The sequence below is a fragment of the Tyto alba genome, unplaced genomic scaffold (genome assembly GCF_018691265.1).
Source record: "Tyto alba isolate M040663 unplaced genomic scaffold, T.alba_DEE_v4.0 Super-Scaffold_45, whole genome shotgun sequence".
Taxonomy (NCBI): Eukaryota; Metazoa; Chordata; class Aves; order Strigiformes; family Tytonidae; genus Tyto; species Tyto alba.
Genome location: NW_024881321.1, coordinates 7,008,342 through 7,152,520, shown reverse-complemented (window position 1 = coordinate 7,152,520; position 144,179 = coordinate 7,008,342).

The following is a 144,179-nucleotide window of genomic DNA, read 5'->3' as shown; positions in this document are numbered from 1 at the left end:
ATTCAGATTTAGCCAGGATGAATATCAATCACAACCTTCATTTGTTTCTTACTTACTATTTTACTGCAGTGTGTATGTCCTACTTCAGTGTTATCCTACTGTAAACCACCTGCCTGCATATTTCATTTGTTCACGTCAATGAACTGAAGGAAGAAAATATTACAAGAGATTATAAAGTAACAGATTCATTCCTGTGTTTGAGAATTTTTGGAAGCACCTACTTGTCTAAATCACAGATAGTTCAGAGCACAAATCCCACCGCCCTTCACTGTTATTCTAAGTATTTCTAAGTACTAAAGGGTCGGGTTTGCAAAGGTATTTAAGGCCTTAGATTTCAGTTAGATGTTTGGTAAGATTTTTTTAAAGTGTCTTGTTAGTCCACTCTAATTGATATTAATGTAATTGAAATCAGTAAAAGTTAATAATTCACTGACGTTTCTTGGGGGGAGGGAAATATAGCCAGGTAACTTCATGTTTAAGCACTCAACTTTCTCAGACACATGTGAACACCTTGCTAAGAAGCCAGGTCGTTTACATGTTTTTGAAAATGTTAACTTAGTTCACTACTTCAGATCGATTTCAAGCTATCAGTGAGCAGCTGGTGTTTTGACTGTATGGCAGTCTTAGTGAAGTGTTATCATGGTCTCAGAGTGTATTAACAAAAGCATTTTTTTTTTTTTTTTAATCTGAAAGTCCATGCTAAGAGAACACTCTTTCAGTAGTGAGTCTCCCATGGCAGTTGTCAATATCACTTATTACTGAGAGAAAGAGCTCTTTTTGAATACTGCTGAGACTTAAATTTAGACCATCATATCATCTCTACCCTTCCTGTCTTCTCCTCTTTGACCAATATTATTTACTTTCTATCCTTTGCTGTTTACTCAAGACTGATCTTTTTCGCATGCTGCAGTAATAATAAAATACTATGTCATTGCCTTTTAGTCCAGGTGTCTTATGTAAGCATTAAACCAAGGGAGTGGGGCTGCACCATGCAACATACAGATTCGCAGGAATATGGGGGTTAATTTCTTAATTAATATTGAAATAGAATAACAAAGGTACTGCATTGTGAAAGCATAGACAAAACTATGTGAAGAATTTAGTTGCAAAGGAAACCATAAAGAGTTTTATGATCCTAACTTCCCCTCTAAGCTCTTCATCTGTTCATTAGACCTTGTCTAGATATTCATCCACTGGTATACAGATGATCAGAAGAAACTGGAACCTCTGGCCACCTCTCAATACTGAAATTTTTCATCACCGACAGAGCTTTTCATTCACTGATTTCTGTTGGTCAGCAGACTTGTTTTCTTTCCCAAGAATACAGTGTGCATTTAGAAAATTGTATGATAGAATCATAAACCTCCAGGATGAAAAGGCAGTTAATCTCATGCAATGAAGGATTGTTCTTCCTGCATACAGGGGAACAATCCCTCATTTCAAAAGTGTGAAGAAGACTTCTATGTTCTTTTTGTTTAAGGCTTGAACTGAAAGAAGATGGGGAGAAGAACTTAGTACTTTTCTGTTGTTCTTCATGTTTAATGGGAGACACTTTCATTTAAAAGGAGACAATGATGTACCGCAAGTCAAGAGACTTCCATGAATACTGGCTATCATATAGTGAACCACAAGGATTTCTAATATCCCTCCTCTTTTTTCTTTACTCTCACACTCCCCAACCCTCAAATTTATGTTTAGTTTTGGATTTCGGTTTCTGCAATAAAGAACAAAAGTGGGACTTTAAAGTTACCAGATTCAAGTTTTATTATATTTTAAATTTTCCAATGTATACCATTGAGAACTTAGGTCATCAGAAAAATTCACAATAGTTAGTAATTATTTCTTGTTAAAGATGATGAATTTTCAAGAATAAAGGATCAAATTTTCTTATTGTCTTAGAGGGGAGTAAGAAAGATGAGTTTAAGAAGCAGCTCTCTGTTATTGTCCCAGCCTCTACATTACCTGTCAAAAAAAATTGATAACATCAGAATTAGATTCTGATCTCTCTTTAAATATCTATGGTAGCATTATTATGCACCACCAAAGTCATCTTGCTGCATCTGTTCCACCCCTTTCCTGCATTCTTTCTGCAGTTTACTATGCCTTTTTTGTCCTTTTGTGTCAATATGCGTGACTCAAAGTGGAACTATGGAACCTAAAGAGAACTCCTGTAATTATTTGTACCCTGAATTTTAGGTTGACTTAATAATGCAAAATATAGGCCTTGATGGTCCTCTCTTTTTACTGAGGTGATGGAAGTTCAGAAATATTTTTTCCTCACTGGTTTCATCTCTGAGTAATGTCATAAAGTTAATACACTGCATTACATTTATGCCTCCTGAGTAGCTGTGTCAGCAGTGGACATGAACTGTCTCTTTGATGCTAGAGGGACTAGTTGATAAAGCTAGCAAAATTTACCATCTGATAACAACAGCATAAGAGCTGAAGGTATTTCCTACCTGTCTGGGGCAGTAAATTTCTAAAATTTACATGTAAAGTATAATTAACCAACAGCATAAAAGATTAGGAAGTTCTTAAAGAGAAACACTTCACAGGGCAAAAGGTCTTGGAGTGACAAGATTTATAAACGTGGAAAGCAACACAGAATCTTTACCAGACCACATAATTGCTAAATTCTAGGCAGGAAAATATCTTTTTTTATCACTGTAAACTGAAACATATTCTCTAAATCATCTCTACTCTTCTGATCATATTAATTAGAACTTTGACCCAAAATTCTCATCTCATATGCATCAAAGTATTTATATTTTTTTTTTACTTATGTCAGCTGACTCCCTGATATACACCAGAGTAACTGAAGTCAAAATCTCTACACCTTGTCCCAATGTTCTTTCCCCATTATGTTAATCTAGCTTTATTGCTGAATCTGCTAGTTGGTTGCTGTTATTTTTATTGAGGTCGTATGTCCTGTTTACTGCTCATGAAATCAAATGGCTCTGTCATTTCTGACTAAACAGGAATATCACCTACTATCATTTCTTCATGCTGAACTGCTTAGGAAAACATCATTTTAAAATGGCAGAGTCATGCAGGTGTTAATTTATTTTTTCTGGCATATTCCCTGCCCAGCTTTTTCTAACCTGTTTTTCTTTGCAACAATAAATGGCTTGGAAAAAACAAAACAAAACAAAACAAAAAAACACACAAAAGAAAAAAAAAAAAACACCACAAAAACAAAAACAAAAAACCCAAACATTGTCCCTTCCACAAGCTGATTTCTGTTAATTGCTATTCTTTCTTGACCAGTTGGCGAAATGTTCACTAATCAGAATTTGAGTTCTTTTGTATATCATTATTATTCATTCATGGGAATATATCATCATGCTTAAAGTATACACTGTGTAGGGCTTAATTTTATGAGAATGACTGGATAGAGTAGAACCAAACATTTCATCATTAACATTCACCACCAGAGCTCTGGGAAGATACGCAGCAAAGAAAACAGAAACATGAAGACAGTAGACAAAGAGAGAGTTGTGAAGGGGGGGGAAGATTTTTTAATTTCTTTAATTATCGTGTATCAGATTCCTTTTTCACTACACCCTAACTAAAGCATGCTGGAAAAGACTATGTCACATAACAATCTATAATTATGTCTGAAAAGGTTTGATCATTTTTTCAGCAAAATACAAAAATGACCTTTCATTTTTGTTCCAAGGGCCGTAATGAGAATTAAAAACATTCTAGAGACAAACAACAGTACCAGCAACTGAGACTAGCTCCTCAGCTCATTTAAGATAGCAGAACTTCATTGTCTGATGCCATATACCCATTGAGAGGAGGAATTGTAAATATGAATGAGGGATTAGATGTAGCACCAAGATAGCTTGAAAGATAGGATGAAAAGAAAAACAAATTCAGAAAAGGAAGTTTCATTTGAGGAAAAGGCCAGAAATCAAGGATAAGACAAACTCATGTTTTTTCTTGATTTTTAATAGCTTTTTCTACAACAGGGAATAATGTATCCCTACACTGTTAGAGAATAATAGAGGAAAATAACATTAAAATAGTTGGCATTTTACACATATAAAAGAAAAACTCATCCTACAGTGAGTATCCAACTTGATTAGCCAGACAAAAGCTGTCCATTAAATATTTAAATTATAGTAATGTGTCCTGTTCAGAGCTGTCACATTGGCTACTGAGAACTGAACACCCGATTTGGGTATGAGCATGGTCCAGTGAAGCTGGAGGCTTCTGCAGACCTTTGCAGCCAGACTGAATGCAAAGTTCTTGTACAATTAATCAAAATGCTTAACCTTCTCTCTCCAATCAGCTTCAGACCTTAGCTTTCAGGGAGCAGCAAGGGCCAGCTGATCCTCCAGGAAAGGGAGCTGGGATCAGGGGGGATAGATAACAGGGCAGGCAAGAACAGTGACCTGGCCATAAAAAGTTACAAGTCCAGGTCAGGATCAGGGCCAGAAATAGTGCCCAGGGTCAGAAACAGCCTGGTAATCTCCCAGCACTAGGTCCAGATTGAGGAGGCACAAACCCAAGTGCAGACGTAGCTGTGACATGGCTGTGATGTAGCCCAGGTGGGGCCTGGTAGTATGGTCACAACTTAAAAGCAGCTCCCATGGGAAAGGTGGTACAGGACCTTGCTTTCACTTTCTTCACACCAGGTCTTACTGGCAATTAAGTTAACCCTGTACTCAACCAGCTAAACTACTTGACTCAGCCAACTAATCTCCTAGAAGGGAGATATGCTCTAGACCCTGACAATGCCTGCAAGGCAGTGCTCATAAGGGCCACAGCTAAACTGTACAGTCCTTTAGGAAATTATTTATCCTTTCGCAGAGGTTCTGAATCACTGTTGTCAGTGCCATGGGGGTTTGTGTACCCTATCTTGTTCACACCAGTCCACAAACCAGCACTAAGGGAAAACAGAATAACTAGAAACAAAGCTGGTAGTATGATGGAACAATCAGAGCTACTGCACAGCATCACATTAAGGTGCACTAGACAGAAGTCTATTTGCAAGTGGAAGTCAGCAGTTCTAGGTGTTAAATTTTACAGCTGTAGAGGATAGATCCATTGCACATGGACATCTGATCTGGGTACAAAATTCAGCAAAATTTCAAGGGCATATCATGTTAAGATCTAAGCATGTACCCATCCCCTCACAGTGCCATGTTTCATACTAAACATGAACATTTTTACATGGGCATGTTACAATGTACCCTAATACGTAAATCCTGGGAACCCATCTTTCCAGCTTGAGCTATGACATACACTAATCACCTCAGAGTTGTATTCTGTCTCTGGAAGAAATTGCTTCCATGCTGATCTTCAGTCATTGTTTGTCCTACATAACACAGATCTGCCAGGTTTCACTTGTAGTATTCATATTACAATTAATAAAAAAATAAATTATTTTTGTAACCTTAACACATCTTGGGTTGAAAAAAAAAAAAAAACAGCGACTTTCTCTGGATTCACAGAAGTTCCTCTTGATCATGACCACTGAGATACTGTGGTTCCTTCAACTCGAATCTTCACCTTTTGCCTGCTGCAAGTGTATCTTTGGAGAATTTATCAATTTACTGGGCCCCTGCTACTCTAATATATGATGATTAAAACCCTGTTCTGGGTTTGAGTGAGTAGTGGGGTTTTTTGGTAGCAGGGGAGGGGGCTATAGGGGTGGCCCCCTGTGAGAAGCTTCTCGAAGCTCCCCATGCTCCAAGTCAGCTCTACCTCTGCACCAAAACTGAGCCCATCAGCTGCACCTCTGTGATAATGGATTTAAGAAGGGACATGGTGACGAGCAGTCAGACTTGTGAGGAGGAGTTGCGGCAGCTGTGTGAACACCAAGGTCAGTGGAGGAACGGAGGAAAAAAGGAGTGGGGAGGTGTGCCATAGCGGAGACCCCCCTGTATCCTGTGGTGAGACGGCAGGGTATACCCCCCCTGCCACCCATGAAGAACTACGGTGGAGCAGACACTGATTTATGGCCTGTGTTTTTCGCCTGGATGATCAAGGTTCTGTGCCCAAAGAAGGCCTGGGTCTTGTGGGAAAAGGTAGACCCTCACTGTTGCAGTTTGGCACTGGGAGGATTGCAGCATGCAGGGGTGTCCCACACCGGAGCAGCCTGGGAAGGGCTGCAGCCGTGGGAGGGACTCCAGTTGGAGAAAGTTGGTGACCCATGACGGAGCAGTGTGGGGAACACTGCGGCCCATGGGAGGGACTCATGTCGGAGAAAGTTTGTGGAGGACTGTCTTCAGTGAGAGGGGGTTCACGATGGAGCAGGGGGAAAAAGTTCCAGCAGCTCCCCCCACCGAAGATGGAGAAAGTGGCAGCACTGACTGCACGCCCCATTCCCTGCCCCTGTGCTGCTAGGGGAGGAGGTAGAGATATAGGGAGCAGAGCTGAGCCCGGAAAGAAGGGAGGGGTGGGGGGAAGGTGTTCTCAAGATGTGGCAATGCTTCTCACTGTCTTACTCTGTTAAGTGTTGTTAGTGTCTGTAATAAATGTATGTTCTTTTTTTCCTTCCCCTAGCGAATCTGCCTTTTGCTCATGCCCATAAAGGGTGATTTTTTCCCATCCCAGTCCTATTTCGAACCCCATGCCTGGCTCTCTGTCCCTTCTTATTGCTGGAAGAGAAAGGGGAGAGAGTGGCTGCGTGGTGCTTGGCTTCCAACCAGGCTCAAACCATGACAAAGCTTGTACTCCAAGTACAGAGAAATAACCTTAGTAGTTGGCATCAGCATAGTTTTTCACAACTGGCTGCTAGACAGTAAAGGTTCATATACGTTAGAATCTTTCCAAATTAGTAAATTCTGTGCCTTGTCAAATATTCACAAGTTAAGAAAAAAAAAACAAAAACAAAAACAAAACAAAACAAAAAACCAAACCAGAACAAAACCAAAACAAAAACAAAAACAAAACAAAACAAAACAAAACAAAACAAAACAAAACAGAAAGGAAACAAACAAATAATAATAATAAAAAAAATAAATAAAAAAAAAACAACTCCAAACTTTGGAAAAGGAAATAAGTTAGTACTTTTATTTTTCTAGATATTTTATAGGTTTTTATAGATATTGGAATAACTGTGAACAAACAGATGAAAGATTAGCTAACAAAGTTTCTTCTGCCCAAGAGCCAAGAATGGGTCTTAATAATGAGATTCATAGGCTTGGTCATTTGGTCAAGTGTCTATGAGAAAAGTGAAAGAGCAGAACACTGCTGAGATAAAAGACTATACCTGAGGTCAGAAAATACTGTGGGTTGTGGTTGGGTTGTTTTTTCTTTTCTTCTCTCTCTTTCTCAATTTGAACTACATTACAAAAACTTGCAATGCTCCAGAGACAGATCTTTGTGAGTGGGTTGACGTATCCATTCTTTTTGTTTGTTTGCTTGTTTCTTGCCTCCAAGCAGGGACTTGCTGTGGCTGTTACAATGTGCGTGTGCTTTTTGAACCAATACTTGCCTGTAAAAAATACATTCAACAAGGTGAAACCTGCTGAGTAAGACAAGAATACAGAAAGAGACAATCATGAAATCTGAGATGATTCACTCATTATGGCACACCTCAAGATCATTTCAGGATTTTATTTTCCTTGCTCACATCAAAATTTTGTGTTCAAACGCTTTGAGCCCCTGACTGACTGACAATCACAAATTCTTACATGTAGTCCTTATTGACTTTACGGTCAAGTTGGGGGGAGGGGAAGGGAAAAAAGTTACTCTAATTCAAATCAAAATGAGAAGAATAAACAAAGAACTGTTTTTCAGAGCTCTTCAAGAAAATATATTGCATAACAGCACACAATAATAAAAACTGGAGAGAGAGGATTAGCTGACTATACTTCTTACTGCATACTATTTGCTTTTGGGTTTTTTTCCTCTCTTAATAAAGAAACAGGATTTATTTTCTCTTATTTGTGCATAGGGGTCTGTGTCTGCCTCTCCACCCTTTTAACTTACCAGCTAACACTCAGCCAAATTCAACAGAGGGATTTAAGTCTCAGGGGTGGTTGTTAAATTCCTACAGTTTATGGGAAAATAGATAGCTGGAACTAGGAGTCTAAGGCAAAGGTCATAAGTGCAGTATTTATCAGATGTGAAAGACTTCACGTAGCAGGAAGTCAGCAACAAGGCCCCAGCTGTAGGCAAAGCTTCAGGTGGAGACCACGTGTCAGTAGGTGCCAGCAAACTCATATTAAACAGTGAAAATGGTCCCCTACTTACATGGCTTGCTGCCTCATATATCAGGACCTGGTCATCATGCCAATCTCCTGAGTACCTTGCCACATCTCTGGGCACAGAAATATTGCAAAAATATTAGCACTAGTGAAGGCATAAACCAGGAATAGAAGCCTTTGGCAGCATTAAGAAAGTTCAAATTCAGTTCCCTGTTGGCCATCTTATACAATACCTGGACATTCCAGCTAAGGGCAAAACAACAAGGGGTTAAAAACACTTTATGACAATTTATGACACTCCTTCTTTTAATAAAACCTTTATTTTGAAGGATATTTCCATCAGCATTAGCAGTTGTTTTGTTTTGTTTTTTTTTTTTTTATTTTCATAATTGAATTACTGCCACATTGTCAGCTTTTCCAATTTTAATACAGCTCGTATAATTTTTGTTTCAACAGCTATTAAACACAAGCAATTGCACAACTAAATTAACTCAGTTGTAATTTAAAATAATAAAGTAAATGTTTAACTCTTGCAGCCTGGAGAAAAGTTTGAAAATGGTACCTGAATTTAAAAAATTTTTAAAGTGTATGCAGATACACAGACAGAAAGAAAAATAATTTAAATTTCATGAAATTATTATACAGATACACAGTTATACCAATTAAAATATACAGATATCCATTAAAATCACATTATATCAATGCAGTATCATTATATTCAGGGGGCTGCCTGATGATTTAGTATTGACAATATTTTTATCAATACAAACAACATTTCCTTTGCTAAAATGCTGCTCCAAAATTGCATCTGGTTTAGATTGACCTCCTTTTATTGATTTACATCTAACAAGGATCCAGCCCAGTATTTTAAAATGTTTGCTTCTAACTTAAGGCACTTTTAGTAATATAAATTGATTACTCATAACTATACAACCAATTGATTCATTCTGTAGTTTATATTAATCCACTGTTTGTAGCCTGCCAATGAAGTTCATAAAGATCCTTCTCATAGTCCATTAATATTGACTCTCAGATTTAATGAGTTCATTACAATAACCATTACTGTGTTATTAAAATGCAGAAGGAAATGTAAGCCTGTTACATGCAAATAAAGAATGATATAATTAATCAAATGATACTTTTATGCTTTGCATTATCATCATCATCCAGCATTTAATAGCCCTATTTTATATTTCAGGATAACTTTGTTCTAGGCACTGTACAAACCCAAAGAGTATATAAGGAAAGTATAAGCAAGCAACAGGACATTAGCTAGACAGAATAATTTAAGAATACACTTAGTACAGATTAGTGAGGAAGACATTTGTGTCAGCCCAACAAAACCTAATCAATATATTTACTTTTATTCTTTTCTTTTAAGGCTTATTAAGTAAAATTACTTTAAACTTATTTCCTGGTAATAACTGGGAAAGAAATGGTACTTGAAGCTCTAATCCACATTCCTAGGATCAGTTTTACATTGATTATTTAGTCACACACCCTTTTGTAATCTTTCTTTTGACTTCTGCATGCTCAGCTCTCCAACAACGTTGTGCATCCGTCCCTCCTTCTACCATAACCTAGCATAGATCCTGTGCTGAGAGGCATAAGGAAAACGAGGTTTTTGTTGAGTGTGTAGAAAACAGCTTTCCTTCCAGCATACTCTTGTTATTGCTCCTATGATGGTTGTTTTAAAAGAAAAGTGTACTCCTTTCTCAGTTCCTTGAAAAAAAAAAATGGAAATGTTCAAGTAGAAATTTTGGTTCAGTATGTTTAGATAGTCAGTCAGTGTTTTGGGGTTTTGGTACCCAACCACATACTGACACTTAAGAATCATCCTGTATCAAAACTATGGAGGGGAGGGATTTCAGACCTCTGCCCTCTCAGCTTTCCGCCTCAGCTAGCTCTGCATGACCGGCTTGAGTCCTGTTTTCTCCCAGTACTTGGGCACCACAGCCAGATTTCTGATGTCTGATTCCTGCAACTTCCTCTATACTCCAGCATTAAACATGCCTGAGAGACTCTCTGACCCTGAGGCCATCTGGCAAGGGACACACTGAAGCCATACTATATTCTCCAGATCATAGTGACTGTGCTGAAAATAAGGAATGGTCCCACCTCTACGTTAAGTCATGAGCTATTACTAGAAATTATTTGGGAGGATGATATTAGTCACAGACAATGACTGCATCTGGGACAGTTGTAATGATTTAGCAATACAGATGCTGAGCTTCTGTAAGCACTCTGTAAGTATCAGGCACCTAAACCACAACTTTCAAGTCCCTTAAATTTAAGTACTTACATCTACAGTTGGAACAAGCACTTAAGTTGCTGTAATTATGAAACATTTCTTATATTTCTGTTGTATTTCATTTGGGGCAGTCAAACCATTCTTAATCAATAACCTAATATATAAGCTATTTACATGGCTCATCATGGAAAAGCTTGATCCTTCAGATACAATTGTAATAAGGTATCCTGTAGAAAAGTACCTTTGCTGCCAGCTAAATTCAGTTCCACTTGACAGAACTACATCTCCCTATGCCAAGAATGGATGTAGTGAATAGTCTGTGAGGAAAAGCTCTCTCCTCTGAGCCAAAGGAAGGCATCTCACAGGTTCACCACGAGCTGTGCTAAGCTCTTCTTGCCTGGGAATCATTAATTGCTTACCTCTAGGAATGGTGATCTAGAGATGTACTTGTAAATGTACAAGAAATTTTTTTACTGTGAGAGCCCAAAACATGAAGTCTGTGCTGTCACTTAGTTTCCCTTCCTGTACATGTAAAACTGAGAAGGGAAGATTATTTTGATGCTGAAAGCTGATTACCTGTGTGACTTAACAATAGGGTCTACAGAAACCATTTTTACATGACTTAGGGCAGGAATCTGCCACGTTGCCCTCTGCAAGAGATGAATGGAAATGAATTGTCATATTTCTGCTGATGTCAAAGGTCAATGATATTATGTCTGAAGATCTGCCTCACAGAGTATTAAAGGTATTGAAAGTTTTCTGCAGCATTTACATGTTTTCTCAGTTGCTCAATAGTCATGGATTGTTAACTTTGGAAAAGGCACACATATACAGCAACAGTGATATGTGTTTGTATTCTAATGGTGCAAGTGGATGTCACAGTCCTAGCTGTGCTGGATGGTCTAAAACTCTGAAAAAAGGAATTCAGCACTAAAGATACTTGGAATCTACTTTTTTTTTTTTCTCTGCTTCAGGTGAAACCCAATGCAGAAAGATCTATGCAGTTTCCCACTGACAGCTACATAAGTGAACTCTTGTACCCCTGCATGGAACATGAACTGTAGCTGCTGTCTGTTTGCCTTCAGTGTCAAGCTGTTTCCATCCGTGTGTTTGTTGCATTTTTAGGCAGATTCTCATAGAAACAATATCCATACTGTGAAAATTGGAACTGCTTGGTGGCTTCTGAACCTGAGCATAATCTATAGCCACTGCCCAAAATCATACATGGGAAGTAAGATCCAAAAAATTAAACAGCTTCTCTCCCCACTCAATGATTTCTTTAATAGAAAGACCTTAGTTTGCAGCCCCTGTGAGAGCCCGAGCTTTACCACACACTAGTATAGATGGCCCTTGTTGCACTTCAGCACGCTTAAATGCAATCACAAGGAAGTCATAGACACTTGGCCAGTTCGCTCCTGGTTTTACAGTGTTACATCTGCCAGAAAGGAGGGTTTTGTGGAACAATAGTATGCCAGGTCTGTTCAAAGACAAACACATAACTCAATGTGTTTTACATTATTTGATGTAAAACTGGATTGATGAGCTGAGGCCAATTGTATGAGGTTCAAAAGACTGAGTGCTGGGCCCTGCACTTGAGTCACAACAACCCCATGCAAAGCTACAGGCTTGGGAGAGAGTGGCTGGAAAACTGCCTGGCGGAAAAGGACCTGGGGGTGTTGGTCAACAGCCAACTGAATGTGAATATACCCAGGTCATCAAGAAGGACAACAGTATCCTAGATTGTATCAGAAATAGTGTGTCCAGCAGGACTAGGGAAGTGATCGTCCCTCTGTATTTGGAACTGATGAAGCCACACCTCAAATACTGTGTTGAGTTTTGGTCCTCTCACTACAGAAAAGACATTGAGGTTCTGGAGTGTGTCCAAAGAAGGGCAACGAAGCTGGTGAAGGGTCTAGAGCACAATTCTTATGAGAAGCATCTGAGGGAAGTGAGATTATTTAGTCTGGAGAAAAGGAGTCTGAGGGAGGCCTTATCACTCTCTACAATTATCTGAAAAGAGGTTGTAGGGAGGTGAGTGTCAGTCTCTTTGCCCAAGCAACAAGTGATAGGACAAGAGGAAATGGACTCAAGTAGTACCAGGGAAGGTTTTGGTTGGCTATTAGGAAAAATTTCTTCACCAAAAAGGTTGTCAAGCACTGGAACAGTCTGCCCAGGGAAGTGGTTGAATCACAGTCCCTGGAGGTATTTAAAGGACGTGTAGAAGTGACACTTAGAGGTATAGTTTAGTGGTGGACTTGGCAGTGTGTCGTGGTTTAGGCCTGGTTGGCAGCCAACCACAATGCAGCAGCTCTCTCTCCCTTCCCCTCCGGCAATGAGAAGGGACAGAGAGCCAGGTTTGGGGTTCGAGATAGGACTGGGATGGGGAAAAATTCCCCTTTATGATCACGAGCAAAAGGCAGACTCGTTAGGGGAAGGAAAAAAAGAACATACATTTATTACAGACACTAACAACACATAACAGAGTAGAACAGTGAGAAGCATTGCCACATCTTGAGAACTCAACCCAGGACACAGTGTTAGGTTAACAGTTGTACTCGATGATCTTAAAGGTCTTTTCCAACCTAAATTATTCTATGACTCTATGGGTCTGTGATGCCTAGTTACCATAAGCTAAACCAGTAAACCAATTTGAAATATGTTAGCTGATCCACCTTTGTGGATTTTATCTGTGTCTTCACAGAACAGTTGTCAAACTTCTGAGTAATAGAATGTAAAACTGGATATTGTTAAAAGTTATTTAGCAATACATGATGGATCTGACACAAGACCAGGGAAATTTTTCACGACATACAAAATCCTCTGACCCCTATCATCATTCTCCCTGGGATAGCTACATGTTCCTCAAAGGGAAAATTAAATCAACTTGGGGATAGACATATTGGAATCGAGTAGCAAAAGTAAAATATACTGATAATCTTGTCATTATTTACTGTCCAGTATTTCAGTAAAGATAGGAAATTTTACTCAATCTCGGTATGTTCTAAACTGCTGTTTAGAATTCTCATCCTCTAAATTAGTGTCAGGTACCATATTACTGGTATTGAAGAAAAAAAATATAGCACTTTGAAAATACTGCTTCTGTCAATCTCCATATTGTACCAAAAGCACAAACGCTGCCAAGGTGAATTACTTTGTACACTTCCTTTTCCCTTTTAGTTATTTTTGTTGATCCATATCTGAAAAAAACAGAAAGATAGTAATGATGATTGCACAGTATAATACTTCCATGGAAAGGTAGGGGAAAAAAGGCAAGAATAATTTTGTATTATAATAAAATGATTATAGGTTGTGATTAGATGACTCCTTCCATCTGGGAAGCTCAAAATACACTACAAACATTCACTGATCTGGAACTGATGCATAACCTATTAAAGTCTATAGGAATAGTTCAGATAATTCAGTGAGCTTTGAATAAGGATCTTAACAGAGAAATCTGAATTAGGTTAATATATTTCAGAATCAAAACAATTTTAAAAGAAATTATTTTGGTTTAATGCACTTAGCTAGGTGCATATAAGCATGTATATTCATTACCTAAATATCTTGGTTTCTTTCTATAAGTGACAAAATTGTGTTAAACTATGATAATAAAATGTTAGACTACTATGTAAACTTGTTTCAATGTATTTTCAGAGGTGAGTCTGCCTGGTTTGACTAAATTGTTTTTGAGATTGTATTGTTACTCTGGTTGCAACTTTTCTTGTATGCACTAATCACATCGCAAACGGTATTTTCAATGGCATAATAAAAATTTTGTTAAAACTATTATCACAAATGCATTCCAGGCTATATAATAATGTTGGATTGACATATGCATTGCTATTATTTCCCATTTAAGTTGTTTTTACTGACAGCATGTTCTTTTCATTGTCAAAGCCTTTCTTACTTCACCCACTCTTTAAGTCATTATTAAATGTGATGAACCACATTCACCAGTTAAAGAAAGACAATAAATTAATAGTGTATTTTCTCAATAAAGGTGGAAATTCACCCGAAATGGTCAGGCTAGCTTTTTAAATATGATGCACAAACAATACATCTCCAGGTTTGACACTCCTAGATTTGAGAAAACTCGGTGTCTTTTTATTTTTCACCTGAAAATAAACTGTTGCAGTGACATCTGCCATGCTTTTGTGCTTTTCCACATTTTCACCAATTTGAAAGGCCTGAAAAATAGGATGGAATTCTTTATTTACAGGTAAGAAGATACTCACCACTTGTGATCAATAATGTTATATCCAGAGATTCAAGCATCTCAGTTAGAATCATAACAGGCACAGTTTATTACTAGTAAATCAATATGATGTCTCTTAGCCATGCATCTCTCTCACAAATCTGTATAGTATAATGATTATCATTATAAAATAAAGTCCAGTCTCTTTTTTGCTATCTTCTGGTTTTGATCTTGTAAAAACTGGGAATTGATTTTTCTAAAAATCAATATTATGTTTCCACCATGTGGCAGATACACCACTTAGCAACAGCTCCAGGTGCCAGCCCTTGAGTGGGATTGGGAATGAATACATGCTGAGGGAGAAATTGCTCAAAAATTTCAAGATCAACATCTCCAGGCTAAAGAGCTATTTATTTTCTATGCTATGGGTGCAACACAGCAGCCTTCCCTAAGTAAACCTGATGTGCAGTTCCCATTGATTTTTCTGTTTTCCTCAGCAGATTTAACTATCAGCAAGAAATATCTCTCATTCGTATGCTGGATTTCCACAGATGTAAATAAATCCTGCTCATCTCACATGAGAGAAAGCCAAGGAAAGCAGAAAGCCAGCTGTTGCCCTAAAGAAAATTTGAAGTTTCATCTACTTTGATAATGACAGTCATACAAAATATCAGACATTTATGCTTTCAGCAATCTTTAGCACAACTTTATTCATTTAGACAGATTTGATACAAGAAAAGATGTAAAGAATCACTTACTTTTGTACAGGTATTAAAAGACTACAAGCCTTCATTAGATAGATGAAGACTGATAACAAATCTGACTGTCTTTAGGCTATTCTGCGCCTCTGAGATCTCATCAGTATCTAAATCTGTCATAAAGCATGTTTAACAAAAAGAAAAATTATTGTCTGTTTGGACAACTTGCTTCATTAAGATACTGTTACTGACTTTTAATAGTGATAGGAGATTTTATCATTGTTATCTTAATTTTTCTTCTTATAAGCCAAGATACCATTTCTTTCATGACACGACCTTTATGAAGATAATTTTAAACAAACCACGCACCAACTGTTTATGTCTCCTAGAGAAAGCCCTTCCAACTATTCATGTCCTCAGGCAAGTCCCAACAGGGAAGCATAATTATACTCCCAGTAGTTATTTTCTGAGCATGATTGGTGAAGTTTATTCTCAGAGTCTAAAAAAAGATCAAGGGTATTCCTATATCTGAATTACACAGGGATTTTTCAACACATCTGAAAATTGTATTACTTTTTTACTTTCTTTCTCTCTTTTTTTTTTTTTTTTTTTCATTAGTTGGGTTGATTTTTTTTTTTTTTGTGATCTATTTTTCAAGAAAAGATTTACATTTCTGATGAAATGGTAGCAAATATAAAATAATGAAATGCATTTTTGTAGGATTTGAGTATTAAGGCATACTGTCATATAAAGAATGAAATCAAAACTGCACTGTCTCTTCCCAGATTTGCCACTAACAATTTGCCTGTGGAAACAGATTTTCCTGTGGACCCCAGCTGTGTTCCAAATAGCCAACATGCATTGCTTCTGCTACATACTTATTTAACAGATATGAAAGGCTTTCCTGTCACACTGAAACATTTGAATTGTTTCAACATCAGTCTTCAAGCAGCATTACCTTTATATCACTTTATGATTCTACATGTTTGGATTGCTATGGAAAGAATGAACTATCCTAATAAATCTCTCTTTATGGGAAGTAAATTCAAACATGATCAAGTTTCTGGGGATGCAAAAGCTTCACTGGCAAAGATCTCATTCTCCATGCTTTTGGCTATTATGTCATGCCTCATTACCATCTTCACTGTATAGCTTTATAGTTAGCAGTAAGCTTAATTTGGGATTGCAGTAGTTTTTGAAGACTTTGCCAGGATACAGTGGTTTGGATGTAGGTATGCATTTACTGTACTCTGTTTTTTAAAATTTCTCTCTTTTGGTAGGTTATTTTCTTCTAGCATCCAATGAATTTAAGAATTTTGAAACAGTACTACAATGTATGTTTTCCAATAACTTCTTTTACAGAAGGTATTATTACAAATGTTCCTTGATAATGTAATAAATAATACATTAAGTTGAATTGTCATATATTCAGATATTTATCATACCTATTGCTCAATAAGAGTGCTTTCACTCTGTTTCTAAAGCATGTATTTTAAACGTATGTTCCCAATTTAACAAATCACAGAATAAATCTTAGTCTCACAACTTCATCATTGTCATAAACAGCACATAAATTATTCCAGGTACATGCATACTATTTGTTTCTCAAACACGAAAAAATGAAGAAAAATCTTCTAATACCTGACATCATCTTTATTTATAGGAAACCAGCATGTGTCAATCATAACAAAATAAAATTAGTCGTTCTTCACCCCCCATTTTTCATCAGAATTTTAAACCAGATTCCATAAGCATAGGGCTACCTGTATTCTCACTTGAGATACAATATATAAGGTTGATGGGAAGATGTGCTGATTTTGGCTGGGGTACAGTTAATTTTCTTCATAGTGACTGGTATGGGGCTATCTCTTGGATTTCTGCTGGAAACAGTGTTGATACTACAGGGATGTTTTAATTCTTGCTGATCAGTCCTTACACAGAGTAAAGGCCCTTTCTGCTTCTCACACCGCCCCACCAGTGAGCAGGCTGGGAGTGTACAAGGAGTTGGGAGGGGAGGGGACAGAGCTGAGACAGCTGACCCCAACTGACCAAAGGGATATTCCATACCATAGGACATCATGCTCAGCATATAAAGCTGGAGGAAGAAGGAAGGGGGAGGACAACACATTCAGAGTGATGGCATTTGTCTTTCCAACTAACCATTGCGCGTGATGGAGTCCTTGCTTTCCTGGAGGTGTCTGAACACCTGCCTGCCGATGGGAGGTGGTGAATGAGTTCCTTATTTTGCTTTGCTTGTGTGTACAGCTTTTGCTTTATTAAACTATCTTTATCTCAACCCAGTATTCTTCTCACTTTTACCCTTCTGATTTTCTTTTTCATCCCACCCGAGGGAAGGGAGCAAGTGGTTGTGTGGGCCTTAGTTGCCAGCTGGGGTTAAACCATAACAAAAAACCATGAAAATGTCTGTTTTATTAATCAGAGTTTGAGTAGCATGAATCCTTGCACATAAAATTATCTAATTCTAAGCCATTATGAAATGTTTATAGCTCACAGAGCTGTCTATATTTGCAAAAGTTAAGGCTAATTTTTATTTCTATTATTTTTTCCATTGCAGATCATGCATCTCAAGTAAAGGGAATGCATTTAAATAATTACTAAGTTCAAACACAAGACAGATACAGGTAAATTTCCTAAGGAAGGTAGAATAGGGTTTAGACTTTGTTTGGTTTTTTCATTTCCATTTCCTAAATGAAAATTGCTCATATGGTTAGTTTCAATCCATTTTGAGCTCTGATTTTCTCTCAATTAAAAATGAAATTGTTTCTGCATATTTTCTTGTGATTTCCTAGTCATTTATCTCAGCAATCTAATGGTTGAATAAGTTAAATGTGAATTTCAAATGCAGAGTGCCTCAGATAATTCTTTTGTATGTTACTAATAGCCTAGCAGCTGTGATAAAAACCTTTTTAATTTATAAAATACTTGTATATATTTTCTCCCCTCTATATAGTGATCATAAGCATAACAAGCTTTTTTTTTTTTTTTTTTATTCCAGAGGGTCTGAACAAATACAGCTAAATGTTGATACCCTCCTATCATGTTGATCTGACAAATTTTGCATACTGTCTAAAGCTTCACATAATGCTTCAACATCTTCACAAGCATATGGAACTCACCAAATCTCAATAGAAAATTACTCATAACACTTAATTGACATACTATAAGTACAGAAGTGCATTTCATTGACATACACATTTATTTCAGAATGTTAGGAAATAATTTTTTGAACAAACATCAGAAGTTGTTGTCTCTTATACCTATATATCATGTCTACAGTGAAAATGTGTGAAATTTGTGGGTCAGAGGTCACTACAACATCACAAAGTCAGAAACATTTGTCCAAAGTTAAAAAAAGAAGCCCCTAAAGTGGAAAAAAATGCTTTTCTTTGATTCTATATTTTTGTTAGCTATAGTGAAAAATTACTGTTGTGATATACAGTAATACTTAATCAGTTTTTCTTTCCCCTTCAGTTCCACTTACTAAATCATATTATCTCTCCATCAAGTAAAACATGTGCAGAACTTTATAGGATTCAGCACAGAATATTTTCTCTGTAGAATACTACAGGAAGGCTCTAATAACCTATGAAAATATGTCATTATTGATTCAATTTGATAGTTCTTTATAAGTCATTTCTATTAAGACCTCTCAAATCCATTTAGAATTCTATAATGACTTTACCCTTATCATTTCCTATGTAGGTCTTCTGATAACAGAAGAAAGAATTTTATAATAAATTTCTTAATATAAATCACAGTCCGTGTTCATCACAGAATAGAAAGGACTAAGCAGTAGTGGTGACTGTTCAACAAATAAGATAGTGTAAATGTCTGCAAGATCCATCTACTGACATGAACTCTTGGCTGAAAAGATTGAACAAAGATGTGTAAGAATATATGTACAGAAGAGACTGGCTTTGTAGCACTGACTGCTGCAATTTCTCTGTACATTTTAGAGAAGTACCTACCCAATGGGATTCATAACGGTCTGGTAGGATGCCAGCAAATGCAATGGACAGAGAGAAGAAAGACCTAAAAAAATTATTCACAACAGCTAACATACTGACAGGGAAATCTAAGTTAATTAATAAAAACACAGAGGACAAAAGCACAGATATAATTCCCACCTCTTCCAGATTATAAATATTTTAGTATGATGCTACAGAAAAATGCCTCTTTTCTTGTGGGATTGACATTCCCAATAACTTTATCCCTCTGAGGTTCGGGTCATTAGTCCTTTTCTTAGAAAGGAAATGAATGGCTAAAAGTTTCCTTCAAAACAGCAGCAGAATGAGATGCTGCCTCCATTCTTCTCTGCAACATCTCAACAACTAAAACACTCATACTGGGTATGGGAACAACAGCTTCCCATCTTATGTCTTCCCAAGAGAATTTGACCACACAACTCTCATATTCCAGAAGACTCTCCCAGTCTGCTCACAGTGAAGTATTCAGGGATGGGAGGAAGCAAATTACATATTTGTCTCTTTTTTAGGCTGTTCTATCTGAGACATATCACTAAATATTCTTTGATACAGAGAAAAATATAAACTGGTGAATATGACCCTGTGAGGTCAGACAGTGATGGCAAAATTTTTTTATATTGAGTGCCATGTATATTTCAAAACAGAATCTTGTTGATGTCAGACCGAATGTCTGCTGAAATTAAATTTGGCAGTCTGAATTTACTGTAAAGCCTTCACTTCAAAGCAGTCTGAAACTGAGACCCCCTCCCTTCCAGCAAATCCCATGTTTCTTGACTGAAGACTTACTATTTCTTTCTTCATAAATAGAAGTACATGGCAACATACACAATTTATTGCAGTTGCTGATCAGCTGAGGAACTGAAATTTTCTACACATTCTATTCTCTTTTTCATTCTAGTCTTTTCTATTTTTCTCTTTTAGTAAAGAAATACTTCTTTATTTTTGTTCCCATATTATGCCCATTTTAATTGTTAACATTCTATTTTGACATGAAAGTGAAAGTATTAATAAATCATTAACAGAATCACTGGAATTCCAGTAAGGAAAATCAACTGAAAATCTCATGTAGGGTTGTTTTTTTTTTCATATATCTATGGGGTGGGGGATTTTTGCCACAAGAGGTCATTATGACTATTTAGGTTGACTGTATGCCTATTTAGGCCAGTGGATATCCACAACAATTCACATTATGACTTGATTTCCTCAACAAAGTCGAATATACCCCTTTTTAATTTTTTTTTTTTTTTTTTTTTTTTTTCCTAGGAAAACAATGAACCGTCCTGTCTTCAAATCAAACTATTAACAACCCTCAATTTTTGGACCATTCACAAGTAAGGAAGTTCATAGAATATACTTTGAAGAATAAACCTCAGACCAAGGCTCCAACTCATACCTTTTGACTCATTACAGTTCAATTTTCATATTCCTTTTGAAGAGAGCCATAGAATGCCCAGTGCGTGGATGTATGACAATATTGTAATGACACTGCTTGAAAGAAGAAGTAGGATGTAAAGCAGTCTCAAGGCTCACAGAGGTAAATTATTCAAGCATAAGGTGAGACAAGAAAAGATGAGAGGAATTCACTCTCTTTAAAATTCTAAGTGTTTCAGTGCATTGGCCCTGGGCAATTCTTTCAAAGCTAGAAAGAGAAGATTGGTTTTGCAAAAGAAGACCCAAGGGCAAACTTTAAGTGTGATTCCGTCGGAGTGAGACTAGAAGGAGCTGTTCAAGACACTGGTACAGATTTTTGACACTGTAAACCACCAAATCACATCATCAAATACATTAGTGGACCAATGTCTATCTTAAACTATCTAGAATTTCTTTTTGTGCAATATATGTTGGAAAGACAGGAATGAAAATTTCCAGGTTAAATGCAATTAAGACCTGACTATGTTGGCTACTGCACCAGTGTAGTACCTGAGCTTCAATAGTTCTTCTTCCTCCTCTATGTTTACCCCCTCTCCTAGATATACTTATGAACATTTCTATTTTGTTAGATGGCTTTTAAAGTTCTTTTCAGAAAACATGACAAAGCTTTCTTTTTCCATAATTATCATCAGAGTCTTTTTCTAACCTCATGACCATAAACTTCGTACTATTTCATGTCATCCTATTATTGCTGCTGAGCTCTCAGAATTGCCTAATCCTCCCTGTAACATATCTGCACTGACACTACCTTCCAACTGTGTGTTTTTAACCCATATCAGTACTATTCTTTAGTTAGAGCCAAGATTATTAAAAAAGGTTAAATAATATCGGTTATGAGATAGATCATAAGGAATCAGCTAACAGACTTCTTCCATTTTAGTAGTTCATTTCTCACCATGAATCCTTCCCATGTAACCGTAGGTTCTTCCCATGTAACCGTATCAAATATTTCACTAAGGGAGCTGCTGGTCCAGAAAATAATTTACCTTTAAAAAAAAACCAAACCAAACCAAACCAAAATTATATTAGTCCTGTGTAATCTGTAATAGATAATATATCATGTTTTATCTTAATTTCCATCTAATTCTGTGTGGTTTTTTATTTTCCTCAAAATTCTGTCCAAACCAATGTTAATCTGACGGTCATTAGATATCCAGATAACTTTTTACAGATAACATTTTAAAACAGATACAGCACATTTGTATTTTCCTGTCATACAGTGCCTCCGTCTACTTTGAGATGTTTATTACTAAACCTACAACTCCATGTATTCTGTCAGGAATTCATTCAGTTTGAACACTAAGGTCTTCAAGTTTGTTTTCCATCTTGGGTGTTACAGTTTTCTTTTCCATATTCTCCAACCTATTATGTAGACTGCCTTTGCCCTATTCTCAATCTAATCAGCTTTACTGAAAAACAAGATGAAGTATTCATGGAGGTTTTGAGTCACTGATCCCATTCTTGTTCCACAGCAGCTCCACCACTCATTCCAGTGCTTTTTGATCATTTGTATGCTAACAGCAATTTTTACAAAATTTGCCAGTTTACATTTTCATAATCCTTGAAAAGACTTGGTCAACTAATTTGCATTTGTTTTAAAAGAGAATATATAACACAATCCATCTGATAATTTTTAAAACCTCATTATTCTTTTTGCTGAGTTTACCTATTAGTTACCAGGTCTATATTTGGGGTCCCAAAATGTTCTTAAATAGAAGATTCTGGCTAATACACCACATTCTCTCTTTTTTTTTTTTTTTTTTTTTTTTTGTTGTTGCTTTGTTTTGTTTAATTTTTGTTAATTTATTTCCTTTAATAAATAGTCTTTGGAAAATTTGCAGGAGTCAAACTTTTTTATCTCAGCCTTTCTCCTAATTTTATTCTCTGTTTTAAATTTAATTTTATTTATTTATATCCATTATAGTCCTTATATTTCTTCTCACGTCTGTTTCCTCTCTGATTTTACCTGCTAGATGTAAAAGTTATTAACATTGAGAATTGAAGAAGACAAGTTCCTAAGTTCAGCACCTGACATCCAAATTTATTATTGAGTTTGTTATTTATTATTAAAAATGTATTATAGAATTGAATGAGGAGAGCGCATAAGCAGGAGTTACCCGTGGGAAGGCATAAGTCATTTTGTGACAGGTTACATGTACTTAATATAGCTATTCACTTTTTTATTCATTAAAAAATGGGTAGATTCTACATTAATTGTTGAATGACTTGATGGCCTTGACTATTTTTGTAATTCAAGGCATCTTCAAACATATTTACCCATATGCCACGTGGATCTGTGCCCATTTTACAAAAGATTAAAATGAATCATGGAATGTCAACCCTCATTACAAATCTGTGTCATATTTCATTCTAAAAAGCAACTTGAGAGGTGCTTACTAATTTTAATTATTAATTATGAAATAAAGTCTGAGAGAATGGATGTTGAGAGAGGTTAGATATGCCCTCTACAACAAGAATGCTAGCATAAAATAACAGCCAGTACATAGAATGTTACTTCCAATTACTCTTTATAACATTCTGTCCCTTCAGTAAAGCCGTAGTAAATTCATCAATATTATTAACTTACCTTTTGGAAATGTAGTTTCCTGATGCCTGAAAATGTGTTAACTGGTAAGTCCAGCACTGAGGTTACAACTTCAACATATTTCTATGCGTAAATTTGGAATGAAGTTATTCTTTTCAAGAAAATGGAAAGGCACAAATGCACCCTGCCTAGTTTTGTAACTGATTTGTCATCTCTGCATTAGAAGAGGTGTTTCTCAAGATTAGCTAGTTGCTCAAAGGACAGCAAGAACATCTAGAAGGATTTTTCATCTGAAGGAATATATTTGGAGGTGGCTATTTCAATTCACTGATTGTAGAGTGTCCTTAAGGCAAGTCTGATTCATAGTCAAGCATTTTATTTAACTACCTAAAGCTTGAGAGAATTAATTTATTTAAGGCATCTCAGAATAGTTTCGGTTTTGGTTTGATTTAGTTTGGTTTCTTTAACACATGCATGTATTATTTTATCAGCCTTGGATCTATTTTTATGCAGAGTCAAGATCTCTAATGATCAATATTCAATTTCCAAATGTAAAAAGGATCCTGAAATTCCCTCTTCCTGAATCTGCCCAATATGACAGTGGACAGCCTTCTCAAAGTGCAAAACTATGTATTTGTTTAAAGAATCAACATGTCTGATCTCTGCACACTATGGTTCTGCAACCATTTTAGTGACTTCCTTGCACTGTCAAATCTTTCATTTTTCTCCCTATTCAAACTGTCATCTGTGTTGCTGAAACTATTTGACTGCATGCAGTAATCTCTAGGAAAGAATGCAGTCCCAGTCTGAACTGGGGTTCCATAAGGTGCAACCATACAGCATGTCATGTGTTGCAAAAATACTGCCCGATGCCAGTGGTCATGCCCTTATCTTTGTTTAGTTATCTTCAGTTATTACAATGGCTGAAAATCAGAATTTCCAGTCTGTGGGAGTAAAATTGTATTTCTCTGTTTTTTTGCCTTTTTTTTTTTTTTTTTTTTTTAATTTATTAAAAAAAAGAAAGAAAACATCTTTCTGCATTCAAGTTCTGTGCTTTAGGAACTTCACCATTGGAGAAGATGTAGCACAAATACATGGTATAATTCCTTTCCGTAGTGTTTTATCAGGAATGCAGAACTGTGACTTTCAAAAATAGCTTATAGCTTACCTTGTTTTACCTTAATCTTAGAATTGTAAATAATACATTAAAGAAGGATCTTCATGTTTTTAATTACAAAATTACATATAATTCTTAAATGTATGGTGATAACTGTATTGTGTACCATGCTGACAATGGTGAGGGAAGTCACAAGGGACATTTTCATACACATGTTACTGGGAGTATAGGTCTTTGTGAGCTTGCGAAGTATTAAATCTTCAAACACCATTAGAGTTCCATTAATAGCTCCTGTCTTCTTCCATTGTATTTGAAAAATAGATGCATCACCCCTAATTCTGCCCATATTAAAACAATCTGCCTGCATTTCTCCTGTCCCTGTTGAGCCTGAATAGTCCAACAGTCTACGTTTCCAAATTCATCTTTAATGAAAACCCCTACAAGTCTCACTTCACCAGCCATTCGATGGGTTTATTACCCTCCTACATTGTTGCCCAGAGAACTGCATCAGATCTAGAGTTCCATGGTCTAACTCATTATAGCATTTTAGAAATAATATATAGCTTACCTATTTTGAATGGCTGTATAATATTTAATGGTAAATATCTTTGTTTTTGTTATTATGTAGTGATACCATATTTATTTAACACCATCAGTACTCGGGTTTTGGAAACATGGGCCTTGAAAGGATGCAGTTGGAAAGCAGAAAGAGAGGGAGAAAGTGGTAGCAACTAAGTGTTATGTCAAAGAATCCTACTCACTGTTCAGTGCTCCTAAATTTAAAATTAGAAGTGTTTCACTGCACCTGAATTACTTTGGCTCAGATAAGTAATTCCAATAGATCGGCTTTAGTGATAATCTTCTAACTTTAAATTTAAACTCACTGAAATGTCTGTTTCCTTCAGAACATAATTTTCCAGGCTGAAGAAGTTGTCCTGGAGAGCTACAGCTAGCATTAAGGGGAGAGACAGATTAGTGGTATTATACATTATATTCAGTTACTGAAACCTTGAGTCATTTTTCAAGATTTTGAAATGTTTATATACAAAGTTTCATTTTAGGGAATATGTCATATCACAGTTATTAATGGGAAAACTGACTGAAAGTTCAAAAAGCTTTACACAAGTAAAAAGATAATTGAGGCAAGCAAATACAAAATTGCAGGTGAATAGAGGCTAGCAAACAAACTCGTGATCAAGGCTAAGGATAAGCCACAAAGCAGAAAAACTCATATAATGAAATAAATTTTAAAATATATTTAAACATCCACCTACCTGAGATGAAAATTAGGAATGTGTGATGAAATTCTGGAAAGTTATCAACTTCTATGCTTTGTGGGCACATCATAAACTTTGGGTCTATAGATAAAAGATGCTGAGTTATGCCAAAAGGTGAGTCCCTTTTAACTTTTTGAAAAGAATATGATTAATACTAACATTTTTAAAAACAGCTAAGGGACTTAAAGGCTTAAGAGTGGATTTGCTTCACCTAACTTTGACTTAAATCTCATTCTAGGTAGACTTTAGGGCTGGTAATCTCCTTAACTAAGTTAGCTGTCTGAAAGCTGCAGCCTAGCCTACACAAGTCATTTAACTTCCTTCCATAGTCAGTGTAGACTGACATGGTCATCTGGAGCTGTTATATTGGATACTTCTTATTTTATGATAATGTGAGTCATACTCTTCCTCTGTGAATCATCTGTGCCTTTCTCAATGGGAAAATTTTATACCCTTTCTTCAAAAATACAAATATTTACATAAGATACAGTGGAGAAGAAAAGAAACCCAAGGATCTGTAAGTCCATATCTAACTTAACATATCCCTTTGTCATTCCTGTCATCACCAGAAAAGGATTTAGTATTTGTGTTATATAAATCCATGTCCTTGTTCGCAAAGCATTTTCTTGAACCCCAACAATGCCTTCAATCTAGAAAAAAGCAAAATTTCATACTTCAAGGCCCCTGCTGTTGGAACCACTCTCTTCCATAGAGATAGCAAATGAAATGTCAGTTCATTAAATAGGGTGTCTACTCATATTTGTCTTATGTATCACTTACACTCCATTTGTCTGTCAGTTTTGCATAAACTGAAGTCTTAGTTAATGTAAAACCAGAATACATTTCCACATTTTTCCTCAGGGGTCATAGAATGTCAAAAAGTATTAGCGCACTTAGTTGACATCTTAAGACACCCCAGGATACTACAGTACCTTTGGGTGAAATAGAAAGAAGGAGAGTACTTTATGTAAACAAATGCATGGAGATATGAAAGCTTAAAAAAAAAAAAAAAAAAGAGAGATGATGAAAGGAGAAGCAAGACAGAAAGATTATTAGAAATGCGCTAAGGTCTGTGGGAGGAGCAAAACCACCCCAACCAACAAACAGTTTTCATTCCTTTGCAGACAATGAATGCACCCCTCTGCTGTAACATTTAAAAGCAGGGTGAAATGAAGCACTTTTAAAAATAAGTGCAGGGGCTATAATGATCTTAGCCTGATAACATATTCACAATCAACATGCAATTCAGCTTCAAGTGAACTAGGTTAGTTTCCCAGGCTTTTGGGTATGTGCCCATTACTGTACACGAGATACTAAGGTCTGGGAGATAGCACTGAAGAAGGAATGAGAGTGGGAAAGTCAGTGTAACTCTGTTTGCAGGCAAATACAGAACTGGGGCATCAACATCTGAATGTGTTTGCGTTGGGGAGTAGAGAAAACCAGCATAATTTTGAGTGAGCCAGACTGAAAATTAGAACCCTTTAAAAAACAGAAGGTCAAGCTTCTAATGCCTGTTAGATCCAAATCACTAGACACTTGTGAAAATTTTGTCTTAGTTGTCTTAGTGTTTGATTTTGTTTGTTTGTTTAATTGTCATGTAAGCATTTTTCTAAAATGAGTTCAGACGAGCACAGTCTATGCTGAGCTTACTGTGAGAAAAAAGGTGTTGATTCAACCCATACTCCAGCAATGATAGAACAGAAGTCAGACAATGAAAAAAAAAAAAAAAAAAAAAAAAAAAAAAAAAAAGAAAAAGGAACCACATGGAAAGATTCAGGCAATTGTAAACAACAACTTGAAAGAAGGTGCAAAATGGAAACTCACAGAACATCTGAGTGGAAGGCTGCCTAGTCCAAATTAATCCTGTTTCACAGCAGACTGCTAGCTGAAGCGCCTATACTAGGAGTACAAATGTTTGGGGTGCCCTCTGCAGTCAATAAGGAAGGACAGAAAGAGAACAAAAAAAGCCTAGAGCATGATGGTTGGTTTGGTTGGTCACAGAGCCAAGCTGTCCTCTGGAGAGTCTCCACACCCTGGTACCCTACCCTACCCAACATCAGATCAAGAAGGAGTGTGATTTTACTGCATCAGTGTCAGACAAGTGTCTTGGGATGAAATGAATCTTCCTCTGGGAATGTCTTTTTCCATCCATTAACTAGAAAGGGAGCTGATTCTGACTAGTTTAGGCTTTGTCAATGATGTATTAAACACCTGGATTGGCACTTTTAATATACGTATGTTTCAACCACTAAATTTAGGTGGGAAGAACTTTGGCTGTACAGTTCTGACTGTTGCTGAAATCAGTAGGAGTTGTTCTACAGTGTCAGCTAGGTATGTGAATGACACAGAGATGTTTGGTCAGTAATAATGTAATCATCTTTCAAGAAGTACATGAAAAAAAAAAAAAAAACAAAAAAACAAAAAACAAACAAACAAACAAACAAAAACAAACCCCAAAAAACTCAAACCAGTCCAAAACTCAGAGTAATAACAATCTGATAGGAAAGATGAAACAATGTGGTCTTCCCAGTTGACCACTACCAGATCAAAACCAAAATGTGAATTAATGAAAATCAGAAAGCAATAATCAAGGGAAGTTAAATAATTCCATTTTATGTACTGTATCTTAGTTTCATTGTATCTTCTCAGATTCAACCTTGCAGATTAATCTGGAAAGATTCTGCAATATTTCTGGGATTCTGTAATCTTTTAACAGTCCATCTCTTGGTCACAGAAAAAATCAGGTGAAAAGATGCATTGAAAGAAAATTAGTAGCCTACTTACATGTGGAGAAGGTGAAACCAAAGAAATGGGACTTAAGTGGCTTAAGTTTATTTTGAAGATTTAGTCTGCTACATATTTTACTGAAATCTATTACATTTTATTGAAATTATGGTATATTTTATTGAAATGGGAGGGTAGGAGACCAGATAATCTTCAGAGGTCTTTTCCAACCTCAACCGTTGTATGATCCTGTGTTTCTGTGAAGATGATTTGACCATCATTATACAACTTATGGTCCTATGGTTTTTCAGGGTATTTTGATAAACTACCGTACTCAGTTGCAAATTACCTTTCTATTTTTCATGAACAAGTTGTTATTAAATCATGAATGCTCATCACCTAGAAGTAAATGATAGATGTCAAAATATGAAAACATTATTTTATACCTGCATCTAAAAGGTAACTTAATTATTTATTATATTTCATTACTTAAGCTACTGATTACAGTGCTACCTTTAGAAGTATACTGCAACTGTTTGCTGTGATCGGTTGTCTTACCAGAAGTCAGTGGCCTTGCTTCAACTGCCAAAGAAACACACAGATATTTTCCAGGTAAACAACTGATTAAATGTCATTTCTGTCACTGACTAAACCTTGTCTCCAATATGTACTTTTATGTTTACTTTACTTCTTTTACCTGCATGTAAATGTCTATAGAATAAACATAATGGAAAATACAGAAATTGCTACAAGTCACAGACAACAGTTTCTAAACAACTCATGAGAAATGAGAGACACAAACAAGTGTTTTCCTAGTTTGTTTCAAAGGTCTTCAGAGACACCTAAAGACTTCAAGAAACCAAGGATGTACAGACATAAACAGAGGGTTCAAGTTCCAGCTACTCAGACAGACACAATCTTTTGGATGAATCTGGATTCCCCAGTTCTATTTCCCATCCTATCCCTGCTTTAGTTCAATTTTCATGCCATTTTTACTTTAGTATGTGGAACAGCATAACGATATATCATGCTTTAACAGATAAAAGTACTCCTTCTCTCCAAGCAGCTCTATAAAACCAAATGACCCTTCTGAGCTGTGTCCACTCCTTTGCATAACATTTAGATGCAAAAGGGGAAACAGAGTTGAAAAGTGAGACTTGCTTTTGAGATTTATGATGGTAACAAGCTCCTCTGGAGCAGCAGTTACAGAAGTTATGAAAATATGTCATAGATATCATTAACTGTCAATGACTTCATCCTGAGCTATTAGCTAGTAAATTTGCAATAGTGATAACATTTTTGTCAGAACCCATACTTAATCATACATATAAACCCCAGTTCAGTTCTCTTAAATTAAAATATATGTCAGTCTATTTAGATATATATGATGTTCTTCATAAGTATTCTTAGGCTGAATCTGCCCAGCACCTTTCCTTGTGAGCTTTTTACCCAGCAATATGGTGTGATTTTATGGTGTTCTGGTATTCAATAAGGACTTATTTTGCTTTTCATAATTTAAACCAGTCTAAGACAGACTGACTTTGCTAGTTAAAAAAAAAAAAAAAAAAAAAAACACAACAACCTGGCATTTCTTCATTAATCAAATAATGATGGATGGAAATACACTGAATGATCATTATTTCATCAACAGCAAAGGCATGTCCTAATGGACATGAAATTACCATGGTGGTCAATGACTGATATTAGTGTCATTGCAGTCTTATAATTAAAGCTCCAAATTAAGAATTAAGACATATCTCTAAGCTCTTAATTAGCCCACTGATGGAAGCTGTAATGATTTGAGGTTGTATTTGTGCATAACTTATGCATCGTGCATAATAGTGGCAATTTTCTCTGTGTAATTATGTCAGGTAACATGCTTTATTTTGAACGTATTGTTTACTTATTTCTCTGTTGTCTTTTCTTTCTTTCACACTACATACAACATCTGTGTTCAATCTTGTTGATCCTCCATCCTTACAGAAACTCCACTGAACAAAGGTTTAGCTCATCCTAATGAACAAATAGATTTTATAGGTCTACCATAAGGAAGATTAGCTAGTTGAAATCTTGATCATTTGATGAAGCAGAAGTCTCCTTCTTCTTGATCTTATGCAGTCTCCATGACCTGTGCACTCCAAGTGTCACCCTGCCATTGCAGTCCTCCTTGTTGCATAGTATTTCAATAGAAAAAGACAAGAATACCCACTCTCAAAATTTCCCATATAGAAGATGTGAATTCCAGAACCCTCAGTCTGAATCAGATCTAGAACCATGTCCTCTCACTTATGGGGAAAAAAATTTAACCACTAGGGTATTCTGCAAAATGAAAAGCCATCTTCTTTTTTTTTTTTTTTTTTTAAGAATTGATCCTGCTCCATTTAACACCATGGCAGACTGGAACCCAAGTGGCTATATTCTCCCTGCATTGCTCTTTGTCTGTGTATGTAGATCCAAAGAGCAGCCCAGCTAAAATCCACATCTTTCCACTATTCTTATTCCTGTCAATGAACGTAACAGATAGAGAAATTAAATGCTGCTGTATAAAATAGATTACACTTCACAAATCAATAATAGGAAAATGAAAAGATAGAAGTGACATTCAATTCCACTAATGTAACCTAACGACAAGGTAAAGAATTCATTTGCTATATTTGAAACAGGTTTGTAAATTATGTCAAAAATTCGACTATTATCTAGTTCTTCTGTGGTGAAGAAATCATCATCCCAATTACCTCTAGAAACAAAAATATATAAATACAAAGAGAGAAAAGGCTTTCTTACTTGTCTGGGATGCTGAAAAGAAATAACGATTAGTTAAAAGAAGGATGAGGTCACAGACAGAAGTACTGGGGGGAAAGGGGGAGGAGGGGCAGGAAGGGGAAGTAGATTTATGGTGATGGAATCAAAGTCGATTACAATCTGAAGGTTAAAGACAAGAAGAGTTAATGATGAGAAGTGGAAGGGTACCTCAACGTGATAAAGTCTGTCTGAAAACCTGAGACTGTCTCTGATGGCTTTTTGCTTAAAAGATCACATACAACCAAAAATTGCCTTTAATCTACCTTTTAACTGTGTAACCATGAGGTGTAATTGATCAAGGTTAAGTGTAACAGGTGCTGGAATATGTAGTATGTAATAATAAAATCTTAGTAGGAAAATCAAAACTATAGTTTAACATCTCCTAAACAGTTTGTTCAGGAAAACAGTTCTACATTAATAACTCCCAGGTCATGTTTTCTAAATAAACAAAATAAATAGTTATGCAATTATGCAGGTTCCATAGTTATTGGTGAATACTGGTGCCAGCTTATATGAGTTTGAAGTCTTGTAAGTGTTATTACTGGACTGTACATCAGAAATAGTGAACTTAGCTCAGTAGTAAAGTAAAAAAAAAAATGATACACTCATTTGCATCTTGTGAATTAGAATGCAACAGTGAAGAATGATAAAATGATCACTTTTCCAGGATATTAAAACCAAATACACTGATAAACAATATAATATATTCTTTTAGTAATGTCTTTATATTGCTTTAGTATATGCTATAGAGCTTGGTATTCACAGTATTGGTTGTATCTTTTATTTCTGCTACCTCAGTGTAGTTTATAGTCATCTATCATTGACCATTTCAGTCCAGAATAAAAGGATTGCAATTTACTAGATGTTTGTACTGTGAATTTGTCCAGCTGTTTTCCACCTAGTCATAAGCTATAAAGAACTAGAGTTGGACTAATGACTACCGTGCAGTAAATGCAGTTCAGACCAGTTTTGGTGCATATGAAGAGTGAACTGGCAAAGGAGGCATAAGGAGATTGTATTTCCAAAGTAAACATTTTCAACACTCATACAGTTTTGGGATGATGGACAAACATAAGAAAGCCCAGCATCTAAGGCTTGCTGGGAATGATTGCTTCCATGGTGTGTAATGTGATCTACCATAGGACCTGGTGCTGATTTTTATTGAAGACGTCCTATGCAGATGACAGCAAGCACTGCTGTCAAGAAAAGAATATCTATAAACTGTGTACAGAAGCAGAAAAGTATATTGAGATAAGCTTGTCAAAGCAACAGGCTTCAAAGTGTGCAAAGAGGTTTGACTTTTTCTATTATCCTCTCTTTGGAAAAAAAGTACATTATTGAAATGCAGAAAAAAAAAAAAAAAAAAAAAAAAAAAAAGAGAAGGGCGTTTTGGTTTTAAACTAACATAAAGAGACTGCAGGATACCCTGTCATGGTCTAAGACCAAATTACTAACATGGAAATTAAATGGACTTGGATATCAAAACCATTTAATCACAGATATATGCACCATTTTAAGTATTACACAACCATTCTATCTTGCAGCCAGAGAGATGGCAAGGTCTGGGAGGAAGGTTGGGTGGGTCAGCTGAGCAGTCCCAGCGGTACAGTTCACAGTCCTGGGCTCAGGCCATGAGGTCCTCTGGAAGTCACTTTGGTGGTCTCTTTTCCAGTCTCTGGATCTTCCTCAGGGTTCTCTCAGGTATTGCTGGAGTGTCTCATATATTCATGCAGTTTCTCTCATCTACCCCTGTAGTCTTGCCATCTGCATGTCTCCAAGAGTATCTTTCAGAGCACCTACCCTGTGTGTCTTCCCAAAAGCCTCTCCCCAAGTGTGCCCCTAGGAGCATCCCCCTCATGTGTCTGTCCCAAACGCCTCCCCCACCTGTCTGTATTCCCAAGAACCTCTCTTCTACATATCTTCCCAAGACCCCCTCCCCTTTAGATTCCTCCAATAACTTCTCTCCATGTCTCCCTGAGCACCTTTCCCCACACGTGTCCCCCAAGAGCATCTCAACCATGTCCCTTGACCCCAGAAGCTGCTGCTCTTGCATAAATACGTGTGAGCTGGATCTCCATGAGATCCTCTGTCTGGCTTCAGAATTAACCCTCTCCACAGATGCCATCCCCACCCCTCAACCCCGCCAACAATTCCCAGCACAGACCTAGGTGACAAAGCCACAAAAACACCACACAGAGGTGGAGATTGCTATCATGGAAGAGGAAAATGACCATAACCTTGAGCCACAACACAGCACCAACAATGGAGGCAAGGCAGTGCAATACACCGAGTGACCTCAGCACTGAGAACTAAATGAAGCAGTACTGATCTCTCAAGAGGTAGCAGGAGTGTCTGTAAAACACAGGTCAGGGAGTACTGTGGTCATCTGACATACAAAATATACTGTTACTCTGCATTAGCTGATGTATCTTTTGGAAGCACAGACTCCTCATACCTCCACTGTACCAGTTGAGTCTTCATGTACACCAAAACTGGTTTGAACTGCATTCTTTGCAGAGTAGTCAATAGCTCTGTGTGTCACTAACACAGCATAGTGTCTATTTTGAAACAAATCCATAAAATCAATTTAACGTGTTTTCTGCATGTGGTATCTGTAAGCAGACCATCAATATTTAAATGGAATTTGATTTCTGCTGTTATGATTATTATTTTTAGATAGATTCTTTTACTACATGGATCAGTATTCATGTTTAAAATTCATTCTCTAACATAGGTCAGATAAAATTGCACACCATTGTTTGTGTTTGGATGAGCATGGAAGCAATTATGTAAGAAATCCCTCTGTGTGCCAATCAGCTTGTGAAAATGCTTGTGACTTTGAAATTTGCTTGTGTATGTGATCCTGCCTGCTAAATTTGATTGCCTGAAGATATTCAAGTTAGTTAAGCAACATAAACATGGGTAAAGCAAGATCATCTACAGATGTGAATATTCATGCAATCTGAGTATTCTCACATTGTAATTACCATTTCCCCAAAAATGTTTATTGCATTTCAAGATCTTTTTAATTTTTTATTTATTTATTTGTTAGAGAAAGAAGGAAAGAAAGTTAGATAGGCCTCTTTTTTTTTTTTCCTCTTCATATTTCTACTCACTAATCAGATCTTTTATTTTCCTCCCCCTGAATTCCTCTCCTTTTTTACATCCCCCTGAAGTCTGACTTCAGTAGAAAATTTTGGTTTCTCAGTAACTTTTGCAAATGAGTTTACTTAATCAAATTTCTAAACATAGGCTATTTGGGTCAAATTCAATCTGAGTTTAAGACATCTACATTTAGGGGGTTGATTCTATTGCCTAAAACCAGATGTCTATGCCATTTCAAACACCAGCCATATCCTGTCTAGCCTCCAATGAGTACTTCAGAAGGGCATGAATCTCCCATAGGTTCTGTGTCATATCTGTCAGCCCTGTGCAGATGTCTTGGATATTCTAGGGCTTCTGAAATTGCAGTAGACACTTATGTTTAGGCCACTGAAATAAGCCTTACAGCAGAACACTAGACTTTAAATATTTTTAGTAGCTCTCCAAGTGAGATTTAGTTATTTAAACAAAGGCACCCAGTGCCATATGAAATATCTTAGGATATTCAAAACATCTGCAGAGAGCTGACAGGTATGATACAGGATTTACAGGTCTCCATATTTCAGAGCATCATCTAGAGACTAACTAGGACATACTGCAATACCACTGAATACTGTTCTATTGGCTCTAGTGGAATTTTAGAAACCTATCTTCCGTTTACAGACCTATGCAGAGGCAAAGAATTTGGTGAAATCTAATTAGAACTGAATCCTCCTCGTCCTTTTTCTCTACAGTACTCAGATACCTAAAACTCTCCATTCATCATACTATTTCTGTTCTGTAAATGTTAATATTGTCTAGCTTGAACTTATGAAATGTTTACACCAGCTCACATCCACAGAAAATAAAAATTACCCTAAACCAATTCATATGTTCCTGCTGAATCTAATCTTTGTGTATGCAGTAAAGAGTTCATATTGTTGTATCACATACCATGTTAGCATGTACCTATGTTCATATTCAGATAATCTCTCAGCAATATTCTACAATTTTCACATCCTGTGTATTTCGACCTCTTTTAGTAGCACTTTGAAGTTTCTTCCTTCTGTTCAGTCCACGACCACTAACAGGATTCCTGGGGAGTCAGGCCTTCCTAGTCAAGCCCATTGCGTGATTACTGTGACTGCATGTAATGTCAGTTGCATGATGCGTAGAGGGGACTTTTTTTGAACATCCAGCCCAGCAAGGGTGATCAGTGACAGGAGGAGATGTGCTTCAGTACCAACTACTTCTGAAGTGGCTGAAAATCCCTTCATATACTGCTGATATTTCTTTTTCAGTTAGAATGTAGTGGGTCTTGCATCCTCTACACCCCCATCTCCAAAACACTAGAGGTCAACCTCAAGACTCTTCAAGTGCTTTCGGCCAGACAGTCCAGATGGGGTCATGGTCCCTGTCTGCACATTTCTCACATCTTATCCTGTCCTGACTGACCCAAATGCTACTGAACAAACAATCTCCCATTGAATTTGTTAAAAGGCTTGTTGCTGCTCAGGAGCCCCATTCAAAACTGATTTTCTTCCAGGTCACTCAATAGAAAGCGTTTACAATCAAAGTGTAACCTGGAATATGCATACTCCAAAAATCCACAATGCCTAAGAAAGCTTGTGTTTCTTTTTTGTTAGTTGGTGGAGGCAGCTGTTATTTTTTTGATTACATCCTTTGGGATATGATGACACCTATCTTACCCTTTTGTTCATCAAAACTGAATCCCCCGTGCAGGCACTTTGACTTTTATTTAGGACAAAACCAGCTTTCTTTATTATTCTTTTCCCTTTTGCAAACACTTCCTCTTCTGTGTTGCCCAACATGATGTCATCAATATATTACAGGTGTTCAGGAGCTTCACCATGTTCCAGTGCAGTCTGTTATCCGTCCATGGTAAATAGTATGGCTGTTTTTCCACTCCTTGATTCAGTCAATTTCAGGTGTACTGGACACCCCTCCAAGTGAAAACACACTGTGACTGGCACTCTGCTGCCAAAGGGATGAAGAAAAAATGCATTAGCAATATCACTTGTGATGCCACTTAACTGCGTTTGACTCCAGATTTTACTGGAGTCCTAGCCTGTTCAATACGGAAACAGTGATGGTATGAATTCCTTCAAACCACAGTAGTGCACTGTTAGCCTCCACTCCCTGTTAGATTTTTGTACTAGTTCTATCAGACTACTAAAGGGTGAATGAGTTGCTGATTACTCCTTAGGTCTCCAGTTGCCAAATCAGCTTAGGAATAACAACTGAAGGGTCCTGGTGCAATATTATCACCTATACATTGTCATAGTAGCTATCAACTCTTGCTATTCCTCAACCCACAAACGTGGCCAGACCAACCTCACAGCACTATCTATCACTTTTGCCATAGCTTCTTTCTCTCTTATTTGTTTCGGCCAGACATTTCTCAAAACCTGTCCCATAGTTTTTCAAGTTTGGACCAGGTAGTTAAACCTAGGCTAGGACCTCTGGAGTTGCACACCGTAACATCATTCCTAAAAAAAGATTCCATCACCGAGGAGTCAAGTAGTTGTCTTGTTACCTTTCACATTAGGTAATCACATGTTCACTCTTACTGTCTTCAGTGAGAAGAATTCATTATTTACAAATACAAATGAAAGCCCTATTTTGATATATTTTTATACAACCTTTAAAGGGTTTTAGTTTGATTTATTTGGACTCTGCCAATACGAGAATAATCTACTTATCAAAAATAGGTTGAAATATGAACCAGAAACAATGTGTACGATCTAGTTTGCCAACTTTAAACTGCAGCATTTGAAATGCCTGGAACATATATGACTTGTCCACAAAGCTAAGGAATAAGACACAGGACTTGCAGGAGAGATACAGACTTTGGAGATGCAGTAGTTACACTAAATTCAATAATGTAATTCAGTTTGAAAAGAAGGTATCTACATTTAGGCACCTATAACAGAGGTACAAATGTGAGTTTGGTATTCAAAAACTCCAATTCTAGACAAAGACCAAGACATTTCTCATGTAAGTCATTGTACCTCAAGGCAGGGACGGGGATAGTTAAATCCCTCCCATGGTCAGTAAATATCAGTTTTGAGACCACCTGAGGAATCTGAACATACATAGGTCCATGGCACTTGACGAGATGCATCCCAGAGTCCTGAGGGGATGGACTGATATAGTTACCAAGCAACCCCATCGTGTTTGAAAAGTCACGGTAATGTTTACAATTTAGCCTTAGCTATTGAGAAATAACATTTCTCTGTAACACGTCATTAACCAGTAATGTCACTGGTCCCTCAAACCTCAGGACATGTTTCTTGCTACTGTAGCTGGAGTCAGTTCATATGTCAATGTCCATTTTGGCTTCTGAAGCTCTTAAGGCAGCAAAGAGAAGACCTTCTTACCTCAGCCAGGATGTCTCCAGAGAAGCTAAAAACACCTGTGGCTACATTTTTGAGGGTGCTTTGGTTTCTCTGCAGTGTTAAGAAATCAGGAGAAATTCCAAAAGTTCAAAGTCACCCAGTCAGCCACCACCCTATAAAGTAGTTTATGCGCAAAGAATGGAGCTTATGTCATACAACAGGACTCAGGTGTTTTTTACTGTGAGTACCCACCCTTGATCACACAGCTGCAACAGCTGTGGTCATACTCAAACCATACTCAGACTATGCATTTTCTATACATACCTACATCAAATTATTGTAGGAGTTGTCAAATATATTCTCATCTTCTTAAATAACATCTATTAACTGTGAACAGGTCTGGGTCCTAACCGTGATGTTGCCTTTCTCTTGAAGCATGAAGTGGTGAGGCTTTGCTTTGTGGCACAGTATAGGCCAAGGGATAGATGGAAAGGAGTTGAAAAAGTCAGGCGAAACAGTGCTCAGAAACCCTTGTGAAATGCCAGTGCTGATGTAAAGCTAAAAGATGTGTTCTCCCCTATCTCCATTTTCATCTATCAAATATGTCCTTCACACATATATCTTTGCAACTATGTACTGCATAAGCAGGAGGTATTGAAGGCCTTGAAACCCTTTCCAAGACCTATTAATAGAGGGCTTACAGAGAATTTAGTTTTCTCTTCCGCCATCCTTCCCTCCCTCCCTCCCTCCCTCCCTCCCTCCCTCCCTCCCTCCCTCCCTCCCTCCCTCCCTCCCTCCCTCCCTCCCTCCTTCCTTCTCTCCCTCCTTCCTTCTCTCCCTCCCTCCCTCCCTCCCTCCCTCCCTCCCTCCCTCCCTCCCTCCCTCCCTCCCTCCCTCCCTCCCTTTCTCCTTCCCTGCCTCCCTCCCTTCCTCCTTCCCTGCCTCCCTCCCTTCCTCCCTTCTTTCCTCCCTTACTCCCTTCCTTCCTCCCTTCCTCCCTCCCTCCCTTCCTCTCTTCCTTCCTCCCTTCCTTCTTTCCTTCCTGGAGTCTCCCCCTGTGCTTTAGACATTTGAGTTCTGCAGATATCTGCTCACTCAAGAATGCAGTTATGCAGCTTCTGTCTTTTTTGACATCAGCAAATGGAAACTCGTCTCTAGTTTTCCAGGAGAGTACCAATCACCACCTTCTATCTGGGCATTTAGAGAAGAACAAAGTTGGCATTAAAAAGTTGGAGTTCAGAAAAAAAAAAAAGATAAAGATGAATTTTTGTGGAAACTCCGTTTCTGGACTCTGTCTCCAAGATTCACCTGCTTTATCCTTGTCTCATAACAAGAGAGTGTCATTCCACTTGGACCACTGCTTTGGCTGGAGGAAACATGCCCTACTAAACCTCACATTAGTGGCACAAGGACACCTGCAGAAAGAGGATGGGACTGACTGCAGATGACACTGGCACAGGCACAAAACATCCAGGGAAACATCCATATGTACTTGTGACTTTGCTCAGCTGAGCTGTCCTGTCAGTAGCTGTCACTTTCAGAAAAGATGAGATGAGATCCTCCTTCATTAGTGCTTCATCAAGTCTATTTTGAGATGGGGGACTCTGTGAAATATGGACAATGAAAACCAAACCAAGCAATCTGCTTTTAAGTGCCGAAATAACCATCTGGCAAACAGTTGCTTCCTCCTCCAGATAGGTCCTTGCCACCTGTTCACTTCTACATTGTAAGTGCCTCCAGCTTTGCCCACAGTCTCTCCAGAACGTGTGATAGGCTCCCTTGTATGCCCTCAGCAAAGGAGGTGTTTGTCCAGGGAAAGAAGGTAAAATGAGTTAACTTTAATTAAAAGATAAATTGATTTAAGTTTTTTATGGCTTTATCTATCTCATGATATTATTGAATGGAAAGGTTTGCAGGCTTTTCACAGCAAAACCAAACCTAAAGAAACATAAAGTGAAAACTTCTCTGTAAAGAGGGGAGTGAAGACCAGCCAGGCAAGAAAATCAGAAAGACCAAAAAAAAAAATGCTCTCTGGGATGGACAACTGAAACAATCTAAGAAGGTAGATAACAGCAAGAAGCCCAGGTGTGTAGCAGACTTTGTTGTCCATCTCTCAAAAGTTTGAACATTACTTTGAGCACAGGACATATTTCCATGATGCACAAAGGTGCACTGCCCACCAGAGAGCAAAGCAGCCCAGGATGTCTCAAGTGCAACCAAACAGCTCAGCCCAGTGTTTTGCAGAAGGAGGGCCTCAGCCCAGGAAGCAATGCAGCCGTGGCTGGTTTGGCTGCTCTGCCCAAGGGAGCATTTTTTTTGCCTGCAAACATGTCTTGCTAGCAAGGGACAGCGAAGGATGTTACTGCTCAGGTTTTGGAAATGAGTGCTTTTCCAGGGGTTCATTATTGAGTCCTAATGCCTGGCAAAGAGGCACTGCATATCTCTGTAAACTTGCAGTGCTCTGAGGGTTTCACATGTGTTGAGAACGGCCAAAGGCATACCATAATCACTGCCAGTAGGAGTTCTTTCATCTGTGCTAGGAACAGTGGCTTTTACATTGCACTTAAAGAAAGGGGAACAAAATTCCTGCCTTTATAGTCTTAGCAACACTTTCTGACATTGTAGGTGCCAATTTTATTTTAGCACTTGGACTTCCTGGATGAGCTCCAACTCCTGGGCTACCAGGGGAATGATGCAGCCCCAGCATTGAGGCAAGGTAAGGCAAGGAGAGGAGAGGCACTCGTGCCCTGCTGCTCTGACCAGTAGATACCATTAATACCACACTAAGAGCAAGCCATAGAGGACAAAGCAGAGAACCATCCCACTGTCCACCAGGGAGGAGTGCTCCACAGCTGCCACTGCTGCTGCCACTTCAGGGAGGCCCTGAACCACTCTCAGCCCCATATTAGCAGAACAGTAATCCTGGGGTGAAGTACCATTCCCATCTGTGGAGCTGAATGTGATGATAAATATAAAAAAAAAAAAAAAGAGCTCCTGATCATAATTCACCTTCAGATAAACTTCAAATAGTCTAGGTGATACTGATGGCAAAAACCTGAATAGTTTAAAACCTCTTTGGAGTCATTCTACAACCCTGTATTGCTATGTTTTTTAAAATCTATTTTTTGTATATAGTTTATACTTATTTGTATATACTTTAAAGTATCACCTGCGAATGTATAGTCTGAGCTCTCTTCTTTCCCCTTAAACCAGTTAAATACAACGCTACGTCTTCTGGTTTCATGGTTTTGCAGTGTACAAAGTAGTCATTTCACATGTCTTTGAGCACATTTCTAGTAAATTCACTGTAATTCACATGGCCAGTTCTAGAATGACTTTTCACCTCTAATATTAGAAAGAAGAAAGAATTGCAAAAGTCATATCACACTCCCTTGCCAGCTGCATCATGTAGTCTGCAACATAGCAAAAAAAAGTACGTCAAGAGAGACCCCAACCATAGCTATATGAGAGAAAAACATTTGCATGCTGGTTTACTGTGTCCTTTACTTGACAGAGAACTTAGACAGAATTCTACCTTTCTCATCCTGCTAAAATGGGGCAGATGGTGGACTCTCCTAGGAGCAAAGATTTCTGAGAGTCTTTCTAAGAACTTTCATCTTATGCAACAGGCAATATGGTTTTTTAGGGTTCTTGCACAACTTACAGCATAGTCACAGTTGAAAGACACTTTCAGCAAAGACTTAGAGGGCTTTTATACTTATATATCCTTGACATCAACCGTGGATGCTATCATGTTTAGTCTTCCATGGTCTGTAGTCTTTAGGTCAGAGAACACAGACTTTGGGACCACATTTAAATCTGCCACAAGGGAGGCTGCTGTGCAGACAGAGTAGAAAAGTAAAATCCTTTCACATGTCCAACTCATCAGATGGACTGCTCAAGGACTGAGCTGTGGTGGAGGCTCATTAAGCAGGCAGTCCCAGTGGAGCACTACCTGCTGGACAAGCCTACCTATGGCTAACATTCCAAGAGGTACATTCTGATAAAGCCTGATATTTGGTGACAAAGACTCCCTCTGTATGGAACTTCTGGTTTAGGATGAAGTAAAGTGTCATAGAATCATAGAATGTTGTGGGTTGGAAGAGACCTTAAAGATCATCTAGCTCCAACCCCCCTTCCATGGGCAGGGACACCTTCCACTAGATCAGGTTGCACAAAGCCTCATCCAACCTGGCCTTGAACTCTTCCAGGGAAGGGGCAGCCACAGCTTCTCCGCGCAACCCATGCCAGTACCTCACCACCCTCATAGTAAAGAATTTCTTCTTTATATCTAATCTAAATCCTACACACTTTCAGTTTAAAACCGTAACCCCTCATCCTATCACTACACTCCCTGATAAAGAGACCCTCTCCATCTTGCCTAGTGGCCCCCTTTAAGTACTGGAAGTCCTCTTCTGGAGCCTTCTAGGCTGAACAGCCCCAACTCTCTCAGCCTGTCCTCATAAGGGAGGTGCTCCAGTCCTTTGATGACCCTCATGGCTGTCCTCTGGACTCCCTCAAGCAGATCCATGTCCTTGTTATGCTGGTGGCCCCAGAGATGGACACAGAATTCCAGGTGGGGTCTCACGAGAGCAGAGTAGAGGGGAAGAATCACCTCCCTCAACCTGCTAGTCATGCTTCTCTTGATGCAGCCCAGGACACAGTTGTCTTCCTGGGCTTCAAGCACACTTTGGTGGCTCCTATTCAGTTTTCCATCCACTAATATCCCAAAGTCCTTCTCCTCATAACTGCTCTCAATCCACTCATTTGTGCTTGCGATTGCCTCAACACATGTGCAGGACCTTGCACTTGGTCTTGTTCAACTTCATGATGTTTGCATGAGTGCTGCTCTGAAGCCTGTCAAGGTCCCTCTGCATGACATCCCTTCCCTCCTGTGTATCAATCGCACAACACAGCTTGGTGTCATTGGTGAACATGCTGAAAGTGTTCTCAGTTCCACTGTCCATGTCACTGACAAAGATGTTAGCACCAGTCCCAATACTGACCCTTGAGGAACAGCACTCATCACTGCTCTCTGCTTGGACATTGAGCCATCGACCACAACACTTTGGGCATGACCATCCAGCCATTTCCTTACCACCGAGCTGTCCACCCATAAAATCCACATCTCTCCAACTTAGAAACAAGATTATTATGTGGGAGAGTGTCAAATCCAAAAGTTCTTTACTTGACACTGACCAGAAAGGAAAGAGCTGCAGGTACTATGCTCAAATGTAGATGTTTATGCTGTAGAAGTTAAAGTTAGGAGAGATCAGTCTTGCATAATATTGTTGTTTGCATGGGTACAGGTTCTGGAAAAATAAACTGTGCCTAGAATTCCCCAGTCTCACAAAGGTTTGTTCTTTCATTGTGAAAATGTTACTTCTCTGTAAATGTTCCATACCAATTTTTTTGAAATATGTAGACTTTGCTCTCATAACAAGAACATTTTGTATAAAGAAATATATTTCCAATGAAGTCATATTCTATCCTACTGCTTTCTGATAAGCCATGATGAATATTCTCAAGAGAGCACAAATATTTTTTCTCTGCACTTGTAATACCTGTTTCTAACCTGTAGCTGCACCTAGCCATACGCAAGAACAGCTATTCCAAATAAAGTAATGATTTCATATTTATGGGATTACCAGCTGTAAATGGCACCACCTATTTCTTTATTTGCAAAAATATGAACATTTGAGAATATTTTTGTCTTTAAGAAGGAAAACAAAGGCAATTGGAAATCTAAATCTTTTAAATTCATAAACTTACTTATTTCTTTAGGAACAGTTTTTCCTTGATAATCAGGTCTAGATTTAGTCTTGGTCTTAAGGAGGAGGAGTTTTTAGGTTTTATTTAAAAAGATTTCAGAGGCAATGTTGTGTAGTCCTATGCATTTGATGTGACTTGATGTTTCCCTGGCAATAAAATTTGTACGAGGTTAATTCTTCCTCATGGTAAGGTTACTTTGATCACCCCCACCGGGAGCTGTGTAGCATGTTTTAACATATACTCTAGGTTGCTTTGGCAATGTAAGGGGTTTTAATGTAAATGACAGCCACCTCTGTGGAATAGCAATCTGAGATAGTAAAGGTTTCATAAGCTACAGTGTTCAGGTCAGTCAAGTCTCTAAGTGGCCTGGATTCTGTATGTTCAGTTGTCATAGTTTAACCCCAGCAGGCAACTAAGCACCACACAGCCGCTTGTTCACTCTCCCCTTGTCTTGGTTTTGACTGGGATAGAGATGATTTTTCTTCTTAGTAGCTACCATAGTGCCATGTTTTGGATTTAGTATGGGATTTGATATGAGAAGAATGTTGATAATTGATGTTTTCAGCTGTTGCTAAGAAAGTGAGTTCTTTCCAGCTTCCCATGTCCTGCTAGTGTGCAGGTGTACAAGAATCCTGGAGGGAACATAGCCAGAGCAACAGACCCAAACTTGCCAATGAAATATTCCATATCATATAACATCTTGCTCAGTACATAAATGAAGGTTGGCCAGGAAGTGTAGGACTCTTGCTTCCCAAAATTGCAGTTTTCATGATCTTCTCTTCTCTAGGATCACTAGCCAGGAACAAGCCGGGCGTAAGTTTGTTGGTGGTAAGCAATTGCATTACACATTACCCGTTTGTATTTTCTATTATTATTACTATTGTTATTATTAGTCTATTTTATTTCAATTATTAAATTGTTTTTATCTCAGCCTTACCTTTACCCCTCCAATTCTCATCCCCATCCCCCAGGCTGGGAGGATGAGTGAGCAGCTGCCTGGTGCTTGGCTGCCAGCCAGGTTTAAACCAGTAAATCCTTAGTGGAATGGAGGAGAAAAAGGGAAAAGTCATGGGTTGAGGTAAATACACTTTAATAATTAAACAAAAAACAAAAAACAAACCAAAACAAACCAAAACCAAAACCAAACACAAACACACACACACACACAAAAAAAAAAAAAAAAAAAAAAAAAAAAGAGGAAATTAAACAAAACAAAGAAAACCAAGTGATACAAAAGAATCCAGCTGCTCACTGCCAACCAACTAACCAACTGATGCCCAGCCAGTCCCTGAGCAAAGTCAACCATAGCCAACTTCTCTTCACCCCCTATTTTTATTGCTGAGTGTGATGTCATATGGTCTGGAATATCTGTTTGGTCAGTTGGGGTCAGCTGTCCCAGCTGTGTTCTCTTCCAACTTGTGCACTCCCAGTCTACTCATTGGTGGGGCACTGTGAGAAGCAGAAAAGGCCTTGGTGCTGTCTAATCATTGCTCAGTGATAGGTAAAACGTCCTTGTGTTATCAATACGTTTTCATCATAAATCCAAAATATAGCCACATAAAAGATACTATGAAGAAATTCAACTCTATCCTAACTAAAACCAATATAATCTCCACCTCTTATACTGTACCATTTATGTCATGTTCGTGTCCTGCACTATACAATAGATCCTTATTAAACACCACCTCTCATCCCATCCTTTGATATCTACACAGGTATCATTCCCTTAGTCCATGGACCATTCCTGTAAATTGTCCATAAAATGACTATAACATATAATATGCACAAAATGTCTGTTGAGTTTGTTTAGTCCATGACTTTGGGCTCCATCCTTAATGGTGGTCACTCCAGACAGGAAAGGTGGTGTGTTGTGTAGTGTTACTTGGCACCAAAGCCAGCTCAGGTCAGGTCACTGCCTCACTTGCACTGCTTCTTTTTGCTCATCCTGCATGGTCCAGGTGGTTCCTGCTATTGCACTTTCTATGACATGCAATTTAAATCATGGGTTACAATGATTCAAAGTTATATCCATTACAACATCTGCCCCTGGACCCTTTAGACCATGTCATAGGATTTAGCATTGGAATTCCCACCCTTGTTTCTAACTTGGTTAGCAGCAAGAGGTTCATGCTATAATACTTTTGACATATGGTAACCACAGTGGTGGGAACATAAAACATCATATAACACTGGCATCATACAGCGATGGAATCATACAATTCAACTCATGGGTTATTTTCAACCAAGGTTAAATCTCCTGGAGGTACACAATGGACTTCCCTATCCTTCCACATTACTCACCAACTACACATAGGTGTACACACTGCTCTCAGTGTAGTTTTTAACAGTGCAGTTTATTGCTCAATTTTTCCAGAGGCTGGTGCGTGATAGGAGATTTGATACAACCAGTCAGTTCCATGATCCATGATCCAGGTGACTATAAGGTTGTTTTGGAAATTAGTCCTGTTGTCTGATTCAATTCTTTCTGCATTTCCATGTCACCATAAAGCTTGATTTTCAAGGCTCAGTATAGTATTTCAGGCACTGGCAAAGGTTGCAGGTTATTTCCAACCATCCAGTAGTCGCTTCCGTCATTGTAAGCACATGACTCTTACCATGGCAGGTTTGTGGTAGTGTGGTATAATCAACCAGGCTTCCCCATATTGATATTTCAGCCATCGTCCTCTATACCAGAGAGGCTTTAGCCACCTGATTTGTTTTATTATGGCACATGTTTTCCGTTCATGGATAACCTGTGCAACAGTGTCAATGGTCAAGTCTACTCTTTGATCACGAGCCCATATGTATGTTGCATCTCTTCCTAGATGTCCTGATGTGTCATCGACCCATCAATCTATAAGTAGCTCATCCTTCTGTTTCCAACTCAGATCCACCTAAGCCACTTCAGTTCTAGCAGCCTGGACCATCTCCTTGTTATTTCGATGTTCTTCAGTGGCATGACTCTTGGGTATGTAAGCAACTATGTGACCTACTTTTACAACGAGTTTCTCTACTTGGGCAGCAATATCTTGTTACAATGCAGCAACCCAGAAGGGTTTACCACTGTGCCATCAGCTGGTCTGCTTCCATTTCTGTAGCCACCCTCACAGAACATTTGCCACCATCCATGAGTCAGTATAGAGATAGAGCACTGGTCATTTTTCTCATTCAGCAGTATATAAAGATGGATGGGTTTCACTTCCACAAACTGACTTGATTCACCTTTTCCTTAAACAGTTTCTGCAATTTTTCCTGCAGGACTCCACACAACAGCTTTCCACCTCTGATGTTTTCCCACAATACAACAGGATCCATCTGTAAACAAGACATATTTCTTCTAATGTTCTGGTAATTTATTATACATTGGGGTCTCTTCTGTACAAGTCACCTCCATCAAAACACAATCACCTTGCCTTTAGTACACATTATCTGTCAGGCTGTGAACACCTGTTTGATGTTTGTATCTTTGTTTCCATGGGCTTTATTCTAGTTACTTCAGCCCTAGTCCTAGAGATGCCAAACAACACTGAGAGACAGCTAACACTTGCCTATTACTACTTAGCAGGAGGGAAAACTCAAGATTTCTTCCAGAGGGATGTCTTGCTTGTTGAAATACACCATATCTGCATTTATATGAGGACAATTTGAAGAGCAGACAGGCTCTTAATTACAATGCAAGCAGAGATGGACAACGTCATTCTCTAATCAGGTTTGAGCTTTGGCTTGCTGTTTACCCAAACTCCTTGAGCATACATGTTACATGTTTTTGTTTACACCTCAGTTCCAGTCTGGAATAAACCAGATTATTTTCTAAGACAAAACCTAATCACAGGGTAGACCTTTGCTCACAGTTGCCCTCTCCAAGAAGTATGTACACTAGTTAAAGTCTCTTGGCTTTACTAGTTCCATCCTGAGTCTGAGTACAGGCACAGCAGAAGACAGCATATTATAAAACTAAGAATGGACACAGGAATTCCAGCAACTGCAGTCAGAAAGAGATTAAATAAATGTTCTCTATGTATTCAGGTAGGAAACCAGTGGTCTTTTCATGAGCAACAGCAGTATGTGCCTTATATTTCACAGTTCTGTTACATTAGTTGAATGCATTGATTTTTTTATTAACATTAAAATGTTGGACAAATCATTACAGACTTTCTGTCCCAATGGCTGTAGTAGTTGGAAAAATTCTTTACATATGCCAACTGTGGCAGGTAGTCCAGTATGGACACTGAAAAGGAGGGAGGGATCAGTTTGCAGACCTATATATCTTTGTCTAAAACCCCTTTGCTTTTGATCAACATCTCTAGTGTAGAATTTTCAATTTTTTTTGTGCAGGAAAATCATAAGATGCTTAAACATGATTTCTGGGCAAGGCACACTTCCAGAATCCATTGATAGCTTTGCAGCCTACTGAATTCCTAGTTAGGCTGTTCACTGAGTAGGCAATGAAATATCTCTTCTGCAGAGATAGATGGATTCCACCAGTAGCCTGGAAAATGTGTTCTCTTCCCTCAGGGACTCACAAAAGATTAATGCCCTCCAAGACTTGCCTAGCCTTAAATAACATTGAAAGAATAAGAATAGCAGGTCCCCTGGTCTGATTTGCCCTAACCCACAAAATTAAAACCGCTCAAAATAAAACCATCTAAACAAATTATATTTGAAATACTAATACCATTGTCTTTGTTTATATATCTAGAATGAGTATCTGAACATTCCATAATCCAAATTGTTCAAAGGTATCCTGTCATCATGAAAATATTATGTTTTCAGGGGAATGGGAGCAAGGCTTAAATTATTTTTATTTTTTTATTGCTATGGATAAGATATAGATATAACTTAAAAATTCAAGAAACTTTCTATTGGATCAGACTAATAACACATCTAATCCAGTACTCCATCTCAGACAACAGCAATAAGAAAATATATTTAAAGAGAGTATGTAAGCCTGTTCATTTTCTGAAGCCTATCCTTATCATACTTCTCCTGTATCTACAAATAATGCATTAGGGATGCTAGAGGGAAAATCCCTCCATAGACCTTTTAGCAACCTTTTTATGAATCTAATACCCAGGAATTTGTTCAATCTCTTCTTGAACTTGATGATCCTGCCTACCATCAAAATCTCCTGTAGGAGAAAGTTCCAGATATTAATTGACCTTCATGAAAAAATATTCCCTCTTTTATGTTTTTAACTGATCTCCTATTACTTCCACTAAGCATCCCAGTTCCAGTTTTGTGGGATTTGGAGGTAACAGTTCTTTATGATTCACTTGATCATTTCCTTCCTCCATCTTCTCCTCTTCTAACTGGACAGAAATTAATGTTTCTATCATGTCCTACCTCTGTCAGCTTTAAGCTAGGGGACCTCAAATATCACAGTTCTTTACATAGGAGCTGACTTCTAGAGCTCTAACTATTCATGTCAAAAAAGTCCAGGGAAACAACTTCTCTTCTGAAGAGCAGTACTCCAGCAGAAACTTTCCTGAATAAGGCAGAAGGATTACTTCACATTTCTTTCAGGCTATAGCTTTATTCACACCTTACAGTAGAATACATGCTATTTTTTAACAACGTCATTATGCAAATGAGAAACTCACTTAGTCCTTCTCTTTTGATGCTAAAACACTAATGTCTTTGTTGAAGATTTGGTTATTGGAACTACCTTCACTCTTTTATTGCTCTAGTTCTTTTGCTAATGACATGTCTCTCTAAATTGTTTTTGAGAAAATCCTTTGTGTCAAAAGACTTGAGATGTTTTTCCCCTAAATACTTCCCAAGTACCTTCTCCATCACTTTCAGAAGTGCGTGCAGATCTAATGATCGCTTTTAGACCTTCCTATGCTGACAATAGCAGTTTCCTTAACTATCCAGACTGCCTTGACCACTGGTGAAAATCCATGACAGGAGTCCAAATTGAGTGCACGGACTGGTTGTAAAGACCTGTTGTTCTTTGTCCAAGAGCTGTAAGATTTAAGACGTTACTTCCTTGACTTCTGTCAAGAATACATTGTGTACCTTGCCTTACGATTCATTGTCCTGAAGAAGGGGTCTCACTCTCATTTTTCTTTCTCTCCTGATAGATAAACAAAGAATCTATAACCCAAAATTTAAGACCAGATGCCGTAACTGAAAAGAATGAAAGTTTCCTCCAAGTCCAAGCAGAGGGGTAGGCTACACATTGACAACTATCTCACATAGTGGGTGAGCATGTGCTTCACACCAAGCAATATGAATCCACAGGCTAAGATGATTTATCACCCTCGCCTCCTCCTCCATTGCCAGCAAATCCATGCCTGAACAGAAAACAGAATCGTATCCCTTGTTCTCTGCCACTCTGCAAAGCAAGGACACAAGAGCACATTACTTGGCCTGCACCCAGGCACCATGATGAAAGAATTTCTTGGTTGCTTGAACCAGGTCAAAAACATCAACCTGTCTTGCATCTACACAGTGTATTCTAGCTCTGATGAACACAGATGAATTTTTTTATTTTTTAACAAGAATGTATCACCAGTACAGACAACATTTGTGCATCTGGGATGCATATTTCTGCATCAGATGCACAATAAACTGCCTCAATAAACAGAAGAAGAACATCAACACCCTGATTAAAACAAGGTCAGCCCAGATACAAACATTTTAGAACAGTTGAACTTTTTAAAACACACGGTCTAGAAAAGCCAAAATGCTCTCTGGTGTTACTGGTGCACTTTCAGTCATACACTAACATACCCTTGCATTCTGAAGGCAAAAGCACATGCCAAGTTACTTTTCTGAAAATATAATAAGTACATAATGGAGGTGAATAGAATGTGCCAATAGATAGACCAAGTCTTAATGCCTGATATTGAATAAAATGCAATACACAGAGTACAGAAATGCAAAAAAAATAATCATGAAATAATGGTGGCAGGGAGAAATAGTTTATCTCAGCAGAGCAAGGAGGCATCAACAAAGGTATGTTGGGGTCATGGAATGACCAAGTGACAAGCTAGGCAAATAATCATTGTAAATGGATATAAATGGGTAATACTGTATTTGTCAAGGCTATGGGAAATAATGTTACTCATACTGAATCAAGAGACAGCCTAATGAGTTCTAGATTTATTTAAAAAATGGGAAAGCTTTGCAAGTTTTGAACCTCATCTGGATCTCAGCATCTAAATTTGTAGTGTCCAATCTGTCAGTCCTTAGTGTTTCAATGAGACTGTTTTGCTGTAGGGGCTGCTGGGAGAACATACTAAGACTTTTTGCTGTGGCTACACACATCTGAATATCCAGAGTGCTGGCACTGATAAGAGCATAGAAGAGTGGCAGAGGATCAGGAAGAGGCATCAAGGAAAGCTGCTGAGGCAGTTTTTGAAGTGTGCCGTGGGTCTTCCATCGCTGCCCTGATTATTTCTCTTGCTTAATCTGAAATAAACCTGATGGCATGGACTAGTATATTCCATAAATTGGGTCCAATCTCTGGCCTCTTAAGAGACCAATAAATTTTTACAAATAATATCCCATCACATTGCCAGATGGTCACACCACACACCATTTATGTTTTGAATTATAACCTGAAAAGCCAAAATTCAGAGTATAGATAACAGTCTGGTCCCTGTGTTCATTAACCCTCTGTATCTGGACTCAAAAGGAACAAATCTGCACATTAGACATTTTTGTATTTTGCACACCTTTAGCTCAAAGGTGTTTTGAATGTATTACTTATTACGTTATTAATATTACTTTTGTTCGACCTGATTGTAGGTGTAGATCACTGATCTAATGATTACAAAATTCTTATCACCAACTAATGAAACAGGTTTTATTTTCAACTTTAAACACTACATTAAATGTCTTCTGTATTCCAGTTTCTCATCTAAAAGGAATCCAAAATTCTCTTAAAATGTCTTTTAGATATAGTGTTTAATACTTACCAGTGACTTTCAGTGAGTTAGCTGATTCCTAATAAATACCTGGTTTATGTATTTAGATAACCAGTAAAACAGAAATTTTATTTTCTCTGATTCTTTCTCAGCTAATACTTATCAGCCATACATAAGTCAAGTTTAAAATTAGCAAATCATGACAATAACATTGAATGTTTTTATGAGATAAATTTCCCACACTGTTTGATGTTTGTTTTACATTATGATATACAGCACTGCAGATTCTACTTGTATTTGTTTTGGCTGACTTTTAATCTCATTGACTTTGTTTTAATGTTGCCATGAACATTTTATCAGCCCTTCCTGTATTTTTTTTTTATAAGTGTACAGAAAATGTGCATCTGAAATATCTGTCAAGTGACTGGCCTAAGCTTCTGCCTACAGTTATCAAAAGGTTACATTATGTTCTCTAAGATTCTGTATATTAACTCTGTTTATACATCAGCATCCCAATTATTGTTGTTACTATTATTATTTTCTTTGGGAAACAAAGAAGGGTATATCTGGAGGCTGAAATCAAGCCTCTTGCTGATTCTCTGAAATGAAATTTGTTGACTACTTCCCTTCAGAAATGTGTACTGTCGTATACAATATTCATAATATGGATAGATACTTCATATGAGAATAATTTAATTGTCTGTTCTGCTCAACCATTGTTTAATGAATTCCTAACAATCTGAGAGCAAGCTGTCGGAGGGCCATTATTAAATTTCATATTTGCTTTGCAGTTTTCTTCACCACTGCTTCATCTATTTAGGACTATGATGACATTAACTTTTGTTTTCCTTCATAAATAAAAGCTTTGAATATTTGTTATTTGTTAAATGTGAAGTTTAAACTTACATTGCTGATGCTTACTGATCATAAAAAAAGTTAATTTACATTAAGATGGATTTTCACTTAAATCAAAAAGACCCTGTCAGGAAAAATATCAAAACCTACAAGTAAAATATGTGAAATTAATAGTTTAGCACACTTAGAATATTTTAAAAGCTGAAGCAAAATTATTCCAGTGGTTAACTTTATTAGGTATTTCATTGTTCTTAAGTTATGTGAAAGGGAGACAGACATATGACCAAATGGGATGTCATTCACTATGCTATTATGATTATATATAACTCCAGCCTGCCACCATTTATTCATCTCTTCTATAAACTAAATTGATTTAATCGTTTTGATCTCTCCTCCAATAGAAGTTTTCTAAACCTATAAGAATTCTCATTTCCTTTCTTTAGACTTTCTCTTCTGCTGTATCTTTTCACATCAAAATGAACACTGCAGCAATGAATACTGAATTTTTCAAATATGTGTCATCAGTATTGTTCTATTATATATCTTACTCTTCAAACAATTTTATGTCTTTCAGGTATCTCTGGTGGTTATAGAGCACTGAGTGGAGGTTTTCAGTTAGCTGCTCCCATGACACCCAGGTCTATTCCCTAAATGGCTACATATAATTACAAATCCAGCAATATATAGGGGTAGCTTGCGCTATTGATTTTAATGCACCATACCTTCCACTTATCTAGAGTAATGTACTTCAGCCATTGAGTTGTTTAATTGTCTACTTCTATTAAGTACCTTCAGAGTTTGTTTATTAAAATATCCAAGTACCTCCTAGATATTAAAGAATTTTCAAGAAAAATTCTTAACTCCCATTTTAATTTTAATGCCCTGTTTGCTCAAAACTCCTCCTTTAATGCTTAATTTTTTGAAAGTATTACTTGAAAACTCTGTGAGCATTTACTAAGGACCTGGTATTTCTGTTTTCTTTATGTAGACATATATGGAAGGGTCAAGCCTACTGCTTAGTAAAGAGAGAGCAGTACTATGTTATCAAGTACACTAAAGCATCTAAGAAGAGCATCTAATGTTCCTAGAGTGAAGGACAAAACTAGAATGAGGTGCAGCTCCCTGGCTTATTTTCCCCACAGAGTACTACATCTTCCTGACCTCTTATTGCAGGTCTGGCCTGCCAGTACATGCCAGTTGTTAACTTTTTCAGTGTTTTCCATTATTACTCAATTAAAACTCTCAGCCACATTAGTATTTGCAATTAATAAATTTAGAAATTGACACAAAGTTGAGAAGTTGGTCCCAGGAACAAACAATATGTATCAGAAAACAAAATTATGCTTTCAAATCTTAAATCAGCAGTTAAGATGGAGTTCTTAATTAATTTTCCCTAGACCCCCAGGTGTCCTAAATTATTTCCCTTGACTGTTTGCACTTTTCATATGGATTTTTGTCTTGGTTTGGGCTGGGAATGGGGGAGGAAATTAGAGGGGTGAAGGAAGGGTGATCAGCTGTGGTGGTTGGTTGCCAACCAGGCCCAAGCCACAACAATTTTATAAATATAATCAGTTGATGAAAATATTTCAGTATCTGAATTTTTCTTTGGAAAAGTCTTAGAACCTTAGTATTGTATTAAAGACAATGTGACACAGTATTCTCTTCCATCGATGAATAGAATTATGAATATCTGCACATACATTTTCACTCTTAAATTTTGTGTTGTTTTATTTCCTAATCCAGAGATCCAATTCTCTGTGGGGTGTTGTTTTGTTTTGTTTTGGTTTGGTTTTTTTCTCTTTTTCTTTTTCTTACCCCTTTGGTGTATCTTTGTTGAAAAGTTTAAACTTCAGGTTAAGGACACATCCTTTGCAATTTTGTTTTGCCTAAAATTAAGCCCAAATGTACTGTGATATAGCTCAATATAGAATATAGGTTCTTCTGTAATATCTTCTTTGTTTTAGACATAGAACCAGAGCTGAAATTTAATAATGAGAATTACGTTTGTTATATGAACTTGATAAGAGTACTGACCAGCAGTAGGATGAGACAATAACTCTTTCCCTGTGTTATGGCATGGAATGTGTTCATTCCTGAAACGCAGTACTTTAGCAGGACCAATAGGAGGTGGGAAAGACAAAGATGGCCGAAATACTTTAAACTTCACAGTCAACTGACACTTCTGAATGGCCAGTGGAGTCATTATAGCCCAAGACAATTCCACCAGTCTCATATTTTCTGGATTTTGCCCTAAACATAAGCTAGACACCAATCTGAGGATCTAGAATTCCTATAACTCCATAACTGATGAAGAATGTACATATATATTATAGAATGGTTTGGGTTGGAAGGAACCTTAAAGATTATCTGCTTCCATCCCCCCTTGTCATAGGCAGGAACACCTTCCACTAGACCAGGTCACTCAAAGCTTCATCCAGCCTGGCCTTGAAACCTTCCAGGGAGGGGGCAGCCACAGCTTCTCTGGGCAACCTGTTCCAGTGCCTCACCATCCCCACAGTAAAGAATTTTTTCCTTGTATCTAATCTAAATCTACACTCTTTCAGTTTAAAACCTTTTCCCCTTGTCCTATCACTACAGTCCCTGATAAAGAGTCCCTCCCCATCTTTCCTGTAATCCCCCTTTAAGTACTGGAAGACCTCTATAAGGTCTCCCCAAATCCTTCTCTTCCCTAGGCTAAACAACCCCCTCTCTCAGCCTATCTTCACAGGAGAGGTGCTCCAGCCCCCTGATCACCCTCGTGGCCCTCCTCTGGACCCACTCAAGAAGGTCCATATCCTTCTTATGTTGGAGGACCCAGAGCTGAGCACAGTACTCCAGGTCGGTTTTCACAAAGGCAGAGTAGAGGGGGAGAATCACTTCCCTGGACCTTTTGACCAAACTTCTTTTGATGCATCCCAGGATACGGTTGGCTTACATTTCTAATAAAGAACCCAGTCATGCTGCATTCAAGTGTACTTCCTCACTGCAGCCTGACTTCATATGGGGGAGACACCTGGATATATACTAGCCTCCTGTACTTTGATTTCAAAATCAAATAACCTGGGTACTCTTCCCAGATGCCATCAGGGTTTCCCAGTGATGTGGAAGATTGTAACACCAAGATTCAGGACATGCTCTGTAATACTCCCAGAAGTTAGCAAGCGTAAAAGAGTATCTACCTTTCCTGGCTGTCCTCTTCAGCATTATCTGCAAGGTGCTAGCTGTGTGTACCTATGAAATATGTGATGGAAAACCTAAGTTATTCTCTAATAAAAAAAAAAATTACTTTCAATTGAAGAATTAAAATTCAGTGTTTGTCTCATGCAAAACACATAAACTGTTCTGAAAACAAAAGTCAAGCAATTTTTCTTTTGTTTAACACCTTATAGGCAGGTAGCTCAACAGTAAGAATAGAGAGAGGATTTGACTTATTTATCCTCCTCTGACTCAGAAATTCTGCATTCTCAAAGACTCTGCTTCAACAGGTGGGATATTCATTCATCTTCAATGCTCCACAGCTTTGTGACAGATAAAACTGTGAGACTTAGAGGTTTAGAGCTCCTTGAGCTGAGAGTTTAGGCTAACTTTTAGGACTCCCTTTTCTTCAGAGTGCTCTAAGCTATTACATAAGAGTCAGGTACTATCGCCATAATTGTAAGTAAAATGTGGATGTCAGCACCTAATAAAAGAATGTAATTTTTAAATCACAGCTTTCCTGATGTGCCTACATAACATTTTAAGAGAGGTTTTAAGCCCTGGAATGATGCAGCATTTTCCTGCTTTTTGGTGTGCCCTACTAACATCATAGCATTCAAGTATGTCAGCTGTTAAAATGCCAGAAATTATGGCTGTTTTCTCTTTTCAGGAGCTTGTATAGTTTTGACAGATTTTCCTGAACATAGATGTTTAAATTTAATCTCAGTTGTGCTTTAGGTAACCAGCTTTTACATGAATCAAGGGGAAACAGGTATTTCACTGGCTTAGAAGTCTAAATACTTAGGTGAATCTGGTGTGTGTGTGACTAATAGTTCGTGAAGTGTAGAACCTTTTAAGTTGGACAAGACCTTTAAGATCATCAAGTATAACCATTAACCTAACACTTCCAACTCCATCATTAAACTATGTCCCTAAGTGACACATCTACACAGCTTTTAAATACCTCCAGGGATGGTGATTCAACCACTTCCCTGGGCAGATAGTTCCAATGCTTCACAACCCTTTCAGTGAAAATTTTTTCCTAATAACTAATCTAAACTTCTCCAGGTGCAACCTGAGACCATTTCCACTTGTCCTATCATTTATTATTGGGGCAAAGAGACTGACACCCACCTTGCTACAACCTCCTTTCTGGTAGCTGTGGAGAGCAGTAAGGTCTCTCCTCAGCCTCCTTTTCTCCAGACTAAACAGCTCCAGGTCCCTCAGCCACACTTCATAAGACGTGCTCTAGATCCTTTGCCAGCTGTGTTACTTTTCTTTGGACATGCTCCAGCACCTCAATGTCTTCCTTGTAATGTGAGGCCCAAAACTGAACACAGTATTTGAGATGCAGACTCACCAGTTCTGAGTACAGAGGGACAAATACTTCCCTAGTTCTGCTGGACACACTATTTCTGATACAAGCCAAGATGTCATTGGATTTGGCCACCAGAACACGCTGCTGGCTCATATTCAGCTGTCAGTCAATCAACACCCCCAGGTCTTTTTCCACCAGGCAGCTTTCCAGCCACTCTCTCCCAAGCCTGTAGCTTTGCATGGGATTGTTGTGATCCAAGTGCAGGGCCCAGCACTTAGCCTTGTTGAACCTCATACAATTGGCCTCAGCCCATCAATCCAGCCTGTCCAGATCCCTCTGTAGACCCTTCCTATACTCAAGCAGATCAACACTCCTGCCTAATTTGGTATCAGCTGCAAACTTACTGGGAGTGCACTCAATTGCCTCATCTAGATCATTGATAAATATGTCAAACAGAACTGGTCCCAATACTAAGCCTTGAGGAACACCACTTGTGACCAGCCACCAACTGGGTGTAACTCCATTCACCACAACTCTGGGCTCAGCCATCCAGCCAGTTTTTTGCCCAGAGAAGAGTGTGCCCATCCAAGCTGTGAGCAGCCAGTATCTCCAGAAGCCTGTGGGAAACAATTTCAAAGGCTTTACTAAAGTCTAGGTAGACAACATCCCCAGTCTTTCTCTCATCCACTAAGCAGGTCACCTTGTCATAGAAGGAGAACAGATTAGTTAAGTAGCACCTGCTTTTAATAAACCCATGAAATTGAGCTGAACTTCAATCAAGCAAGAATTCAAGAACTTTCAGCTGAGTTGAACACTTTTTGTTAGCCTTAGTGATATCCTTCAATTTGCCTCCAACTAGAGAAGCTTACAGGCAGAAAAAAAGAGAAGGAAATGCCTATTTGAAACATTTTCCATATTTGTGTGTGTGATCATGTATGTGCACTGTCTCCAGGTACTTTTATATCCCTGTTACAAATAAAGCAAGCCTGGGTCATAAACACCTGACAAACATATCCACCGTTTGTAAGAAATCACCCACTCATATAACAACATTATGAAGTTGCTCATGCAGTGTGTCAAAACAAAACACAGCACAATAAATAGTGTGTTATGTTGTATCAGTTCCAGAAATATAAAGGAATGGAATATTAAAGAAAGCATATTTGTTAGAATTATGACACTGGCTGCACACTTCAAAGGAACAGAATTAGTTGGAGTGCAGTATCAGTGTACTCCATAGGTAACAAGAAAAATGAAGTTTTACTTTTCTCATAGAAAACTGTTTTCTTTGCAATAATTGACTGAACACTTTTGTGTCTACCTATGTCTCTCACAAAATAAAGATGAGAAATAAAAAGTTTCCTAAAACCCTCTGTAAAGGTAACATTGTCCAACAATCTCAGCTATACAATTTTCTCTATTTTAGGGTCAGTTATGTGAGCAAGGGGAAGATTAGAAACCACAGTGAATTTTACTGAGTGCTTTTATGAGCTGCTGATAGAAATATAATCTCAATCTCATCAGAAAGATCTTTTTCAATCCAAAAGTATGAGACTCCCAAGAGAAAATAAAAATTTTGGCAAGGCACAGGGCTTCCAGCCCCCCAGCTATGGGCAGGAGGATTATGTGTGTATTAAAAAGCAGAACAGCCACCTCTTCATCTTGTCTAAGTGACTTTCATAAAATGTCCTCCCTTTTCATCCATGCAACCATCATTGTCATTAAGAGAGGTTGATCAGACTCAGAAAGAATGAGCATAGGAATAGCAATTAACACAGTGTATGCTGCTCCCACCCCACCACTTACTGTTCATCTGTCTATATAAAAACTGACTGGCATGCTCAAGTGCTGAGCCTACTGCACCCTCTGGCCATGACTTATCCTGCACTTTCAGGCTCTCAGAAAACAATATGTGCATATGCAATGTATCCTGGAATTTCCTGCTGGCTGTACCTACTTACACACAGAACTTTGTCTTGAGCCATGGCTTTGTGTCACATCTATATTTTAGGCCTTGTAGGCCAAGCTTAGCCCTGGTTTAATGACTTGAATAGCTTCAAAGGAGTTGCCTTCATATGCAATATATTTTGCAGATGGGTGCATGCTTTCCCTTTTTCTTTCAAATCCCTCCTCTTAAGCTTTCCATCATTATCTGCTTTTCTCCCTCATGCCTTACATGTTCTTAAGTTAAATGATCAGCATTGCCATGTTTCATTTACAATGGAATGAGACTCATTATCTTCGTGGTAGCACTTACCCCATCTTGCATCGCACATTCTTTCATCTCTGCTTCTCATATATTGTCTGATGTAAACTCGAGGGGGCGGGGAGAAGGTCTGGGTTTTTAAATCTCTGTGAAGTGCTATTTAAATTTAAAGTAATACATGCATATTTAATTAGAATATGCATAAAAATAATTACCAATATTCTTAACTGGCCTGAATGCAAGATGATATGGTTTTAGATCTAAGCTCCTTTTCTTCTCTAAATATAAGCCTGGACATTTGCATCAATATTTAAAAAGAGATTTGGAAGAGAATGACTCTAAAAAAATCTTCCAAATAGAGATGTTTATTTGTGGGAAAGTATTTGTCCTGGTTGGGGCTGAACTAGAGTTCCCGTTGGTCTGGCAGCGGGAGGAGTGCTGCAGCACACTGAGACCCCAGGGGCTCCCCAGGTCCTAGTGCCCTCACCTGTGTGCGGGGGCGGGGGAAGCACAGCTGGAGTGCTGGGCCCCGATTGGCTGATATCCCATGTCATGTGACATTGTGCTCACTATATAAAGGCAGGAGTGGGCCAGGAGGGGCTCTCACTTCTGGGAGTGTGGCTGTGGTGCCTTTGTGTTGGGGATTGCTGTCTGGGAGCAGGTGGGTGTTGGTCGGCAGGAGGTGAGCAGCTATATTGTACATTACCCACTGATACTGCTGTCAGCATATTGTTCTGTTACTGTTATTGAACTGTTTTTATCTTAACCCGCAAGTCTCCCTTTGCCCCTCTGATTCCCTCCCCATTCCCAAATGGGGGGAGGGTGGGTGAGCGACTGTGTGGCATTTAGCTGCTGAGTAGGCTCAAACTGTGATAGTATTTTCTTCCATCATGACTCATACACTTCTCATCCTTTGAAGCTGAACAAATCCTTCCATTTACAGAGTAGTCTGTATAAACTATGGAGAGCAGGCTTATTGGGGGCCATACATCAACCTTGTACCTCACTATTCCATTTAGATTTGTCTGTCTAAAATCTTTTATGGTCAGATGTAGCAAACTGTGCCTGACTCCAAGCCAAACAGAAGCACTGAAGTCCAAGATGGAATGAAATTTCTTTATAATAAGCCTTGTTGTGAGGTATTGAATCAGGCTCAACACAGAGCTCCTGGGCTTATACGACTTCTGTGTGGCTATCAGAGCAGCATGATCTCATGACTCTCTGAGAAAAGAGCAATCTCAGATTTGCTTTCTATATAGAAATATTCAGACTCACTTCAGTCACTAAAACACAGAGAAATTAAATGAATAAAACTTTGGGTGGGCAAGTTCTCAGATAAGGTGTGATATTGCTGTTTCAAGATCTAGATCTAACAGAACAATATCATTCACCAAATAGCTCCAGTGATGCTTTGTACAGTCTTTCTACTTAACCTCCAAGAAATTCCTCTGGCATGATGCAGAATAAATGGGACAAGATTCTGGTCATAGGAAGCTTTAGTAAAACATAAGAAAAGGGAAATCAATAAAGATAATGAACATATTAAAGAAAGACGATTATAAATATTTCAGATTTTCCTCACAAAATGAAACCTTCAGAGAAAAAAAAAAATCTCATGATCCCCTTCCTCCCTCTAAAAAAAAAAAAAAAAAAGAGAAAAAGATCCCTATTGTGAAACCATATGAACACAGCCAAGTGATTAAATAGTGAAGGTCAGAAAAGGGCCTGAAGGTGTATCTCACAGGTGGATGAATGGCTTCAGTTTCTAATCCTGCTTTGATGCAGTTATGTTCTGCCACTCTGAATTTGGGGGAATGGGGTGAGTAAAAGCATGGAAATCATTTGTGTTGAATGTGATTGAATAGGTACATTTTAATCTTTTTCTAAGGTGATCAGGCTGAATGATATTCAGAACACTTGCTTAGTTACATTACTACACTAGTTTAGCCCAAGGGTTTATCTATCCCAGTCCCCTGTCTCCAAGCAGATCATAGATATATGTCTAGGTAAGACTGAGTATATGTGTGTGTTTCCTCATGATGGTTTTCTACCTTAGGCTGTTCATATTTGTCTTTCTAGTAACCCTTAGTGGATCTCTCTTCCACGTACTTGCTCAGTTTCCCTTTGAGCCTGGGTAAATTTCTTGCATCCACAATATCGTTTTATTCTCAGTGACTGAAGAATTGCTTCCTTGGGTATTTTGCTTTCTTTTGTTTGTTTGTTTGAAGCATAATCCTTATAGGTGCACTTAATGACTTCTGCCTTTTGTGTCGGAAAAGACAAGGAGCAGTTAAGGTCTACCAGTCCTCTCCATGACTCTTATGTCTCTAACACATATCCTTTTCCTGCTGAATAGTCCCAGCCTACTTACGCCTTCCTCTTGTTAGGACACATTTTGCTGTCCTTCTCTGCACTTACTATTTTACTGACCAGTCTTCCAGTGTCATAAGTCCTTTTTCAGCTCTTTACAGTTTTTTTTTGTTCTTGCTACCCTGGATAAAATAATGTTTTCAGCTCTTTTCAGCAGATTTTCAGCTCCACTCTCCTTCTCTGGCTGTGATAATTATGTTGCACCTACAATCAAGGAAGAGAAAAGTCAGTCCAAACTAAGCACTCAAATTTACAAAGCAGAAGTGAAAGAAGTTTTTTATATTAAAAAGCTGATAAAAATTCTTTCAAGCATGCAGCATTTTCCCCCAATTGCATATTTGTCATATTCACACACACATTTCCATTACTCATGGCCCAAGACATTCAGCTAATCACTCATGTACCCTGTCACTTTGGAGGTAGGTCACTTACAGCATGCTGGCTAGGTAGCATCTTTTGTGAGCTTGTTTATTGTTCCAGAATAGTGTTTCTTAAAGAACTCTGTGGAATAATTCTTTACAGTAAGAGAAACATTAGTTCTCCAATTGGAGATTCACTATCTTCCTCTTCAGATTTCATCTCCTCATATTCACTCCCTAAAAATACTCAGTCCTTTGAGCTACATTACTGTCACAATCTGGTAATAACACAGCCATGCCCTGCCCGAGCACAAGTTAATTTAATTGGGGGTAATCTTCAAGAAGGAAACTTTAAAGGCTTAGGAGCAGGCTGTCCCCATGTGCAGAAAGACAAGCCAGTGGAGAAGACGACCAGCCTGGCAAAACAGAGAGCTTTTGCTAGAACTCAGGAGAGGGAAAAAAAAAAAAAAAAAAAAAAAAAAAGAAAAAAGGAGCTTATGAACTTTGGAAGAAGGAGCAGGTAACCCAGAGGACTACAAGGATGACATCAGGTTATGCAGGGTGAAAAATAGAAGGGCAAAAGCCCCTCTAGAAACTAATCTGCTGTAAATGACATTAAAAAACCTTTCTATAAATACATTAGTAACAAAAGGAGGGCTAAGGAGAATCTCCATCCTCTATTGGATGAGGGGGGAAACATAGTGACCAAGGGTGAGGAAAAGGCTGAGATACTTAATACCTTCTTTACCTCAGTCTTTAACAGTAAGGGCAGTTGTTCTCTGGGTACCCAGCCCCTTGAGCTGGAAAAGAGGGAAGAGAAACAGAATGAAACACCATTAGCCCAAGGGGAAATGGTTCGTGACATGGTTACACCACTTAGACACACACAGGTCTATGGGGCTGGATGGGATCCACCCAAGTGTACTAGGGGAGCTGTCAGAAGTGGTCACCAAGCCTCTTTCAATCATTTATCAGAAATCCTGGTTAGGTGAGGAGGTCCCAGTTGACTAGAGGTTAGCAAACGTGATGCCCATCTACAAGGGCCAGAAGGAGGATCTGAGAAACTACAATCCTGTCAGCCTTACCCCAGTGCCAGGAAAGGTTATGGAGTAGAACATCTTGCATGCCATCATGTGGCACGTACAGGACAACCAAGTGATCCAGCCCAATCAGCATGGGTTTATGAAAGGCAGGTGTTGCTTGACTAACCTGATCTCCTTCTATGACAAAGTGACCTGCTTAGTGGATGAGGGAAAGACTGAGGATGTTGTCTACCTAGACTTTAGTTTCCCACAGATTTCTCCTGGAGATACTGACTGCTCACAGCTTGTATGGGCACATTCTCCACTGGGTAAAAAACTGGCTGGATGACCCACCTCAAAAAGTTGTGGTGAATGGAGTTAAACCCAGTTGGTGGCCAGTCACAAGTGGTGTTCCCCAGGGCTCAATATTGGGGCCAGTTTTGTTTAATCCAGTGATCTGGATGAAGATATCGAGTGCACTCTCAGTAAGTTTGCAGATAACACCAAACTGGGTGGAAGTGTTGATCTGCTTAAGGGTACGAAGGCTCTACAGGGTGATCTGGACAGTCTGGATTGATGGGATGAGGCCAGTTGTGTGAGGTTCAACAAAGTTGTCAGGCATCGGAACGGGCTGCCCATGGAAGTTGTTGAGTCACCATCCCTGACAGTATTTAAAAGCTGTGTAGACATACAACTTAGGGACATGTTTTAGTGGTGGACTTGAAAGTGTTAGGTTTACAGTTGTACTTGATGATCTTAAAGGTCTTTTCTAGCCTAAACAATTCTATGATTCTAGTCGAGAGATGGGAATGTGCTTCACTTGTTCTGCCATCTGCATTTTGGGACAACGGAAAAAAGGGTTGCAGGCAAAATGCACCTGCAGCATGTTAGGCAATAGCTGCATGGAGACTTGAGTGGTTGTCATGCCTCAGGACTTAACAAACACATTAACAGGGCTGATATTCTTCTAATGTGTAAAACATTGAACCTGAAGTTACTTTTCCCATTCACAGAAAGTGAAGCAGCTTCCCTAAACCCCAGTATCTGGCCATTTACTAGTCTCAGCAGAAAACTTTTATCTTACCAGCATTCCTTTTGCTCATATTGACCATATGATTGAACACTTTGTCAGTTTCAGAATGTACTGTCATAAGTTGTCGCCATTATCAGTACTGTATACTTTATTTACATACCAGGGTACAATTTCAATGAAAGCTGATAACTTGCATTCTTTTATTTAATGTAAAATTATTTTTCCTTCTTTAGCTGAAAGAAAGTGCTGGTTTGTGGTATTTTAAGGCACAGTACTATATTGGTTTTATTGTGTATGTTACAATTCCAATTGGTTTAAGTATAGAAGTGTCACTAAATGTGACTTTAAAATAGTTTAAATTCTCTGATCTGCACCTTATTTTATCTTAGATAAACTCAATATATCTGAATTTATAGATCAAAAAAAAAATCTACTTAGTTTAAATTTTTAATGCATTTTTTCCTGAACAACTCTGTAAGATCCTAAAAAGCAATGCCTCAGGTAAAGAAAATATGGAGGATATGTCTACATTATCCAGAAAACTACAATAAAAAGGGTCGCTATAGATTCTGAGTGGTAAACTGATGGTATACTTGGAACCTAAAGAAGCTATATTTGTTCAGAATATATATTGTGTGGACAAATAATCCATCAATATCTCCTAATTCTGCAGGGTTCCAGTACAGTGTACCTTATCTAAACAGACAAACTCTGGCCAGATCCTACCTCTCAGCTCCTATTTCACAGCTATGTGCTAGCACAGACTATTTAATTTGATCTTCTAAAGAGTGCAGTGGCTGTGCATGAACATATATGCTCTTCCATATATTATTACAGTTGACTATAGTTCTCAGCTTGTAAGGCAGCTTTATGCTGTATTTGGAGCCAGACAGTACCCAACTCATCCCCAGTTTTCTTCCTGTTTTTCTCAAATCCCTTAAAATTTACGTATTATTTGGTAGAGTAGAGAGCCAGAACACATCATAATATTAATTTCTCTAGATAGTCTTTAACTTAAGGTAGAGGTGTTTAGGTTGATATTTTGAAGAGTCCTGTGGGCACTTATGGTGCTGTACAGATGGTACATAAGTGGCTAAGTCAGAGAGAGCATTAAAACTGCTACTGTGCCCTACAGGCATGTGCACACTGTTAATGTGTCTATTACAGTAGGTCCAACTTGGGCAGTGCATGAATTCAAAGCTGAACCTGGGACATGATTATCCATACTGTTTAATTGCATTCCAATTACCTAACAAAGTTTTAGCATATGTCAGCTAACACCCTTTCAGGAAACATCTGGGCACATTTTAAGGTATAACATGATACAGGGAATGTTCCCAATGTGTAGATCAGATAAGGCCATCCTGTTCAGAGGAAAAAAAAAAAGATTTTAGTTGAATAGACAAAATTTGTACATGTAATTTGCTCTCAGATCTGTGTTAGATACCCAATTTGGTTCCACAGAAACAAGGGTGAGCACACAACACAGTGCAGGAGTATAGAGTTACTATCCTGATGAAGCCGATTTGCTTCCTCTCCCAGAGACAACTCAGTGATAGCTACACTACTTGTTAGAGAGCTCATGATTATGAAAGGAATATTTGTTGGTGCTCTTTGTGGGGTTCTCCCACTCCAAAAAACCGAACCCCTAGCAGACTACGATTTACATATCAAGTATGTCTAGAAATGAGATAAACATCTAGCTTTATGTCTCATTGATTAACTAGATGGGTATTTGGGTCCCATTCTAGCAACTTCTGAGAGTCTGAGGGTTTTTTTATCCAATTTATTCCTTTTTTTATATGACTATTGTTTCTTTCATATTTTACCTGGCAAAATGGTTCTCTTCATCTTCCCTATAGAGGGAAGATTTAAAAGAAATAGAAAACTGCACTGTCATTTTCAGAGGGGAAAATGTTCAAATCAAGCAAGTTTAAAATAAGGTCATATATAAAGGATCAAAGTAAAGACTGACCTGTCACTAAAGAACGTTTGCCTTCTCAATTCTTTCATGACAGTGTAGAGAAGCAGACCGATAATTAACATGCTTAGTACACTGCAGTTTGCAGACCTGGGCTAAACTGAAGAGCTCCTACCCATCCTGTCCATTATGTATGGCTTATATTGTTCTCCAAATGGATTTCCCATAGAAAGCTGTTTGTGCATGTATACATTATATCTAAGCCTTCAGCTGCTTAATCACACTGTGTACCTGGAGTGTTGAAAAAAATCAAAATCATTAACTAAATCCACATTTAGACAATTGCATAAAAAGTAATCTGATTTTCAGTGGTGATAAGCAGCAGCAGCTTGAAAGGATTTTACAGATACCTTCACAATTTTTGAAACATTGGGCTTAAAAATTAACCTTCTTTCTTTCTTCCTGATTTCCTTAAGTTTAAACTCTGACCACCAGGAGGAGAGCTCAGGTTATTGTCCCTACCTATCATATGCTCCTCATACTTCATTCAAAAATGCATCGGCAAGCTTATTTCAGGTCCAAAGCAAAGTACACACACAGGGTGTGATGCAAAACCACATCCTGAAAAAGTCAGACTCAGAACATAAATCTAGATATCTGTTGACACAAAGTCAATTCTTGCCTTAAAAATAAACTGCCTGGCTCAAGTTAACTTATGAAAAATAACACAAGTTTTTCTAAACTCACTATCACCTGAGTTTGCTCACAAGCTTTAGTCAGGACATGAAAACACACAACAGATGATGACCATACATATACTCTTCTCTGAACTGTTTTCTTCATATCTCATTGCAGTGATCTACATAGTTAAAATACGTCAGTTTTCATGGGTGCTGCTGCCTTGACAGTATCAACTAAGGGAGATAAATCTCTGGTAATTTTATAAGAGTTATACCTTTAGAAGCCAAATTATTTTACTGGTCCAAATGAAAGCTTTTCTTAAGATTTCAGACAGCTCTGTTTTTTCAGTATCTATCTATCTATCTATCTATCTATCTATCTATCTATCTATCTATCTATCTATCTATCTATCTATCTATCTATCTATCTATCTATCTCTTCTTTTCCCTTTTAGTCCTATTTTTTATTAGTTAATGTTCATATTTTTATGTCACTCATTTAGCTAGGAAACATATGTCTGTTTGTGGTTCCATCTGGGAGATTGTTTTAAGAAGAAATGAGTAAGTTCCTTTACTCTCACCTATCCCATTCTGAAGATGAGGTGGAAGGGGTGGAAAGAATGAATAATGTTTCCCTGTTTTATTGCATTCAAGCTAAAAAACTCCTTAAGGGTGCTGTTGACTTATCCTGGCTTGACGTCATCCTAGATAACTTTTTCTTTGATCTTTTCCCTTCTGCTTTTTGCCCTCTCCACTTCATTAGATTACCCTATTACTTTTTAAAGCAATTCATGCCTTGTTTTTTCATCCATTTTCAATTACAGGAATCGGTATTCTCCTGTGTATTGTACTGAGGTTTTCTGCTCAGGGGTTGCCAGCTGACCCTTAGTTTAGCCTAAATCCTTTTGATTCTGGTTTTGTCTTTTGCTTTTTACACTCCTTGATTGTAGGATTCACTTCTGTCAGACATCAGAACTGTGAAGACAATACAGCTTTTTTTGGGGGAAAAAAAAAAAAGAACTTTTCAATTTAATTTTAAGACTTACTTCTCAGTTTCAAGTTCAGAACCATTCTAGGTTTTTGTTTGAAGGATTTTAAATATAAAGTGCTCTGAGATACTTTGGGCAGCATTATATAATTTCAATTTATAGCAGTATCGTAAGGTGAATTTCATATCTTCTAAAGCCAAAAATACAGAATTTTCTTGAACTGATGTTATAATGACGGATTTTCTACCAATCTTTGCATGTGATCTTAGTAAATACATTTCATCTCAGAGATACAGAAAGGATCAGCCATCTTGAATATACCTGTCTGATGAGTCATAGAAAGGCATAAATTAGACACAGAAACTGTCAATTAGAACATACTTTTTGTCCCAGTGCCAGTAAAACTGATTCATTACAATCCATTTTTATTGCCTTCTAATTTCCAGTTCAGTTTGAAATGGCCCAGGGAGTGGTGAATCTGGAATTTCCTTTCAGCTCAGTCACTCTTTCCTGACTTATAGTGGCTTGTGCCTTTCACATAAAACAAACTTAGCAAAACTGTTTTTGATGATGTTTAAGGGGTGGCAGAGTTAATTTATGAAGTCAATTAATAGCCTAATGCTCTAACACTTATGAGAGTTTTACATACAAAAACATCTGTAAAAACACACAACCCTGTGCTAATACATAAGGTATTTTTCTGTCTTAATTTACAATTGCTCCTAATTACAGTTTATTCTAGTAAATACTTTTGAACATATATTTACAAATGGAGGAAGATTCTCATGTAAACCACATGTCAGATGGCCTAAATCCTCATCTGGCCCTTACAGTTTTGAATATCCATACAACCCACTACCATTCAGCTAAGCTATATTTTCATCTTTTTTCATCTGTCATTGAACATTCGTTTCACATTTCTAATAAGTATAATCTAATCTAATAAATCTAAAAAAGTAGATAAATGTAAAGTGATGCACATGGGAGAAAACAATCCTAATCTTACATGCAGAATGATGGGCTCTGAGATAGCTATTGCTACTCAGGAAATAAATCTTGAGTTATTATTAATGGTTCTATGAAAATATCAACTTAATGCTCAGTATCAGTCAAAAAAGCAAATGCAATGGTTAGAATTATTGGGAAAGAAATACAGAACAAAACAGAGAGCATTGTTATGGCACTGTATAAGTCCACTGTATGCTTTTATCTTAAATACTGTGTGCTGTGTGAGTCCCCCATCTTAAAAAGAATATAACGGAACTAGCAAATGGAGAAAAGGAACAAGGATGATCAAAATGTGGGATTTTTCAGCGTGGAAAATAGATGACTGAAGGAAATAACAAAAATTTACAAAATCGTGCACAGCATGAAGGAGATAAACTTGGAATGATTTTTTATTGTTTCTTCCAACGTAAGATCTGAAAATTCTTAAACAAAACTAACACAGGAAGCTAGAGCAAAGGAGATTTTCATAGTATGCCTAATTAAACTTTGGAACTCTATTCCACCAGACATTATGTATGCTAAACATTCACAAGAGTTCAATAAGAGAGCAGAAAAATCCATGATTAGGGGGGACAAGGGGGAAGGGAAGGAAACCCAACATCAGGAGCTATCACATACTAAGACACCTTCTCTGGCTCAAAAAATCCTTCAGTAGTAATTGATGGGAGCTTCTATTTAAGATTACCTCTTCTATTTCTATAGTAAGAGACAAGATAATGGACTAAGACCTTTGTATCTGAACTGAAATATAGTCATGTTTTGGTTTTAACCATTTATTTTCCTTATTTTAGAATTCCTATTTTTTTTGTATATATTTCTTAGTGTTTATTCTAGCACTGCAATTATGTATTTATTATTACAATCTGCTAAGTGAGATTTCTCCATAGTCCCTTAATTTCTCATTCCCACTAAATCTAATGGAGCTAGCCATCTAATTTACAATGTCTGAACCCCAAAATTGACATCTTTTTGTAACTTTGACAGTGTTAAAAATGTTGGCCATTGTTAATCTGTGATATCCTCCTTAAAGCGTATTTGATCTTTTCTCAATTTGCAAACAGAGATTAATCTAGACATCTAATTCAAGATGCAAACACATTAACAGTTTAAGAGTAGAGCTGTGACAAGTTAAATGTGTCTCACAAAGATGCTTAAGTTAGCGAAATAGTTTATAAAAATACATTACTTTTAGTGACCTGTATTTGGTGATCACAGTACTTAAGAAGGAAGCCATATTGCTCAACATTTGTAAGAAAACCTATCACATTGTTGGTGGTTTCTAGAATAACTTCAAATGCTTACGGAAATATGTCTACTGGGCTAGCTGTCTAGATTCCCTCTACAGTTGCTAGGAGAAATGTATCCTTGTTGTGGTTTGAGCCTACTCAGCAGCTAAATGCCACACAGTCGCTCACCCACCCTCCCCCCACTTGGGAATGGGGAGGGAATCAGAGGGGCAAAGGGAGACTCGCGGGTTGAGATAAAAACAGTTTAATAACAGTAACAGAACAATATGCTGACAGCAGTATCAGTGGGTAATGTACAATACAGCTGCTCACCTCCCACCAACCAACACCCACCTGCTCCCTGCCAGCAATCCCCAACACAAAGGCCCCACAGCCACACTCCCAGAAGTGAGAGCCCCTCCCAGCCCACTCCTGCCTTTATATAGTGAGCACAATGTCACATGACATGGGATATCAGCCAATCCAGGCCCAGCCCTCCAGCTGGGCTCCCCCCGCCCCCGCACACAGGTGAGGGCACTGGGACCTGGGGAGCCCCTGGGGTCTCAGTGTGCTGCAGCACTCCTCCAGCTACTAAAAAGAACAGGAACTCTAGTCCAGCCCCAACCAGGACAATCCTTAAAAATGTAATTAAGTTCTTCTACTTTAGACACATAAATTGTGCACAATTACAAGATGGAAGTGTCCGTTTCTGCCTATGAATGATGAAGGAATTCTCTACCTTTGGCTCAAAAACAGGTGAAATGTGTCTCTAGCACCCCCTTCCAGTGAACTACACCACCCTTTGCAATTGAAGGTACTTCCATTGACTATATAAGGAAATAGGGCTCATTAAGTTGTTGTTTTTTCAGTCTATGAATTGCAGTCTCTTGGGGGGTTGTAAAAGAGTCAAAAGGACTGACAAGTATTATAAATAGCTTGCCATAGTTAAGTTCATCCAACTTTACCCAAGTTCGTGTTTGCCTTCATTAATATGATGCCATTAGCCTAATATGTATCAACCATAACAAAGCATTGATAGGGTGGTATGGTGATTAATCTAATGCAGTTTACTGGCTATTTTCACCTAACATTAAGTCCCCTTGAAGTACACATTGGACTTCCTCGTCCTTCTGCATTACCCACCAAGTGCACCCAGGTCCTTGGGCAAAGATAATTCCACGTATGGGCTTACCTTTACCTGAAGTAGGAATAACCCAGACAATATTCTCCAGAATGTTTTCAGGGTGCACTACTGGGACTCCATCTACAGTATGTAGAATGTTTGACTGGGCAAGGCCAGCCTGGTTGGCAGATCCTCTAGTATTGACTAATCAGGTGGCCTTTGCTAAATGTGTGTCCCAATGCTTAAAAGTTCCACCTCCCATTGCTCTCAGCATGGTCTTTAGTAGCCCATTATACTGCTCAATTTTCCCGGAGGCTGGGGCATGATAGGGGATATGATATATCCATTCAATGCCATGTTCTTTTGCCCAGGTGTTTATAAGATTATTTTGAAAATGAGTACCATTATCTGACTCAATTCTATCTGAGGTGCCATGCTGCCATAGGACTTGTTTTTCAAGGCCCAGAATAGTGTTCCAAGCAGTGGCATGGGGCACAGCACATGTTTCCAGCCATCCAGTAGTTGTTTCTACCATTGTGAGCACATAATGCTTACCATGCCAAGTTTGTGGGAGCATGATGTAATCAATCTGCCAGGCCTCCCCATAACTATACTTTAACCATCTCCCTCCATACCAAAGAGGTTTTAACCACTTGGCCCGCCTGACTGCAGCACACGTCTCATATTCATGGATAACTTGTGAGATAGTGTCCATGGTTAAGTCCACCCTTCAGTCATGAGCCCATCTGTATGTTGCATCTCTTCCTTGAAGGCCTGAGGAGTCATGGGCCCAGAGAGCCATAATTTTTTCACTCTTATGTTGCCAGTCCAGATCTACTTGGGCCACCTTAATTTTTGCAGCTTGGTCCACCTGATGGTTGTTTTGATGTTCTTCTGTTGAAATTAAGATTATCATGTACAGTACCAAATGCTTTGCCCAAGTCCAGGTAGATGACGTAAGTTGCTCTTCCCTTATCCACCAGCCCCACTATCCCATCATAGAAGGTCACCAAATTTGCCAGGCATGATTTGCCCTTAGTGAAGCCATGTTTGCTGTCACTAATCACTTTCTTATTTTCCATGTGCCCTAGAATTGTCTCCAGGAGAATTCTGGATCTCTTCTAACATTTAATGTAGCTAAGGAAGCAAGTCAAATTACCCTTTTTAGTGATAGAATTAGGCTCAGCATAACTCCAATTCCTATTTTATGGGACATTATAGTATTTTCTACAAAGAGACATTTTTCTTTTATCTTTTTTGATTTTTATTTATTTATTTATTTATTCGGGGTTTTGATTTGAGGTTTTTTGTTGGCTTGTTTGCTTCTTTTTTTTTTTTTTTTTTTTTTTTTTTCCCACTGAGTAATGTACTCACAATACTAGGAAAAGCTTACATCTGTAGGGCATCGTATTGCTTGATCTGGTTAACTGCAAACAGGACCTAGGCTCACTGAGTAATATTCAATAGTTTTCTTGCTGTAAAATTACCAAAGCAAACTGGTTACACAGTATAGCATAGAGGCCTCTTTAAATTTGGATATTATTGCAAATAAACAATTTCTATATTAGACTCTTTCAGACATTTCTAAATTATTTTGTCATTGTTCCAAATAGAGTTAATTGTTATATTTCTAGAAAACTCTGCTAGTTCTCATGGTTCCTGTGACTTGATAATAATTGCTGTGGAAATGTCTTAGTGCAAACTTTTCTTAGTAGCCAAATGGGAGTTTAGTATGCAATGTCATGTTATATAACAATGGCTGAAGAATAGTGCTATGGTGTGAAATACATAGCAGCATTCTCTGCAGAGAAAAAGAAAAATCATATTGAAATTTAGAATGAGTTTCTGAGTAGCATACCTTAATTCCACACTAAATTTTGGCTATATTGGATTTTGATGTGTTGGAGTCTGAACTCCCTTTAAATTTAACAGCAATTGTTAAAGGCCAATGGTTGCATGTGTCTTAGATTAAAAAATATTTAAATTATAATTTATTTTCTGCCTTCTTCCCAACCCACTTCTACCTGTACTGTTCCTTTGTTATTGCTTTGCACTGACACAGCATGACATTCTCCATAAGCAGGAAGTATCATCAGAAATGTGGTTACATTATTTTGAAAGGTCTTTAATGTCAGGAAAATCAGATCCACTAGTACTGTTCCCAGAGATAGGAAGGAACCAAACTCCATTCTATTCCATTCACTATTGGGCAAGGAAAATGACCCATGGTTTAAGCTTGAATCCATAAATCAGGGACTTAAAGGCTAGATCCAATAGAAAATAAAAGCTTTTCTGAGTTATGTGGTTTAGCACCTGATTTTAGTCACCTAATTCATGTTGTGGTCTGTAGAAAATTAGTCTGCGGACATATCTTTTGTCTGTTTCTATTCAGTGAAAATACACAACCGTACTGATGCGGACTGTCATAGACACAAAAAAACAATCTCATACTTTCCATAATTTAGTTTCACAGAATTATAGAAATCTAGAAATGGCAAGAGAGGTATGCAGTAGCTGTCCTTCTGGTGCTTTTCCAAGGAAGTTCATGGTTCATGGCTTGTTTCTGAGCCTTGGGATCCCCCTTGGCTCATTTATAGTTGGCCACATATCTCCAGGAGCTGTTTCCCATAGCATGTCCTAGTCTCTGGAATATGCTGGAATAAAATCTTCGTTATATTTAGCCTGTAAACTGTTTAAAAACTGTGGCAGAAAGGGAGAAGAAAGGGAAATTCAGGATATGTTTGGGGAAGCTTTGTCCCCAGATACCCTAGATTTTCTGCATAGATTTTCTGCATGCTTTTTTTTTTTTTTTTTTTTTGCTTTGTTTTGTTTTCCCATCAGTAGTATCATTTTAATAATATTTTACTTCATTATTTTACTATTCCTTCCTGCATATAAAATTACTGATGCATGTGGTAGGTTGCAGAATGCAAGGAGTTATTCTGATCAGTACTGAATGCTGAAATTACCTAAGGCTTCTGGTAAGAATATGCAAGTGATGATTTCTTTTCTAATGCGAATGCAGTAGCATTGAAATCACTAATCTCCTTGCCTAAACCAGAGTTATTTAGAGAAATAAAATTGTAGTCCGTCTCTTCTAATGAGAGAGCAGAATGCTGTCCACATTGTATAGTAATCCTTTTTAAAGCAAGGACACTCTGTATAGTTTTCTACATAAATGGAAAAAACGTAATCTTATCTACTGCATATCCCCCTTTCGGTGTTATACTGGTTTAGCCAGACTAAAGTTGTTGACGGAAATTTCTCCACTCAGATGAGAAGATGAGAAGAGGCATTGCAATAGTGATGGAAAAGCTTTATATAATGAGACAAATCCCAGAATCTCTAGGGAGCTCATTCGGCATGGAAACCATTTCATGTTGCTTTCATTATGGGAATGATATTCTAGCTATTTAAAGTACAGAAGTGAGATTGTCCATGCACTTATTTTAATAGGATGACTCTGAGAGGGTCACAATTTGGTTTTGAAAACAAGAGCACACAAGTCTATTTTTCAACTGCATCATGCTTCAAACAATTCCAATCTATCACGGGGTGGTGGCTTTAGAATCTCTGATTGTATAAAACAGTCAAGGCATTACAACATAAACAGCACAATCTACCAGAGCTGCAAAACTATTTTTCGGGAGTCCATTTAGTTTCATAAACTTTTTCCAATTCCCTGACACCTTAAGCAAAATATGACAGGCATTTATATTATATAGTATACAAGAAAGATCACTTACTGTGTGAAAAAATCTTATCTAGTGGCTTTACCAATGAGGAGAGAAAAGACAAAGTAATGGAAACCAGGAACCACTTTGTGATACTTTGTATTATTTTTTGAAGTGCACCAGTAAGGTCGTAATTCCTGTGATCTTTGCAAAGATATCTTTGCTGTCCAAGCTCAGTTATACACAAAGAGGGGGGCTGCCCTATCAAAGACATATAAAGTGAACCATGCTGCAATAAAGTTGAAGCAAATACAGTTGTTTCTTCTGAAGGGTCAATTTTTATTTTTGGTAAAGTGAAGAATTTTGTTTTCTTTTCTGTCCTGGGTCTTTTTAGATGTTCTAAAAGACGTTGTTTTCAGTACATAGTCTGAAGTGTAATGTCATATATACTGACATGTCATCCTGTGCAAAGAGAGGGTACTAGCTAATATTTAGGAGAAAAAAAGTAAAAATAAAAAAACCTGAAGCTCAAGGCAAAACTATCCTTGGCTCAGATATCTATTTTCTATACAGTAATTACCCTATGTAAACTGAGCTCTCCTAACAGGAAGATACCCTGAGGCAAGTTTGAAATACAACACTGTAGTTTATAGAACTGGACCAAATTTCTCAAAAATAGGCCATTAAGAAATCTCCCCAAGTATTGACTTGAATAGCACAGGCTGATCACACAGGAGAGCATGCTGATATGAAGAGAGACAAGTATACTTTCAAGGGACTGAGATTTGAAATATTGATTCAGTCACATTAATTGAATTTTTGCCTTGAGAAGTGATTACAAAAATGTTTCTCCAATATTAATTTGTATCTGCTTTGGATAAGATTAACATTAATTTCTTCGCCAGTCCCCATTACTCTTTTATTATTCATTAGCATCTCCCTTTGCATGTGTAAGAGACCTTGATGAAGCATGTTTATTCATAGACTAACCTTTTTAAATAATTCTAACAGCTCTCTAACAGAAACCTTCCTGGCATGCTGAATATCTCGTCTTTGTTTCATTATTCAATCCTTGTGCTCTATCCTCCACTTGAGATGCTGAACATGAATCATACTGCTCTTCCTACTGCTCTCGTCCTCCCACTGAAATGTCCTCTGCAGCCCGATCCCACAGGATAGCTCTGTTCACAAAATACTGCAGCAAATTGTCTCCTGCTAGAATCTAGGACAGTATAATTTCCACAGAGCTTGAGTGCAATTATTGATTTTTGCTGTCCTTAGTTCATCACATATTTGTTATCATGTTTTAATTCATTGTTCATTTACTTCTCATTAGAATATTTGGTATGAGCTAGTCATTGATGAGAGCTCTAGAGGCAGCGTTTTATTTTTTCCTTTGTATTTACAAACTTGTGACTTTTTTTTCAAGCAGACAATGGGCAAAGAGAAAGGGCGAACAAAAAAAAAAAAAGGGAACAAATCAATTAATTTTTCTTTGTAAGATCTATACACTTATCTCCAGCACTCACAAGGTTTTAATGAATATGTACTTCAAAATTCACTGCAAAAACTTTATTTTAAAATACAGATTGCATACATGCATTCACATTTCTGATAAGCTGTCTACAGCAATAATATGTAGTTGCTTCTAGCAAAATGCTGTTGTCCTTTTCATTATCTCTTTGTATTTATCTTGCTATAATACTCAAAGTCCGTACTAAAGAAGCTGTTACAAATGCAAAGATTTGCTTCCTGCTCTAAAGAGTTTACAAATTTTAATTTTCCACCTTAAAAATAAAATAGTGGACTATTTCTTTCCTTTTCCAATTAGGTTTAAAAAGAACTTTGGAAAAAAAAATACATTCGTAATGCACTCAGTTTTTACATATCTGGAAAAATAATCTATTTCATGGAGGGGAAAAAATATACATTTATGTAAATTCTGAAGTTTTATATAGTTAAGCAGTATAATTAGATATTAAAGTAGCCACAACTGGAATACCTTTTATAGCATTCAGAAGAATGAGAATTAGTTTCTAATATACATTGTTCAAAAATGCTTGATGTTTTTCGGTTTTATGGGGGAAAGTAGGCTTTGTAAGCCGCAACCTGAGAGAAAATTCAGTATTTGGAAATTAAATTCCAAGTACCTAAGTAGCAGGCAAACAAGAGAGTTAGCATTTCAGAATTGAAATCTTTTAAAACATTTGCTTTAATTTAAAAGAAATTATCTGAAAAAAGGAAGAAAAATCTTTTGGGGCAGGTACTTTGTGGGAGAATACATGGACAGCTCAGGGAACATAACATATTTCTCTCATTAGGCTTATATTATCTCAACATGTAGAAATGTATAGCCCTGATTCCTATTAATTCTAATTTAAACAGTAACTTCGACTATTAATCTCCCACAGACTCCAGAACACACTCAGTCTTCCCACTGTCTCTACACACCATGTCAACCAGCAGAGACAGATAAGTAAACCTAGGCATTTTGTAATTTTAAAAGTGAAATAAGTGAAAACTGAAGTGAAGATACAGAAAACAAAAGCATTTGCCTTGGCTAATGAATTGAACTGTATTCTTTTCATCCTTAAATGCAATTACTGACACATCTTTTCCACCAGTTTAAATATGCTGACTTCAGAAGAAGGAATTTATAAATTTCATTAGACCCTTTATTTTATTTGGTGTTTATTTTACCTGAGGACTGAAAGGGGCTTCTACAAAGTGGGGAATAATAAAAAAAAAAAAAAAAAAAAAAAAAAAAAAAAAAGACTAAAATGGGGTAATTATTATTAATGCTATGGATAGTCCTGTGTAATCCTCTGATAAAACAAGTATTTCCCCCATGCCCTACATTCCACAAGGTATGGGTATTTAAAATCTGTCTTTATTAATGCACTACCTGACAGCTGTGAAGTCTGTGGTAAGACATTTGAAACCTGTATGGTTGAATGCAGGGCATCCTTTGTGTTGGGAAAGGTGAGAGAGAAAGGGCTTGGTTTGCAGAAACACAGTTTTTCTGATCCCTTCATAGCCTGAGAGGAAGACCACAGTCCTTGTGGTGTTTGTAGACAGCCTCTGCCTGCTTAATGACCTGCTGCAGAACTTACTTTTTGCCACCCTGAACTATGGGTTTCTTGCAAAAATTACTTTGAGCTACTGACAGCCGATTTAATGTTCCTCAATTATTTTTTCCATTTCCAGAAGCAGCTTTTCCAGGGTAGCACGTGTATGCTTTGACTTTTCACTGACTTCCTCAGACTACAACCATTTTCTTTTATTTTTGGAGTTTATGGCTCTTCAGTGTGGGACTGGGTTTATGTCTCAAGTAAGGAGAGCATACAGCATATAAAGCAGGTGATTTTGGCTACTGTGCAGATTTCTGACATGAGGCTTGTAGGCAATTGGTTTCTTTGCTGGCTTGCAGACTTTGGACCTACAAGTCTTTAACTTGCAAACTACATATTACTGAGGGATTCTTATGGACAAATGTATACTAGAGAATTAACTTTAATTCTAACCTTTTCTTTTATGAATAGAAGTCAGGCATGTAGCAGTAAATTTTCAAAGCTCTGTGTAGGCTTTTCAGCTGCAAGACTCACATTAAATTCAATAGGCCATATGTTCTATTGGCTTGCAGGCTGCAGAGGTTAGTTTCATGATGCAACTTACTGCAAAAATTGTTTCAACAGCTCCATCTTTTGAGGAAGAGCACTGGTTTTGAATTCAGGAAACCTGAGTAAAGTTCCCAGATAATCCATGTTCTTGTCTCATGTTACATCTTCAATGAACACAACATTTTTAATCCACTTATTTCACAGTCTTCTGTCCTTACAACAGCACTCAAGAATGGAACGACACAACTACAACAATAAAAGCCACAGTGCTAAGAGTGTGGTAGTGTTCGAGTAGATAGACTACAAATGTCACAGGCATTGTGTCTAAACTGCGGTGAAATAGTATGTAAGAATGTGCAATGACATTATTGTTGCTTCATTAAGGTAATAGTAACATCAGTGTTTTTTCATAAAGCTTTGATCACTATCATATCTGCAGGTAGAAATGGGAGAGGGATCAGGCTGTTTCTATAAATGGTGTTTTAGGACTAAGATCCAAGCCAAACTTTTTTTTTTCTTGCTTATTAAATATGGCAATAATGACAAGAACTCCCCTCTGTCTGGTGGACAATGGAGTACTGTGGAGTGCTAAAAAAGATAATAAAATGTATTCATCAGACCTATCTATTGAGAATAAGTCCTTGCTCAATGTCCTGGTTCAGGTTGTTTTCATATTTATGATTGTCATCTAGAAGCAAATGTTGAAAAATGTCTAAGCTGCCTTAGCCTATCTTTGTTATGGAAAGGAAAGACAGTGTAAAAAAAATTCCTACCATGTCCTCATAGCCCTTAAGAACAGAAGACAATTCATAGGATTTTCTGCTGGGTATTCAATGGATGGATGTTCCCATTCCTGTATGAAGGAATCTTCTTACTGACTGCACAGATTGTCACAGAAAGGTAAGAAGGAACTGGCATGAAACAGAGAAAAAGAAGGTAATCAAACTAAAGAGATACTTTGCTCCCACCTGCATCTCCATGAATCTCAAGGAATAAAAACAACAGAGGCTTAAGCAGTGGTGGTAGGACTGTCTAGAACATGAAACCTCTGTACTTTAAATCGTTACAGAACAGGAAATTCAGGAAAATCAAACTGAATTTAAAAAAAACCCAACACCTGAATCAAACAAAAGACAGATTCCTTACCTGAATACCTAGATGCATATGTATGAATGGGCAGGCTCTAGGTATTTTGACTGTCAGAGTGAGGAATACACATAATATTTTGTTTCATGAGATGGTCATTTCTTGCTATCATAAAGAGGAATGCAGAAATTATCATAAAAAAAGATTACAGCTATGTGCACCACCCAGATGAGTGGATAACAGTTTTCATCTGTTAGGCTTTGCCTTGGAAGAGGTAGAAAAGGGAGATAGATGCCTCCACTTAAATTAAAAACAAACTTATTTTTGGAATGGAGAACTACAAAAGACAGTGACCTTGAACAATTTCAGGAAGAACAGACCAAATTGGATCTTGGATCTGAGCATGCAGAAGATTCCCCAGTTGAAAATTATTTAATCATTCAAAAATGAAAAGGAAGAAAAAAAATGAAGAAAGGAAAAAATTATCAGAAAGAGTGTCAAGGAAACCATTGGAGTGAGGACTCCAGAACTTTGGAGACCTGAACTTTTGTTCAGACGGTTATGGGAATACCAACTTGGAATATGCACTCTATCATGAGTCTGTACCAAAGCCAAACATTTTCTAACTTTAGGGGGATCAAAGTGGGAGAACAGAAGTTCTTCAACCCCCGTTTCATTTTAGATGAACTCGAAGAATACAGTAAAGTAATTTTTCTTTCAGGATATTTTACACTAAGTTAATATTTACACACTAATTCAAAGATTATGTTAGAAGCACCTAAGGCATCTTTACAGAATGAGAAATGGTTTAAGAGTTGTGCACCCTACACAGACTGCTAGGAATTAAACAAGAAGAACTAAGAGGTTTCTCTGCCTTCTTTTTCACGACCTGTGTATACAATTGATTTCAAAAGTCACTTAGCATCGCAGATTCTTTTAAGATATTGTCATAGGCAGCTATAGGCTGGGGAATGTTTATGTAGGATGATCTTAAAGGAAGTAAAGAAGTAAGCAACTCACTACTGAAAGAGAAAGCTGGAATCAGCTCATTATGTAGAAGTATTTAGGAAGAAAGGCAATACGGCTTTGTCAGATAAATTTGTTTAATGTAAGGAAAGGAAAATGCAATGGGAACTGAGTTATGTGATCTTTACATTCATGGCAAGTGAATGTTTTGCCAGGAATATTATAGTTCTTCTGAGATCTTTCCAGAAGGCAGTAGAGGGGAGTACTAGTATTTTAATAACAATGCAAATTTGACAAAAAGAAACTGACAAGATTTGCTTCTGAGGCCAAATAAAAGAGATAGAGGTTCCCACCCTTATTTTGTTAATGAAAATCAGTTCTTCCCCAGGGCCTGGAAAAATCTTCTCAAAGATTCATGAATTCCTTCCTTCCAGGCCTGGCAATGGCTCAAAAGCATGTGAGGTGTCTCCTTCAATGAAGGTTCTTTCCGGGGTCTCTGAAGAGTCATTGCTGCCTTCTCTGTCTTTCTCTCCTCACTTCACTGCTGCCTCACTCCCACTTCTACTTCCCCAAAAGAACATAATTGAAATAAATGATGAATTAAATTAAATAAAAAAATACAGCAACACAAAACATTGTGTTCTAATAAAAAATGTTTCAGTGATCATTATCTTAACCATTTCACATACCTGAAGCAAAGAAGAGCAGGCATTCATTCTAATGTGCCACCAGGAAAAAGAGAAGGAAGTATATGTAATTTTTGCCTCCCATAATTTTCCTTTTTTAAATTGGAATAACTTATTTTGTCCTTACTGGTTAAGGAAGCTAAAGTTATTGAACAACACTCTAAATTAATTAATGTCCACTCATAATTATTTTACCTTTTTCTAAATTCCCTTTAATTTTTCAGCTTTTTTATAAGAAAAGATTAATACTATCAGGCTAGACATATATTAGGGATATACACATGTATACTTAGGGATTATCTATAAAGACAAGTTATCTATAAAGACAAGGACTTATCTATAAAGACAAGCTTTTATGTCTCATAGCTGCTGTGCAATAAATAGCAGATACAGATGAACAGAAAATTCTGGATTTGGCCCACAGAAAAAAATATTGCATTATATAAATAAAATAAATAGTTGGGAAAGGAGAGGAAAAGGAGAGGAAGTTTGTTCCCAGGATGAGACTTTACATGGGAATTTCCAGCCAGTAGAATACTTCTATGTATATGTTTTTAATTCCTGAAAATAGGGGTTGATAATGGAACTGCTGACAAAACTTTTGGTGTTCATAGGACTGTAATAACCTGTTTAATGCAACCAAAATTGCAAGGTATGCTTTTTATCCTTTTCTGCTAAGAAGGCAATTATACAAGCATCTTGTTGAAGTAGTTTATAATATGATTAAATAGGCAACATTAAATCAACTGGTGATTGAATCCTCAAGAGAGAATGTATTTCAGTTAAACCGGAGAGTTGCCATACTTCTTTATATTTAAAAGCCCTTTAAGCAGGACACATGATTGCGTGTTACCACTCATCCTAGGCTCAGGTTGAAAATGAAGGTGTTCAAAAATATAAATATTCTATTTTTTCTTCTCCCGTTATCTTAATTTTAATGTTTACAGAATGTGATGAAAGCTGGCTGTATTTGCATTTTATTTAATCTTAGGGAAGACTAAACTTCACACATCTGGTAGAGGCAATCTTCTAAAGTGTTTGCTTATGTAAATTAAAAATAAGATTTCACCTGCTACATTTCTAAGCAATTTATTTGTGCTCACAACTGTAACTAACAAAGATTACATTTTTGAATCCATATAATTCAATTTGTACTTCCCTCTAATTCACGTCATATTAGTATTTTTTGTTTGCATCCACATAGTCCTGTGTTCATAAATATAAATTAAAAAGGGTTTGTTTGCAAAAAAAAAGAAGAGAACTAGAGATCTCCCATAAATAATAATTATCAATGCTGTGTTCCTCATCTGGACTAGAGATAGGATAAACCACAAATTTTGGACAAAAAAGTCCTATATTTTTGAAGAAGTTCTTATTTCAGGATTATGACTTCAGTTCAAATATTTGTAGTTTATTAATTTTCTTCTATGGCTGATACTGATGAAAACTAAAATATTTAACTCCATTCATGTTTCATTATAAATCAGTTCCTGTCACTTTGTCTTAACTGTTGTTGTCTCTCTTTGAATGTCCTTCAACTCGTGAATGTGTTTGTTAATGCAATGTCCAGACCTCTAGGCAATGTTCCACATGAATAGCATTAGACTGTCTATACACAGACTCTTCTTACCTTCCTGAGCTGCAAAATGAACATGAATCTTGAAATTAATTTAGCCTGATTTATTTATTTGCTGCTCAATTATGTTATCAACTTAGATTCTTCTGTCCTCAGCCTGCCAAATCAACGTAACTCCTTACCTTTCACAGCCTGTCTTGTTTAAATGTCATCTGGGCATTGCACTGTCTGCAGCTGATTTCCACCTCTGAACTACTGAAGATATACAGATCCCGGAGGTCTTCTGGGTAACCTCTTAGAATCCACCTCGGTGCCCTATTATTTGCTGCTTATCAAAAATCTCCACTTAATGTTCTTCAACCCCTTTTCAATTCATGTATCAGTATTCACAACCAAGCCTCTACAAATTAATCTGAGGGTAAGATTGTGCAAGAGATTTTAAAGCTTTACTAAAATCAAACTTCTGCCATTTCCCTCCACTCAAGAAGTTAACAATTCTGTGCAATACAAAGCAAATAAAGTTAGCCCAGTAAGATCTATTCTTTATAAATCAAGCTGCATATTGTTCATGCTTATCTTTTAGAAAAATTAATTAGACTAACAGGGCAGCTATTGCCAAGAGTCAAAATGGTCTAAGTCTCCCGAGGACAGGTGTTCCTGTGAATTGCATCCCAAATTAAGAAAGTAGGCACTCTCAGATTTGAAGAACTGGAGGGGTATACCAGAGAAAGATTTGAAGCAGGTCCAAATAATAGGATCACTATAGACTTAGTGGTACATGACCTTAAAGTTTCTGAACCTAAATAAAATAAATAAATTCCTGACCTTGAAATACATGCAGGGTAAAATTCAGTGCAATTCATTTCACATGAATAGAGAAGTGATGATTTATTCCAGCTGAAAGTTGGTTTGTATACTTGCAATTGTAAAGAAATATTTGGAATTACCATTTTAGGCACAGGAGTCACTATGTTTGCCTAAAAGTTGCTAATGAACACTATGGGACAGATAACTGAATAAAACAAACAAACAAACAAACAAAACCAAGCAACAACAACAAAAGAAACAAACAAAAGGAAAAAAGTTCACATTTATAGTTCTTTTAAAAATTTAAAGTTTTAGGAATGAAAGAGATCAAACTCTTACACAACTCTAAGTTTGTCCTTATAATGTCTGAGACAGGTGGTATTTGTACATATAACCATTGAATTTCCAATTGAATAAAATGGAGAAATGCATCTCAGACTGGAATTAGTCCATAAATAGGCATATATCAAGTAATAATTAATATATGTTTTTGCTGACCTTCAGGAGGCTTCTGTCAGGTCCATTCCTCCAGCTTCTCGGAGTCGCTCAGAATGACAACTCAGCCTTGCAATGTACTGAATATTCACACTATTTTTGTGTCTTTTGTGAACTTGATGATGGTGTTCTCCATCTCATCGGCCATCTAACTGATGATGTTAAACAGCATTAGCCCTCGAATTACCCCATGAGAAATGCTATTCATCCGGCCACACATCTGTTCAACGCAAAGAAATTAAAGTTACTGTTAAAAATTTTACTTTTGCAGTCCAGTTCCTGAGGGCTAAGATTAGTTTCCTTAATGTTGCAGAAGATTTCAGAGTGAAAAGAAATACAGATCAAAACTTCGCTGTCTCCAGCAATTTAATTCTGAAATCTACAATGTTATTGCCAAATATAAAGCATAAATGTCAAGTCAGGAGAGAACCAGAGGTTGAAAGCCACACTAAAATAACTATCAATACGACTAAATTCAAAGGAATAGTTATTTTTACATACAAAATTTATATTGTTTATAAGAATAGTTTCCTGATTTTAAGAAATTAATCAAATATATAAAAAAGTAGAAACATTTGTAGAATTCAGAGCTTTATTATATATTTGCTATTTCATCTGTTAATGAATGTGTTATTTCATCTCTTAAATTCCCATTTGTGACAGGAATATTAAAGCAATTTACTAGATGTGCTTTTTTCCCTTCTTTTTAAGTTTTATCCAAGCAGTAGCCCTTGGTTAATATAAATGATCATAGCTCCATGGTTATAGTAGCTTTTACAATATACATTAGAAGTTTCACAAAGACAAAGTTTTAGATAGTTGTGGAAATTTTAAAGTTATAATAGTCATCCATTCTTATACTGGCTGTGTGTATAACAAAATGTTAATCATAATCCTAAATTGCTACCACAGTAGGAAAATGTTATTGTGGAATCACTGCAGTGCTTAAAGAGGTGAACAGGTTGTATGTCAGCTCAAGGGAAGAACTAATTTTTCATGTGTTTCAAAATCAGTGCCTCTCTGTAGTCAGATGGTAGGTAAGGTAATGGTTTGTGGTCTTCTGTCTAACTTCTTGAAAACAGTCTTGGGGAAAGTAACCCCATGTGCCTTTCTTACTTTCCAGCTCAAGTAAACTTCTTCCTGACTCCTTTTTTTAGTCCAGATGAACCAACCCTTTTTTTTTTTTTTTTTTTTTTTTTTTTTTTTTCAGTTGCAAGGATGCAAAAGCAGAAGATAGTACCTGAAGACTTATTATCACTTTAGCTGTTGAATTTTCCCTGGCAGAAGGCTATAAAATTGTGACATAAAATATCATCTGTATCAGAAGCAGTCTGCTTTAGAAAATAAGTTTTCAAACCTCACACAGTGTACATGGTGGTAATATATAATCCAGACTGCCTAACAGGTGAAGCAAGATGAGGATAAGAGAGTCTCCACCAACAGGTGGCTTATCACATTTCCAGTTGTAACCTACCTCACCCATGCATACACATAAAAAGTATTTCCTCACACTAAGCATGTTCCCATTAATGAGAGCTTCTAATTTGATCCTTCCTATTAAATTAAAAAGTGAAAAGAGATGAGACTTAAAAGGCAAGCAGAAAGTGTCTGAATACCTACATCACTTCGGGACTAACTTTCTTGGGCTTTCTAGTTTTAATAGTGCTTTGGTGAACAGTGAGCATATCGTACTAATCAACATAATCGTACATGACCAGAAACTTATGTGAAAACATAAAAATATCTACATGCCTCCAGAAAAGCTTTATAGATGATAATCATATTATTTATATTTTTTACACTCTGGCATATTGGCAGAATATCTCACTTGTTAAATGCCTGACTTTGATAGGCTCTTAGATCTCAACTTTGAACCCTGTGATTTTCCATTAAAAGAGCAAGGACATTTTACTCCTACAAAGACTAGTTATTTTCAAACATGTCCATGTGATGCCTAACGCTTCTTCCCTACTTCATCTTTTGAACATTGACAAATTGCCAAAAATCCTAACAGATATTACATACTGATGTCATATAGCCTTGTGATTCTGTCTGTTAATTTCATATGCTACAGTGAAAATAAACTTCGCAGCTTTTCTGTTCTTTGAAACACAGAAAGAACCTATCCTGGTTCCTCAAGAGCATGATGGGGGATTGGAAGTGTCCATAACCTGCTAAACTAAACCATGAAGACCCACAATGGAGTTTTAAATCTCTCTAGAATATTTTATCAGCAATTTTCTGCCCACCTGAACAAAAGTCTGTCTTTACTCTTCACCTGTTGTGTCAAAATGTCAAGTAAGATGATCATCAAGTTAAACATTAAAATGCTTGTTTACAAATGAAAGCTGACATATCAGATGAGACTCACTCTCTAGTTCCCGCTTTTAGGGAGGATACTTTTTAGGCAAAAGGGAAAGGAGGACATATTTTTAAGAGAAATGTTGGTTTCAGAAAGGTTAGGACTTTTTAAAACTTTTTTGAAGTCTCTGGAAAGCAAGATTTCCCTATCCAATACTTCTCTGCTGTTTTCCTTTCAATATGTAAGGTAGATTTCTTACAGAAATGGAGGCAGTAGAACTTCTAACACAGAGACATAGAAGTATTACTTACAGCTGTGTCCAGACATCTGTCTCCTTCCATCAATTGCCCTTTCTCTGGTACCTTCTGTGGTCTTTTATTCTCTAAGCAGACCATGACAGGAGTAAAGGTAGACATAGAAAACTTGTGAAGAGCTCTGAGGACTGGAAAAGAAGAAAATCCTTTAGCTAAGGACTAGTTAGTCCATTCAAAGATATGTCTGAATACAGCTTGCTGGGAGACCGGTAGCTGATTGCATAAATCGACTAGTGAAGTTTGCTTGAGACACAAGTTTCTCTTCTACCCTGTTGTTTGTTAGTTTTACTGCACTTAAAAGACAGTTATAAGCTTCATCTCATAATTGCCTTTTAACACCATTACTAGGAAACTCACTAGCTGATTTCCTCTGAAGCTGAAAGTTACATTGCTGTGTTAGGCATTTGTTGCTAGTGGTCTTTATTTTTGTTTTAATTGCCTTCTTCAGGAGCATCCATCTTAAATATCCAGCAAGACCTAGACTATAACATCGATATTAATGACTGAAAAAAATTTGTTTATTGTTGCTGTGCGGAAGGTTTCCTCAGGCAGCCTTGGTCTGGGCTAGATAACACTCTCCCGGACAGCACCAACACATGGTTTGGTGACAGCAGAAACAAGGGGGGAATATTCCTAAACACGCAGTTTGGGTACAGCTACCATGTTTCAGGAGGTGAGTCAGATGAATTGTACAGACCAGGGCCACATCACTTGCCCTCAGAGCCAGAAAATGGACTCCAGAGTGCTCAATTTGTTAGAATAATATATCTTACAGAAGAATAATATAGCTTATTTCTTAGTAGTGGGTAGGTGTGGTGATGGAAACATCCAACTGTCAGGGTGCAGCATGGACCAGGGTCTCTCTGGGGTCAAGTGCTATGGAGATTCCTCATGGGTGTTCCCCGTCAGGACAGGGCCTGGCAGCCAGGTCCCATCCCACCACCCCAGCCAGGAGCAGGCAGCTGGGGGGCACTGGGGCAGCCCCGGGCATCGGGCACCTCCCTGGGGATGAGGACTGGCCGAGGCTGGGCTGGGACATGGGCCTGTGGACGGGCAGGGCAGGGCTGTGGGGAGCTGGAGACCAGCCCTGCTGTGGCATCGCTGGGACAGGGGCTGATGGCCCTAGGGGGCTGATATGCGGTCCTGGGACATGAGCAAGGTCAGAGGAGCCCTTGGAGGGTGGGCAGGGAGAGTCAGGCCTGTCAGTGCCCCCCATGTCCCTGGCACCAGCAACAAGATAGTGCCAGTAGAGCTTTATGCTTGCAAATATTTATTTTCATAAGTAATTCAACAGGTTTGCTTCCTCATAATATATGGAACTGAAATGGATAGGGAAAGCCACAGCAAAACTGCTGACATTTCTGCATGCCTGTGCAGCCTTCTATAAAAAAAGCTATTTATTTTGAACATGAAAATCTATGAGTTCAAGTAAAGGTCACCATAAAGGAGGTGACCCACAAGATACTAAAATTGTCTCTTCTCTCTTCTATTAGCACCTGAAGGCCTCCAGCCTGAATAGTTTTTAGAATGACAGTGAGCGATAACAAAATTAGCATAAAACTGACCTTTCTTTATGCACATGTCATAACTTTTGATTGTCCTACTGAATCGATAGTCTGTGCCAAAGGCAGCATGGAAAACTATTAATCATGGGCCACCACGAGTCTTGCAGATATTGGGGGTCTTATGAAGTATCCCCATCCAAAACCAAGGAGCAGGCAACATTTGTGAACTCACCTTTTCTGCTGTGCTTTTTTTGATGGACTGTTTCTGAAATTAGTAACTTGTTTGACTGTGTTTCTTTTTTGGTTTGTATCAACTTTCAATGTGCCACATTTGAAATGGAAGCTATTTTAATCAAATTAGGATTGGCCTCTCTTGGTACAATTTCTTCCCTTCATTTAGATAAACATCAGTCTTACAACCAGGAAGATAATGGCTTACATAGTCAGCGGCACTTCTATCCTTACAAACACAAGGGAAGAAAAGCAATATTTTAGGCAGAGGTATTAAACAAGGAGGATCAGGGACCCTCTAAGAAACCTTAGAAAACTGCAGCTCAACATCTCCTTGGTCATTAAGACTATTTCTGAAGTATGAATCCTACTAAATTTCCTACAGCTTAGGTTTTGGTGCAAGGAGTTGATTTGCTACTTAATTTTTTGACATTACATTCAAACTAGGAACAAGTCTTCCTTGTTACAAAAAAGTGTATAAAATATCCATAAGTACTCTTTGGCACACAAATTTAAAATATTCTTTCTATGAGTATCCATGGCTGTGAACATAGATTATTCAGATGATTTTAGGCATAGCCAATGTTAAAAGAACATAATCCTGAAAAGTATTTTCAGAGTTTTTATATTGTATCCACTTACATATCAGAGTGAATAGTCACACCAAAATTATACAGTACCTTGACTGTAACTCAAATAACACATCAGACATTATCATTACAGTTGAATCATATCTAGGGAAATAATTTCTAAGGGCAAATGTAGTTTACAACAGTAGCCTGTTACACCTAGCATTGAAATAGAGTAAGAGCACAGAGCTCAAGGTGGCAGCTTTTGGGTGGGGATAACAATTTGTTAAGCCTCCTGAATAATATCACACTTGCTTATCTGAGAAATCTCTGATGGGTCGCAGACAGTAGCACAGTGGGACTGCCTGCCTACCTATAGCAATACATTTGCAGAATAAAGGTTTAATATTTCCACTGACCAGAATTTCAATGTTCACATTACAGCTTCATGAAGCTTTATCAGCTAGCACTGTATAAATTCTCCAGTGATTTTTTCTGCTATCCCCAAGGAATTAGTTAGAAGCAATTCTGTTACCTGAGAGAGAAGATGGAGGCATGATAAAAGTTTGAGGGTTTGGTGGGGTTTTATAGCATAAAAAAATAAGCAGTAAAGAGCAATTTTTTGTTGTGTGGTGTGTTTTGTTTTGTTTTTTTTTTTTTTTTTTCCCCTCACAGTTCACCTTTAAGCTCAATTACTAGTTTAACCAACCTGCCAAATTCCACTTCTGAAACTCTTCTAATTCCATTTTGCCTTAGCTTTAGTACTAATTGAAGTTGCTGCGCGCACTTTGGTTGAGATGAACTGCTCTACTGAGTTTCCTGCAAGGAATTTGTTCAATTGTTTCTGAAGGAGATCTGAACCATGTAGAATTTTCTGTAGGAAAAAAAAAAAAAAATATAAGCACTTTATTACTTTTGTTTTGTTGCAAAGTTATGAAATTATGAATATCATTACAGAAAAAGCTAGAGGAATCCAGTCATACATCCTAATTCAGCAAAGACTGCTCTGAAAGAGAGGGAATATAACAAGGACAGTGCAAGAAATGGTGTTAAAAACTGTCAATGCTGACTGAATGTAATTGATCCTGCACTGAAATACAAACCTGAGAAAACTCTAGGTAACACAAGACAGTGCAGGCATCCAGCAGAATAATCTCCTATAAAGAAGTAAATATTTTTTTACAAAGAGTTAAGAATTCTTGGTTTAATTCAGATTTGAAATTTAAGAGAAAACTTTAATTACCTTCATTTTCCCCCTCTGTTCTATAAATATCTAAGTATATTTCTGTAAATGTGGGTAAAGATATGTGTAAGTAGATGTAAATGGATTTTATTTGCTCTACAAAAACATTTCAAATGGAATGAAGGATTCATACCCTACCCACAGAGGTCAGCAGTAATATAGTCATATTACAGCACAAAATCCTAAAGATGTTAAGGGGTTCTAAATTGTCTTCTATTTAAACATGCTAAAAATATTTAAAATATTTCCTATTTATTGCAATTTGGAAAGTATTGATTTCTCTCCTGCTACCTTTATGCCTATACATGAAGCAATGTTATATTTATAAATGCATATGAACATTTAAATAAATATTAATCATATATGCTTTTTGCGTCATGAGATCTATTATGTAGTTGACAGTCTCCCAAAATAAAGTTGTAATGTTATTTCTGTGGAAAGTTCAAAATCTACACAGGTCAAACACCAGAAAATATGCCACAGAGAATACTCTGGATAACACTCCTGAATTGGTAGGAAGATGGACTGCTTGACTTAATGAGCCTTTTAGTTCTGCAACAACCTCCCGTGTAATAAAACGGATGAGAATCTAATGTTCAGTGCTGGAAGTGTGATATTAATAGTGGATCAGTTTGGGGTCTTCACTGGATACCTCTGGATTCACAGTGGACTAGGGGAATACGTATCTAGGCATCTAAGTATTTATCAGCTGATAATCTTACTTGGTCAGTGTCTCTACTTGTAGTCCTTGTGCTCATAGAGAAAGTTGCTTCTGGAAATGACATCACTGTTGCTGCAAAATTTATATTATTCCTGGAAAACACCTCGGATTATCTGTGATATCTCGATCACTTTATAACATGTTAAATTATTTCTGGTTGGTAGCTTTGCAAGGAAAAAAAAATGCTGTTTCCATTGCATTGCAGTGATTACTGATCATCAGGGCAATGCATAGAATGGAAGTTCACCTTTATGCTAGAGATACATTTCCAAATATTCATAGTTCTGTGGAAGAAATATTTTTAACTATGAAATTCTACACAACTATACAGTCCGTGGATGAGTTCTTGTGTATGTACATGAACAGAGCCACCCATTAAAGGTATGTACAAAAAAAAAAAAAAAAAAAAAAAAAAAAAAGACTTTTAATGAGAAAATCTGTTTATTCCTGGCTCCATTAGCTCCCAGGTATTTGTACAGATGAGTCAGTTTGATTTGTGAATATTCTGAGTGTAGCTAGTATTTCAGGTCTAATACTTTGCAAAAGATAGTGCTTCTAAAAATGGAGATTTCGGTGTCTGAATTTTGGATTCAAATAGCCTAATTTTAGGCACTGAAATTGGAAGTTTGGGTTTCCTAGGTGAAATAGATGAAAATAAATCTCTGTGGTACACTTCAAATAATCCAATGTAGAGTCCTATTCTGATTCTGTTTCCCTCTAATGACTACACTTGGGAAGATATATATTTACTGAGGGGCTTCAAAAAAGTCCCTTGTCCATTCAACCCCTTCACCTTTCTTCCACACAAACACAAAGTTGTACATGTGCACATATACATCAGAACCACCTCTTGAAATGTGACTTCCTGCTGTTTATAATATAGTGATCACTTTGGGATACAGAGTCATCTATATTCCTCAATCCTTTCTTCAGTCTCTTTCCCTATTCCATAGCTGTAGGAAAAGAGAGTTAAGCAACTTAAGTTGGGGACTCTAAAATAAGTGGCCAAATACGTACTTTCATTGTGAGTAGTTAAAAAAACAACCAACCAACCAAACAAACAAAAACAACAAAAAAACCCAACCAACCAGCAACAAAAAACAAACAAACAAACAAACAAACAAACAAACAAACAATGAAACAATACCATTAATTTTTTGCTCAGGAAATTTCTACTCAGTCTCAACTGTGGTGCTGTTGACAGTAGAGTGATAAGTGGGCTGTACACATCCATGAATGAGTTTCTTCTTCACTCTTATGTGTTGAGCCTCAGCATCTAGCCTTATAACAGCTCGAAATTGATCCAACACATCTCTTTAATCTCTTTAATAGGGCAGAAGGACATAGTAAAAGTATGATACAGCCCTCGGCTGTCTTCTCTGGTCAAAGAAATGGCCAGGACAGGGACAAATGTGAAGGGGCCTTGCAGCACCAAAAACTTCAGGGAGAATCCTCACTGATTCAGACTGAATGCCTGTTAACATTTCCAGGCAGCAGCAGTAGCTCAACTGCCTTGTAAAGAGGCTGTATGCCAACAAAAGCATGATTCACAAAATGAATTTCTGAGACGCCTGTCAGCAAGTCTACCAGCATCTAAATTGTAATGGGATAAAAATTAGGCATCTCTCTGAACGCAGTAGGAAAAAAGTAATTTCCCACTCTTTCCTGAAGGGCCAAGGAAATTAAGAAAGCAGAAGAAAAGAAAAACATGACAATGAACAGGATGACAAAAATACTTCAGTTCTCCATTAAGGATTTAGAAAACTTTAAGTCATCTACTCATCCCACTGATGTGTTTCTTTTGAAGACTCAGTTTTAAAGTCTATCCATGGCTTTAATAAGCATGTGTTTCCTAACCTACAAATTTAAAACATATCTCAGATTTCTCCTGGACAGTGAATTTCATAGTTCATATCATCTAGGTAAGTGTAACTATATTACCAATTTTTCAAATTTACATCCTTCTTAAAAATGTAGCAAGTTTCTTAACACAATGACTGACACAAAATGTGTTATTTAGCAGTAGCCTCAATATTTTCCTAAGAATAGCATTATTTTAACATTACATTGTCATAATTTTTATGCTATCAATGAAATCCCCCTTTTCCCCTGAAATTCCATGTTTGAAAGTCTACTTTAAATTCTCGTTTCAGTTAGCCAAACATTTTATAGGTTTTTCATTATCAGTAGGTGATGAAAAAAATGCTGCCAGTACAAAGTTCTTCTTCTATACTTGCAAATGCCAATGTCATAACACCATAGTTATCATCTAACCTTCACTTCATGAGCAGCTCAGGGGTTCTACTTCAAACATTTTGACACTACACAAAGTCAGGTTAGAAAGATGGGTGAGTCTAAAGGGATAGTGTCTCTCTTTCTTTATGGTCCTGCAAACTTAATTTGGCCCATAAGTTATCAGAATTTAGATGTTATTCAAAATACATCATTTAGCTATTCAACATAGAATTCTATGTACATATCACTTTTTCTGTCTTGTTTCCATGGTTTATGTCCATAGCTAATTCTGATAATTGCCACATTTTCAGCTAAGGAAAAAACACATGCATCAGTGATAATCTGAAGACCTCTTACTTCTGGAAATCAGCTCAAACATATCTTACAGGAGTATATGAAGAGCAGTGATCATTCCTCTCCTTTCTAACACAGTAAATTGAAATGTCATTTAAGCTGATATTGAAATTATAATTAGGCATCAGAGATAAAAATTCACTGAGACAAATCCTTTTATGATATACCCCCACACTCAGGAAGTCTTTTGTTTGGACATTGATCCCTGAATCCAAACACCAAGACTTGGAAGTTAGTGACTCGACTCTTTCTCTCCAGCACTCTACCCTGTATCTCTACTGACATCTCCTGAACTCCACAGAGAGGCTAGGCTTCTGCTTCCCCTGATCCAACCCTGCCAAGAAAACAGTTCTCTTTAGGGGAAACATACAGATATTTTTTCCATGTAAAGCAAGGCATGGGAGGAAATGGAGCTGGTGAAGACCGGTCTCTCAAGGGGAGACATGAGCAAGGTAAGTGCCTGGACTATGCAACTGGGAGGGTAAACACAGCCTTTTTTGACTGTACTGCTACTGTACCATTGTTTCATTTGACTAATGTCCTGCTTTGCATTTAGTGCCTTCAGAAAGGAAGCAGACAAGGAATAAAGTCTCGGCAAAGATTTTTCTTTTACATTTTTCTTTAAGAAAAATATTTTCTACCTTGTTGCTATTATTTGAAAAACAGCAAATCCCAAAGCACTGCTTTTCTGAGGATGATCTTGTTATTTGAGGATAACTAGTATAGCTATATATACTGCATCCAACTCAGATGCCAGCCAAGTTTCAAGTTCTTTAGATGCACATAACAAACACAGTATCATGCAAAGTGAGTAACAAATGTAAAGAATACTGAGTACTTCCTGATTCCTACCTTGCCTAATCATCTTGCATGTGCTAAATAATTTAACAGTGATGATCTAAACTACACAGAAACATTATATATTAAAGAAAAGATCTTGAAATATTTGCCAAGCCTCAGAAGGTCTTACCCCTTTATAATTCATGTAAAACTGTTGTTCCATTTCATGGTCTAGGCTAGTAGTCAAGACATGGCCAGTCAATGGCTCTCAATTGCTTCTTGATAGATTCTCAAAAGCAGTTCATCAACACAGTAGTGATGCCCATGTTAGCCAGGTGCATGCCCAGAATACATTAATGTGACTGACCAATAAACTCCTAAAATGGAAGAAGTCTCAGAGGAGATGGGCAAAGGCATATGCCCATGAAGCTCAGGGTATAATGCAGGGTGTGACAGACCACAGCTGTTGCAAAGAAGCTGACCTATATCTCAACACAAAGGGAACCAAAGGATGACTTTTGGTTTAGCTATCAACAGTTGAGTGGATCAACTAGTGGTGTGTTTCTCCCTGAGTTCATTAAAAGAGTGCGAGTGCCTCCTTGAGTTAGACAGCCCAGCATGGGGAAAGTGAATGCATGGCTTAGCCCAACATAGAGTATAAAAACTAGACAACTAGAAAATGAATTAATAGAACAATGGGCTTGAGCTGGATTCAACACATGTATTCCTTTCTGGAAACTGGGGACACCCAGTGTTATGACAGTGAGAATATTATAGAGACCGGAAATGGAAATTACATTGTTAAAGTGATTGAACTGTATATTGCAATTACTATATTTTGCTAGATGTAAATTACATTTGCCATTTCTATTGTCATTGCAGTATATTTTTTATTACTCTGCTAAATCATAAATCCCATGTAGCAGTAACCATCTTCAAGTAAGTAAATTTGATATTAAAAATTGCAACAGTCATATGTGGAATATCTAAAAGAACTTGGTGAGATAGTACTGGATTCTGACAACCAGTCATGACCTTACTTCAGGCCTAGTTGGACTTGAATTAGGTACACTGCTGTACCTCTGATATACTATTCCAAAATGGAAATACAGTAAATGGAAGTGTAGATAACTTGAACCAGACATTTATTTTTTTCCATCAAAACACTCTTACTACAGAAAGTAAAATTTAACTTTTTTTCTTAAAACTTGTTTAGCTCTTATTTAAAGCACTTTAAAATACAATACATAGAATCATTATGTTAAAGGAAATATTTATTCAGTGCAGGAATGTTAAATCAAAAGTACTTTTTTTCCCCAGTCATATTTTCTCTGGTTATCTTTTTCTATTCACAGCAGTGCCATTTTCTGTCCAAATAAATAGAGGTTATGTAAGGAAAAAAAAAAATATCATAGTGTAATCTTTGGAGGCATCTCTTAATACAAAACAGTAGGTATTGTACAAACCACCATGCTACTTAAGCAATGTGGGATGCTAAATCCATTCGGTATCACACAGATCAAACCTGGGTGATTAATTACAGACCTAATAGGAAAAGTAAACAATCCATCCTCATTGCAGAGCAGTAAACATACATCTTCTTAATCACAGTGGGATTATAATATCCTACTCTCCACAGGTGTGTAGCTTTGTATCACCAGCATCTGCTATGAATCATATAGAGTTATTATTCTCATTTTACAGTAAATACAGAGATGAAAATAACTATACAGTATTCGATTCCTGATTGTACAGAGAGGAAAAAATAGTTATGTGCAATTTGGACTGTAATATTTCTTTTTGGTTGTCTCATTTGACAACGTGGTTTTTTCCCACTACTGTCATCAATACGCTATCCATAAAATTGCACTTATCACTGGCACCTAAGCTTATTAACTAAACAGCAATTATACTGCCATTGAAGGACTACAGTAGAGCACACAAGTGAGTATCATGTTTTATTTTTTTTATCATTTGGCAGTATTGCTGTTAAGAACAAGACATAAGCTAAGTAAGTTCTGCCTAAAAATATAAACTTCAAGGGTTTGGTTAGTTCCATTTTGTTTTAACTTGAAAGCTGGCTTTTTTTTTTTTTGCAGCCATGTGTAGCTATTTCTACTTTACCCTGACAAATGTCACTGCTAGACACCAAATCCAAAGTTATGTTCTGCTCTAAACACTCAGAGTGTGTTACAAACTGGAGGAAAACTGAATTTACTTGGTATCCAGGCCAGTTCCCATTTAAATCAGCAGAATAGGTTCCATTAACTTCTGAACAATCCAGATCTCATTCTGAAACTCTTCCCAGAGACCATATAGATTTTAACTGTATGACCTGGATTTCATTATCAAGATGTCCAGCTGTGATTTCCGCTAGATGATTTTTAAAATTTTAATTATTTATTTTCTAACCACAATGATGAACAGCAATGAACATCTGAATTGAAAATGAGAGTAAGTTGTAGTTATATTGTAAAATTACACTTAATTTTTAGAAAAACTGGGGTTGCATGGACACGAAACATGTACTTTATCCCTCTGCCTTCAGGCAAAAACAGGTATATCTACATCTTTCCTGTCCTAGTCATAATAAATGTAACTGACTTCATTAGTACTAGACAAGAAAAGAAAACAAGATTTCATGTTAAAAAGTCAACATTTACTTCAGATTCTTTTTCACTGGCTTTTGCTGAAATTTCATCTCCAGAGTTCAGAACTGAGTAAAACTGCTGTTCGCAAATGCTTCTGTTGGAAATGTAGAAAAAGAATAAACTATCTTTTAATTGTCCAAGAGAGAAAAAAGCCCATTATTGGATAATGTTGATATTATCTTTGGCAAAATAATGGACTTCTCTCTTTCATCAATACCACATTGCCAGTTTTTGTTGCATTTTGTTAGAGGAAAATATGCCATGTCAGATCCAACAGCAAGAAAGGTGAAGCCACTGCAGCTTCCTGCCCTCAACGCCAACCAGTGGTGAGATTGGAGATGTATTTCCAATAAGCACACACACAGAAGGCACACATTTAGGCTTCCCCACCTGGTACTTTGTTGGTATGCAGTTGAGACTTTACCACATAGTAGACCTGTTATATCCATGAATTATATTTAGGAAAATTTAAAACTTGGATCCATCCAATGAAGTCAAATGGCATGTGACCTGGATGCAAACTTATATTCTATGCAATGTATTTTGTGCTATTCTGCATAACTCCGTGACTCATGACCCAATTCAAAGTTCAATGAAATGTGTGAAAAAGTCTTTATTTTCTCATCTGCATTTGCATATACAGGATACAGAAGTGCATCCTTCTATGTGTGAATCTGACCCATGAAGAAAAAGGGTTCAGTCCTTTAGCAATAACTTGCTTGATTTTGACAAAAACTTTTAGAAAAAATGGTGTTTTCATTTATTATTTATTCCAATACAGGCTTATCATGTATTGTGGATAATCAATTTAACCACTGTATAATTAAATAGATAAATTAATATGAAAGAAGAAAGCTCTTAGAGATCAGAGCTGTATTTAACCATCTTGTGTCTTCAAAATAAACCTTTGTAGAGCAAGAGTTCTTGACAGTTTGTCTGTCATTTACAACAAAAATGCTTGGTAGTTGACTCAGAGGAAGACAATCTGATGTGCTGATTCAGGTAAAAGAAGTGGTAAATGCGAAATCCACCGTTTTTAATAATAGAAAGCTAACATTCAATTTGGGTTAGCTGGTTACTGTTCTGCAGGTTCAGCTCTCATTGCAATTATTGTTGTTTCATTCTGTTTCAAGTGAAAGAACATGGTGTCTAGTTGTATTTTAAAATGAATCCTTTCTGTCAATTTTGCTTTTCCTGCTTCATAGGTTCCTGATGATGGGCAGTATTGAAGTGTAGAGAAAAGTATATACTGTGTTTGGGAAGCAATGCATTTTCATACTTTAAGATTCAATATTCAATATGAGGTACATGCAATGATCCAGACTTTACAAAGTTGGTGTAACTAGAATTGCTCCATGCAACAAAAAGACACCCAAAGCATCTTTTCAAAGGGGTGTCCATTGATGGTTCCATTTCACCCTTGTTAAAATGAAACATAAAGCCTGGAGCATATGTTTCAAAGCCTGGGATATACAGAAAAGTAACCTTTTCCATGGTTAGAACAGTCAGGTCACATCTGAGTTGGGAGGACATCAGACTTTCCTTTTTTGAAAAGCTTCTAAATGTAGAGAAAAATAAATTCTTTTAGGGGCTGCAAAGAGACTGAGCATTTACCAATTAATAGAATGTGCCTCAAGTAAGAAGTACACCGCCAGACATACAAATGGTTCTCAAACTGACCTCCTCATTTTGCATATTGTTCTGTCCATGAAACATTTTCTTTTTCTTTGTTTTTCCCTCTTCTCATACATAAGCCAGGACTGTGTCCCTACCCTTGGCCAATTGTGTAACATTGCTTTGTGGATAAGCCATGTCACTAACTAGCTGAAAATCTGATTAAGTGCAGACAGATCCTTAGGCGAGGAAGAAAGAAGTGTATTTTGTGACTATCAGATTACAGTTTATTTGGCTCTGCTACTTATTATATATTCCATGCTTTCTTGACCGGCAGCTTTTTAGCTATCTATATCAGGTTGACACAGCATTTTTTTGAATATATGAACCAATTAAAATCACATCTTTTTTATAGGGTTTTCTTGCATGGTGACTGAAGTTTTTATTTATATTTACAGAATGATGTGTCTTATTCTTTTAAGAAGGTTTTGATACTTTAAAGTAGGGTGTTACTTCTCATCTCTTACCCTTTTATTTCACTGTTGATAACAGCAAAATCAAAACTTAATTGTAAGTACTTACCTTGCACAAAACAGATCGATCAGCTCCACTAAATGTGTCACATGAGAAAAGCAGTCAAGTCTAACTGATTTCAAAGTTATATGGCACAACTAGCATTATAGTATTTTCCCTAGGATGGGCTTGGTCAATATGTTTAGTACTTTTTTTTTTTTTTAAAAAAGTATTCACTGGGCTGATTACATCTTTTTTTTTTTTTTTTTTTTTTTTTTTCCGCCAGTTGACTCATGCATATTACAAATACCCTGGAAATATATGCTTTGTGTCCATCCAAAAGTATTAAAAACTAAGTACGTATTCTTCTTGGACTTAAGGCTTCTGCTTATGCCTTAAATCTTCCTAGCCTGTGCTCACACTCAGCCCATCAGTCTTACTGCGAGCCCTAACATTTCCTGAAGTGTGATGCAGACTTGCATGAGCAGATGATTATATAAAAGTTAAAATAAGATGGGTTTAGAAGGTTTAAGTGATTCCATATGTTATCTCAAAGACCTGTAGTTCAATACAGAACAGTTCAAATAATTCATTGCTTTTTTCTTTGATAAAAATGTAGGCTTTAACCTTTTGGGAAGTCTTTTTCTACAGTGTCAGCAGCAACTCCAACCTGTCAGTTCAGCAGTACTTTACAACTACTGCAGTTCACTTTGTGTGTGATAGGAAGAGAGCAGCAAGAATGATACCCAGGCTCTTCCAGGACTGTGAAAAATGCAAAATATGAGTGACCAGTTATAAGGATAGTTTCAGAATACAGTTGAATGAGAACAGCTTCAAGGCAGAGTAGGTAATAAATAGAAAAATTATTACAAAATGAAAAAGTTCCTCTGGAATGTGAAAACTGGTTCAGGGGACATGGGCTTAATGACTTCTTCTGTCATGGACTGCCTCAGAGACGTTAGGAAAATCACTTAATCTCTTCGAAGCCATGATATAGAGATAATACCTTACTTTTATTTTGATTTTTTTCCTTTTTTTTCAATATAGGTTTGAAAAGGCTTTTTCTTATGACGCACCTGCATAAGTCTTTTAGCATTGTTTCCCATAACTTCCTTATTTACAAAATGAAGTACAGACTAGATAAATGGTCAGATGGGTAGACTAGCTGAACTGCCAGGCCCAAAAAGCTGAGATCAGTGGCACAAAGTCCAGCTGGTGGCCAGTCACTAGTAATGTCCTCACTTAGAGAGGAGGTGGTATTGGGGCCAACAGTGTGTAACATCTTCATTAATGGTCTGGATGGTAGGACAGAGAGAACTCTCAGCAAGTTTGCAGAGGGTACAAAGTTGGAGGGAGTGGTTGATGGTGTTAAAATGCAAGTTGTGAGGTTTTGGTAATGGGAGTGATGCAGTGATGCCCTCTATGAGAATAGGCTGGGGGCTGCCCTGTGCTGGACACAGACAGTTCCAGACAGTTTCAGCCACCTTCACAACGGACCCACCTGACAACACAGCTAAGCCCATCAACAAAGTCAGTGGTGCCTTTGTAGAAACATATTTAAGAAAGAGCCAGAAACACTGGAGAGAGAGAGGAGGAGGGAATTAGAGAGAAGCAATAAGGGAACACAAAGGTCAGAGGAGCAGGAGATGCTCCATGGCAGAGCAGGCACTCCCCGGCAGGGACTGCAGCTTGCGGAGGACTCATGCAGAAGCAAATTTTCCCTAAAGGGAAAACATCACATGGATGATCCCATGCCAGAGCAGTTGTACTCTCAAAGGGATTTCAGCCTGTAAAGGACCCACATTAGAGCATTGGAAAAGAGTAAGAGAGAAGGACCATCAGAGAGAAACCACTACCACCCCTTTCAATGCCAGTTGTCTCACTGAAGGGACAAGAGTATAAACTGCATCAAGAGCAAGGTGGGAGGGAAAGAATCTGGAGTAAAGTTGAGTGTAGGAAAGGTGGAGGAGAGGTATTTTCCCTAAGTGTGTGCTTGTTTATTTTTTTGTACTCAAAAATCAGTACTCAAATATCTATATGAAATGGAAATAAACTAAGTAAAATTCCCCAAAGTCAAGTACCTAATGCCTGCATCCGTAACTGGTAAATGACCTCCCTGTCCCATGAACTTTCTCACTCTCATTCTTCCTATTTGCCTGCCAGAGTTCAGGGAGCATCTGGATGACATTTTTAGTCATATGCTTTAGTTTTATGCAGTCCTTTGAAGAGCAGGGAGTTGGACTTGATAGCCTTTATGGTTCCCTTCCAACTCAAGATACTCTATGATTCTATGATTCTATGATTTTATTTTCTCCCTCATCCTGCTGCCAGGAGGAGAGGGGACAGTGAAAGAGTGGTTGTGTGGGTGCTTGGATGTGAGCCATGCCAGTCCACTACATTGATGCACCAGGTGATTGTACTTAATTCAGAGGGACCTTGACAGGCCAGAGAAGTGGGCAGAGAGGAACCTCTTGGAGTTCAACATTGGGAAATACCAAGTCCTGCACTTGGAGAGGACTAAACACATGCACCAGCACAGGCTGGGGACTGACTGGCTGGAAAGCAACTTTGCAGAAAAGGCCCCAGGGTCTTGGTAGACAACAAGATGAACATTTTTCCATTAGGTAATATTTCTTTATTATCAGAAAGGATTACAAACTTTTATACATCAAACTAATATCCCAATAAACATAGGAGTCAATAAATATGGAATATACTTTGTATAAAAGGACCCTTTGTTCTTTTACTGAATACAAGGATACAAACCTTGCTTGTCTAGTTACTGCCTTCAGGTGTGCAGATGTCAAAATTAAGATATACTGGCCAGATATCTCCTAGAATATTCAGTAAGGTGTAAGTTAGCCTTCCAAAGGGTGAAATACTACATTCTACTGACTTATTTTATTCAGCTGTTGAATATTGTCACAGACATTTTCTATAGCCATTCTTCTCAAAGGATCAAACAATCCCCTTAGACCTGATTCATTTTTCCCTATCCTCTCTATGTATGTTTGATGTAAAAATAGACATTTTATCAGATTAATGCTGTAGACTGTTTAAATGTTAGAACTCACACCATGTAGGAATACTGACATACTGCAAGGTTTTATAACAATAGCAGTGTCAATTAGAAACTTTATTTATCTGCAGCCTCTTATGTTCTAAGCAAAGACCTGAAATTTATCTTCCTTGTTAGTTTCTGAAACTCAGTAATCTGTGTCTATTCAAGCAGATGATGATGCAATTCTCTAAATTAAATAATGCTGCAAAACCCTATCATAAACATTCAAACTATTAGAATTAAATACACTGCTAACCCACAGTAATAAGGAATCTATCTTGCTTTTTTTTTTTTTTTTTTCCTAAAGCTTAAATGGAAGCTGAATGTTCCCCAGCTACATGAGAAAATCACTGGGGATTATTTTAGGTCTGTTTCTCTAAAGCACTTTCTGGTCTTGTACTTTAATTTAAGTAAGCCTCTATCTAAAAAATAAATAAATAAAGTAATACCTAATTCTCCCCCTATTTTTACCTGTCTCAACTAGAAGTAATCCATCAAAACCAGCAGCTATTCCTCTTGCTATTTATATCTGAATAAATCCAAATTAATTGCTTACAGATTTGAATAGGAATAATTTGCAAAACCTTGGCACAAGTGATAGCAGAATTTATCCAGTTGTACTTTTCAGGAGAACTGTTCTGGCTGGGATGGAGTTAACTTTCTTCATAGCAGCCCATATGGCACTATATTTTGGATATGTGACTGAAATAGTGATGACAACACATCAATATTTTGGCTATTGCCGAACAGTGCAGCATCAGGGTTTCCTCTATTTTTCACACTGCCCACCCAACAAGTAGAGTGTGAGTGGGCAAGAGGTTGGGAGGGGACACAGCTAGCACAGCTGACCCAAATTGGCCAAAATTAACCATATCACGTGACACTGTGCTCAGCAGTAAAAGCTAAGGGACGGGATGAGGAAGGAAGAGATGTTGGAAGTTATGGCATTTGTCTTCTGAAGTAGCTGTTATTCATGCTTTGGCTCTGTTTTCCAGGAAGTGCCAAAATATCTGTCTCCTGATAGAAAGTAGTGAATGAATTCTTTATTTTCTTTTCCCTGTGCACATGGCTTTGCTTTGTTTATTAAATTGTCTTTATCTCAACCCAGGGGTTTTCAGCTTTTGTTCTGATTCTCTCCCTCATCCCACTGTAGCGTGGGGGAAGTGAGTGAGTGACTGGGTGGATGTTTAACTGCTGGCCAGGGTCAACCCACTCCAAGAACTCACAACCTCAGAATTATTGTTCCTTGGGAAAAAGAAAATACATATTCCTTAGGATGGTCTAGTGAAAAACAGGGCTTTTCCAATACGTCATCCTGATGTTGACGTGAAGATGTCATGTTATTACCATAACCAGATGGGAGGAATTTAGTGGCAATTAAGAGTATAGGAGTTTTTTTCTGAGAGGAAAGAAGTAAATGAGAAATATCCTAGGGGCAAGTTTCACTGAACCACCATACTAGAAACTGTACTGCTTTTGGACAGACTACAGGCTGAAATACAATAAAAATTTACAATTAGTACAGCATATGCGTCAGCAAATCAACCTCTCCCAGCTGTCCCCAGGCTGGCAAGGAGTGGCTGATAAACCTGGGATGTACTCTCAAGGGGGACAAATTCTTCATATGGTTCTTGGTCTATGTGCTACATATGGTTTTTATAGGGACAATTTCCTACTAGAAACTCAAATGAGAAAAAATGTATTTCATACAAAGTATTATTTTTTTTTCAACAATTTAGTCTTCCATTATCTACTTCCAATCCCATAACTAATTTCGGAAATACCAGGACAGGAGAGGGGGAAAAAAAAAAAAAAAAAGAAAAAAAAAAAAAAGAAAAAAAAAAAAAAGAAAAAAAAAAAAAAGAAAAAAAAAAGAAAAAAAAAAAGAAAAAAAAAAGAAAAAAAAAAAAAAAAAAAAAGAGCCTTCCTTGGAGTATTCTTACTACTCTGCTTCATATTCCAATCCGAATCAAAAACATACAATGCGTCTTTCTCCTGAAAACATAAAAAATGCAACATACTCTCAAAGGTATGTATAAATTGGGCTGAAAATTTGATTTGGTTTCTATTTTGTCCTGATCATATCATTGCTGCACTTTTCTAATAAGAATGAAGTGTGCAGTCTCTGTACTTTTCCTCTTCAGTAATTATTTTCTAATTTCTTGACTGCTTCGTATCTTTTCATCTTCTGACTCTTTTCTATGTCCCAGCAGCAGCTTTTTTTTTCCACCTTCTCTATTTCAATTTCAACTCACTATATCTTCTCCACCCCTTTTGTTCCTCTGTATTTTTAAATAAATAACTGATAGATGTCTGTAGATTTATTTTCCTTTCTCTCCTTCTCACTTCAGTGTTTTCCGTCAGTCAGTTATCCTTTGAAGTATTCCTATGTTTCCTTAAACTCAAGGGCCATTATTATACCAGCAAATATAAAACTCTGTCTGCCTTCTTCATGTTACAAAGCTGCCTTTTACTTTTGTAACTGTTTTATGTTTTGTGTTTAGTTAAGATTTAGTATCTGTGAATATTTCAAAATATTTCAGATCATTGTCAATTTTGGAAAGAGTATAAATACAAAATATCTAGAAGAAAGAAAGAAAAAAAAAATGTCTGGATTTTAGGCTATGCAGAGAAAATTTAAGAAAACCAGACACTTGAGTCTTATATTTCTAGAGAACTCTGTGTGATTTTAGATATGCATCTCCCATTTCCTACTATTTTTTTCTGTGGCAACATTTCTGTGTCATAAAGTACATCTCCCATTAAAGCAAATGAAAAAATATCATGGCATTTGAAATGTGATTCCTATGTCACACTGCAGGCTTTGTTTTCCAGCTGGTGACCAAACAATTGGATTTAGCTATTTATTCTGGACCAGATCCTCAGTGGTTATGAATCACTAGTACTCAGCTGAAGACAAAAGAGCTATGATATTTTACACAAGATGAGTAGCTCTTCTCCAGGCAGTTTACTTTCTCCACGGGGGACCAAAGATTCTACTAACTGTACCAGGTGGGCCAAAACCTACCCTTCTGTGTCCAGTCTAAATAAGAACTCTTTTTAACGCTTATAAAAGCCTATATATAGGTACAATAAATATTTATATAAACCTATTATATAGTATATGAAGAAGGCACATTAAAATTTTCATATCTATATAACAGATCACAGTATTCCTAATTTTTAGTTAAGATGTACATTTCAGCCATACATTAAAGTTATCTTTATTTGGCATCTTTTCCTTTTGTATTCATGACTTCAGAATTTGGAGACATGCAAACAGGAATAACATAGTGTATTTGTTCAAGGCGTAAACTGGGAGCTGTGATAATCATACTCAGTTTTTTTGTTGTGGTGCTATGTGTTGAAATGTAATAACTGACATTTTAGGTACAAAGCCAGAAATATGCAGTCCTATTTTCATACCCATTTTATTTCTAACAGGCTTCAGTGCTTATTCCACTATTAGACATTAAGGTTGAGAGTCAGCTTCACACCACATATACCTTGTACAGGATTCAGCTACTGAAGGCTGGTATCTAAAGATGGGTTTGTAAGTGTGAGCTGCAAATTCCACTAAAGCTCCCACTAAAAAAATGAAGACTTGGTCAAAAGAGGTGAGTAGCACAAAGAGCTCTGACCAAACATAGGTGGATATTGTCAGGTAAATTTACCTGTCTGGTAAACTCCAGTGGGTGTATTGAGTAAAGTCAGGTTTCAAGAAGTGAGATAGAGCACTCATATCAGGTGGGAGTTGAGGCAAGATGGTGGATAGAGATGTGTATTAGGCTTGTGTTGGAGGAACAGTATATTTTACAGGAGAGGCTGGAGAGACATAGGTAAAATTTATACATGTTTAATAAAGAGACATTGGTTAAAAACTAAATGCAGTACTGGGATGGAATGTGAAACTCTATTGGGAGAAGGAAAAAGTTAAAATACATTATTTATGTATATCGGCATTATCTGCATTCAGTGATTATTGATCTAAAAGAAGGAGAAAGGAGGAACACAAGAAGGGCATGCAGTGTTTATGGCATGAACTACTAAAGCAAAAGCAGTTGCAGTCTTCAGAAGCTAAGCTTCATTCTCTCCAGCCTCCACCTGCTTTCTCCTACAAGCCCACTTTTGCTCCATCTGCTATCAATAGGTGCAACTTGCACTGTGTGTTGCAGGTCTGTCAGTCTAGGTGATGCTTTTTTTGCTCACTCTTTTTGCACCACTTAACACTTACAAACCTCATTTGAGAACTAAAGCTATTTCACTAACATTTAACTCTGTTTGACATTCAGTCTTTTTTAAACATCATATATTTATCTTAAATGACTGAAAACCAATCCTAAACTATAAAAGAAACAAAACCAAAGGCCCTTGCAGCAAGAGAACATTTTTTGAGAAAGTGCAAATTATTAAAACCCAGTATTGGTCAATTTGAAGAGTAGGACAAATTCAGTTTTAGTCTTTGAGTAGAAATATGTTTAGTTTAACTAGTTTGCTGTCAATTTCTTTGACTGGGTTCAAATCTCTCCTCATCCACATGGTTCTTTTGGAATTAGTGTGTCCCTCCTGGGCTACAATTGCTCCTCTAAAAGGATGCAGGTTTTACACAGATCCAGTGAACACCTCGGACCTCAGGGTGTTTCAAAAGGCATTAGATGTCTCTGTGTAGGCACTAGGATCAATCCCTCTTACTTGGGTTTTTTTCCTTTCTTCTCTTTTCTTTCTGAAAATAGCCAAGCATAGATTTGTTTTAAAAGTTCTGCATATAGCACATGGCAAGCCATTTGATCATATCAACCAGAAATTTCAGCCCTCCATAGGGAGTGAAAACATTTATTTGAATGCTGATAAATATATTGTATTCTTGAGGCAGGGGTTAAAAACATTAGGGGTTTGTGTTTTGCTTTGTTTTGCTTCTTTCCCCAAATCTATTCTTAAACATATCAGGCAAACAACTCACCTTATGAAGCACCATGGGGAAATGAATATAGGGATTCATAAGTAGTCTCCTAGTTTGTATGCATGACTCACTGTCTGGTGGCAAAAATCAATTTGCCTCTTTAAAAAGGCCCCCTTGGGGATAGAAGAATGCAGATCTGTAATGGTTTACTGTCTTGAGTGTCTTTGTCTGATGACAAACAGAACTGGAATTGACAACAGAGAGTTATACTCATGAGCTAAAATGATTCATGTGTTGTGACTTTTTCCCTCACCTGGCTTTGCAAAACTGCACCTGCGAAACAGTGCATCTATGTCATTCATGTAGACACCTCAATTGCACGCTTCCCTGGTATTTACAGGCACTGACAGTGCCTTGTGTCTCACTAGCTATTTATGTGCTCTGACATCCCATTGCAAATCAAGCACTCTGCTGTCTGCACGAATGTACAGGCGTTCCTAAATATTAGACCATGCACAACTGAGAACCCCACTGAGAATGTTTCAACTTCACATCACACAGTGAAGTATATGAAATAAAAGATGGGGGTGCAAGTCTACACACATTTCATTACCTTACAGGCAGCATCAGCAAGTGAAGACAGTATTAGCCAGAAACTCGGGAAATAGACGTTTTATTCACAGTTCAGGCCTTGACCTTCTGTATGACTTTGGACACATATTTTCACCTGTCATCTTGCTCCCAGTCTACAGGATCTTGCTTTCTTTAATTAAAAGGTAAAAATTTGAATTACTGTCCATTTGTACTGTAGCTAGTGCAGAGGGGCTTAGGTCTCTTAGAGTCACTAGATATTTTTGTATTACAGTTAAGACTATTCAGTAGTACCTTTCTCTGTTTAATCTGTATCTTCCAAATGCCGTTGATACTACATGAAGAACTGGCCCAGTACATTCAGATTTTTTTAAGCCTTTATTTTATATACAAATAGTGTTAATTACGTGACAAATTCCACTGTGAATTTAGCTAAGGCTTTGATATAATAAAGAGGGCATAGGAGATCACAGTCTGTGGCAATTAAATGTTGGACTGGTCAGGAAACCTTTTAAATTCATATTTGTTCTGATTTTAAATTTTACATTCACTTTTAAGTTTTCTAATAACCTTGTTGTGGTTCAACCCCAGCCAGCAACTAAGACCCATACAGCTCCTTACTCACTCCCCTCCAGTGGGATGAGGGAGAGATTGGAAAGGTAAAACTGAGAAAACTCCTGAGTTGAGATAAAGACAGTTTAATAAGGCAAAATCCATGCACACAAGCAACGAAAACAAGGAATTCATTCACCCCTTCCCACCAGCAAGCAGATGTTCAGCCATCTCCAGGACAGCTAGGCTCCATCATGCGTAACAGTGACTTGGGAAGACAAATGTCATCACTCCGAACATCCCCCCTTCTTTCTTCTTTCCTCAGCTTTATATGCTGAGCACGACACCATACGGTATGGGACATCCCTTTTGTCAGTGGGGGTCAGCTATTGAAGGCGTGTCCCCTCCTAACTCCTTCTGCACCCCCAGTCTCCTCGCTGGTGGGGTGGGTTGAAGAGCAGAAAGGACCTTGACTCTGCGTAAGAACTGCTCAGCAGTGACTAAAACATCCTTGTATTATGAACACTGTTTTCAACACAAATCCAAAGGATAGCCTCATACTAGGTACTATGAAGAAAATTAATTCTATCCTAGACAAAACCAGCACAAAAGTGAAAATAAAAATAAATAATCTAGATACAAAAAAAAAAAAAAAAAAAAAAAAGGAAAAGGAATAATTAAGAACCCTTTTTTCTCTCCCTGAATGTGAATTTGGTTTTGTAGTCAAACCAGAAGCATATCAATTAATAAAATGGAAACTCTGACTTTTGAATCATGTTTCAGCTGAAAAACAGAGAAAGATGGTTAAAAAGAAGTTAAAAGACATCTGTCCTCTATGAAGATACTCAGGGAGACAAAAATATGGCCCAAGTTCACATTATATGCAGTGATAGGCTGTCAGCGTACAGATGATATGTTCTGCTGGCACTAGATGCAGAAAAATAATTCAATCCAGAGCAAGTTGGTGTTATGCATAAGGATATTCTGGACTGATTGTGCAAGCAGATGTTCTGTGAATTCAATCAAGAATGTTCTTTGTCACCTCTGTTCAAACAAGCAAGCCAGCTTCATTCCCAGTTGACATGAGAACAGGAATCCGTTGCTTACTCTATTAACAATAGACAATTTTTCTAATAATGAATAGATCTTTTTTCCAGTCCTCTGATGAGATTGTTGAGTGCCAGATGTAGCTATGAGAATTTAGAATTTTCTTTTTTTTTTTTTTTTTTTTTTCTCTAGAGAGTGAGCAACAGTTTAATTTTGGTCTAAAGATCTTATTTTAAATGCATCTGAAACACAAGTAAATTGCTAAGTAGCATCTGCCAATAGGTAATGTTATATCCCTCTCTAACAGTTCAATGCATATATCCTGGATATAGGTTAGGAAAGGAGATGGGTGATAAGGGAAAAAATCAACATAACACAAACATACATTTATTCAGTGGAAAGTTACTTGGGTCCAGATCAGCTAGAAGATATCATTGGCAAGGTACAATGATAGCAAAATGTTCATATACTCACATGTGTTTTCTCTGTTTGCATACCAAAAAATATGCACTGAAAGAAATTTTAAAAATATGTTAGGTTTATAGACCCAGACATACATTTCATAAATCGTGTAATGTTTTATTCTCAAAATTTGAACTTTTATTTATGACCTCAGATCCACTGTGAGTTTTCGAAAGCTCTCTTCCCTAAAGAAGATAACATTTTCTCTCTTTCTTTCTTTCTTTTTAAACAATATGAGTAAATCAAAAGCATTTCACCATTACATACAACCAGAAAAAAAAAAAAAAAGACTGTGTCAGGTCTTCCCAGCACCCTGTGCCTAAACCTCTAGCTTTGCCTTTGCATAAAACTGTAATGAACTGGAATTGCATTATTTTACATACATTTGCTTCAAAGAGGCCTCCACATATGATAGAGTAGCAAGGTCAGTCAATAAATTTATGACAGGGTTAGAGAACTGAGGTTTAGTTGCACAACTCCCCACCACCTCCAAAACTAGTTATTCTTTATTTAAACAAACAAACAAACAAACAAGCAAAACAAACAAACAAACAAACAAAAAACCTTTCTGAGCATAACACATTGGCATCTTGCTTAATAGGCACATCCCATGGCCTGATGGGCCAGCATAACTTAGTAGGAAAGGGAGACGCTACTGGGAAAATGCACACAAGAGAGATGAGTTGTAAAAGTATAATTGGCACACACACACAGCAAAATATCCCAGAAGACTCAGAAGCCTTCTCAGTCTTGAAAACATTTACAACCAAGCACAGTGATTTATACCCCAATTCCAGTGGATTTACTCATGAGAGCAAGTAATATGCTCAGTAGTAATTAACAAGCTCGAATTTTTTCTGTTATTTTCACTGACTCTCATGACTCTTCACACTGTCAAAGAGGTGTGAAGGAAGAAGGTCTGAAAACAGGGTCTTATTTTTTATTTTTTTCCCCAAAGACATTTCTGTATTATCAATCCAGCTTTGGAGAACTAATGTAGCCAACCAAGTAGAATCAACAAATGTGTACACCTACATGTCCCCATCTCATTCATCTCATCATGTGTGCTCTGACAGTTCCCCAAAACAGCATTCATCTAAATAAGTTGTGAACTTCAAAGTCTTATCAGCAAAATTAAAATGCTAAAGTGGGCAATTTATTTGTCTATTTAGTTCTTTCAGTTTTCTTTTTCTTTGTATTTTTCCTCCAAAACACATGTACACAAACTGACAAACATAAGACTATCCACAGTTTAGTGAATGAACTCAGGTATCCAGAAGTTGTCAGCAAATCAATATTCATAACTGTCGAACATTGGCTCAGCGAATGATAAATATCCCTCCTCTTATAGGTTTTAAGCCAACAATTTAAGATTCCCTAATCAAAGTAACACTAAAATTCTTTTTGAGCTTTCAAGCTTGTGCTGAAGTTTCAGTAAATTCAATGGGAAAAACATGCGCTTAAGCAATGTCTTATATGATTGCTCATAACCAAGCTATGTTTTAGCTACTTAAATGTGAATTTATGGCTAAAGCTGACATATAAAATGAAATATGATAAAATTGCTTTTCACCCTGTAATGCAAAGGGAGTGTGCATAACAGAACACATTTAATATTGTACTGCAGTTCCATTACTAGGCAAAATAAGTGAGGAAGCTTTGTTTGAATTCAGACAATATTTTATGTGCATTTGTAACTGTAGTTGTCAGGAAAGTTTTATTCTCTGTAGATATTTGAGTTAGAAAAATATCACTTAAAAGAAGTATTTTTCTACATACTTAGTCCCTTTTTAAAATTTGATTTTATTTCCAGTCTTTTCAGAACTTTAACCCAACTTTACATCATATTTTCATTTTTTTTTTAATTTATTTTAGAGTGAGTTATAAAGCTTTTTTTTATGATCACAGACACAGCTGTGTATGACAGATAGACATGATTAATGCTCAGGTGTACAGTATCCATTCTAAAAGGAATCTATGTGCTGTAGTTTTTGTCTTCAAGATACTTTGGGATTTACAAGATATTAATTATGCTCAAGTAACCCTCTGTTTTTTCTAAGCTAAGTTAGTAATAGATTTCTCTTATATTTCTCACAGATGTTAAAGATTGATAAACATTATTCCTTCAAAATTTTTACCACTTAATTTTCCCTAGTAGAAATACTTTCATTAAATCTTCAATTTCATATATCTCGGTATTCAAAATCAGTACTGTAGGTGGAGCAAAATTAGTTAAAGCTAAGTGTTATTCAGGAACCAGTGGTAAAATCTTGATTATCACTCAGCTCCATGGCACAATGACCTCTGATTTCACTGCAGTCAGGATCCAAAACCATTTGTGGTATTTATAGTATTCCAGTCAAGATCTCATTACATTCTTTAATAAATAATGAATCTTGGATATTTTCCTGAGAAGAAATATGACACGGCAGGTTAGTTATTTTTTGCTCATACTTTCTTCCTCCACACAACAGATGACCCTGAAGAGACTGGATGAAGCAGAGGTCTCTTTACACCACCTGGATATATCAGAACAGTTCAGAGAGAGGAGAAAATTTAGCATATTAGCTTCCAATAATTTCTGAAGTTATCTTTTTCTTCTTCTTTCCCTTACTGTGACCCTCACTATTGCTTTCCAGCCACACTCAGCCTCCCAGACCAGTCACAGCACTATTGCAACCTCAAGGCAGAAAGGAGTAGCTGGAGCACTCAGGCAGAGGTGCAAGGAGGCACTGGGGCAAGGTAGAGCCTTCTGCAAGGCTGCTGAGGGGAATTATTGACTCTCAGCTACTGCTGTCCTCTCCTCTCCTCAGAAGCTGCTGTGAAGTCTTTGCTGGAGGAGAGACACCCTTATGTTGGGACCATTGATCCAGAAATTCAAGTGAGAAATGTTCAGGTAGGACCTTTCACACCAAATAAACTCAGACTGTATCAGGACAAGACTTCCAGCTGTGCTGTTAGACTGTGTTCAGTTTCACAAAAGCTCACACCATGACAAAGATTTTAGAAAGTGCCATTCAGGACAAACTGCACCAGGTTACAAAACAGATCCTAGTGTAGATAACACCTGAGTGAGAAAGCCTGCAGGGAAATATCATTTTTTGTTGTTTTCATTCTGAATGAAAATTCCTCCGGAAAGATCTCCTACACAACACATCATCTTTATTCTACCACAAGGTTAGAAAGACTCTTCACTACAGTTATTCCTTCCTGAACTTAGACATATTGATTTCCCTTCCTAATTTACAGGGAAGTTTTGCTGTAGTGCCATGGAACACTTTTTCCTGAATTCTGCCCTTATAAGCTATGTAGGTACTTCTAAGGGCAGAATTTGCTGAAAGCATTTCAGTTTTACCTTTTCAATGACCTAATATTATTTCACTTGAAATAAATTGAGTATACTTGGTAGTACTGGCTTTTGATAAAGCATGCTGTTTGAAAAAAAATATATTTTATGCCTAAGTCACACTGTCACTTCATATTAACTTTCTTATCCTTTTCACCTTTATACTGTCCTCTGTATTCATTCATTTTTAACTAAGTTATATTTTTCCAGTCCTAAAATAGATTTTAAAAAGACAACAGTGCCCATATCAATCTGAAAGAAAGCTATTGCCCTGACAATTAAAACCAGATTGAACTCTTAATAAGCAGAGGAAAATTTTTTAGAACCATGTTCATACTGTAAACTAATGAAGAAAGTGTATAACTCTTTCATATCACTTTTCACTCTTGAATTTTTGAATGCTTTACAAAAAGTAAGTTACTTCAGCACTATAATGGACATTTATTCAGTGATTAGGTAGCCTGAGTGTTTTTCTAGTACCAATAATTCCCTAGACAGAAATATTTCTTTATATCAAAATGTACATGGTCAACCAAATATAGTTTAAATATTAAATTTTGTAAGTTAAATTTTGTGAGTTTCTTGCACTGGGTTTTGATTCTGAAGCACTAAATGTGATATTTCTGTAAACAGGCAAACTTTTTCTGCTCCACATTTCCACAAACACAATCATACTCTTAGCTAAAAAGACCTCCAACCTAAAATTAGCAATGACAGTACTCAGCATCTCTAAATGACTGTTGCAACATGGATTTTATTTGAAATTGTTCTGATTTGATATCATATTATAGAGACAGATCAGTTAGGTGTAGTTCTGTATTATGCCATTTCTTTGTAACAAGTAGGAAGGCATTAAAATAATGTCCTTTTTGTCTTCAGAATCAGTAGACCTCAGACCCTGCTGCTGTATTTACGTCCATATGTAATTACAGCACACTTCACAAAGGTTTCTGAATGTACTTCAGAACACAGAGTGTCCTTACAAGAGATGTTCTCCATCTGCTTGTGCCCGTGTCAAGAACTGTATTATATAATATCACAGGTACACTACAAATGCCTTTTGAAAATTATACTAATGATTCTGAAGCAGCATTTAATTATCTAGTATCTCAACAGCTCATGTTGACATGAACTTCTCTTTGTGACATGTCAATAGCTCATAAGAAATCACACACATCTTCCAGTTAAGGCAGAGTGAAAGTCAGTTCATTACAAAGACTTTTGTAATACTGTTCCATATTCCTTGTTTTCATGGGTGCCTGTGGTACACAAAAGGTAAATCAAATGCAGACAGCCAAAAAGTCTCTTCTGGCTAGTTCTGCACTGGTCTCAGTCCAGGTTAGGGAGTTCCTTTGTATTCTTGCATTAGCTCTACTCCCTAAACCACCATATAAAATACTTACCAGGCCCCTGCTCACCCTCCCAAAATTTTCTGCTGTGGGATTTTTAAACAGAAACATAATAACCCTACCTGCAATGATACTACATCCCCTTTCACTAGCTTGGCTTTCAGTAAGAAATTTAACTCTACAGAATGCATCAAAATCCCTGCTGTGCAACATACCATCTTCTAAGTACAGTCAAAAAAGCTCTATAATTTCTTATTCTTTTTAAATCAAAATTATTCAAGGCTCTGATTTTTCCTTCATTTTCTAGCTGTAGTCTTGTGATTTTATAAATCCTGAATAAAAATAACACATCATGCCTTGGACAGATGAATACAAATTTTATCCATTATTCACAGTCCTTGGTAGTTGTTATTAGCATAGACTGAGTCACCAGCTTGCTAAATAAACAGAACAGTTAGGTTAGACATGTTTTTTCACCTGACTTACCTCATGATGTAGAGAGTACTTAAGTTCTGTTTCAGCCCTTTCCTATGTGAGAACAGAATGCTCCAATTAATAATAGCAAATTACAGCCAGAAACATGTGCCTGAATGAGCTTGTCAGGACAATGAGACTCTTCCGCTTATTATTTTGAGAAAATTCAAGTGAAAGAGAGAAGCTGTGAGCAGTCGTAAAAATTGCCAGTCCTTTACCAGTGCTACATATATATCTGTGTAAAGCAGTTTGCAGGATTAATGTTTTAAACTAAATAATAAATTTTAAAATACTAAAAATTCAAGACTTATTAATGAAGCATTAAGAAAAATGCCAATTTTGGAGTACTTGGAAATAACAGTATCAGTTATTTAGTAATGAATTAAAAAGGTTGAAGTTCCTCTTAGTACAAACCACTCTGCTCCCCTATTGCACTTTTTTTTTAGAAGCATTACAAAAGCATGGTAACTCTCAAAGAGGGCTAGAAGATCTGGGATTTGATGGTAGGTCTCACCGAGAGAAAGAATCAGGAGTGGCTTTGCCTGATTTTCCAGAATAGCACAGCTGCCCTAGGCCCAGCCAGGACACAACAGATGTGAAAGGATACACTATGGCTTACTGTTGCTTATTTATCCCCAAATTCTTATATGAAATATACTGACTTGGGTGTTCTTAAGGACCGAGGGGATTTCCATCTCAGAAAATGCACAGTTCTTGTGTTGATGATGAGTATTATAACAATTACATAATAGACAATGCACACACTAAGAGATGAGGTAAAATAAGTGCAATAATAAAAGAGAGTGAAGACAATAATAAGAAAACATTCTCCCACATTGTTAAGTGGACTCTTTCCACAGACAGTCTTCTAACAACACCATCCAAAGTCAAACAACTTGTGCATAGCTTGTTTGGCAGCTGGCTGGGCTGCTGGTACACTGGCTGAAATAATTCACTTTCTTGGAAGTGGCCAGGCTCCGGAGCATTCCTCATAGTGTTTGCAGCAAGAAGCAGCACTGCAGCAAGGACTGACTCTTTCCCCATAGGCTTAGTGTTTAATATAGTCATACTACAGCCATTCTCTTTATACTGGAAGGGTGCCTACAGCATTCACAGGGTAGGTTAAAATGGTAACTATTTTAGAAGTACTATTATAACATCAGTGTATTGTGGGAACAATAAAACCAGTGTTTCCTACTCAGTGGGAATAAATGGATTCTTCCTTTATCTTAGTCTACCAAAATGAATGAAGGAATCATTTTCTTCCTCCCAGACAGGACAGCTGGTAGAGATAATTGTTATATGGGTTAGGGAAGCACAGGACATAAAGACGCACAGTTACCTGCTATCAGCTAAACAGTAGTAGCTGAACAAACTGTGGGCATTGCCTTGTGAGGGCATTCAGTAGCTCAGCTAAGAGCTGAAAACTCAAGCTTTCATTTAAATCAAATCACTGTATATCCTCAAATAACACATAATTATAGCAAATTTCCTCCTCCTTTGCAGTTGTTGTATGCACCGCTGTGTCCAAGAGATCTCTGTAGTAGCGGGTAAACCTTCTGGGAAGGCCTCCAAGGTGGCTGCATCTTTAGATGCATGGAGTCAAGTGGTGGCTGTAGGTCTGCCTTAGGTCAGGTTTGTCAGTGGACAACTGTGGCTTTCCATGCTGTCTTTTAGTGCCTTTCTTCCATGCTCAGACACCACCTATGAAGCAGTGAGTCATGGTGAAGTAACACAAATGAAACTTGTACAAAAGACGCCTGTTCAGATGAGGCCATAAACATCCCACTATACGTAACTTCATACAGCCATTGCAATTTCTTTGTTAGTTGTCTTGTTCACAGCTATTTCCTAATTGTAAGATAGAAGCATTTACAGAGGAAAGATAGTAAAAAAATTACAGGGCAGCCAATTCCATCATGAAAAGTTCCCTCAGAATAAATGCACCTGATCTTGTGATAGCTTTTGTGAACAAAAAGCTTTCAAACACATGAGGAGGGGGGGAAGATAAGAATTAACAAGCCTGTTAGAAACACTGTGGATCAAATCTGAGCAAAATTTGATCAGAAGATGAAATCTCAGGTTTTTATCCAAGTAAGTGATGGTGGCTGAAAGAATATTTTGACTTTATATACTCTGCTGTGCTATTCATTGTGGAGCAGGTTGGCATCTGCCCATATCCCCTAAGGAAGGGCTAAATACAGTTGTGTTGCTCTCAGAAGCCTCAGTGGGGAAGTAACCTCTGCCAGCCCATTTTTTGTTGTAACTTATTTTCTCTCACTGGTCATCAATTTGGAGGCCACTTGCATGGAAGAAGGAGGGAGTAGCTTATTGGCAGCCATTCTGCTTCTATGGTGATTCCTACAGTACAGGTGAATAGTGCATGGAGGATCATAGGGGGATACTAGAAGGTAGGTGTCATCTTTTAATACAGAACAAGAAATAATAGAGGAAGAAAAGTAGTGTAGGTCCAAAACAGCAAAAAGAAACATCATTTGTCATATTGAGGAAAAAGGTGGCAGAAGAATGGATCCAGAGAGAGGAAGGACAGAGATGACTGGCAAATTTCTTTAAATTGTATCATTTTAAGAAGCTATTGTGGAACTGGGAAGATTATTTTTACTTCTTTTTCTCATAAACTCATAGACAGAAAAATGCTGGCCAGCTCTAAAAAAGGGGCATCAGTCATGCAGGCATTTAGCCAACATCACCATTGAGCCCTATGAATGTCAGGTGCTGTTCAAAAAACTAATTAGTGTGTTTTCCTTCAACACTTTGTTGAAAGAATGTTTCATTACCATGCAAATGGTGTTAACTCACAACACAAGCTAATTGAATTCTTACAAAACATCCCATGCAGACCCTTATCATAACCTGCGGAACAATAAATGCTAAACTCACTTTAGACGACAGAATTCATATTAAGTAGCAGGACACTGACTGTCAGACTATTTACGGCTTTTATTATTTCAGATACTTTGAGTCCAAAAGTAATTCATTTTGTTACCTCTGTTAACAGTGGATTGGCACTTGCCACCATAACCAGCTGGACTGATAGCTGAAAAGTAAACTACTGCATTCAGTGAAAACAGCATGGTTAATACACATCCCGCCATGTGTGTTTTAAGTTGTCTGTGTCTGCTGCTGCAGCCCCGCTCTCCTTCCTGCCAGCAGCAATTACAACAGGGCCTCAGAGCAGCAAATGGTTTCGGAAGAGCAGCAGCCACGTGCTCACTCCTCGGTGGTCTTTGCCAGTGCAATTACACTTGAATTCAGTCTCCGTACTGGACTTTCCTGCCCAATGGCTTTCTCCAAATGCATAATAACAGTAGTTGGTTTTCATCGTTGGGTGCTTTCATTCCTTTCTACTCTTGCATTCACTTTGGCTGGATCAAGACATTTCAAAAGTCAGTCTGGATCAATCCCTGCCTACTCATTAATCATTCATTAAGCCCACCTTATTCCTGGCCTTTCACTTGGCAAGTTTAATGATCCAAGCCACAGTGAAGCACAAGTCCCATCTGGGAGATGAGAACTACAATGAATGTTGTTCACTGAGTTTGCCATTGGCATGAGGGGTTGGTATCAGATGAGCAGCAGTTTATAGCATTGCTGATCTGCCGAGCCTACGCTCTACTCATGCTAATAAAAGGTAAAATATTATGCCTTAGTCTGAGTTGAACAACATGTAGTTACTATCTTCCAGGTGAGACAAAAATGTCCAACTGCAGATGCAAAAGAAGCAGGTGAGAGGCTTGGCCAGGCAAAAAGCATGCACTTAATACAACATATAAACATAAACCTGGTTGCTCTGCTATTCAGACCTGGAGGGCTGACATTCAGTACTTACCTCAGAGCTTACAGCTAATACAGTTTACACCGATCCCTCCAGGTATCGAAAAGCAAGGTCTGGAAAACAACTGTTGTTGAATAGAAGAGTTTCAATGCCAAATTTGAAAGAACAAAGGGTATGATTTTTTTTTTCCTGGTGTCAGCCATGTTACTCATTTAGAAATCTTGATGATTAAAACAGTAGTACTCAGAGGTCCTAAACCAGCAATGAGAGCAATATTAATCTCTCCATTTTCTACAGGTAAAAGTATTTCTCCCAGCTTCACAGTAAGATCCAACTTAAACGTTTATTCAATGCAAGGATTCAACCATTTTGCAGACAGAAAGAATAACACAGATTACCCAAATAGAGTATTTTTTAAGCACAGTGATTTATTTGCAATAAAAATGTGCATATAAGCAGATGTGCTTTGAGATAGAAACAGTTTAGAGTCCCTTAAAACAGTAATATCCACTGCAGAGGTTCTTGTTTTGTCCTTGTCTCAAATAATCTCAGCAATAGGTTAATAGACTTAACCTTGCTATTGGAAGGCATGCACATATACATGTAAAATAAAAGCTTTTAGAGGACTGATGGCAGAACTGAGATGAAAATAATCATTCCTGTCCACAGAGTTTTAAGACATGGAGCAAATTTTTAATCTGATATTATGATGAAAGAGTCATCATTTAGAAACATCTGTAAAAAATAAAAAATTGCAGAAAAACATTGGTTTTGGTAAATTGAAATATTCCATCTTTCATAATTTCTTAAAGTTCAATTGCTATTTAAGTAATTTTTTCTTAATGTATTATGCTTGTTGAAATAAATATAATTTTATTTCTGGTTCAAAAAACTTAAATGCAACATTTAATACAATGGATTTTTTGGAGTGTTCGAGATTTTCACTAAGGTCAAAGCCTGCTTGAACTGATCACTGATTCATTAGTCCTGTAAATTAGTATGTCTTTGGTTTTGCCTTTTTCTAATCCACTCTAAGGAGTCAGTGGCTCCTTTAAGAAAGGCAAATCTCTCCCATTGCTCTATTTAGGTCTGAAGCCTGCCCTCAGATCCTGGTTAGAGTATTCTGTTGCTCTCTTGCAGCACATGATATTGGGTTTTCTTCCCCTAATAATCAAGATTCAAAGGGTGTTGGTGTACATCCCAGTTTGCTCTCATACAGAATGAAGACTTGTGAATTAGAACAACAAATCCCAGGAGCAGATTGACTTCACATCTTCATGAAGAAACATTTTCTCATAAAGTTCTGTTAAGAACATTTTATTTGGGTCCTCTGATAGACATTTATGAAAATAATAAAAGGTAACCATGGAACTTAAGCGTTTGCAGAACTCTTGAGTGTTGCAGAACAATACATCGGGGACAAAAGGAAGGGGAAGCAAGACTGTGAAAGTGGATATTGTGCAAATGTGAAGAGGAGGAGCAGAAAGAATCTGCAGGATGTAAGAAATGAGAGATCCTGGGTGGCTATTACTAGACAAAACATCTGTAAACACACTTTCACTGCTAAGTGTTTTACATTGTCTCAGAGTGAAGTAAAACAGGGTCTTTCCACCACTGAATCTGGATGGAAGAATAAAAAAAGAAAAGGGCATCATTTAGCTTAAACTCATTAGAAATATTAATTCTGTTCTTCACATCTCATATTTTGAATTTCTAAAACAGAGAAACAAAAGAAAAACCAATACCTCACCAGAATGGAATTCACCTCACAACTAGGAAGAGTATTTGTTTTGAAAGGTAATTGAAATAAGGACAAAGTAAAATTACAGAACAGCAAGGCAAGCACCCACTACATTTTCTCTATGTGAAACTGTTCCAAAAACTCAGTGGTGCAAGATACACATACTGTGTAAAATGTTAAATTATTCATTCTATTTGTATTTAATGATTCCAAAAAAACCCAAGCTGGTAAAACACACACAACATTTAATGCACCATTTTTTTTTTTTTTTTTTTTTTTTACTTTAGAAAGCACTTGTTCCAACACCTTCTTCATGCAGGCTAAATTATTTGCTCCTGGTTTTTTCTCCATCCAACATTAGTGGAAAGGTGTATAGTCTTCCATTCCCATGAGACACACTTACTTTCACACACTTCCAAGCACCTTGCCTTAAATTGCTTGTTAAACAGACTCAATGAAACTGAGAATTCTTAAACAAAACACACATTAGCATGCTTCTTGTTTTCTTAGATTTTCATTGCTCCATTTACTATTTAGAACTTCATCCCACTCCTATTGAACTGAATAATGAAACTGCCATTGATTTCAATTTGAAAGCCTCTCAATAGCATTAATTAACATCTAACTGTTGAAGAAGGGAAATCAGAGCTGCCGTAGCACTATCAGCTAAAGTCTTGCTCCTGGATCTGCCCTATACTTTTATCAGATTGTGCAAGTTGCTGCTTAATGTGAGATGTCTCCTACTTGTGGTCATGTTGGCATCTCCTTTGCACAGTGCCTCAAATTTTGTCTGAGCCATAATAAAGATAGGGATAAAAGGAAATTCAGAACATATATCCCACCTTTAAAATGTTGCATGGCCTGTAGTAGTTACCAATTATCTTTTAAACTTTTGAAGCAGAGGGAAGAGAAGAGATGCTAGTCAAGTCCATCTTCTGTTTAGTGAGAAGTCTCACAGAATATGGAAGATCAAACACTGGCTACTTCAGAGGTACTTATGTCAAGCAATAGGGCTGCTCTGTGCATATTTCTGAAGTGACTGATAGGCTAGAATGCTAATACCACTTCCTCAGCTTCCATCAGCTGCACACATACCTGCCCTCCTCCCACTCCTAAGCACCCCTGTGGCTCTGGGAGTGTCAGCAGTGTACATGCTGCTATACATTGCTTCTCTTCCCGTTGTTTCAGAGTCCTGTTACCATTTGTTTAATAACATGCTCCACTAAACTTCACCATCTCCCTGCTTTTCCATCCTTCATCCTTGAATGACTTTATGGGTTCCAATTCATCTGAAGAAGATGATGACAGTGAAAATGTAACCATTCAGAAATAGGCAGCCTGAACAGTCACAGTAAAACTTTTGCATCAGGCATTCAATCTCATGGATGAACTGGTTGAGATCTTTCAGAATAGTGAACAGCTCCATAAAGCTGGCCTCCAAAACCCAGTCCTGCTTTTCCAGCCTTCCCATTTTATATACTATCACATGTGTTTAAATTGTGTATATTTCTGAAATCCCAGCATACATCCATTCCTGTAATTCCTGGGGAAAAAAAAAAAAATCACTTTGAAATGAACACATCTTTGACAGATTGCAGGGCATGGCTTGTGTATGTTAATAGATATTTGTTTATAAGTATAACTGGAGCTGTTTACATTATGTATCTTATTTTGTTTGTTTGAAACAAATATGGCAAAAAATGTAGTCCTGCTTCTACTTTTTGAGAAGAATGCATTTTGAAGCTCAACATTTTTCATATCCTCCCACTTCCTCAAGATATATTTAAGTAAGTTCTGCCATCTTGGTTCCAAAGAAAAATATTTCATTGAGACTAAGTGCATATTTAAAAATTGTGCATTGCTGATGTATAGTTTAAGTGCCTTTTCTATTGCCTGGGCCCAGCCATTCTGGTCTTGTTGACATTGCTCTGTGAGAGCCAACAGAAATGTGATGATTTACAAACAACTGGAGAGCTGAAGCATCATTTCAGCCCGTTTTGAATTAAAAGAAAAGAGAAAAAAAAAAGGAAAAAAAAAAAAAAAAAAAAGGAAATCTTTTGTATTTCTTGCTCAAATTAAAAAGTAAAAATATCCAATAACTGTTTTGGGCAAGGTTTTGAATTTTTCATTGTGCGACACATCCATGAACATTTTTAGTGTAAAGTAGGTATGGTTTTTTTTGTTTTTATTTTTCTTCCAGAGCTCATCATCTCCACAGCAGGCAGCCTTTCTTTCTTCTGATTATAAACAATCCTTGGTCCCCAGTTTCTTTTGGTGATATATTCACTGCAGACTAGATTCTTCTCCCCTTTACTGGTATTTTCAAGAATGACTTGTAGAGTGACTAACTGCTCACCTTCACAAATGGTGACAACAAATACTCAAAGGGAACAATGAGCAAAAAGTTATTCAACTTTCTTAACACTCTAAATCAGAGAGTTTTGGAACACAGATATCATACACTTCTCAATTATTTTTATTCTTTCCCTTTAGTGCATTTTTTTCGCATTAACACAGCAGTAGTTTTGGAGTCAAGAAGAGGCTTAACCCTTCACTTAATGTAGCTTTTTTCAGTGTATGTTTCTGAAGAATTAACATTTCCAAATTTATTTATTTTTTTTAATCCCAAGAGATCTTGTGTAACATTTAATAGAATTTCAAAGACAGAGCTTACTCTCCTCCTTTCCAACTCAGAACATCAGTTTGGATCATCTCTGACTGCATTTTAGCAATTTAGAAATTCCAGTGACTGCTTGCAATTCAGAGACATACTGTGGCATAAGCAGCCATACTGAATAACTGTACATTTATGAGACCTGTTCCTTCTAGTCATTGTCCAAGTGTCCTTTGGACAGGATATATATAACTGCTTGCCACTAATATAACCATAGATTTTTCCAAACATAGTTGGCCTTATTTCTTCTCATTATCATAATGACTCTTTGTACTTCTCTAAACCCATTCCCTATTGCAACTAAACACTCTCCAGAAAAAAACAGAAGGAAATTCCAAGTGGCAGGGGTGAGAAAAATCTCCTTCCAATGGTACATTATTGATTAAGGTACTGTGAGCAAACAGATATATTTTACCCTATCTAAACTGGAAAATTTCCCCTTGAAGCATTTGATTCTGGATAGTATTTTCCAGTTTGGGATTGCAGATAATGGATTTATTTCTTTTGACAAACTTGGAGAAAATAAACATCAGAGGAAGGAGAACAAAAGACTCAAAGCTTCACTTCATGTAAGAACGAACACAAATGTAAACAGCCAATTCCTGGCTGTTTCTGTGTTGCACACAGACTGAGAAACTTATACATCCAAAACCCTTTTTAGGCAAGGACTACCCACAGATGCCTCAGCTGTACTCTTATTATGCAAATGTATGTTGACATAAAGTTACGCAAATATCTGAGAACTGCATTGTCCTAGTGATTCCCACAACACTGCCATGAATCCTACCCTTCTATACTAACATCAGTGTGGTTCCATTGTGGGGGTTTTGCAACATACTGAAGTGGAAGAACAGAATTTGCCCCTTAAAGTAGCAGAGAAATTGACATATGTTTTCTCCATCCATTTGGCTAGCCTACAATAAAATGTCTAGTGCTCCATCCGAGTTTGTAATTGATTGGCCAGTAAACAGCTTGTTGATAATAACATATTCTAGCCATCTGATGTTTTGAACAATCCAGTAGCAATCTGTAGCAATGCTATTTACACTATGTTCCCTGGACTGGGCATGGGTCCAGCTTCTACCACCACCAAGAAGAACAAAGAAGCAGGAGGTCTGTCATAACCTTCAGAAGGTTTTATGAGTAATTTTAAGGTTTTCAGAGGTGGTTTGACTTCTAGCAGAGGATTCAAACATGGAAATCTTTTTCATGTTCTTTGCTCTATGCATCACATAGCCTTAAAAATGGGGAAAAAAAGCTGTATAGAAAACCTTTTCGTAAGGATATCAGACTTGACTGTCTGCAAAAGCAGAGACTAGATTATTCAAGAAATATTGGGCACCTCCCACTAGTCATGCTTAGTGACTTCAAGCTAATCTTCTTAGTGCAGAGTCTCTCAAACCAGGTCCCCTACCTCCTCAGTTTGTCTGTATTATTCTCCCCTGAGTCCTTTCTAATGAATTCAGATCATAGGGGAGCTCAGTCTATGTGTCTGTTTGTTTACACATATACATGCAACTAGTATACAGGCAGGCTAGAGAGACCAAAGTGTTTTATAGTACCCTCAGATCAAGCAATATAAATGTAAGTATTAATAGCAAAGACCAGATGGCAAAGGAAACTTCTGAACCAGAGGTCTGAACACCAGAGCACCTCAAATCCTAAGGCTCATTCTGCAATACCTAGAATAGAGAGACATGAGTAAGACTGGACTATTCGAAGTCCAGGGGGACAGGATTAGGAACAAGTTCCTGCATATAACCATATTTTCATTTAGGTTTTTGCCAGACCTGAGCTTGGAAGCTAAATATCTTCATAGATGAGGTGAGTGGCCCCTTTTGATTTATGCTTGCTCTAGTAAAAAAAAAAAAAAAAAAAAAAAAAAAAAATCTGCAAATAGGGACATGCAAGTACTACAATTGACAGATGTCATAGTGGAAGCCAGGTCTCTCCCAGGGCCAGAAACATTCCTCTGCTCTTTATGAACACTTAGTACATTTGACTCCAGAGTCAACTCCTATGGAGGAAAGCCGAGGGTGCAAGTGCCAATGCACTGAATTGTGAGACTGAGGAACATACCAAGATGGAGATGTGTCCACAACAGAACATGAAGGGGAATAGCCAATTGTTTTAAAAGAAGGGTCTACATTTTGCATGTCAATGTCTGGTTCAAATCCTCATTTCCATTTTAACAATGAACATATATACTCTTTAATAGAAGTGTATACTCTGAGTGTAATCATAAGGCAGTAGCATAAGGCATGTAATCTTAATGATCTGAGTTGTGTTGCTATCAGGCAAATCCCAGTGGCTTTAATAGATTTATCTGGCTTTTTTATAACACTGAAAATGAGACTTTTTTTCCCCTTAGTGACTATGGTAGTCTAATACTTTGCTAGAGTACATGTAGGATAAAAACCAAAAAGGCATAGCATGTATTCAACACCTCCATTGCTAACACTCATATGGAATCTTTTAAAAAATCCTCAGCTAATCCCTTTTCTTGAATTTCCCTTTTAATTCTTACAAGCAAGCACAAAATCCCAGTGTCATTGGTTATTAAGTTTTTTAGCATAAAGATAATAAAGTCCTCTTGGCTAGAAGGAAATTTAAGCTCTTACATAAATTTAAAAAAATAATCTAATGTAAGATTCTTGTACAAAACTATCACCATGCTTTATTTCAATGTGTTAACAAATGTCTTCCTTGCCCACATCTTTTTCTAATTAAATAATTTCAAGAATAGAAAAACCTTTAGAACTGTACTTAAATAAGTTATTCTTTGTTTTTTGAAGAGATCACTTTATCTGTGAAGATTTTGTCATTTACACAACCTAAGAATTAACTCTTTTCCTTTCACCGTTTTTGTTTTATAAATACTTGTCTGAAATTGATCTCACCATTTAGTTTCCAATGGAGCTTTTTATTCGTTGGAAGCACATTGGCTATATACCAGTTCCTTTTTTTTTCAATCCTTTCTGCAGATTCTTCAGCTCAGCTGTTCTGTATAGTCTGCCAGCATTTTTAGGTGGTTGCTTTCATTATTATTTAATGTGTGTTGGTTTCAGCAAATATTGCAACTACAACTGTTGCTTATTGTGGGTCTCTTTTTTTTTCCCTATAGTCAGTTAATTGGAAACATTCCAGCCCCTTTTTAATTTCCTATGACTAGAAAACTGCATGCAAGGTTTGCTCACACTTTCAGATGCTTGACATCATTACTATTTATTATGCTCCTTCGAGAAATGTTGTTGCCTCAGCATTTCCTGACAGCTTTACAGGTCTGCTACCTCATTAAATACAACTGTAATTATGTTTTAAAAAATAAATACTTTGTACAGAGACCTTAAGAACCTTCTGAATTCCATTTGCTACATAGCTACTTCCTACTCTGTCCAGAAATATTACAGAAGACTGGGTTGCTACAAATTAGTTATCTTATCTGAGTTTCCTGACAACAACTGCATTCAAAACCTAATATAGTTCTCAGAATTTTCTAGAAAATAATAGTATCTACATGACTAGGTAAGAGATATGGATAATGAATAATAAACTGAACAGCGTATAGAAAAAAATGCTTCAGCACCTCTGGTTCATGTTACTTCAGTTGTGAAAAGTGAGGGATGAACATGTTTCAAAAGTCACTGAAACCTTGCCTCAATCATTTAAGCAATCTAAATTTAGCTAATGATTCCAATTCTAACCAGAATACTTACATCTACAAAGCCATGGTAGAATTTTCACATGGCCTGTGAACTTTCAGTATTTGTGTTTTTTTCTGCTCATCCTCACATACACAATAATAGATGTCCTTATCAATAATGCACCAAGGAAATGCAAATCCTTATATTTCCTAAACACTTCTGTTGGAAATCTAGACCTCTATTTATGCCACTAATCAATTCTTCTCTATATCTTGAAATAACCCCACAGGAAATTTTACAAAATTCCATTAAGGCTTTCAGTTCTGAAAAAAACTTCCTGTTTTCTACCATTTCCTCAGTTTCCTTTTTTTCTTTCCTCTGCTTCTCCCTCCTCATTTAGAACTAAGAATAAGTGGCTTCAGAAACAACAAACCTCTTTTTTCTAGCTGTATCTCTGTATGTTAGGAAGAAGAATAAGATATCTCTTAGTCTAAGACATTAAGAAGCAAGGTGACCAAGAGGGTAAGGATGGTGTTTTAAAGGCATGTCAGTGGAAAAGAGGACCTTGCAGACTGATGAAACTGGAAAAAGTCCAGCATTACATGGTAGAGATGCAGAACCACTGGAAGATAGAGGTGTTTTATTTTAAGCATTTATCAGCCATAAACAACCTGGAATCTTCTTATCCAAGATACTCTAATGCTCTCTGTCCTGTATAGGTGAAAGACTCTGGTCCAGTTCTAAACCCTAACCATAGAAAAACTTTCACCATAGGGTAAATATTTGCCTCATGGGAGATGGATCTTTCTGAGGGAAAGGTGGAAGTCTGAGACTGTGAACTGCCACACAAACTGGGGCCTCCTTAAACCCAATAATACACTATTATTTCAAATGCAGGATTTTGTTTTTTGTATCATAAATATAGTGAATGCGTTTAAGACGGACAGGTATATCTTACCAAACGCATCTTTTTCCTGCCTGCTCCGTTCCTTATCCTTCGGACAGGCTTTGTGTGAGGGAGAAAACAAACCACATGTAACAGATATTGCCATTGTTGTTCAGTGTACTCCAAGAAGTTATTCAAACACTGTTGTTTGGATGGCCATACAAGATCTTACTCAGAAACAGAAAGTAGCTCTTGGTAAACTTATGAAGTACAGACCTTCACAGTATCTAACCGAGGCATTTGCATTTATTACAATTAAAAATGAGTATTAATTGGCAACTACATTTCAAGATAGGTTCTTTTCATCTTTATAATTGCACAATATTTATAGGCTTGAATTCCATTAGCTGCAGCCTGAAAGCTGAAGTAAGATATGGGTCATTTTGCATCAGGTAGAATCAGAGTCCAAGTCATCACCTGTAACCTGTTGTTACTGCTATGCCATTATGCAAATTAACACAACGTTCCATGAATTTGAAATTTAAAAATCCTCATATCAGGAAGAGGTATTCAATCTGCATTTCCGTCAGATATTTATCAGACTAGGTATCTACTGGAAGCAATTATTTGAATTATGCATGACTATTTCAATTATTTAATACCTACACTTCTCTAATAAAACAATTAAATTGCACCTGTCTAAAAGAAGCCTTTTCAAACTAAAGACAAAGTTATAGAATAAGTAGATATGCACATACTAAGAGCATGCCAATGTTTCTTTATATTTTCTACTTTCAGTTTACTAAACATTGTCCCATTTGCACTGAAAACAGAATTTCTTACAAACATTCTTTTCAGCTATACTATTTAGTTTTTGAAATTTGTTTTCGTCTACAAAATTACCATCAAATTTGTTTACATCAAAACAGGAATTATAGAAATTAAATTCCTAATGAGATCTACCTTAAAAGAATATTAAGGTTGAAAAGTCAAGTGCTCATATGAAGAACTACCACAATTAAGGATGCCTATGCAATTCACATGCACATACATCTTCCTTCCCTTGTGAATCTGTGGCATTTCTAAATGCAAGATCCTCTAAAAACACCTTCTAAAATCCATGCCCCATTCAATTGTCAAGAATAGTGATTTTTATAATGAAGTAATTATTATTAGGTACATGTAATATTTTAATTTTATTTCCATATTAAAAATGCAATGCTTCTTTGTTCATCATCCACTGTTCCATTTGTCTTATAATACTCTTCTTACAACTAAATTAAAAATTAAAAAAAAAAAAAAAAAAAAAAAAAAGCCTCAGCTTTAATATGGGAATTTGCTGTATCTGTGAGAAGGAGTCAATGGGATGAGAAGTAACATGTACGGACCAGTTGGCCAGAGAACTAGCTTCTATGGTAGGTCAGATAATAAGGTTCCATGGCCTTTTGTTCAGTGGTAAAAGTTAAGGCTACACACAAGTTTGTCTGGACTGAGAAACAGATCTGATATTTTTATAAACAAGAGCTACATTATAAACAAGAGTGCATGTTTCCTTCTAGAAAATTAATACTGGAACTTCAACTGATTCACTCCAAATACAACATCTATAGCTTCTGCTGGATCAAGACTTAGGAAGATGAAAAATGTCTCTTGTATTTTCATTCAGATTTTTAATGATTCATTTTACTGCTGCATTTTCTCTTGTGTTTATCTTGCCACTGTTTTCATTTTCATTCAGATTTACACCAAATATGTAAATGCAGTCCCAACACATTAAAAAGCACATATATTTAGAATGTTAAACATTCACTGTACATCAAAAAATGCTCTAGAGTTGCTCCCAACAGAGTTTTCCTATCTAAAGTTAATGAGTTTTAATGTACGGTTTCCTTGTACCTTGCATTTCTCTACACATCAATCTGTTCCTGGCATCTGTCAAGCATGCAGTAACAGGGAAATATTCTCTGGGGCTGTCAGTGAAATGACACCTTTCTCCTTTACTGGAGTTTGAAAATAATGCCTATATTTCTCTGAAACTCTCCAGGCAAAGTATGTCTGTCTTATAAAACCAACACCATCTGCCCAGGCAGACTCTTGTGAGCTGATGACAGATAAAGATTTTATCTTATCTCTGATGTCAAAGATGTTACATTAGGTTATCAAACTTCCACTTAACTAGATGACTTATCTTGCACATGTGGCATTCAAACAAGATGGTTAAATGGAACAGTGACTAGAGTTGGTTCACTTAGTGTCTGTATTATCACAATCAATTATTATAATCAAGGACTCTAATTTAAGAAGAACAATGCAATCAAATGTTCAAATAAAGGATGGGACACTTTGGCATTGGATCACTGCATGACAGATGACCTTATTGAAACTATATGGATTTTAGCAATCTGTAGATATTTAGAAACAAACATTGTATCTGTAAGCAACATACAGACCTGTATTTACCCTGCAATTAATCATTGCACAAGCAAGTCTCCAGAGGTTTTAATTTTGAAGCTAGCAAACATTTTGTGGTTTCCTGAACCAAAAAGCTCAGAAACATTGAAAATTAAGAATGTCACCCACTTCAGAACAAGGCATAAGTGAGTTGGCCTCGGTCCTGCAGTTATACAACCATAAAATGGGTATAATAAACTATTTCCCCATCTCACTTAGTTAATGTAAGGGTGTTTATCTATATTTATTAGTTACTCTAGTAAATTGTTCTTGAGGACTTCTTGAAGAATCATTCTTAATTCTAACAAGCTAAATAAAAATTGAAAGTAAAATAAGAACCTCGATTTAATTTACAGACGATGTGGATTTACTTCTGATATTCACATTTCCTCTCCAAGCCAATTATAAAAGTACCAAATGTCAAGGCATCACCATTTACAGATAGTACCAGAATTTTATCCAAACAAATCTTCCTTCTTATTACCTTTACCACAGCACCTTCAAGTATGATATCTTCAAATGATTTCTCTCTAACCTGGTGCACTCATCTTCTGTAATCCCATTTCTTCAACCTGATTCATCCTTACCCTTTAAAATTACTGAAAAATCAGTAATGTAAATTAAGTGAGAATTATACTCACATTAAGAGGAAATCTTATTTTAAATACTATTTTTTCCATAGTGTATCATAAAATTGTAATCAAAAAATAAAAGACAACATGACACATATCTCTAGTAGGAAAGAAGATAACCATGTGCTTAAGCACCATTGGTGCCAATAGCTTTGAAATGTACTGGCTAAGTATTTTCCTGAATAATGATGATTGATTCAGTTGGTGTCAGTGTGTCTGATTTTTATTAAAGTCACAGCAATGGGCACACTGTTACCACTTTTCCTGAATGTGGTATAACCTAATTTCAGCAGGAATTTTGATGAGTAAGAACACCGTCTGTAAAAAGTTGGTTATTTTTCTGTTATATGAATTCTTTCCTAGAAACAAAATAATCAACCTGGAATGTTCTGAGCAACTCACACTGAAGTCATTTGGGGATTTGAAGTGTTTTCATACTAGATGTCTTTTACACCTTTACATGTCATACAAAGGTCTATTTCTCCTAGTGCAAATATTTAAGCTCAAAATATATTTTAATGTTATTCATTACCAAATGAACTAGAAGAGAAGGGCTAATTTGATGGAAGTCTAGAATGACTGTTTTGATCAATCATTTGTAAAACATTATCAAAATATCACTTCTGATCTCAATGCCAAACAAGGTTTCCATTTAGAGCATTCCAGCACTTCCTTCCCCAGAAAATCATGACCAGGGAAGATTTTTTTTTACCAAGTGTACAGCAGTCTAGAAACATAAAGAAATAAAAACATTTTAATGTCTATGCAGTAAATCTTCTGCTATTCCATACAAAGGTAGCTTCTGTTGTATTTTTGTAGTTCCTTCTAATCTTCCTTTGTGTTACTACTTTAAAAAAAATCTATCATTCTTATGCATCACTGTAGCCAAGATTTGACTGAAGAATATTAAATCTGAATTATTTTGAGTCTCCCAATAACAGAGGAAGGACTAAATCCTACAGATTATTTTTAAAAAGCAGACTTCTACATCTTATAACTAATCCAGGGAGTTCTCAGCCACAACATAGGTTAAAATGCAAAGAAAACTTTTAGGGGATCAGCACTTCACCTCATCCCATATACTTTATCCAGATAGTATCACAGTGGCCACATCAAATTCTGCAACACAGAATAGGAAAAAAAAAATGTACTTAGCACCTCACGCAGTTAATTTTTTCTCCTGCTTTTGCAAATAGGTATCAATTTATTGCTGGTTTGACCAAGGAAAATCTTTCAACCTCAGGTTAATAGTCTGTAACTGTGAGATATGTGAACACTTCCATTAGCTCACCTTCTAAAACTCCTACAGCTGGGACCTGGAAGTTGTGGCCCTGATTCAGCATTCAAAGAAAACAAACCATGTCGGCATGAGTCACTTAAAGAACAACATCTGTGCTTGTCTTGCTTGTCGTCCTCTTGTACTTCAGACACTGAATAATCGAGCTTGCTGGACTTCTACCAAGTTATCTATCTCTGACGGCTGCTGTGCTGTAAATTCATATAGAAAACTATTATATTCCACTGAACTGCTGCAGCTGCCTAGATAAAATGGCAGTTTCCACAGATTTTCCTGCCAGCTTCAACCTGAAGGTAGGATTTAGGAAGGTTACATTTCTCAGCAAACAGACAGTTGGAAGAGGTTTTTCAGATCCTCTCAGTACTCCCTTCTAGTAAATGAAGTTGGGGGTTTTTTCAGCCCTTAAAGAAAAATAAAAATTGAACACATTTATTATGGTTACAAGACTTTGCTGTAACGGTTCCAGAAATGTTGTCTTGAGGCCTCTGCATTGTCAGAAGACCTAAAGAGTGCTTCTCTGCGTGGAACATAATGGCAGTTTCAGGTTTCAGCAACCTTCCAGTATGCAGTGGAAAAATCTGGCAGATATTCCCTTTACAGGCTCATTATTTAATGTTTGCTCTTTTACTTTCTCTTGTTCACTGCTTTAAGCTGAACTCTTTTTAAAAAAAAGGATGAAGGAGTATCAGTCTCTAAAATTGATGGCTCTGAAGACAAATACTTTGTGTGCAAAAAGTCAAACTAACTGCCAACTTTTTTTCTAAAAGTCTAACGGGTGAATATGTGCATTCTTTTTGGACTCAAATTGTTAAAAATATTGATTTTTTATTCCCACTTTTATTTTGTACAAATGTGAGAAGCTCAGTAGATGAGAAATGATACATAAGGTCTGAAAGGTCCAAAGCTTGTGCTGAATAAGCTTCATTCCAGATCTGCTGCTACAGCTAAGTGGTCAGGCACATGTTATTACAAAGTTCCTGATTCATCTCCTTTCATTAGAAAACTTTCAACAGCAGCAACAAAAAAAAAGGTTTTTTTTTTCTTTTTTTTTTTTTTTTTTTTCATTTCTTTTCTTTTCTTTCCATACTAACACCCACTCTGGTACTACCACTTCAGACACTGCTTTTTCTGAGTCTGTTAGTGGTTCATACTGCTCCAAATACTAAGCTGTTGACTGGCACTTCAGAAAGTGATGTGAATAACTCACAGCGTATCGGTTTTGACAGCATAAAATAAAGAATTTGCCCCCTTGCTCTTATTGCCTGAAGGTGCACTTGTAGAAAATAAATAAAAATAGCTTCCAGAGGTAAAACTTTGAGGGGTAAAATTACACCATCTGTGTAAAGGGAAAATCTGTGAGGAAAAATGAAGTGAACTCTGTAATATCAGGGCTTAGAACTACCACTGGTTTTTTGAATTACATGGCTACCTGTCACAGCTGTATTTGAGATGGCACTGAAATGGTAGGGGCCTGTCCTCAAAATGGGACATGTTATTTTGCCACAGGGGGTCTTCACATCTGAATGTAACATTTTTAGACATAAATACTGTTAAAAAGTCATCAGTTTTCCTTCCTTGCTGTCTCATAAAACAACCTGATAAATATCAAATTCACCTTTCAGTAAAACTATGCATGAATACTTTTGCTATTCAATCAGAAGCATCATTAAGTACTACACCAAGCACTAATAATCTGCATAAAACCACCAAAATCAGGGTTTACTTTCATACAGCACATTTAATCTGGAAGAAACTCTAATTGCATTACAGAGGTTATTCTTTTGTCTAGCACCTGTCATGGAAATGGATTTCAATACACTTTCTTAGCATGCTATATGGATCATTCAAACAGCATACAATACCTAGGAACGCCTTCATGCATTACTGAACTGCAGCCATCTCTTCAGTGGGATACAGTTGTTGTTTAACAATACACAGCAACACAATGCAAGCCTTACTGAAATTAGCGTGAACATTTAAATAGGAATAATACTCCAGTGGGAGGAATTTGGGTTTCTGTTTTGTCTTGAGTACAACAGCAATCCATTTCACTTACACAATTTCCCAGTAGTTAAATCACTTATCAAAAATGAGTCAACCTCAACTCTAGGTCCTTCTTAGCCTGAGGGGTTTTGAGCTCTCTGCTCTTATCTACTCATAGCCGATGCTAAACACCAGGTGAATGTCACAGATTTGACCCACTGTCCCCCTAAAATGGCACTTAAATCAGCTCCCAAGTGACTATTGTATCCACTAAGGTATCATCAAAAAATGGACACTACTATTTCCAGATAGATTTGTGAATTATAATGACCAGGGGCAAATGTTTCTGGCATGGATAATGCATATTCTGATGATGTCTAATATGTTGGGAGAGTCATGTGAAGAGAAGTCTAAATCCAAATTTAGGTGGTTTAGGTCTCATCCTTCTCAGCAGAAACAAAGCCAACAGGGACAAGAAGAAAAATTAGCTATGTATTTTGTCTTAATTTGCTCCTGTCTTTCAACATGTCTTTCCCACTACTTCTGCTCCACATGCATTCTGCCAACGGCAGCAGCTTCGGCTTTTGTTGGTTTCTTGGCTCAAATGTGTCTTCTTGTTTTCCTTCACACAACCTGCTATGTATGGCCTTGCTACTCTGTAAAACCACCTGTGTTTTTTTCCTCACCACATCCACAGGTTTCACTTCTGCTGTGTTGCCCCCAGATAGTGTTATCAATGGCTGGGTATACACCACAATAGAATTTCTAAGTTCCTGAATTTGGTTAGGTACTTCTGCTGCATCCCACTTCAGTGTCAGATACAGTCTTCATCCCAGATACAAACATACCCCTTGACTCATTCTCCTTCTATCCCTCCTTCGTATTTGGCCCAGCTAAGTTGTCCAAACAGGAATTTCAATGCACTTCAAAGACATGCTACATTTGGATGTCTGAAAAAGGATAACTCTGAGAATTCTCGGCTTTATATGATATTGATGCTTCCACATCTTTCTCTTCTTGTTGTTTGCTTCCAGCTGTGTTGTGCCATGTATATAGTAATGTCACAAAACCTTAGGGGCAAGGGCCATGAGCCCTCTTCTTGGATGAAATTCCATTCTGTCCCTGTGTTTTACATATTACCACTGAGTAAAGTAAAAGAACAAACAAAATTGTTGAGAAACTTATGTTCTGTTCCTTGAATGAACTTCTGACACCACACATGGAACAGATTGGGGGCAGAAGGGGAGGAGGGGAAACAAGAAAGGTATCTACCCAATCTTTTATTATAGCATTCAAAAATTTTAAATGATATAAAGCTAATTGTAATTCTAGCCTATCCTTGACATTTTGATATGCTGAAACTTGAAAAGGAATTAAAACAAGGAGGAGAGCAAGGGATGTAGCACACTAATTTATGGCACAGATTAACTATTGTCTCATTTGCTTGTCCTATTTTTCTTTATTGCTTCTGGTTTATAACTTGTTTCCAATTTTTTTGGTGTCACTTATGCATTATCATGACGACTTTTAAATCATTTTCCTTTCATTAATCAGGGTTTGCTCCCAAATCATTTACAACATGGCCTACTGCCAGCTTGTGTTGAAAATAATTTCTGTCCTGTATCAGTATCAGAATGTGGAACAAGTCAATCTTTGTACACCAAATAGGTGAAAGAAGAAGAAAGGTTTTATTAGAGGTTGTCTAATTAGAAATAGTTCCACAAGTGAACTGTTTCCTCATTGAACACCAAATGAAAACAGCTAATGATTTATTTCCTTTGTGGGATATGGTGCCATTGCAAAACAGTTTCTGTTTGTCAGTATATTCTATCAGCTTCTTAGATTTGTGCATTTATGTATACATAATCTCTTTCTTTAGTATTTCTTTTTTCCCTTATTTTTTTGTGTGAATTTGTTTTTTTCCTGGGTTGTTTTTCCATCAGTGTTGCTTTTACATTGATACCAATGGGGCTTTTATTTTTTCTTTACTTATATTTTTTTATCATGCAAATTTGAAGTTTAACAATAGTGAAGAAAGATAAGAGACTCTCTCTAGAGCCTCTGCAAATCCTCTGTACAATGCTTTGGAATTTAGACAAAATTACTAAGCCCTTCTTCAGATTGCTATCTATTTAGCCAATGAGAATTTGAATTATGATCTTGGTTAAAAAGAGCACCATGGGGCAGCAAGAAAAATTATTTATAGATTATACTAAAAAAGTGAAGAGTAGAGTTTTAAGATGTTTTAAGTAACTTTCGGGTAGACCATGAAGCTCTTAGTCATGTTAGTGAAGTACTAACCACTAGAATAGAACCATGGAATTATGTCTGAGAATTTGTATAGGTGTTCTTCAACACAACAAATGCCTCTAATTCAGACCATAAATTACTTTCTGTTTTATATATAGTGAATGATGCAAGTAAGGCACTAAATTTGGTCTTTTGTGCAACACTTGTAGAATATCTTATTTTTTAAGTGGATATTCAGAGTTTGTGATTTATTTTATCTGACTTAGGACACTTAGACACACTTAAGGGCCTTTCTGTCTCTTCAGTCAAGAGAGAGATGAACCTCCAGAGGTCACACACTATTTTTGATTTAAACAACAGTTGACAGAAAAGTGGCTGAATTCTGAATGAATAACTAACTTTTTTTTTTTTTTTTTAATATGTCATTTATTTCTAGTCTGCATTTGGAGCATTTGGTTAGCTTCCTCATCCAACTGTTCGATCTCAGTATGTCTTTTGCAGGGAACGAAGAACAATCTGTCATCAGAAATCTCTTTCCAATGCATGAGGTAATAGAACCACCATTTTAAACTGAACTTTGACAAACTGAATAGTTTTTAGTCTTTAAAACACCTTTTTTCCTCCAAGGCTCTTATGAAATCAGTAGTGAGGTTACTTTTTAAAAAAAAAAAAAAATACTTTGATGTTATGAGAATTTGACTAATACCCCGGTTATAAGGGCTAAAATGCTATCAAACTAAAAATCTTTGACAGAGAGACTATCAATTTCTTGTTGGATTGCTCTAAGAATGGTGAATCTTAAACTCAGTGTTGCAGGAGTTATTTCTCTTACAGAGATTCGAAAAATATAGGGCAGGAATTAGATTTGGCCATATAGTTATGAATATCACCTAAAAACAAACCCAGAGTCATTGAAAATATTAATACGTCATCCTTATAAATATTAAAAGAGGTAACTGCAAAAAAAAAAAAAAAAGCTGTTTATTCTAGAAAATATTATTTTCCAGTAAACACAAACACAGAAATGAATGACAGAATGAACAAATGAATGACAAAATTCTACTAATATCAAAGAAGAGAAATAAGAAGCACAGTGTTGATTTTCTGTCCGCTCTGTGAGAAAAATTGGACCCAAAAGTATTAAAAAAAAAGGGTGCAAATATACATATATACATACACCCATATAAAGAAATCTAACATATTTATATGGATATGCACAAATATATATCTACAGAAATACAAAAATCTTGTACAAAAACCTGTAGCACATGATATTACCAAACATAAAAATAGTGAGAAGCTCATCTTTCAGTGCATACATTTTAATGAAGCATTTTACTATCGTTAAAGTGTTTGCACACATAGTTTATAATTAAATTTAATTTATTTGCTGTCATCCGTAAGGAATAAAATACAACATCTAAACCAATTGTCATGTAAGTAATTCTATTCCCCATCCTCAGCTTCTTAAAATAAAGTATATATATATATATCTATATCTATATATACTGTCTTGTGGATACAGGGGGACATAATATGCATAATTTTATAGTGGTATAATGCTACAATATTTTAGACAGTCAGTCCTAGCCGCAAAAGTTTTTTTAAAAAAAAGACACAAAATACTTTGCCTAATTCCTTAGTAAAATAAAGCTCTGGATAAACAGATGGGCCTTCTACCCTGCGTAGGATGTCTACCTCTAGCAAACTAAGAAAAACATTACTTTTTCCCCCCAATATCACCCTGTATATAAGTATCAAGGTTGATGCAATCTTGCTTTAGGTAATCTTGGTTGCTGTGAAGATAAACAACTCTAAAGGAGAAGAAGCCTGGACTCATTCTATTCAGGGCTCTATAAAGGAACTATTAGAGTTGAATTACAAAGCCAGTGCAGAGACCACAACATTTCTGTCAGGAACTCTAAGCAATTCTGCTCTATGTACTGGTTCTGAATACAATTTCATGGCAAGCAGAAAATATGGCATTCTCCTAGATAATTATATATGAGGGAAAAAAAAAACATACAAGTTTTCAGCAGCTACAATTTGAAAATAAAGACATATGGGAGAGTCCAGGAGAAGCAGAGTGGGGGAAGAACAGGACCTGTACAAAGGAGAAGCTGCAAAAAGAAGAAGACACCAAGGTAAATGTCATAAGTTTATGACATTTTGAGAGTGGACAGATATTTCTGAGGTGCAAGAAAGCAGAAAGAAGTTGAAGGGGTTACTGAATTCTGAAACAGAGGATAGTAACTGGCAAGTGAGAAAAGTTTGGGAAGGAACAAGAGCAGATCAAGACAAATAAATATCATGGACAGCAGGACAAGCAGAGAAAAGTTTATATGCATCAGAAAAGCAAGTAGGAGAGAGAAATGAGAGAAAGTAGAGTTAGAACGGCAGAAAAGGAGAAGAAAGGTAAAAGAATGAGAGAGATGGAAGGAAATTAAAGCAGTAATAGAAGGATGTGATTAAGAGAAAAAGTAACATGATGAGCTAGAAGAAAAGTATACTTAAGATCCAATTTGGGATTGGGGAAAGGCTTATAGAACCACAGAGAGATCAGAATAATCAGTGGAGATAACATGAACAGACCAAAAAGGCAACAGCAAATGATCAAATAAGTTGGATTAATTCAAGAGGTAAAAACAGTTAGATTGTAAGCAGAAATCACTTTAGAATAGTTCTTCAAAGGATTGTCTTAAAGAAGACCCAGCAACTGTATTTTCACAGATATAGCCTGACTCTTAAAAAACACTTGTAAAAGCACTGTTCTCTCTGCACATGTGTTCAAATAACCCACGGATTATCTAGTTGTGCAGGGCCTGGATATGAAAATAGCAGTCAGGGCAGCAACCAGATCGTTGTGATAGCAGACTCTCTCCCTGCTCCTCACCACCCTCCCACACCTGTGATGTGCCATTCCCTACATCTTGCAGTTGATAGACCTGAGATTCTGCATCCAAGCCTCCTTTTTCCTCATGGCTTTACCTGAATGGGCCAGCCATCCCCTCCACAGCGTCCCTCCTTAGGTCCAAGAGTGGACTGGCCAAAGGGAAGACAACCAGTTCCACCTAGTTGTTCCTATCGTGGCAGCAGCCATCCCCAGAACACAGACCCTTCCCTCTCACCCGCCCTCCACTGTCTGCTGCTCCCAAAGCCACAAGATCTGGGGAGGAAGGTGGAGGAGGAAGCATCACGGAGGGGTGCGAGTTGACCCCTACCTTCTAGATGTAAAGTGCCTATAAATCTAGAAGAAAAGGCTCTGGGGATAAACTTCCCATTTATCACCCACATTGTTATACAAGCCACAGTGCTACCCAGTGACATTTTAAATGAATCAGCCACAGGCTATGCACGTAGAATGATGGATTACAGAGCAGGAGGAGGTAAAACACCTTGCAAGAAGAGAACAGAGAAATAGACCAGGGCTCTGAGGAGTGTCCCAAGATGTGGGAAGACAGAGTTGAGGGCATTTATGTGCCCTCTGCCCAGCTTGTGCAGTGATGCCTCCTCTCCTGACTGACCGCTGACAAGGGTGGCAGGACAGATGCTGGGTATGTATTAAGGGGGACAAATGGGAAACCAGAACAGCTCAAATCTGGGAAAAAAAAAAAAAAAAATTACTTTAGGTGCTGACAGCTTTGTCATGTGTGAGAGCACAGACGAGCCCACACCGCTACATCACAGGGCCTCAGCAGGGCCCCACCCCATGGGGACACGTGGCAGCTGGGGATTGGTCAGGAGCAGAAACCACGACATGGTATTGGCCGAGGCCTCAGCGCCACCACCTGGCAGTCAGGGGAGGGGGCGGGGTCAGAGCAGGCTCCTTTGTCTACCCCGAATGAGTAATACCAACCTGGAAGGATTAAATATAGCCCTCACCTCTTATACATTCCCTAGAATGTATTCTGATTGCATATCCCCTCTGGAAAACAGAAACCAATTTGCTTTGGGACATGGTGGTGACACCGGGCTCGTCACTGGGCATGAGCAGCATCTCCCCTGACAGGAGGGCTGACTGCCTCACCCAGGTCCTGCGTGAGGACAGGGATAATGGGGCATCTCGGCAGGAGATTGTAAGATCTCCTTAGAGTCAGGAATATTCTTTTTGTCATTGATGAGGATGTAAGTGGGAGAACATGGCTGCGGCTTGCAATGACAATTGTCATGGGAAGTTAGGAGAAAAACAAGGTCTTTTACAAAGTAAAAGAAAAGGTATCCTTGCCTGTCTTGTCACATTATACAACTGACATCAGATCTAACAACTCAGGCTAAAGCATGAGACATTGTTAATAGAGTTTTATAACTATTTTTGACAAAAGACTCTGCTCAAAGAACTTAAAAACAGAGCCTAAAAATTCTGCAATAATGTCCTTTATATTCTAAAACTTTAGCTCAAGAAAAGAAAAGAATTTGACTTGAGAAAACATATACGTCACAAGCTACTAGCAACCTTCATGTTACTGCACAGGCAGCCTGATGCTACCCAACAAACGCACCAAGGAAGACTTTTGTTCCGAGAAAATTGTGTCTTCGATATAGCTGTAGTAATTAAATTTAGAAACTGCAAAGGAGAAACAGATCACTAAACTGAGCGACACAGAAGTAGAACTCTAATGACAATCTGAAGTTAGTTGAAAAAGGCTTAGGGCAAGGTACGGTATTTCTTTTTTTTTAAAAAAAAAAAAAAAAATTCTCTCTCTGTGATAAATGAGGTGACAAAATAAAGCTAATTTCTTTGTCAGAACAGACTTCCTGAATAATGAGGAGAATGGGAGTATGTGCTTACTACATTGGCCATTTTGATTTATCAGAAGAATTTATAAATTTGTTTCTATGATAGTCCTTTCGAAATCTATGCATTGTGTCACTCTTCCTTCACCACAAATGGTTAATAAAGGTATAGAAAATTGTTTAACTCTTTATTCAAAATTTCATTAACTTGATGTTAGTATTTCCTCTAGGTAAGTAACATTTGAGCTAGACAGTTCTTTCAGGGTTCACACCTGAGCGATACATTCAGATCAACAACGATATTTCTATTCTTCAAAAGGCAATCACACAACTAGCTGTGTGACTCCATACTTTCAACTAATCAACTGCTTATATATCATGAGATTGGATGTATGCCTATAATATTTATACATGTGCAGATCGGTGTTAAGGGATGCTAAAAGTGTCCACCTCCTCCAGCTGCCCCAGCCCAGGACTGCCTCTTGCCCAGGATGACACTTTCCTGTTTGCAGGTTCAACCAGTAGTGTGGCTGAGCACATATCCCAGAGACATATACACACAGGCACATTCCACACTCCACACACATATGCAGTTTTGGGAAGATACAGATGCTCATCAACACCCCCCAAGTCTGACTCCAGTAGCAAGTACCAAATTTCACTCACACACATATGGGTCTCACCAGTAGCAGGCAGTTAGTCTTTGCAGCACACTTACAGATGGCACAGACAGTGATATTACGTAGAGAGATAGCTGAGAAAACATTCAATAAGAAGGCATAAGAAGACAGGACAGACTGGGTTGATCAGGCACAGGGCTCAGCCAGACAAGTTTACTGACTGGCCCCATTTTACACATGACCGGCTCCTTTTATACCCTTTTCTGTCTACCCCTTCTTGTTCCTCCCAGCTCCTCCCTCCTCTGCACACTGCCTCAGCACTCCTCATAGTCCCACTGATCCCATCCAACACCCAGGACCCTCAGGTTTGTATCCTTATCAGTCATGATGTCCGGTTAGCCTGCAGCTTCTCAATAGCCCATCAGTAACCTTGACTGACCAGGTTTGTTTCTGACTATTGTCTTTGTTAACACTAGTTGATCAGATTTTATGTCTCTGTGTGTTTGTATTCCTCTCTTTCTGTTCCATATCCTCCCCCCCAAAATAAACACCCTCACACTCCAGGTATTTGGACCAATTAGGATGAATGACCAAGTTTTTTCCTATCACAACCTCCCTTATAATGTGTTGGCAAGATTTGTCTTCGTTCTTGTTTATGGCTCCTTTGTCCAGATACCCTTAAAAGAGCAGACATTCCATGTACCCTTACACTTTGAACTGGCAAGGTCCAGGTGAACTCAAACTCAAAAGGTGTTTTTTTTTCTATAGTTTGAAAATTCAAAGGGAAGAAGAGAAATGATGATTGAAATGGATGATGTTTGTGTGATTTTCTGTATTCTTCCACACATGGTTTTATACCATGTACATAACAATAGAACAACTTGCTACAGAATATCTGCAGAAGTGTAGGTATGTTTCTTGTAACTGGTGTTATTGGATCTAGATCCAGTACTACTGAGAATAATTCTGAAATTGCTCAAGATAACTGGGTTTAGCTGACTACATAAAAAAGCAGAGAAAAACTGGAGAGTCTCCAAGCATTGTTTTTTTTCTGTTAGAGTTCGTGTGTTTTTCACTTTGTTGCCCCAGGTATTCTTTTGAAGTTTGTGGCTGGGTTTTGGGGAGGGTTTGGACAAAGGTGGTCTTTGTTTCTTTATTGTGGGAGTCATGTGGATAAGTATATGAGCCATGGTGCGGGATATTCATTTTGACTGTATCTTTCTTAGAGCACCGGGAAAGCAATGCTATTAATTCATGGCTCCATTAACTCATATTCCTTTCCAGATGCTCATTTCTTGACATTTCCTCATTCTGGTGTTCTCATTGCTTTGGTTCATTCTCCACATCCATTTCAAACTTTTCCTGTGGAGCCCCAGACACTCTCATAACTCCTCCCTTTTAGTACTGTAATTTCTCCTGTTAGTTACTTTTTGAATTCTGTTTTGGATTCTACCCTTTATTGTTTCAGTTTTTTGCTTTGAAGCCCTCTTTTGAGGCAATTTGGGAATCATTGTAACAGGAGAAATCTTAGAAGAGTAATCTTTTGGGATCTTCTTGATAAGATGACCCGGGAGTATTTGGAAATGTCCATTTGCAGGGTTTGGGCATGTGTTAAATGGACCCCCAATCTCAGAAAATTCAGATAGATGTGTACTCTGACTACCTGCACAGCAGAAATCAGTGTTATGTAAAAAAATATTCAGATATTGGCAAAAACTGAGTATCTTCTTTGTGTTTCTTTTCTCTTGCTTTTACTGTGGCATATCAAGCTTGCTCTTTGCATAGTGAAATTTTCAGAAGTACAACATTAAAAAAAGTAAATCATCTCCTTCTAACTCTTTAGATTAAAAAAAAAAAAAAAAAAAGAAAAAGGCAAATTCCTCCCAGTCCACTTTATGCACAAACCTATTCATAGAGTTCTAGTTAAGGGATTTTTGAAAGTTTACAAATCTCATTATCAGCAATGATTAAGCATGGATGGTTAAACCTGGAGATGAATTTGGGAAGAATGCTAAAGCAGTGGTATTTGCGTCTAGATAATCAAGCCTGGAAACCAAAGTGTAAAGATAATTTGTATCCATTCTAAGCAGCTACAAATGTAGAGTTTCTCTGAACTTCTTTTCTCCAGTGTTTTACTAGCACCTTATTTTCAGCTTAGCAAATTACTTTTGAGGACTCAGCCATGTTTTCCTCATGCACCTTAATTTAAGTCAATTCCTTTTAGGGTCAGTGGGTGCAAAAGGGATATAGGATAGCATTTGTCATCACCAGATTAGTTTTGGTACTCAAGAATTCATCAGAATATACTCCAAAACTTTTGAATTTATAAAATGAAAGATATATATTAAAAAAGGAAATTCACTAAAAGAATATTCAAAGAGTAATAGATGTAGTGTTTATTGGTCATATATCTCCCTCCTTCACAAGCACAAAAGCCTGATTTGTATAAGCTTTTGAAAAACGGTTTGAAGAGACATGATCTTTCATCATGTTCATTGACTGAGCAAAGTTAATGTTATGACATTGTAAAAGACTAAACAGGGCAACACAAGTAATTATGGGCATGCCAGTTTGTGGGTGAAATAGTGGAACAGCTGTTGCATGACTCAGGTCATAACTAATAGAAGGCATAATTAACATCAGCTAACAGATTTTTAGAAAAGGGTGTTGTTAAACTAGGCTTTTACAATTAAATTGGAACTCTAGTTAGTAAAGTAAAGAGAATTGCTACAATGTGCTCAAGACAAATCCTATCCCTTCCATTCTCTTCCTCCCTGCCCCAAAAATGTCAATATAATTGTTTAGTGAATTAAATCATTTGTGATCTACATAGTGTTAACGCACAACTGTCTTCATTTCTACTACAAAATTGATTATACTACTGATCTTTGATGCAGTCTCAAAAAGATTGATGCATATGAACTGGACTCAAGTTCATGGGTTTGTCTATGATTTTCCCTTTAAACTGCATCTAGTTTTCCTTTTAATGGATAAAACATTTTAAAGCCAATGTAATTTAAATTTATCTCTGGCATGACTTGATGAATTAATGAAACAAGAGCTATTTGGATACATTGTACATCCATGGGAAAAAAAAAAAAAAAAATAAATAAACAACCACTTTTCAAGCATCAAAGGGCTTTT